This window comes from Camelina sativa, chromosome 3, assembly GCF_000633955.1.
Source record: "Camelina sativa cultivar DH55 chromosome 3, Cs, whole genome shotgun sequence".
NCBI lineage: Eukaryota > Viridiplantae > Streptophyta > Magnoliopsida > Brassicales > Brassicaceae > Camelina > Camelina sativa.
The window spans coordinates 15,275,699-15,415,322 of NC_025687.1; the positions used below are offsets into that span (position 1 = coordinate 15,275,699).

The 139,624-nt window shown below is 35.0% G+C and overlaps 22 protein-coding genes, 2 long non-coding RNA genes, 1 other non-coding gene and 3 pseudogenes across 35 annotated transcripts; 7 read left to right on the forward strand and 21 right to left on the reverse strand.

Moving 5' to 3' along the window:
- LOC104779004 (glutamic acid-rich protein-like) lies at positions 4,166-5,098 on the forward strand. Its single transcript, XM_010503402.1, has one exon. The coding sequence runs from the start codon at positions 4,166-4,168 to the stop codon at positions 5,096-5,098; it is 933 nt and encodes a 310-aa protein (XP_010501704.1).
- Positions 5,432-5,987, reverse strand: LOC109130558 (uncharacterized protein At1g43920, Chloroplastic-like). The gene is made up of 3 exons (XM_019240243.1): positions 5,814-5,987; positions 5,605-5,715; positions 5,432-5,479 (listed from the first exon to the last, which is right to left on the reverse strand). Exons 1-3 carry the CDS (start codon positions 5,985-5,987, stop codon positions 5,432-5,434), a joined length of 333 nt encoding a protein of 110 aa, XP_019095788.1.
- Positions 14,918-16,417, forward strand: LOC104777173 (LOB domain-containing protein 4-like). Its single transcript, XM_010501382.1, has 2 exons — positions 14,918-15,235; positions 15,727-16,417. The coding sequence occupies exons 1-2, from the start codon at positions 15,059-15,061 to the stop codon at positions 16,066-16,068; spliced, it is 519 nt and encodes a 172-aa protein (XP_010499684.1). The 5' UTR covers positions 14,918-15,058; the 3' UTR covers positions 16,069-16,417.
- LOC104777174 (photosystem I reaction center subunit III, chloroplastic-like) lies at positions 17,024-18,093 on the reverse strand. Its single transcript, XM_010501383.1, has 2 exons — positions 17,634-18,093; positions 17,024-17,485 (listed from the first exon to the last, which is right to left on the reverse strand). The coding sequence occupies exons 1-2, from the start codon at positions 17,978-17,980 to the stop codon at positions 17,176-17,178; spliced, it is 657 nt and encodes a 218-aa protein (XP_010499685.1). The 5' UTR covers positions 17,981-18,093; the 3' UTR covers positions 17,024-17,175.
- LOC109131146 lies at positions 21,212-21,758 on the reverse strand. The gene has a single exon (XM_019241804.1). The coding sequence runs from the start codon at positions 21,620-21,622 to the stop codon at positions 21,398-21,400; it is 225 nt and encodes a 74-aa protein (XP_019097349.1). The 5' UTR covers positions 21,623-21,758; the 3' UTR covers positions 21,212-21,397.
- Positions 22,558-23,736, reverse strand: LOC104777175 (ubiquitin-NEDD8-like protein RUB2). Its single transcript, XM_010501384.2, has 3 exons — positions 23,595-23,736; positions 23,162-23,421; positions 22,558-22,870 (listed from the first exon to the last, which is right to left on the reverse strand). The coding sequence occupies exons 1-3, from the start codon at positions 23,685-23,687 to the stop codon at positions 22,753-22,755; spliced, it is 471 nt and encodes a 156-aa protein (XP_010499686.1). The 5' UTR covers positions 23,688-23,736; the 3' UTR covers positions 22,558-22,752.
- LOC104777176 (F-box/kelch-repeat protein SKIP25-like) lies at positions 25,541-27,123 on the reverse strand. The gene has a single exon (XM_010501385.1). It carries the CDS (start codon positions 26,955-26,957, stop codon positions 25,800-25,802), a length of 1,158 nt encoding a protein of 385 aa, XP_010499687.1. The 5' UTR covers positions 26,958-27,123; the 3' UTR covers positions 25,541-25,799.
- On the reverse strand, positions 32,671-32,742 carry TRNAQ-UUG. The gene has a single exon. It is a non-coding gene; the product is annotated as a tRNA-Gln (tRNA).
- Positions 36,531-41,504, forward strand: LOC104777177 (mediator of RNA polymerase II transcription subunit 34-like). The gene is made up of 20 exons (XM_010501386.2): positions 36,531-36,690; positions 36,948-37,171; positions 37,255-37,401; positions 37,536-37,751; positions 37,859-37,963; positions 38,095-38,199; positions 38,290-38,412; positions 38,575-38,663; positions 38,819-38,855; positions 38,943-38,976; positions 39,110-39,162; positions 39,237-39,314; positions 39,417-39,482; positions 39,751-39,817; positions 39,917-39,970; positions 40,180-40,287; positions 40,374-40,438; positions 40,554-40,632; positions 40,869-41,071; positions 41,161-41,504. The coding sequence occupies exons 1-20, from the start codon at positions 36,627-36,629 to the stop codon at positions 41,362-41,364; spliced, it is 2,121 nt and encodes a 706-aa protein (XP_010499688.1). The 5' UTR covers positions 36,531-36,626; the 3' UTR covers positions 41,365-41,504.
- Positions 41,741-44,955, reverse strand: LOC104779006 (annotated as a pseudogene).
- On the reverse strand, positions 52,857-54,035 carry LOC104779007 (annotated as a pseudogene).
- LOC104779008 (MATH domain and coiled-coil domain-containing protein At1g31390-like) lies at positions 55,399-56,517 on the reverse strand. The gene is made up of 4 exons (XM_019242425.1): positions 56,411-56,517; positions 56,150-56,319; positions 55,777-56,003; positions 55,399-55,656 (listed from the first exon to the last, which is right to left on the reverse strand). Exons 1-4 carry the CDS (start codon positions 56,515-56,517, stop codon positions 55,399-55,401), a joined length of 762 nt encoding a protein of 253 aa, XP_019097970.1.
- LOC104777178 lies at positions 58,856-59,296 on the forward strand. The gene is made up of 3 exons (XR_766227.2): positions 58,856-58,897; positions 58,994-59,080; positions 59,162-59,296. It is a non-coding gene; the product is annotated as an uncharacterized LOC104777178 (long non-coding RNA).
- LOC104779009 (MATH domain and coiled-coil domain-containing protein At1g31390-like) lies at positions 63,227-72,443 on the reverse strand. Its single transcript, XM_010503407.2, has 6 exons — positions 72,399-72,443; positions 72,158-72,214; positions 64,302-64,387; positions 64,043-64,209; positions 63,631-63,885; positions 63,227-63,534 (listed from the first exon to the last, which is right to left on the reverse strand). The coding sequence occupies exons 1-6, from the start codon at positions 72,441-72,443 to the stop codon at positions 63,227-63,229; spliced, it is 918 nt and encodes a 305-aa protein (XP_010501709.2).
- On the reverse strand, positions 69,143-71,601 carry LOC104777179 (annotated as a pseudogene).
- On the forward strand, positions 71,956-76,360 carry LOC104777183 (LRR receptor-like serine/threonine-protein kinase FEI 1). Of its 2 annotated transcripts, none has more exons than XM_010501389.1 (14): positions 71,956-72,124; positions 72,746-72,957; positions 73,064-73,199; positions 73,277-73,348; positions 73,438-73,509; positions 73,612-73,683; positions 73,997-74,068; positions 74,153-74,224; positions 74,369-74,457; positions 74,563-74,721; positions 74,820-75,152; positions 75,230-75,478; positions 75,563-75,696; positions 75,787-76,360. In XM_010501389.1, exons 2-14 carry the CDS (start codon positions 72,858-72,860, stop codon positions 76,003-76,005), a joined length of 1,779 nt encoding a protein of 592 aa, XP_010499691.1. In that variant the 5' UTR covers positions 71,956-72,124; positions 72,746-72,857; the 3' UTR covers positions 76,006-76,360. The 2 variants fall into 2 exon arrangements, with proteins under 2 accessions (XP_010499691.1, XP_010499692.1); XM_010501390.1 differs by having other exon boundaries at positions 75,233-75,478.
- On the reverse strand, positions 76,236-78,409 carry LOC104777182 (pentatricopeptide repeat-containing protein At1g31430-like). Its single transcript, XM_010501388.2, has one exon. It carries the CDS (start codon positions 78,217-78,219, stop codon positions 76,507-76,509), a length of 1,713 nt encoding a protein of 570 aa, XP_010499690.1. The 5' UTR covers positions 78,220-78,409; the 3' UTR covers positions 76,236-76,506.
- On the reverse strand, positions 78,435-81,363 carry LOC104777180 (SH3 domain-containing protein 1). The gene is made up of 10 exons (XM_010501387.1): positions 81,003-81,363; positions 80,599-80,712; positions 80,428-80,497; positions 80,200-80,348; positions 80,000-80,101; positions 79,699-79,899; positions 79,552-79,614; positions 79,112-79,468; positions 78,949-79,023; positions 78,435-78,855 (listed from the first exon to the last, which is right to left on the reverse strand). The coding sequence occupies exons 1-10, from the start codon at positions 81,060-81,062 to the stop codon at positions 78,733-78,735; spliced, it is 1,314 nt and encodes a 437-aa protein (XP_010499689.1). The 5' UTR covers positions 81,063-81,363; the 3' UTR covers positions 78,435-78,732.
- On the reverse strand, positions 81,840-83,180 carry LOC104777184 (probable aspartic protease At2g35615). Its single transcript, XM_010501392.1, has one exon. It carries the CDS (start codon positions 83,178-83,180, stop codon positions 81,840-81,842), a length of 1,341 nt encoding a protein of 446 aa, XP_010499694.1.
- Positions 83,437-84,590, reverse strand: LOC104777185 (protein FAM133A-like). Its single transcript, XM_010501393.2, has one exon. It carries the CDS (start codon positions 84,496-84,498, stop codon positions 83,572-83,574), a length of 927 nt encoding a protein of 308 aa, XP_010499695.1. The 5' UTR covers positions 84,499-84,590; the 3' UTR covers positions 83,437-83,571.
- Positions 84,728-86,905, reverse strand: LOC104777186 (protein NUCLEAR FUSION DEFECTIVE 4-like). Of its 2 annotated transcripts, XM_010501395.1 has the most exons (4): positions 86,354-86,769; positions 86,118-86,231; positions 85,402-85,894; positions 84,728-85,317 (listed from the first exon to the last, which is right to left on the reverse strand). In XM_010501395.1, the coding sequence occupies exons 1-4, from the start codon at positions 86,649-86,651 to the stop codon at positions 84,819-84,821; spliced, it is 1,404 nt and encodes a 467-aa protein (XP_010499697.1). In that variant the 5' UTR covers positions 86,652-86,769; the 3' UTR covers positions 84,728-84,818. The 2 variants fall into 2 exon arrangements, with proteins under 2 accessions (XP_010499697.1, XP_010499696.1); XM_010501394.2 differs by having other exon boundaries at positions 85,402-86,231; positions 86,354-86,905.
- Positions 87,494-93,908, forward strand: LOC104777188 (phospholipase SGR2-like). 2 transcript variants are annotated; one of them, XM_010501397.1, is made up of 22 exons: positions 87,494-87,748; positions 87,933-88,146; positions 88,315-88,415; positions 88,572-88,766; positions 88,887-89,042; positions 89,128-89,199; positions 89,288-89,440; positions 89,591-89,641; positions 89,778-89,948; positions 90,052-90,201; positions 90,866-90,931; positions 91,029-91,553; positions 91,758-91,821; positions 91,931-92,013; positions 92,106-92,178; positions 92,393-92,495; positions 92,593-92,686; positions 92,763-92,825; positions 92,928-92,976; positions 93,057-93,160; positions 93,332-93,378; positions 93,460-93,908. In XM_010501397.1, the coding sequence occupies exons 2-22, from the start codon at positions 87,933-87,935 to the stop codon at positions 93,710-93,712; spliced, it is 2,787 nt and encodes a 928-aa protein (XP_010499699.1). In that variant the 5' UTR covers positions 87,494-87,748; the 3' UTR covers positions 93,713-93,908. The 2 variants fall into 2 exon arrangements, with proteins under 2 accessions (XP_010499699.1, XP_010499700.1); XM_010501398.1 differs by having other exon boundaries at positions 88,887-89,024.
- Positions 93,927-96,289, reverse strand: LOC104777187 (shikimate O-hydroxycinnamoyltransferase-like). The gene is made up of 2 exons (XM_019243780.1): positions 95,576-96,289; positions 93,927-94,849 (listed from the first exon to the last, which is right to left on the reverse strand). The coding sequence occupies exons 1-2, from the start codon at positions 96,009-96,011 to the stop codon at positions 93,951-93,953; spliced, it is 1,335 nt and encodes a 444-aa protein (XP_019099325.1). The 5' UTR covers positions 96,012-96,289; the 3' UTR covers positions 93,927-93,950.
- LOC104777189 (carbon catabolite repressor protein 4 homolog 4) lies at positions 96,562-99,467 on the reverse strand. Of its 4 annotated transcripts, none has more exons than XM_010501400.1 (10): positions 99,331-99,467; positions 98,890-98,996; positions 98,779-98,819; positions 98,564-98,613; positions 98,152-98,221; positions 97,815-97,939; positions 97,594-97,724; positions 97,354-97,489; positions 97,125-97,272; positions 96,562-97,011 (listed from the first exon to the last, which is right to left on the reverse strand). In XM_010501400.1, exons 1-10 carry the CDS (start codon positions 99,384-99,386, stop codon positions 96,709-96,711), a joined length of 1,167 nt encoding a protein of 388 aa, XP_010499702.1. In that variant the 5' UTR covers positions 99,387-99,467; the 3' UTR covers positions 96,562-96,708. The 4 variants fall into 4 exon arrangements, with proteins under 4 accessions (XP_010499702.1, XP_010499703.1, XP_010499701.1 ...); XM_010501401.1 differs by having other exon boundaries at positions 97,612-97,724; positions 98,890-99,011; XM_010501399.1 differs by having other exon boundaries at positions 98,890-99,011.
- LOC104779010 (protein argonaute 7-like) lies at positions 104,266-105,033 on the reverse strand. The gene has a single exon (XM_010503409.1). It carries the CDS (start codon positions 105,031-105,033, stop codon positions 104,266-104,268), a length of 768 nt encoding a protein of 255 aa, XP_010501711.1.
- Positions 116,751-118,668, reverse strand: LOC104777191. Of its 5 annotated transcripts, none has more exons than XR_002036893.1 (5): positions 118,507-118,668; positions 118,245-118,348; positions 118,020-118,090; positions 117,817-117,888; positions 116,751-117,198 (listed from the first exon to the last, which is right to left on the reverse strand). XR_002036893.1 is itself a non-coding variant. In XM_019241808.1 (5 exons), the coding sequence occupies exons 1-4, from the start codon at positions 118,660-118,662 to the stop codon at positions 117,840-117,842; spliced, it is 423 nt and encodes a 140-aa protein (XP_019097353.1). In that variant the 5' UTR covers positions 118,663-118,668; the 3' UTR covers positions 117,589-117,668; positions 117,817-117,839. The 5 variants fall into 5 exon arrangements, 2 of the variants coding, with proteins under 2 accessions (XP_019097353.1, XP_019097354.1); XR_002036894.1 differs by having other exon boundaries at positions 116,751-117,118; positions 117,970-118,090; XR_002036892.1 differs by having other exon boundaries at positions 117,970-118,090.
- Positions 130,549-131,059, reverse strand: LOC109131411. Its single transcript, XR_002037053.1, has 3 exons — positions 130,963-131,059; positions 130,799-130,868; positions 130,549-130,685 (listed from the first exon to the last, which is right to left on the reverse strand). It is a non-coding gene; the product is annotated as an uncharacterized LOC109131411 (long non-coding RNA).
- On the forward strand, positions 133,547-134,314 carry LOC104777192. The gene is made up of 3 exons (XM_010501404.1): positions 133,547-133,576; positions 133,826-133,886; positions 134,211-134,314. The coding sequence occupies exons 1-3, from the start codon at positions 133,547-133,549 to the stop codon at positions 134,312-134,314; spliced, it is 195 nt and encodes a 64-aa protein (XP_010499706.1).

Here is a 139,624-nt window from a genome sequence, read left to right on the forward strand (position 1 = left end):
GTTGCATCATTCTGGATCTGTTCTGGGAAAATAGCCGTAACATTCAAACCGTAGATGGAAATCGTGATCTGTTTTCTCTTGTGTCTTCATATGACTATTATTGATATTCCCACAAAATTTCATAATTTTCTGGGTTGGTTTGCTACTCCATTGTGCTATGCATCAGAACTGATGAAAAATGCAGAATTTTAGTTGTCTCAAAACAAGAAGTTGTGAAGAAATATATTGAAGGTTAGATTAGAGAGCATAATTTCAGAAGAGATGATCATCTTTTCAGCTTGTAAACAGGTATGTGTGATTAACAAAATTCATAAAGAAGATTGTGTGGTTGAAGAGATTAAAAGAGATCACAAAGGAAAAGTTGAGTTGTTTGGGAAAAAAAGAAAGGGACAAGGAGATATGATCTGCATCATCAAGGTTGAAGTATTTGAAGATTTCTTTTGATGAAAAAGGAGAATATGTTCTACTTAGTGATTATCATAAGTTCAGTCATAAGTTTTCAAAGGAAATTTGCAAGGAGATATAGAGCTCATTTGAAAAAAAAATCCTATGAGAAGCTGATTGGGATCAATCTAAGATGTGTCCGTTGCAGTCACAAAGACTAGAAAGACTAAGGTGAAGTCTCTATCGATTTAAGTCTCCGTGGAAATTGTGAGTATTAAAGATTGTTCATAAGTTGAATCTTGTTTAAGATAAGCATCGAAGAATGGAGGCGATGAAGATAGTGTTCGACGACATCAAAAGGGGATCAATCTTGAAATAAAATAAGATATAAGAGAATGTGTGGAGAATGGGCAAGTGGAAGTCAAACATGTTCCCAGGAGTGAGCAAAATGTGGATATTTTGACTAAAGCACTTGGAAGAAACAAGTTTAAAGAAATGAGGGATCTCATTGGCAAGAGAGTTTTTGAAAAAAAAGAGTTCAAGCTTAAGTGGGAGAATGTTGACATAAGCTTGAAGATAGCTTGAGGTGCAAGCTATACTTATCCTACCGAGTTATGGAATTAGGATTAGTTCTATTTAGGAGTTATTTAAATATGTTAGTTTATCGGTTTAGAATATGAAAGTTGTCAATTCTAGGGTTCAGAAATTCTTATAAATATCAAGAGGATGTTTCATAAAGAGATGCGCGCCTTAGGGTTCACACATGGTGTGTTGCGTTGCCCCATCAGATACAATTGATGATGCAACTTTTCTAGCTAATAAATTTTGGACTTAGTCCCGGGGATATAAGTTATCCGAACCCCGTTAACAAAGTTCGTGTATTCTCGTACTTTAACATATACATCTATCCACATATAAGTCTTATAACAAAATAATTAATTGAAAAGAGCTCTTGTAATTACATTAGTAAAATATGTATAATATAATGGCACCTTAAAATAATCTCTTTGACCAATGAGATTAGCTTGCATTAAGGTAAGTTAATTAAACTTGACAAGACGTGAAACGGTGAAAGTAAAGAAGGATATGTGCATGCATTGTCGTCGATCTTGTTGTATCTTCTTTAATTTTTTGCTCAAGATTACAACATATTTGTCGGCTCGACCACAATAATTCCTCAGATAAAATAATTGATAGTTTATTTGTATTTTTATAAATCGCAATGATTTACAATTACATTGTGAAAATATGCATGATTTGGTAAAATAAGTTAAAGAATCCGATTATAAAAAAAATCACAACAAATAGTTTCTTCATGATTGCATATTTACAATATGTATATGTATATACAACCTCTTTTTACATTAATTAAAATTATATTGTATTTGCTATAATCTTTCAATATTTTATAGATTAAAATTTTAATTGCAAAATTCAATATGGTAGCATATGTGAAGAGTATTAATACTTTATTTATGTCACTGAATTACAATATTTTGTTTGTTTGCACAGAAACGCAAGTATTTATTCAGTTAAAATTATGAATTAAAAAAATCATCAAAATTTGACTTCTAACAATTAATAATCAATGATATAATAAAAGTGATTTAATATAAAGTAAGCAAAAACAAACACAAAAAAATTACATGTGTAATATATGTATATTTATATTACATTAACCTTAGTAACTTTGTCAAACTGATAACTATGCTAATTTTTTTTTTAACTGGACTATTTAAGTTTTAAAAATAATAGTTAATAACGTTTCTATTTCTATTTCTTAGAAAATATTTTATCATTCCTAAATTGTTTTAGTAACATTTTAAAAACTTTTTTTACAGAGTGGAGTATCTTATCTAGTATTTTGTTGTGCTGACCTAATCATTGAAGTAATTACTTACTGAATTTGGTTTATGTACTGAGAAACTCAAAGGTTGAGAATTTCATTATTGTTGATATATTTTTCACATTATGCTTAAACGACAAGGCACTAAACTCTCCATGATGTCACCCTCCAACAATTATGTTTCCAAATTCACCATTGCGGTCACCAAAAGCTAACTTTTCTTCTTCTATTTATCTCAATACTGAAAAAAGAAAGAAAACAACTTCCAAAAGATTCCACCTCCCTTCAAAAATATTTCGACATATCTTCGATAATACTAAGAAAATAAAAAGTAGATGGCGTCGAAGATTTTGGGGTTTTGACTTAGACAGGATATTGATTCTACGATATATATATATATATATAATTAAATAATTATCTAAGTTAATGACATAGTTTTTAGATCTACAATGTAAGAAAACAGCTTAACCAACAATTTTTTAAAAATCAGACAACGTTATATAAATAAGTTATAAGTTGAATCACATCCGGCTTGACCTAAAGCCTAACTAATTGGAGCTTTAACATTATTGTTCATTAAATATATGAGGACATCAAATTTTTTTAAAATATATATGTTGTGGAGTAGTGGTTGAGTTCAACTTTCTTGACTATAAAGAGCATATTTTGAGTCTAAAATTTGTAGATTTGAATTTTCTAAAAAATTATGTTTCTAAACTGAAAATACCTTGTATTTAAGTACTATGTGTACGCTTGTTTTTTGGCGAAAGATCAAACAAACATTGCCAAAGCAACCACAACCTTGCATGACCACTATGGCTAAATTAAGATAGAAGACTTTAGTTAGATTAATTGAGTTTCAATTCAGAATAAACCATTGAAATTTACTTTGTTCGAGCTTGATTTTGTATACTTTATATGAAATATGAACTCATGAGTCATGACCGTAAAGGATTATTTCCATATGTGCGTAGTCAAAAACGATTAGAATGCCTAGAATATCAATGTAAATTTTATCAACGACACTCTTCAAAGCGCCGTCGAATCAAAATTTAGAGTTATATTTAAAGGTGTTTAGGAAGAAAGTGAAGTATGGGGCTCAATCTCACGTACGTGCACTTGATGAACATGCATGTAGTAATAGTCAGATAACGCTACAAACATCCCTACTTTGCTTTCAGAACTTAGTGAAACTATAGCAGATATTGAGTCTCCAAAAAGTGTTAACGTGAAGAACGAGCCAAAAAATTCCAGCATGATAGTGTATCTATATCACTATATGACATTTTCATGAAGGAGCAATGAGGTATCACAAACTAAATATACTATAGGATTTAAATCACATATATGAGACTTCTTTTATCCTTTTAGCATCTTTGTTACCAGTTAGTAGTTAGCCAGTTCATTTTTTCTTGATTGTGCCAGTTATATCTCCCAAGATTGTTTGACCAATAATCGTAGTAGATTGATAAGGGACTGGGACGATACAAAACTTAAAAAGTTATAAAATAAAATGTAAGATATCCACTAATTTGTCCACGTTGTGGCTTTTGCTCACGAAAGTATAACCAAGTTAACTGACGATTATTGGGAAAAATGCCATAAAAATTCCAAAAAGTTTCAAAATTGGGATAAAATAATTCCAATTTTGGAGATGCCATTTTAATTTCCAATTTTGGGTTGACTTATAAAAAAATAGAAAACTTTCTTTGACTTCGCCGTTTTAGGCACGCAATTAAATCTCCGTTAGAAGCTAATAGACGAGGTTAACAAACCGTTAACGGTTACCGTTTAGCCAAAACGACGACGACTTATAAACGAGAAAATTCCCAAATTGAATCCAATTCTCGAATCGAAATCATAATCCTTAACCCCAAAAAAAAAAAAAAATCCCAATTCTCTCAAATTCTCTCCCAATTCTCTCGAGTTCTCTTCATGGCGAGGACCCGTGGAGGAAAGAACACTTTTGTTCCGCCGCCGCGGTCGTTGCGATTGACGATGAATACTCCAGAGAAAGACTCGATTCAAACAAGATCTGAAGCCGAGACGGTTGAGATTCTGTCTGATACTGAGGCGGATCGAATCGAAGAGATGAGTGAGAAGGATGGACCTGAGGCTGATCGAATCGAAGAGGAGAATGAGAAGGATGGTTCTGATGGTACTGAGGCTGAGCGATTCATAGAGGAGAAGAATGGGAACGATGGACTTGAGGCGGAGCGAATCAAAGTGGAGACTGAAAAGGATGGTCCTGAGGCTGAGCGACTCGTAGAGGAGAATAAGAAGGATGGTCTTGATGCGGATCGAATCGAAGAAGAGAATGAGAAGGATGGTCCTGAGATGGATCGAATCGAAGTGGAGACTGCGAAGGATGGTCCGGCTGAGCGATTCGTAGAGGAGACAGCCAAGGATCAAAACAGTAAGGCAGTTCCTAAACGTAAACGAAAAAGGAAGATTGCTGAAGATATCGAAGATGATCGTGCCGTGAGTGGAGATGATTGTGAGGTTGTTGGTGATGAAGACTGTGATGAGGTTCGATATGCAGACGAAGGTAACCGTGAAGAAGATCTTGAAGATCAAAGATGGAGCATTGTAGCGGTTCCAGAAAGATATTGCGAGCCAAATGTAGATTATGTAGAAGAAAGAGACAACGATAATATTGGTATAGAGGAAGAGAATTTTGATGATTTTGAAGCTGAATTTGGGTCGGATGCGAGAGAGGACGATGGAGACGAGATTGATGGAGACGATAGTGGAGATGATATATGGGATGAGGAGAGGATTCCTGATCTCTTTCATATAGTGACGATGATGAAGATTGCGACGAAGAATGTGCTGTTCCACAAGATGAAGACCCGGAAGAGATTCTGAGTTTGGGTAGAACTCATCTGGGCGGATCACAGAGAAGTTCACAACGAGGAGGCTGGGCACCATGGTCAAATCAAGAACTCAGTCAGATCAAGAACTCATTTGGGCGGATCACAGGGAAGTTCACAGCGAGGAGGCTGGGCACCATGGTTTGAATGTTCACGCTAAACTTCAGGGTCGGGTTTCGTTTGGATTATGTTTTTTTTTTGTGTTTGGATTGCTTTTTGTCCTTTTGTTTGTATCAAAACATGTTCTATCATGATTGAGACACAATTCAAACAAGAGATATCCATTACTTTTGAGATCAAACAAGTTTATGATCAAACAAGAAATACATTAAGCTCTTTTTGATAACCTAACATAAAGGTCTTCTGATTTCCTTGCCTGAACAATACAAAACTACACAAAATGGTCATAACACAAAGCCAAACAAAACCGATTTTGAAGCACATCATAAACTTGCGTAGTTCTTTTTTGTTGGCCATGTCTTCTTCGTTTAATTCTTTCACCATAGCATCTATCTCATTGACCTCTGCTTTGATTTTGCTAATCTCATTTGCAATTATGGATAGTCTTGGTAAGGCATCTTGTACTTCTTCAAACACGGCATCCTCCACCCACTTGAACAAATGATTATAATGTACAATTAAATGAAATATAGTTAGCTTACCATGATTATGAAGCCGAATTTGAACTGCACGAATTGACATATACTTACATCCCTTTTGCTTGTCCACGTATTGACATCTCGTTTGCTTACACAACGAAAGAATGGTCGTCCCGGGTTCTCTTGAGTTTTAGATGTAAATATCTTCACATCTAAGCCACACGCACACTTGGACGGCACACCACGCTCACCTACGCCACCGGATGTGATAGAACTCGAACTCATCGGAAAAGAGAGAGATTGAGAATCGATTTGGGGGTTTGAAAAATAAAACCTATAAATTGATTTGGGGATTCTTATTTTCTTCAGTGTTTTCTCGTTTATAAGTCGTCGTCGTTTTGGCTAAACGGAAGCCGTTAACGGTTTGTTAACCCTGTCTATTAGCTTCTAACGGAGATTTAACCACGTGTCTAAAACGGCGAAGTCAAAGAAAGTTTCTTATTTTTAGGATAAGTCAACCCAAAGTTGGGGATTAAAATGACATCTCCAAAGTTGGGGATTATTTTGTTCCAATTTTGAAACTTTGGGATTTTTATGGCATTTTTCCGAATGATTATTGGACCGTCAATCTTGTTTTTTTTTTCTAAAAGAATAAGGGTGTGACTGAATGTACTATTTAGAAGGAAAAGGAAGAAAAGAAAACAGTGTTACTAGTTTGATTAGGATCAGAAAACAAAAAAATTAGCAAATACAATTATAGATTTATATATCCAAATATTATTTGTTAGATTTTATAACATAAATTGTGAACGTTAATGCTGTCGACGAAAACTTCATTGTGAAGTAGGGACCATAATGATACGGAAGTGATCTTCTGCTTAATTAATTGCTATTTTAAAATCTACGACCAATTCTTTCCAATCTAGTTCTTTTTTTCATATTTTTGTTAATTTATTTATATAAATTTCCATCAACCGAAAGAGCTTTTCTTTTAAATTGCTTTATTTCTTTTTCATGCTCTTTCAACCGTCAAAGTAACGTCTCTAGTCTCTTTCTCTACTTCAATTAACAGTCTTCTGCTCTCTCCTTCTTTTGTATCTTTTCTCTTCTTCTTTTTTGAACCTGTTGCCTTGAGGAACTAAGTGTTGAAACATATATAGTAGTTTAGTACTAAGAGATGTATTCCGTAACATATTCTCACACACACAAATATAGTCTGAACATTGTCTTATGATTTTTATTTTTAAGAAAACGAAACGGTGAAATATATATGATTAATAAATATCGTGAAGGGTTTTCTAAACCATTTCATCTGAATAAATTTTTGTTTGATGTAATAAAATTTAGTTTGATTGATTAAAGGGAAGCTAATGATCAGTCTCATGCTGAATACTTTGCTCATGAGAGTTGCTTTTTGACTTATATGTATAACTACCTTCTTGGGTTGATTAAACTATAAAAGAATTTCATTTTAAAAACGGTTTAGTTAGAATTAGAAAGGAGCACATTAATTTAGCCAAACAAAAAAATAAAATAGTACGGAACATAAGTCAGGGAGAGGTTACTAAAAAAAAAAGAATAGTAATAGGTAATCAGTAGGGTTGTTGTAGAGGACGTTCTTAACTTGACAAATTAACTACCACTGATTTCTATAATTACAGCAAGAGTTGACCTGTTGTAATAATTAACACTCATGATGATATATGTATGTACAATTTATCTATTGCATAAGCAGTTTTGCTGTTTGTACATGAGATTTCGTAAAAATGACTTATTCAAGGACCCCTTGTAATGATTTATACATATAATCTTCTTAAGTATACTTAAACCCAACGGTTGTCACAAAAATATTAAAAAATGTTAACATAAAGTTTTTAATACGGTTATAAAATAAAATATTTCGTGGATTCGAAATCTAAAAAAGTCACGTACGTTGCATATTAAATCATCCGTATAATAATATATGTCTAATCATCTGTTGTCTATTTGTAGATTGTTCAATATGGAAGGTGTTAATAGTAAATCATAATTTAATAACAGTTTAAACGAAAACGAGTAGCTACCTGCCGATGCCATATATATATTTTTTCCAATTGACAAATCAAAGATTTGGGATTGGAGAGGAAGAGATCTGTTGAAACCGACACATTCGGTCCAAAACATTACATCTTATAATTAAGTATGATTTAACGAAATGGTAAAATACATAAATCAAGCTTTTAGGTCATGTCACTGTTCCTATACGTCTGTGATCATAAAGCATGGAGTAAAATGTTTAAATTATACAAAAAAAAAGGCTGATTTAATTCATTAGTGAACTTTAATTTGTCGATGACCAATAAGAATGATGGAAAAGGGGCAAAAGCTACATAAGTGGTTATTGAAAGAGTCGACTGTTTGAAGTTTTGTCGGAAAGACACTCCACCATAATATAAATACAAATCTTATCACTAGTGGAAACTGTCGAGTGTGGAGTTCTCTTTTTTGCCTTCTAGATAAAACATTATTATCTTTCTAAATTCTTCCAAAATAATTTTGGATTTTTCTCTTCTTTCCTGTTGACATGAAATTTTTGGAGTCTTCTATATATCGACGCCAATGCAAAAGTTCACGGTGACTATAGTATGCTCTAGAGCAAATTCCGAACAGAAACCGATATTTGTAACATAGCTGATAGCTCTATTAAATACCAGAAATGATGAACACAAAGTTTAGATTTAATACTCAGAGAAAATAGAAATGTTCTCCACAATTCAACGTTCTTCATTTTCACGCTATATATATATATAGGAATTGATATCGAAAGCTGTGGGCGTCTTCTTTTCTAAGTTCTTGTTTATCTCTATTCTACGAAAATAATAGAGTGCACTGTAATATTTCTTTCAACTTTGTTTTTTGACTAGCGGATGACGAGACATATGGTTGCCCCCATTATAATATTTGTGTGTTTATTTTAAGGTTGTTTTCCTTTTTATAATTTATGACTTTTTATAAACAGTTAAAAAAAATGTTTACAAGTTAGGTATGGATAATCTTGATAATTGTAATTATGTATAAGAATATCTTCATATATATGGGAACATGTGAAATGACAAAAGTGTAGAAAAATTGCAGGTTTTGCAGGTTTTATAAGAACAAAGATGTAAATAAAAATTGTTCTCTAATTATTAACATTAGAAAAATTCCTCTCAAATCTAAAGTTCTCTCACAATTGCTCTCTCTTAAAACCTCAAGTCAATTTTTCAGAAACTCTTATGTTTGCCATAACTCGACGAGCATATATATAGTGAAAACCAAAACCTATTCCTAATAGGAAAACCACTATTGTCTAGATAACTCCTAGACAAGACTTGAGCCATATCTCTTTCCTAATCATAACTCGATTAGGACAAGGATTCCTTCTTCTTCAAGCTTCCTTCAAGTTTAATAACAACATTCTCCCCTTTAAGCTTGACTTCACTCTTCACATCACTCATTCCAATAAGATCCCTCATCTCCTTGAATTTGATTCTTTCTAGGGCCTTTGTCAAAATGTTTGCCTTCTGCTCACTTCCAGGGACATGTTCTACTTCTATTCTTCCATTCTCGACACACTCTCTGATGAAGTGAAACAACCTGTGTATGTGCTTTTTTAGTCCATGAAACACTGGATTTTTTGTTAGTGCTATCGCAGATTGATTGTCTAGACGTATTGTAACCTTCTCACAAGGTACACCTGTGATCTCACAAAGTAACTCTTGCAGCCAAATTGCCTGTTTCGCCGCTTCTGTTCCAGCCATGAACTCGGTTTCACAATAGGACAGAGCTACGATGTCTTGCTTCTGTGAACACCAAGTAATTGGACTTTCAACTAGATAAAAAATGTGACCAAAGGTACTCTTACCATCGTTTGGATCAACATTGTGACTGCTATCATTGTAACCTATTAATCTTGGTATCTTTGTTCTGCCGTATGTCAAACCAAGACTTATTATTCCCTTTAAGTATCGTAGACAGTGCTTCATGGCAGCTCCATGTGATTCTCTAGGACTCTGCATGTACCTGCTCAAAACTCCCACTGCAAAAGACAAGTCAGGTTGAGTATGGAGCAAATAACGTAGACATCCCACGTTTCTCCTATACCCTGTTGCATCAAACTCCTTCTCATTTTCAGCTTTGCACAATTGCAGACCCATCTCCATAGGTGTATGCACTAAATTGTAGTCTCTCATCCCTGCTTCTTCAAGAATTCTTTGTGCATATCGTGTCTGATTCAACGTTATTCCATGTTGATGTTGTGTCAATTCAATTCCCAAATAGTACGTTAACTTGCCTAGATCACTCCTTTCGAATTTGGATGACATCTCCTTCTTAAATTCTTTAATCGCCAACAGACTTGTCCCTGTCACAAAGAGATCATCGACATACACACCAATAACCAGCAAGTGTTCACCAAGCTTCTTTCGATACACTGAAAGGCTCCTTTGAGCATTTAACAAACTGCAGACCCAACAAGATCGTGTTTAACTTATTATTCCAGGCTCTAGGTGTTTGACGCAATCCATACAGTGCTTTGTTTAGCTTATAAACCTTCCCTTCACTTCCAGTGACTTGAAATCCTTCAGGTTGTGAGATATAGACTATTTCTTTAAGTTCACCGTGCAAAAAGGCTGTTTTAACATCAAGATGATGTATCTCCCATCCATGTGCTGCTGCAAGATCAACAAGCAATCTAATTGTCTCAATCCTAGCTACTGGACCAAAAACCTCCTCAAAGTCAACTCCATATTGTTGCACATAACCTTTGGCAACAAGTCTTGCTTTGTGTTTATTAATACTGCCATCTGAGTTTCTCTTTAGCTTAAACACCCACTTGAGTCCTATAGGTTTTGCTCCAACTGGTAAGTTAACAAGATCCCATGTTTCCAATTTTTCAATAGAACCAACCTCTTCTTCACAAGCATGTATCCATTCTTTTGACTCTTTTGCTTCTAGAAAATTTCTAGGTTCATTGTTTAAGCTTAGTAGTAACATCTCGCCTTCCTCTTCTGCTAACAACACATAATCTTAAAGATACTTCGGAGTATGCTTTTCTCTTTGTGATCTTCTCAATACAACCGGTGACATGTTTGGAGGTAACCAAACTTGATTGTCTAACTCTTCGTTCTCTTCTCTCTCCTCATTAACCTCTGATGCTTCATCAGATTCGACATTCTGCTCTGTCTCAGCTCCTCTGTTGTCTTCGTGTACCCCATGGTCTCCAAAACCGTCAGCCATGATTTTAAAGTTGTCATTGTTGTTTGACACAGTATTATCAACTTTCCAGTCCCAACCTTTGGTTTCGTCAAATATAACGTCTCTATTAACAATAATCTTCTTCGTGTAAGGATCAAACAGCCTATAAGCTTTCGAGTCAGGCTCTATTCCCAGATGAACGAGTATACGAGTCCTATCATCCAGCTTCCTCAAAGACGAAGAATCCACTTTTGCATATCCGATGCATCCAAAAACATGTATGTGATCGACGTTAGGTATCTTACCTCTGAATAATTCATAGGGTGTTCTGTCTTTAAGTGACCGTGTAGCTACTCTGTTAAGAAGGTAAGTTGAATGTCTCACAGCTTCTCCCCAAATGTAATTTGGCATCCCCATGTGCTTAAAAATACTTCTCGACATCTCCATCAAAGTTCTGTTTCGCCTCTCCACTACACCATTTTGTTGTGGTGTATAAGGCGTTGTAAGGTGTCTTTGAATGCCATTTTCTTCACAGAAGGAACTAAAATGAAAGGATACAAACTCTCCTCCTCTATCAGTTCTCAATGTTTGTATTTTGCTCTCCGTTTCCTTCTCTATCATCATCTTGAAGTTCTTAAACTTCTGAAACGCATTTCCCTTCTCCTTTAGCAGGATTGTACACATGTAGCGTGAGTAATCATCTATGAGAACAAAAATATATCGATTTTTAGCATTAGTACTTGGTGAAATAGGACCGCAGAGCTCACCGTGTATGAGCTCAAGCTTCCTAGTTGCCCGATAAGAAGTTGCTTGTGGAAAGACCTTCCGTGTTTGTTTACCCAATAAACACGAACTGCAGAGTTTCTTCTCAAGCGTAGTGTTTGGAGCACCATGTACTAGCCTCTTCGCAATCATAGAGTTCAAAGTGTCAAAGTTCACATGACCCATCCTAGTATGCCATTTACTCGCTTCGCTTATGTCTGTCAGATAAAGACATGTGTTATCCTTCAGACCCATTCTAACCTTGTAGAGTCTGTTTGGTGACCTCACTGCCTTGACAAGTAATTTTCCCTCATTATCCCTCATTGTTAAAAGTCCTTCTCTTAGTCTAATATCACATCCAGTTTCTGTAGCTTGACCCAGGCTGACAATGTTACTTTTCAAACCAGGTATGTAGTATACATCATTCATCTTTCTTGCTTTTCCATTTAGATCAACAAAGGATATGGTCCCTTTTCCTTTGATATCAATGCGAGAGTCATCTCCAAATCTAACTTTGCCTGTAACTGTCAAATCAAGTGAGTCAAAATACCTTCTATCCCCGGTCATGTGGTTACTAGCCCCATTATCGAGATACCAAACACTATCTCCATCTGCACTTGTCTCAAATTTGTTGGGAACACAACGTTTTTCATTCAGAAAAACTACTTCATGCATCAATAGCTCATCTGCGTTTTTTGTATCCTTTTCGACTTCTTGTGCTTCCTGCAATTTGAGTAATCGGTCTGGACAACTACTTGCATAGTGACCCATCTTGTCACATCTGAAACCCGTAATCTGTGAGGCATCTCTTCCTCCGTTGCGTCCTCGTCCTCTTCCTCGATAAGAATATCTTCCTCCTCTGCCTCTTCCTATGTAGCTTCCATTGTACTTGTACTGATTCTGGTTAGTGTAACTTGTTTGATTTGAATCAGCATTAGTAGCAGTGTTTGCATACATTAACTTGCTTTGTTCTTCTTGCGGTTCTTCGTCATCAAAGATCCTCTCTTCATAGGCCTTAAGCCGTCCAACAATATCCACAAAGCTTGTTGTATTCAAATCCAGTACTTGTTCCAAAGAGGCAACAATTTGAATATACTTTCTTCGAGGAATTGTTTTAAGAAACTTCTTAACTAATTTAGGTTCTTCAATGTCTGCTCCTAGTGCAGCTGATTTTGAAGCGATTTCAGATATCCTTCCAGAAAATTCATCAATAGTTTATGCATCCTTCATCTTTAATCTATCAAACTCAGTCATCAAGGTTTGCAACCTAGCTTCTCGAACTCGCTCAGCTCCAACGTGTCTGTTCTTGATTGCTAGCCATATCTTCTTGGCTGTATTAAGTTCTCCTACTTGTAGAATGAGTGTTTCAGGGATTGATTGAAACAATAACGCAATGGCAATGTCATTCTTTTCTTCGTCAATGGCCTCTGTGTTGATTGCTTCCCAAACCGTATTGACCCTAAGAACAAACTTCATTCTCATCGCCCAAACTGTGTAGTTTGTGGCAGTTAGCATAGGACACGAGATAGAAGAAGATCCACCTCCCTCTGTTGTTTTTGCTACCATGATTGTACCTTCGGATTCTGCCATTAGTTTTTTTTTCCTTTATAATGCCCTGATACCAAATATAGAAAAGTTGCAGGTTTTGCAGGTTTTATAAGAACAAAGATGTAAATAAGAATTGTTCTCTTATTATTAACTTTAGAAAAATTCCTCTCAAAACTAAAGTTCTCTCACAATTGCTCTCTCTTAAAATCTCAAGTCAATCTCTCAAAAACTTTTATGTTTGCCATAACTCGACAAGCATATATATAGTGAAAACCAAAACCTATTCCTAATAGGAAAACCACTATTATCTAGATAACTCCTAGACAAGACTTGAGTCATATCTCTTTCCTAATCATAACTCGATTAGGACAAAGATTCCTTTTTCTTCAAGCTTAACAACAACAAAAAGTTTCTTATATAAATGAAATCTTTTTTATGTTAAAGTTTGCACATGAAATTTAATATATAATTCGTTCATAATATTTTTGCATTTAGAAATATTTTAGTTTGTTGTCCAAAAAAAAGAAAATAAATATTTTAGTTTATATTCATATAGATGGACGATATATACATCACACGTCAAATAATATCCAAAAAAAACACCACAATAATCTACTTGATAATTTTGGATGTTTATGAACGCACACAAAAATGTGGCACTTATGAAATGGAACATGCTTTAAATTTTTATGATCAAAATATAAAAGCGTCTAGCCTAATAAGTAATAAGTGTTCAGTATTTTCACTTTGTATGGAAAAATAAGTTTTGATGTTTTAGAATATCAATATTTTGCCTTCTTTTTATATATAATATCAAAATAATGACATTTTCTTAAGAATACTGATGTATTGTCAGCGCATACATGCATGAATTGTCTTATTTTTGACTAAAGGTTATGATCAAACTGAAAATTTTCGTTGATATACAATTCCAAATTTTATATCTACTCTAATTCCTTAAATTGCTTCCAACAAATCCTAATTTCACCCTTCTCCAATATATTTAAGCAATGGAAAAATAAGTTTTATTTATTTATTAATAAAAAGTGGATTTCGAGTTTTTCTAATATGCCCTTCCTATGCAAATTCGAGGGACCACGTAGAAAGCTGTGAGAATCTCAATACACAAAAGATATAAGAAACAATGATTACATGCACAAGCACGAGGTCTTAAATTTCCTTATCCTATAAATATATTATATACACATTTTTATATAAAAGAGATGTAACAACATTCCAAAGAGAAAAACCTCCTTTAGCTAGTAGCTCTCTACAAAACATAACCAGAATAAACACAGACAAGTAAGAAAAAAATATTATGTATATATATATATAGGTCTATGTCTATAGAAAGAACTCCAAAATTGAAGTCCTCTATTCAAAACAATTGCCATGAAATTATTTTAATATCTCATTTGTAATTTGGTAAAATTTAAGACCAATGAGAATAGAGAATAAAACAAATAGTCTTTGGCGCCAAAAGAAAGAAAAAAAAAGTGGTCGTGTCACGTGATGTTTAATTAGCTTATTAATTAGGACCAGTAAAACAAAATTGAAGTGTTTTCCAAATCTCTAGGTCCCACTCTCAGATGTGCTGACTTTTTTTTTAATTTTCTTGTCTTAAATCATTTTATATATATAAATAAAATAAAATTAATTCAGTTTTAGCTCACTCTATAAATCTCCACAGATCCATCACACTTCACCCTAGACCCTCTTCCCAGTTCCCACACAGCTTTTTCTCCGATTTGACGATTGAGTTTTTTCAATCCAACGGTCCATAACAAAAAAAACTTTCACAATCCAAAGAACACGTGGCGTAGCAGCGAGTGATGAAAGAAAGTAGCCGGAAGCAAGGAGCGGCGTCACCGTGTGCGGCTTGTAAGCTTTTGCGGCGGCGGTGCGCTCAAGATTGTGTTTTCTCGCCGTATTTCCCGGCGGATGAGCCTCAGAAGTTTGCTAATGTTCATAGAGTGTTCGGTGCTAGCAACGTCAACAAGATGCTTCAGGTTTCTTCTTCTTCTTTTTCTCCTAAGAATAATTAGTTAAAAACGTGGTTAATCATATTTTGGGTTAGGTTAATTAGGAATAATTTTCTTGTTTCTTATGTTAGATGAGACATTACTATCATTTCCATAACTTTTTATTGACAACTACCAAATGGTCCGACCCATTTTATATTATAATATAAAACTAATTGAGGGATTTTAAACACTTAATTGTTGATATTTGCATTTTAAGAGTTTAAGAATATGTTTAGTGACATATACAATTGTTAGCTGATGTAATTTTCAACCACTTCTGTTAGCTGATGTAACCACTTTAACTTTTGTTAAATTGTGTAAATGATAGTTTTTTTTTTTTTTGTGCAACCTTGTAAATGATAGTATGATCTAACATTTTTCTTAGCTAGCTACTGTATAATATAAACTTGAGATGAATAGTCTTGTGAGATTGGTTGGTTTTAATGTCTAACAAGAATTTTTTTGAAACTCAACAGGAGTTATCCATCCACCAGCGTGGAGATGCAGTGAGCAGCATGGTTTACGAGGCTAATGCAAGAGTGAGGGATCCGGTTTACGGTTGCGTAGGAGCAATTTCTTCCCTCCAGCAACAAATCGATGTGTTGCAAGCTCAGCTAGCTCTAGCTCAAGCTGAAGTGGTGCATCTACGTGTGCGTCACTCGACTAATTTCCAGGGGCACGGACTATGCCCGGATAGCCCGAGTAGCAGCGGCTCACCGTCGTCGAAGCAAGTGAGTCCACAGGACAACAAGGGCATGTTTAGCCATATGGACATTGTGGATGAGGCCAGTTTGGGAGAGTCTATGTGGTCTTGCTAGTCAACACAAAAAGCTCTCCTTTTGCTACTACATTTCCTAATCTTTTATTTTGGAAATTTCGGGATTTATATATTTAAAGTAGGGGTAGGAAATGAAAATGCTCTGTTTTGACTAACAGAGTGAAATTATTAACATGATATATATAGTCTATAGATACATATAAAATACTACTAAGTTTATATTATTATATATGAGTATTTGTAATTTTGTATTTCGGGGGTATTTGGGATTTGGTGTACGTGAACCATGTACGACTTTGGACCATGATCGTCTAGGGTTATTATGATCATTTCAACTGAGGAGAGAACTTTGTTATTGACCTAATGTATATTTTGTTATTTGTGAAATATATATTTATCTCTTTCATATATACAGTATGATTTTATATTTAAGGAGCTCACAATGTGTGTCAGTGTGTATGAACATATTGATCGTTTAATGGTCGTGTTTAATACGTGCTGGCTAAGTCTAGCTTAGCATTTAACACCTTAGCATTTACCACTTACCACTTACCACTTACCACTTACCACTTAGCTCTTAGCTCCTAGCTCCTAGCTCCTTAGCACTTAGCTCGTAGCTCTTAGCACTATCTTCTTAATTAGACGACGAAAAAATCGGCTAATTTCTACGGCACATGTACTCCACACGCAACACCTTCATGTAAGTCACTGATATGCTTTTCGTATTTCCAAGTAAGTATGGGCTTGAATTTATTACCCAAGCTTATGACCCATTTGTTCTTCTTTGCCTGATAGAATCGCACATCAGTACATAATACTCTTCACATTCACATTCACATGAGCATGAGCATGAGCATGAGTCTTTGCCTGATCAAAGACTCATGTACCAATACGACTAAGGCCTCTTGTCAACTTCGATAAACCAAAGTTGGAGATGTATTTATGAATTATGACAATTGGTGAAATGAAATTTGCGGTGAGCTTGACAGAGCAAAGATTTTTAACCATGGTTCATTCTAAATGCGGCAATCCAAATTCCAATAGTTTTCGACAATGCATTGTTTTTTGCAATAGTTACAATGGAAAAGAAAACATAAGAGAGATTAGAGAGATAAAGAGTAAGCAAAAGCAGAAAGCAAAAGTTCTCTTAAACATCCTTAGCAATGAGATCGCCATTAATGAACTCTCTGTAGGCAGCAACGGGCCAAATGAAACCACGGAAGACGATCCGACTAGCCAAAGGAACATCGATGATGATCTCTTTCATCGCTGGTTTCTTCTCGCCACTAATAGCTCTCAAGTAGCTTCTTCCAACCCACCCGATCCATCCTGCAATGTAAAGGAACAGAATCCCTGGAGTAATGAACTCTCCCCAATGCCTCTGGTCTCCGTTCACTATCAAATGCGGTAAACCATCTGACCCGCACAACAGTCCGTACTTCCCGTAGTTGTCGAACCTAACCAAACCAAACCAAACATTTCTCTTTAGCTTATCATTCCAAAACAATCCAACAGTTTCATACATACTTACACTAGAAGCAACTAACACTAGAAACAAGAACAGAGGAAACAAAAAGCTCTGTTTCAAGAAAGAGTACGACGAACCTGCGTTTGGTTTTCTCGATCTGAGCGTTGAGAGCAAGAGCAGGAGCGCTCTCAGGAGCGTAAAGCTTGAGAGATGACTGAAGCTTCTTGACCTGTTGCTTCTCCCTTTTAGCGAACTGTTTCGAGTCCTTGCAAGGAGTCAGACCAGAGATGTCAGCAACAGCTGGCATCGGAGCTGAGAGGAGGATGGATGAGAGGGCGACGGCTGCGGAGAACGCTTTCATGGATTGTGGTGTTGATTTGTCATCGGAGCAGACGAATCTTGCGGAGGATTTAGGTACGGATTGAGTGAGAGATTTGTTAGATCTCGGGTTGAGAACGAGATTCGTAGGGATCGTGAGCGACATCACGCTTTCGGGTTCGTCGGATACTACTAGGAGGGGTTTGTTTTGGGATTCTGGGGGAGAAGAGAGGACCTTATGGGAGGAGCTTTAGATTCTTGGAGAGATTAGTGGAGGAAGAGGAAGATAAGAGAAGAGGTCTTGTGGTGATGATATGGCGTGTTTTTATTGGTTGGAAAGTAACATGTCACTGGATAAGAGATTTTGCCCGCGGATTTGTGTAATTTTTGTCATTTTTGATCTTAGAGATATGTGGACTACACACGACAGGACTTATCTTTTATTTTTAATACTATACAATATCATGTATATTTATATAATAAGATATATATATATATATGTAATTAATTATATATATTGTATACATAGTTGCACAAAACCAATCAAATACATATCCTAACATCATGTAAAAGGATATGTAGGTTTATAATTCTGATTTTTAACGCTGCAAAGTCTGGAAACTTTATTGGACAAACCACATACTCANGCTCTCTTCTCTCTTTTTTTTTTTTTTTTTTTTTTTTTTTTTTTGCTAAAAACATTCACGTTTGTAAAATGTTCGAACCAAAATCAAAGTCCAAAGAATGAAGTTGCTGTGTAAATGTTCAACTGATCCATGGTGTATTTTTCAATTAATATATTCCTGTCGTTCTTTTAAATTATTACTAGGTTTTACCCCGTCGTATACCACATTAAATTATTACTAGGTTTTACCCCGTCGTATACCACAGATCTATTATTTTTTAATTAATTTTTTTGATATAAAATATAGTTGATTATGCATGAGTTCATTGCTTAATTAATAGTATATGAGAGAAGCACATATTATAATGTTATGTTAGTAATATTAAAATATGGCACTAATATTAACTTGATTAATATATTTTATAATAATCACATCTTGGCATATTCTTATTTTGATTCTCAATTGATATTATTGGATTGATAGTATACATTTAAAGCTAATACGATCTTATCAAATATGTAAATATTTATTAAACGCAAATTAGATCTTTCCTAAGATGTTTATTAATTTGAATTAGTTGCTATATTATAGGGATGTGATTAAGAGGATGTGATTAAGAGGATGTGATTACAGAATTTGTTCTATTAATTCTTTTTGTCAAACTCGGCCCTAAAAATTCGACATTGCAAATTAGATATTTCCTAAGTTTATAAAATGCAAATTAGATATTTCCTAAGTTACAATGAGCATTGATTGGTTGTTATATTATAGGTATGTAATTAATAACAAATCGTCCCAAAATATTCAGCATATTAAGTAGAATCCAAATAATTGAATCGATTATAATTTTACTTAAAATCCGACCCGAAGTAGACAAAAAGTGATGGCACAAAATGTACTTTAAATCAAATCAAATATATATCCGTTTATAAAAATTCAAATCACATAATATGATGAAAAAGTCTAAATATTCTATTAACTTTATTTTTTAGATAGTAATTAAAAATTAAATATAAGATTAAATAAAAATGAAAGGAAAATTATATTTTAATCTAACATATTGATTTAAATTAGGTAGATATATTTTAGGAAATTAGTATTAGTATATAAAAAAATGATTGTGTTTGATTACAATAATTGTTGAGAATTTAGTTGAAACCTGTTTGGATACAAAGATTAAGATTAAGAGAGTATGGTGCAAAAATGTACTTTACATAGATTGTACGGAACGAAATGAAAACACGGGTTGAATTCAAATTAGTACATATTGGGCCTTTAATACCCAGAAGGGGACGAACCCACGAAAGCCTCTTAGCATGAGCTTCACGCGTATCCCACATCGGAAGACTGAAAAGGTTTGACAGTAGAAACGTCAATATAAATTAACTTCACTCTCCACAGCTTCAAACCTCGCAGCCATGTGGTGAGCACAAAGCGAACTATTCTTTCGCCTTTTACTAAAGAATACCGTGTGCCCTCCACGCTAAGTGGCATACGCCTATTTTTGGAGGGTTCTGCCTTTTGGTAGACCCAACATTATCTAGTCTGAATTTCTTTAAAGTCTCTTAAAAATGAGAGCTATCACTACTGAATTAGTACTGGTGCACTAACTTAATAGTTATACAAGTACCAACGAAAGGTTATGCTGAATTTGCTTTTCTTAGTCCTTTGTGATTACTCTCTGTTCACAAACATTATAAGCTTTTGAGTCTTGGACAATTACCTCTAGTTACATTCCCTTATATCTATCTATATCCCAACTCCAATAATTCCAAAGGTCGTCATTAGCTTCGGTCAATGAGTTTATCTCAATCTATAAACCGCTCAAACAGCTCTCCAACTTGCAGAACCTAAGCAACAATCCTCAGCTTTTACAAACCAGTCATACCAATGCTTTGCGACGTATTCATACACTGAGTCTCTCGGAGGAGTTGGAACTATGGAGAAAGCGTTCAATGCGGAATAAGGTAGAGATAAGTATGATACCACTCGAAGTGCAGCTGCAGAGTCAAAAGATGCAGAAACAAAGAGGTCAAATCCCTGCTTTGGTTACAGAGCTATGGATTTTAACAACATGTTAACTACGGAATCAACTACATAGACTAACTATAGCTGAATCCATCTACCATAATGAACCAATTGGGCGAACTTAAACTAGGAGGAGTTATTCTCTTAGTAACTTAGAGACCTACTTCTCAGTGCAGATGTTTTCAGCTCAATCTTTACCAATCACGTAACTATGAAACTTGAAAGCAATTATCTCAAGATTTATACAACGGTTGATCCTTAATGGTAAAGTCAGAGACCTTCAATAATGAAGATCCGAACATCCTCTCTAGTGACACTGCTCACTTATAGAAAAGGCTCAGCTGCTTTTAGACTGAAGACAACATAACTTTATCTTACTTGTTAGCTTCGTTTATCCACTTCACACTTACATTGAACAAAATTACTCAGATACAGACAAACTATTCAATCTAGAAGACAATCCTTCTTAGAGTACTAGTATCCTTAGCACACTTACACCAACCAATGCTAATTACAAAAAGAAATTTCCACAAATTTTTCTCTTCAAGATGTTTCAAAATTTCCTACCACAATATCTCTGGTTCAAGTCAATTCAATGCTACAAGAAAAACATATTAAGCAATCTGCATTTCCTTCTTCTACTTCCAGAATTCGAAATCACATTATCACAATTCATGTTTATTTTTCCTTTTCTGGTAAACATATCACAATTCCGGTTAACCAATGAACTGTAAAACATGAAGTTCCCATACAGAAATTGACCGGTTTCTCATTAAATTCATGTTCAAACCAAATTATAAGGAACCACCATACTAGGCTTTCTTTATTATTTACATCAAAGAGATAAAGGAAAATACACAAATTACAGAAAAAGATTACATTGAATACAACAAAAAAGCAATAGAGACGAACAATGAGAGAGAAAAGTATTAGACGTTGTGAGAGTTGTTGTTGTCTGGCTTGGCGTGATGAGGAGACAACGGCGGAGAGGAGGATGCGGCTATTGCACCTGGAGGCGGAGCAGGAGCTCCATACACTTGTGGATTAGTTCGGATCTCACGGCGGCCGCGAGATTTGCCTAGGAAGTAGCAGCCGAATCCAAGAAGAAGACACAAGAATATTATAGGAAGAGATATGATCACCACCAAACCCATCTTGAGATCTCTAGTTTCAAATATTTTTTCTGATTGTTTTTGTTTCTTGAACTCTTGGTATTGCTTTGATTCTACTTCTTGTAGATGTGTATATATATATATGTATGATTTTGTGGGAGGCTCTGGAAGGATCTGATTCTGTCCGCAACGTTTATGTCTTGTAAAGCTTTAATAAAGCCTTAACGTTTAGATCTCAACGGTCACTTTTTGTTTGTTTGTGGTCCCTGTAATAATACGTTTTCTTCTATAGTGTTTTGTTTTAGCTTTCATATAAGTTTAAGATTAAATTTTTTCACTAAAAAGAAAAAAGATTATTCATGAGCAGATTTGAACTTAAGATGTAACAAAATAAATCCCAAGTAAAATACATGCTTTATGTTGTGACATTATTAGATAATCAACTTAGGATCATCCTGTAAATAATAGTTTAAGGGAACTCTAGAAAGGACAAAATATTTTATATAGAAAGTAACTGCTACATGTGGGATGGAAGGTCACTGGTCATGTGCTAGTCGCGTTATGAATGTATTATAGAATAAAAAACCAAGGATCAATGATATAACATGAGATGTGACAATGTGAGGAAGGTAAACACTATGTGCAAAAAAAGAATCATCTGTATTTATATAAGAGAAACACAAATCAAATAACTCATGTAATTACTACAAAATTAAGTTATAAATAACTTGTAACTGATGTTACTTGGGGTTTGGATATTCACAGGATTCGACGAAACCACTAATCTAATTCGTTGTACCACTATTTCGTTATCGCTTTCATTATCTTGTTTTTACTAAAATATGTTACTACTTTTTGTATAACTGAAGCAACCAGCAATCTAAATCGGTATGGTCCGATCCAACCCATAAGCTTTTATCCCACTTTAACATATCTAGTTGTTTATCTAACGACCTACGAGCCTCTTTCTTGAAAAAAAAAAAAAAAAGATATTCATCATAAAGAGCTAAATCCAAAAATAAGTATGATTCGATACTGAACAGATTATTGGCAAATCTAATCCAAACCCACTAAAAACAGCATTAGTCCATTTAAAGCACCATATCCAAATCTAAAAAGCCATTACTAGAAACTAAAAACATAAAAGATATCTTCAAAAAGAGTTTTACTTCTCAGAGAAGACCAAGACCACCCCTAAGAGCAAGAACCAGATGCAGAACAGAGCCTCCTTCAATCGCATAATCTTTCGCCGTTTTGTCATCAGCCAACTGTTTTCCAGCATAGATCAGTCTGCACACAAAAAAATCCATGACATCTTATAAGCATCCAACCAAAATACTAACTTACAACCAAACTTATATGTAATCACATATAGTCACATAGAACATGAAAATCAAAGTCAATAATACACCACAAACATTGTGTTAACAGAATCAGTACTAAACTAAGGAACAGTACTCAGCTATATCACAACCGAGACAAGAACAAACATGGGAGCTACAAAGAGTTGTTAATGATATTGTTCAAGTGTAGTCCATAAATTGGGAACTCAAATTGGGGAAACTAAAAGTCTAATATAACCTTTGTTGAACAGGAGGGATGCCTTCTTTCTCCTCAACACGTTCCTTGATACGATCAATAGTATCGGTAGGTTCGATATCAATCTCAATCTCTTTACCAGTAAGAGTCTTGACCTTAATCATGGTACCACCCCTAAGCCTCAAGACCAAGTGAAGAGTAGACTCTTTCTGGATGTTGTAGTCAGCTAACGTTCGACCATCTTCGAGTTGTTTACCAGCAAAGATCAACCTCTGTTGATCAGGTGGTATCCCCTCTTTGTCCTGTTTTTAATCATCAACAACCAAATTAGAACAACGCCTTAACCTAATCTTCCAATTCGTAACTTAGATCCGCTCAAGAATCTAACTAAGATTATCCAGGCAAAAATCAAGAATTCAAGAGTCCAAAAACACTAAGAGGAGGTGGAAATCGAAGAGGGAGGAAGAGATTAAACCTGGATCTTGGCTTTGACATTGTCGATGGTGTCGCTGCTCTCGACCTCTAGGGTTATGGTTTTCCCGGTTAAGGTTTTGACGAAGATCTGCATTTTTTTTTCTCTTTTTTTTTTTCTGCCTCAAGATTTTGGCGTCTTTGGAATTATATATATGTATATAAATATTGTATAAATATAATTTTTTGGGATATAGTTTGGAAGGATTTGGAATAAATCCTTTTTTTTTTTAATGAGGAGGATTTATATTGGAATAATAAATGTTATTATTGAGAAGAGATTTTTTTATATGCGTTTGGACTACGCTATTCTCTTTTTTTTTTGTGTGTTTATGCCAACTTTAGAATATTTAATTTTTTTTCTCCATTTTTGTTATAGATTTTTTTTATTAGAATAACAAGAATGAATGATCTATAAAGTCTGTTAAATCAAATATTTAAGAATATATTGAGATTTTATTTTCTGATTTTAATAAATATTGAGATTTTTGGTTTAATTTTAGGATTTTTAGCTTTTTAAAATTAGTTTCTGAAAACTAGTTTTCCTAGCTAGATTTTCAAATAACAAGAAATTTTAAAAACTTTAAATACAGGATGATGATACATTGAATTTTAAAACCAAAAAAAAAAAAAAAACTGAAACAACAATGGTGTTGTCATTCATTTTTGTTGGAAGCTGGAACTTAGTGTGAGATTCAACCAAGATTTCCCAATAGTTTCTTCTCTAAATATTATGGTCCTTATGGAGCATGTTTGTAGGCTTGTAGCATGGTGGACGACGTGGTTTGAAGCAAAAACTTTGGAAAGACTCTGATTAAATCAAAGAGGTCAAAGATAAAGCAACAAGTTGTTTGTTACGTTTCCTTCAACATGTCACAGTTGGTAACCTGAAATGTCAAACGGATGAATCTTAGAAGCTCGACAACATCTCCATCGGACTTGAATTAATGGATTTGCTTCTCTAGCTGACGTTTTCTTTTTATAGACGCAAAATGAATTCCCATCCCTCCATGCGGAGTTGGAGGAGCCTTGTTTGGACCATAAGAGCCATCCCAGTCGCATACCAAAATTTAAACACATCTCTCTATAGTCTCTCTAACCACTTTCTCCCAACCACTAATAAAACCCTCCACACCATCTTTACTCAAATGTGTTCACATCACTTATAGAACCCATGTGTTTTATCACCATCATACGTTTTCAAACTTCAACTGTAGATTTCAAACATTAATGTTTGATATATATATTTATATATATGTTTTTTTAATAACCATATGATGTTTGTCTATAGTCAGTGTCTTAATCTAGGTGAATTAGATTGATATGACTACGAGGTCTTTCAATGGTCCTCAGGAAACAATGGTCTTCATTTCTTGTTTATGTAACACAAAGAGGTCTTTCAATGGCCCAATGGATCAGATATTTCTAAACCCAACCCAAACACTTTTTCCATTTTTCTTTGTTTAAAAACCTCATGACGATTTTGTTTGTTTGTTTGTTGTATATAATTCTTTTAATTCACTTAATTAGGATATTATTTGATTTTACTGAAATGATATGTGAGCTTTTCTAAAGTTGGTCTTTTCGATTGAAATCAATTATTTAATACATAATCAAGCTACACCCACAGTCCCACAACAAGATGCACCGAAAAAAACAAAAATAAGTTACACACGTAGCTTTATAATAATGCATGTATAAGAGAACTTATAGAAATAGGTGGTTCTTAACTTCTTATCCATAATTTGTATGTCTGTCTACATCTTTGATTTGTTGAATACTATATTAGTAACGTGGCTTGCTCTCGTTTCCTTCAAGTTGGTGAGACTCTCAACGTTGTAGCATCACCACACCACTGGTGAGTGTTGGTATGCTTCAGACCATTTCCATGAAATCAAGCAGCGCGATAGGTTAAAACAACTGTCAACTGCTCACACTATAAATCTCATCAAACTTTAAAATATGAATGGATTCCTCTTTCTATCAAGCTAACATGTATAAAAATCTTATTTCTTTCTCAGATACGAAATTTCTAAGAAAAAAATTGATTATATTTTTGGTGATTCCACCATATTTCCAGAACCAAACAAATAAAACGACAAGATGACACTTTTCCACCAGAAAAACGGGAAAACAAAGAAAAAAAAAAAGTTTCCGTATAAAAAAAGAAAAGAATAAAATATCACCCAACAAAAAAAAACCAATTACATCAGCAAAAATCCGGTTTACTCATTCTTGGCAAAACATGAACCGAAACCGGTTCAAGACCATCAGGAACCTCAACACTCCAAATCATCGCCGGCTCCGCCACAACATCCACCACAGCAATCTTCCCATCAACGGTAACAACACAAAGCTTCCCGGCAACCGCCGTAACTTGCGTAGCTCCTTTAAGCAACTCCTCACCACCATCAACCACCGCAACTTCACTCCACTCTCTCGTCTCTTCATCGTATTTTCTCACTGTCCCTCTCCTCTCATCCACCGAATAAAGAATCTCCTCTTCCATCGCGGCCACCGGACCTCTCCATCCAACCAACATCTCCTCCGGCATAGCTCTCCATTCATCTTTAACAACGTCGTATATAGCTCCTTCTTTAATCGCGTCTCCTTTTACGTTCACCATTAAAAGCTTACTTTTATATCCAACGGCATCTATAGCTTCTCGACTAAACCGTAAATCTCTCATATCTCTCAATTTCTCCCAATTAAACCGCCGGTTACTGGAAATTTGATCGGTTAGATCTAATTTCTCGGTAGATTTCGCGACGGTTGATGAGAACTGTGAACTTATCCCGCTCGCGATGTAGATAGCTCCGTCGCAAGCTCCGGTGGCGCACCACCGTCTTGGAGATCCGATTTGAGGACCGGAGCTCCAGGATGACGTATTCGGATCGAAAATCAACGGGTGAGAGATCGCCGGAGAGAGCTGTTGGTTACTTCCGGCAATGAGAATGAGTTTACCGGCGGCGGAGACGCATTGAATCGATAGATTAAATGAGATGAACGACGGATGACGGTAAAGAATCCGGTGAAGAGGCGGGTCGGGTGGAGGAGGAGGAAGCGGGTCCCATTTGGAAGAAACCGGGTCGAAACACATAAACCGAACAGACGGGTTGACCCGACCCGGCTCCGAGGTCGTACCGACGAACAGCGCGTAGAGAGAAGGAAACGGAGGAAATTCCGGCGAGTAAAGGAGACGGCGCCACCGTGTACATACGGCGGAGAGTAACGACGGACGGCGGACGAGAGAAAGACAGATCTCTGAGATGTGATCGGGAAGTCCTTCGATCAAAGCGGAGTCTTCGTTTCCGGTGATTGTTTTTCTTCGTTTCGCCGGTGGTGATTCTGCGGCAGCGGTAACCATTGAAGACGGTTTTTTTTTTTTTTGAACTATTATTTTATTTATTTATATTTTTGGTTTGGTTTGTTTATTAATTGGGGAAGATAAAGGAGGCGTGAAGCTGTAATGAATGAGAGGGAAAAGTAGTAGTCATGTGTAAGAGAGAGCCATATATCAAAAAAAAAAAATCGAAAAGGCCAAAGTTGGAAAGTAATAACATCTCTATCATTAATTAATACATAAAGCTAACTCATATATATATACATATATAGCATCATTATATGATTATATTAATCAAGTAGGTATTAATTTAATTAAATTTGTTCAGGGAGTACAACTATACTATTGGCAATTTGTCTACCTAATATCGTACATTATTTACATTTTCTTTGGTGAACAAAAAAAAAATTACATTTTCTTTATTTTCGGACAATGCAAATCTATATATTATATACTTTTGCTCTATGTTTTTATATAATGATTAAGTTCAATGTGTATCTCATTCAATTTTTGTCTTCTTTCATTTCCAAATTTCAAATAGGTCTACACTTAAAACGTGATACTTTTGTTTGTTTTAAGACCTTGTCCCGTTTCTATATTCGGATGAAACATTTTTTTTAGAGTTCTCACTATATATTCTTTTTTATTTTTTTTTATTTTGTTTTATCCAAAACTTTGAGTGTTAAACACGAAAATTTTGGCATAATTAATTAGTCAATAATTTTTTTTTAGAAATTGAGTAGTTTGGAATAAACATGTTTTGAAAATGGTTGTTAATTTTGATTTTTTCCAACTCTTTAGTCTTTACAATATATGAATTTTCTGAATTATTGAATTAATTCATCTACTATATTTTTAAATATATACAATTACGGTTATTTGAATAAATTTCCCATAATCATATTTGTGTACAAAAGACCCATATTAGTATCATATATGTGTTCGTATATTATTGAATAATTTTGTAATCGATTTACTGCNGTTAAGGATACAGATGTAATTTGTTTATTCTTAAATTTTCAGATGTCTGTACAGTTAATAAGCTGTACGGATAAAAAATTTGTAAAAAATATTTAGCATTATCAAATATATTTTTATATCAAAAGTGATAAATGTAATGCTTCTGTATAGATATTTGCACACATTATCATATTTACACATTAATAAGTATACATATATAATTTATTTAATTTTAAAGCTTTCATATATCTGTACATTTAATAAGCTGTACGGATATAAAATTTATAACATAATATTTAATATTATCAAATAAAATCATCAAACAAAATACATATCAAATGATAAAGAAAAAACATAGATTTTTTGTATCTGAAAGAAAATTAGAAAAAAAAATTATATTATCAAATATTTGAGTAACTAAACATGAGGGGTATGATTATTAAAAAAAAAAAAAAAAAAAAAACAAGAAAAAAAAAACGACAGAGACATCCGTATGGTGTCGTTTGGTTCCGTTTGGGTAGTCATGTGTGTGATCCAGATTCAGCATTCTTTCCCCTATCTTCTCAATAATGAATATGCTTTGGGTTTTTAATGTACATCAATCTTTTCTTTCTCCTGAACGATAAAATTGGAGTAGTTTCATATGTGATGCACTGATGCTAATTATTAATTATTCCATATAACTAAAATGTATTTTAAGTCTTTTTCTCATATAAGTTTTGTACTTAACATAAATTAATATACAATTTTTGTAATGAAAAAACTATTTCTAAAGCAAGAAAGTGTTTCAATCTACAAATAGTGTACGTGGTTTTAGCCAAAACCCTCAAACACTTAATTAAGATTGTCAATTTCTAGTGTGCAGTAGGGAGATAACTTAAACAAGTAGAAAATAGTTGAAGAATTGAAAAAGGATACCATGTAATTAACTCATGCATAAATTTACAATTGCATCCATACACTTTTGTTTTGATATTTCCGAAGATCAACTATTTAAAAATATATAAATTTGCAGCACATGTGATGGTCAAGGCCGGTCCCGGAGGTCATTTTGACATTAAATCATAAAGATTTCGAAAGAGATATTAAATAGGTTAAAGAAGGTGCAAAAGTTTATTGTAAAGATGGAAACTAAATAAATGTTATGCTTATAAAAAGTGCATAAAGCATGTTCCCCTTGTAAAACATAAACACAATCAATTTAGCAGTTTTGCTTGAGAAAACAGATGATCTACTTCATCTATGATGTTAGTAGTGAATAGTTTGGGCTAATTTTGACATGTTTCTCGTAATTCTACAAGGTAAATTTGATTAATAAACAATAGATGCAGGCATGTTCAATAGAATAAAACTGTTAAATTTAGGTTTATATTAGACTTCTAACTAAAAACTAATTGGCAATTATTAGATTGACCATAATCCTTTATATATTAATGATAGTTTCTTTAAACATCAGATGTGAGACTTGTTTTGTATCCCAACAATCTTCTCTTCAAACCAAAGATCATATGTGGGATATTAACACGCATCCTCGAGATGATAACTCCATCCCGAACCGATCCTACTTGGACCGATAATAAACCCCTTCTTAGACCCCATTATTCGGGTTAACAAGAGGCATGTCTATATCCGCTTTTCTAGATCCACCAGAATTTTAATCTTGGACTCTGAATACCATGTTAAATTTGGGTTTATCTTGGGCTTCAAACTAAAAACCAATTGACAATTATTAGATTAACCCTAACCTTTTATATATTAATGATAGTCTTTTTAAACATTAGATGTGGGACTTGGTTTGTATCCTAACGAAAACTAGATACAATTTTTTTATTTTCTTCAATAAATGTGATTAAAAGGGATTTGTGGTGGCGGGCACCCGGCACGTGAACGAACATACCCGTGGTTTGCGTGAATATTCCGGCGAGAGAACTTTCCAATAGTAAGTGTTGTGTCTTTTTGAATTTTTCTTTTTTCTTTTTGGGTGAAGATTTTAAATTTCAGCTTAGTCTTGTTAAAGGCTAGATTTTGGTAAGACTTGCAAACCTGTAAATCACTTTTTCCAGCTTAAAATTCAGATTTGGAATAATACAATGTATGTTCACCAAAGCTTTTCACACTGAAATAAATATTTAAATGTGTGTTGAATTGGTGTTTTATCATTTATGTTCAAGTGTGACTAGTAGATATCAAATGAGTTAACTGATTAAATGATCATAAATGAAGAAGAAAAATACTCCAATATAAATTTTAAATGCTCAGAAAAATACTTTAAAATATTAAAAAATACTCTTAAGATGAAGAATGTGATTATATGACTTTCCAAAACGTGATATTGATCACTCGTCAGAACATTATTATATTGGAGTATAATACTCCAGTATAAAGTATATATAGGTGGCAAGTGTCATAATTAGACGAATGATACAAACTACACCTGTAAAAATATTTGTCCGAAAAATTATTGATTTGATAATTTTTATTGTGATATAGGAAAACACACGTACATACACATGTAGTAATAAACATTTTAGTTATCTTAATCTATACTGTATGTATGAGCGAGGGATCTCTAACTCTAAATTCTAATCATTATTTTCATCGAGCAGTGCGATTGCAGAGGAACAAACTTGGATTCATTAAGCTTTGGAAAACGTTTCGGATTTGCTTTCGAATTTCACGAGCTTGCCTTCACATCCTAATTATATTTAGATCAGGTAGGATTTTGCATTTTGTGTTCGGTACGAATCTTATCGGACCCCTCTTTCTTTTTTTTCTTTTTTTTTTGAAAGAGGTTTTAAAAGCATTTATACCGATGACCTAACACATTACCCTCTTTGACTCCTCTTTGTTCATAACGGGTTTTTTGGATTTCTAGGATCCTTACATTGTTAGCCGAAAAAAGAAAGGATTATTATAGGAGGCAAACTTTCAGACTTCGAGTAGTTGGATTTGTACTACTTTGTTGGCAATTAACTGTACTATAACGTTCTAACATGTACTTATTAGTTAGTTTGATCGATAGTGTTTAATTAGTACCTTTTCTTATTGTTGGGTAATAGGAATTAAATCACATTTTCCCCAGCCTAATAAATGATTATTATCCCAAACAGTTTCTCCTCTGATTTTGCGATTTTTCTTGTCGAGATGGAGATCAGTTGAGACTTGGAAACATATAGTGTGGTTACCATTTATGTTATCAAAAATCATTATCATGTTCAAGTTATGTGATATGTAGTTCGTCAAAGAATAATTATATGACCAAAAAAATCTCCATATTGTATTACCTAGAATCTTGGACGATGGAATGATATACGCGTAATTAGATAGATTCTATGGTCCTCCCCATTGACATTAGAATGTCACGCTGCCCAAATCCGCTGACCAGTTGTTTTGATAAATTATTAATGAAAATCATGTAATATAGTTCGGTTAATAATTATATATTTCCGATAGGGTTTGAGAGAACAGACGATTGTGGACGATCTGTATAGTATAGATACAGCAATACATGCATGTATTTGGATCGGATGCATCGTAGTATATTTATATTTATATTTATATTTATGAATAAACAAGTTTTCTGGTGAAGTCTGTAAAGCATTTAATGTAGAAAGCTGCTCCTTGCATGGGACAGCACGCATTTATTAAAATAAGATTATTATTATTACTAGTTGAAAAAATACTCTTACTCCTAATTTGATTAAAAAAAGTTTGGTGTCAGTGACAAAGACAAAAGAGTGTCGTCGTCTCTTCTTATTTATGATCATCCAATCTAGTGGCTCTAAATTAAAATGCTTCTCTGTCGTCGCCTCTTCTCTTCTTGCCCTTAACTAATTTCTCTTCTTTTCAGAAAATAACAATAATTTGTATTTTTTTTTGTTTTTAGGTAAGATATTTTAACAAGACAAACTTTTTCAGTCAGAAAGGAATCCAAAAATACTACTACACATGTACATAATATTCAGTCTTGTTATTAATGGGTCAACTAAAACACATTTCAAAACTCTAGATATAAAATAAAAATAACCTAACTGATTGAGAGATGTTATTGATCATATAATGAAATGATTGGATTTACATATGACTTAATTATTCATATCATCTTTAATAGAACTGAAAGTCTACGTACATAAAATCAAAAATAAAATTAAAAAACAAGGTCTACGTACAACGTATGTGTTGACTAGAAAAGAAAGGTCTAAAACCGTGTCGAAAGTATTCGAGTAGAGTTTTTTTGTTAGTTAAAGGCTTAAAGCATATACATTTCTTTCTTTGATCAAAAGTATAATACGAGATAAGTTTATATTCTTTATGTTTACAATCGAGTTTTGATGCTGGAATGATAAGTCCATTTTTGTTGGAATTTAGCCTGTATAAAAACAATTAAACACGCATGAACTACAAACAAAAGCTAATCTTAATTAAATAAATCATCACAGCTTTTGTTTTTGTATCAATAATTTTTAACAACTGTACGTATTGAAAATATGTATTACTTCATTATATTAAAATCAATTGTTACGTACTGCGCTGTGTAAGTCGTGTACTCGTGTTTGTATTCTATAAGGGAGTGAGTGGAGGAGAGATAGAGAGATGAATACCTTCATGCATGTACGCCATGTATAGTGATATGACGTCCAAATCGAATCGTGGAAGCGAAGAAAATCTTAGGCTGACTGGTGTAGTATTGTAGACTAGTAGTTAGAGTGTAAAAAAGAAAATATAGTATGAGTTATATATTTCTTTTCTTTTTTGTTCAAAAATGGAAGAGCAAGAGAGGCCCTACCGGGAGTCGAACCCAGGTCGCTGGATTCAAAGTCCAGAGTGCTAACCACTACACCATAGAACCTCGACATATGGCTGCGTGAAAAGACAAAATATCAAGCTTAGATATATTGTATATACATTAATACATGCAAGACCAACCAAGGTTTTCTGTGTAACGCTAAACAAAGTTCAGTTCAGTGTGTAACAATATTTAGAGTCTTGGATGACATAGAAATAGCATGCATGTTCTTTTTCTCTTCCTCTCTAAGTTGTAAAAATCAAATTTTCAAAAGTCGGGTTTATATATTTATTTAATTTAACTAGATAATGAACGTATGCTTTGATTAGTATATTTGAGTTTTTTTTGGTGTGAATTAGTATATTTGAGTTTATATAAGTAATATATACTCCTTATTTTCATCCACGGGGAAAAACGTTCGAACTTATTAACTGTTCATATGATCTACCAACTAAATTTAACTAGATCAATTAAATTATTTATTAAATAAATCTATAAAAAATAACTTGATTGTTGAAACATAAATTTCTTTCATGCTAACTGGAGTTTGAACTAGTCAACTCCAACTACTCATTTGTAGCACCTCTAGTGGTATCTAAAATCGAGTAGATAATTAATTTCTTGAAAAAAATGTGTGGTGTTAAATTTTGTTTTCAGTTTACGAATTAGTATCATAATATATACAAGTCAACACTCAATATTATAGTTTTATTGAGTTTGCAATCTTTATTCTATCCATTTTACCTTTTTCACCATTTATCTTGCTCATTTTGTGAGTAAATTTGTATTACTTACATTGTTTCTTATGCAAACTCTATACTCATATTTGTTTGATCCCTTTTATTCGCTCTACATCGCTTGTTAAGAGTTCAATCTCCATATCTATTTAGTAGTAGATCGTGTTCTTGGTATAGTACTTGCCTTTGAATGGATATGCTATAGGCTATAGTAATTATGCAAGCACGTGTTTGGTCAAATCTATACTAATATGAGAATCTGTGAGCAAAGCTTCACTGTTAGTTTCAACATTCAACTGGTCTAAGAGCAAGTGCATTAGCGTTAGTTTGGTCCGTCTTTCATTCTGAAAATTATAAATTTAAATCGAAATAAACAGATTATCGAAGAAACGTTCCTCCAAACGGGACGTAATTTGCTGCGTCCTTCGTTACACGTGATAGCGTCTCCGGCCTCGATAACCAACTGGTCTCTGATTCTCCGGCGAAATCTAATTCCTCTCTCAAACCTTCAAAGCAAGTTCTGAAACACCATGGCACCAACATCATCCGCAAGTCTCAGCGCAAAAATTGTTTCCTCTTCTCCTTCCCTGGTCTTCTCGCTCCTATCTCCGGCGCTACCATCGGCGATCTCGATCGATTGTCTACTAAAAACCCTGTTCTTTACCTCAATTTCCTCCAGGTTAGGTTAGATCCCTAAATTGGGTCACTTGTGTTACTCAATGTTGAGGCGTTACTGCTGCTTTATGTGTTCTGAATCGTTGAAAAGTGTTGGTTCTTTTAGGATTGGATGAAGCTTTTTGGAACGATTTTGTATCCTAAGAACAGATACTTGACTCTTCAGTTCTCTAGAGGAGGAAAAAATGTCTTATGTGATGATTATTTTGATAATATGGTTAGTCTTTTTTTTTAGAGTTCATTCTCTTTTTCTGTGTGTATCTTGAACTCTAGAGCAATTTTGGCAATGCACGTTGTGTAGATTGTGTTCTCTGAGTCATGGTGGATTGGGACAAAAGAAGAGAATCCTGATGGGAGAATGAACAGTTTTTAGTTCTTTAAGTTATGTTTGTGTGAGATGGAGAATGAGAAATTGCGACGAGACTGATGAATAATGATTATGTTGCACAAAGCAAGAATTGGATAATGGATTCATCATGCTTAATCGAGTTATGTATAAGTCATCTCTGCTCATTTTAATACAACAAAAGCAAACCGTCTCTCATGCATCTATACTGAGTGATCAAGACAATATACCTTTTATCATTTTTTTTCAAAATTGAAACATCATTACACTTTACTTCTTCAACAGATCCATCACATTGAGCATTAAAAATTAAACTAAGAGGATTCTTGCAGGAACTTGTCGACTCTATGATTAGCTGCAGATGAGAGAAACTTCATGCAAATAGGAGGTTTAACTCCAGCTATAGCAAGCACTGAACTTGGCAAAGTGCAGATTCCATCTCCACATATCAAACCATAAGCCACTACTGTTGCAAAAGCTTCAGCCTTTGGCGCATCTAACCTCTCCCAGACAAACAAAATAAAACTCCCCACGCACATGTCAATCGCAAAGTAAGATCCTAAGAAAAATGGTATAGCCATAGCCATGGAAAGAGGAACAAACCTTCTCCACATGTTAGCAAGACCATCTTTTACTACATTAATGATTATGGCTACACTAAAAAACGCGTAGCACAACACAAAACAGTCTCTTGGTAGAGACGAGACGCTTTCAACCCGAGTTTAGCCATACTTATGTCTTATTTTAATTAAAATTTTAATATGTTTTTACTTATTAATTTAGATAATTAATATTTTAAATTAAAAATATTGTTATTTTATTTAAGAGATCAACGGTGAGGAACACTAATGTTTATACCAAATTTAAAAAATCCTAAAAATAATTTTATTATATTTGAGGGACACGGATGTCCATGCTCTAAAGGATATGTTTCGATTTTGGGATTTAAATAAGTGATGACACAAGCGATGACGAAATTAGCAAAAAGGTAGTTTTGTCGTGTGGTGAGCTTTTAATCGAGAGTAGGGGGATTGGTTAGTGGGATCCGGTATGGGTCGCAGATTTTGTTCGGTCCCGACATGTTTTAATTACAAAAAAACTGTAATATACTAGTATATTTTTTAGATAAAAAACAGTATATATTATATGTCTCGTCTCTATTTATTATATACGATATATTATTTTCTCTTGTTTTGAGAGTTTTTTTGTTTGTTCTATTTTTTTTTTTTTTGTGGAGAATTGATTTTAGAGGTAGAGAAAATAATTTAATTAGGCAGTGATTAACTTTTCAAAAACAAAATCAATATTGTTCTTTGAAAGTCTTAACTATTAATTCGGATCATTAACAGCAACAATATCTATTTTTGCAGAACTAAATGTTCTATTCTTCTGTAAACTATAATAATTGACATTGGATTTTTGTGTGTTAGCTATTACTATTGTTTTTCAATACATCTTATACATTGGTGTTTAAATTTAAATGCTAACTTGAACCTGGTGTAGTTTTTGTAAACCTCAGCTATAAATCTTAAAGAGTAATAAATTGAAGTGTTTGTATAAATACCCACATATATGTATAACTTAAGTTGATATGCATGTATACGTAAAAATGTTAGATCAACTATTGTGTTATACTTACCAATCCTCATATGGCAGGCTAGGACTTCAGAATGATGGGGTTCAAATCCCATATACATACATGATCAAGACAAGTAATAAATTACATAAAGTACTAGTAATTTCCATTGTTTTTTAATTGTTTATTGTGAATCATACTCTAATAACAGTTTTTAATTGTATTAAGTTAAAGTGTCGTCACGCTTAACCGAAAGTTTCTTAGGTCTTCTTTGGACATATCGAACGAATCCATGATCCTTCCACTTCATGCTCTTGTTGATCATCACTGACCTCACTCACTTCGTGACTTCCTTAAAAATCATAAAATCGATATTTTTCATTATGTGTTCAAAAGTTTTATGATATTTAAACAAAAAAAAAGGCGTATGATAAATTAAGCCAACGCGGAGCATTATTTAAGATAAGCCTAAAAATAAGCCCATTCAGATGATTGTAGCCCAATTTAGGCCCAATATATTGGCTTCACTTTCCATCGTTTCCGAGTTACGAGAGCGACGCCGACGACGGAAGGGTAAAACACACACCGCCGTTGATCCCGCCGGTGTTTTTCAATGGAAAGCGAAGCGATTCAGGAGGAACTTCAGAATTTAGAAGTCGAGTTAAAAGATGTTCAAGGTTTACCCTTTTCTTCGTTTTCACTCGTTCCTGTTTTTACTTTTCATCTTCGAATTCGCGTTTCGGGTTTCTCAGGTTGCTTCTGGTATATACGTAACCTAGAAAAGCATTCGAATTCTCTATTTTTGTCTGCTTTATATGAATATACATTGAGGGTTTAGGTTAATTTCCGAGTTCATAGCCATAAGAACTTGGATTAATGTTTTAGTGAAAGTTTCAGTTTTTGAATTTTCGTGTTGATTGAAATGGCTTAACAGGTCAGATAAGTGCTTTGATTGAGCATCAAGATAGGTTATACGAGAGGAAGTCTGAGTTAAAGACATTGTTAAAAGCACTAGCAGCATCAGGAAGCCCTGTTGCATCATCTGGTGGCTCTACTGCTATAGAGAATTGGTCTGAGGCGTTCGAGTGGGATTCTCGTGCTGATGGTATTAGGTTTAACATTTTTGGTATATCCAAGTATAGGGCTAACCAGAAGGAAGTAAGTGACGTTCTGCATTTTCTGATCTAAGATGTTATCTGTTTTCATATGTTGATTCTAATGACAGTCCGCGTTACGATTAGATTATTAACGCTATAATGTTGGGAAGAGATGTCCTGGTGATCATGGCAGCAGGTGGCGGGAAGAGTCTTTGCTATCAACTTCCCGCTATACTTCGTGGTGGTACAACTCTTGTTGTCAGTCCTTTACTTTCACTCATTCAGGATCAGGTTAGTATTTGACTTAGGAAAATTGTTTTTGTAGGTCCACCTCATGAAGCAGCTACATTTACTTAAATATTCTAGCTCTTTAGATATTCTTTGATTATGTGCGGTAAATCCAATTATGGTTTACGATTGTTCAGGTCATGGGTTTGGCTGCTTTAGGAATTTCAGCCTACATGCTGACCTCTACTTCTGGCAAGGAAAATGAGAAATTTGTGTACAAGGCACTTGAAAAGGGTGAAGATGACCTCAAGATACTTTATGTAACACCGGAAAAGGTATCAAAGAGCAAAAGGTTCATGTCGAAGCTTGAAAAGTGTCACAATGCTTGTCGCCTCTCTCTTATATCAATTGATGTAAGTTTCTCCTGGTTTTAGTTTCTTACTCAAATTCTGGCTTTCGTTTATTTGGACATACCACACTCTTAGCAAAAAACACTACTCCCTCATTGGTTCGTTTGCAGGAGGCTCATTGTTGTAGTCAGTGGGGTCATGATTTTCGCCCTGATTACAAGAACTTAAGCATTCTAAAAACCCAGTTTCCTAAAGTTCCCATGGTGGCTTTAACTGTATGTTTTTGTTTTCATCTATTCCATGCTTTATTCGCACACTTTTTGGGCTTACATCAGTCAACACTAGGGAGCTTGCTCCTGTGTTAATCAGAAAATGACCAATAACTATATTTATGTCTCTATTGTAGGCAACTGCTACACAGAAGATCCAAAATGATCTGACAGAAATGCTGCATATTCCTAAATGCGTCAAATTTGTTAGCAGTGTTAACAGGCCAAATCTCTTTTACTCGGTACTCATAGTGATGATTTTTTTTTATTATAGATTTCTCATTCTGTAGATAATATGTTGGAGTGGACATGAGCAGTGAATTATCTTGCAGGTTCGAGAAAAATCGGCAGTTGGTAAAGGGGTGGTTGATGAAATTGCAGATTTCATACGGGAATCATACTCTAATAATGAATCTGGAATAGTCTACTGCTTCTCACGGAAGGAATGTGAACAGGTTTGTAACAAAATTTCACACAACATCTTATGTACTGAACTTACCATTATATTCTTCTTTTGCACCCTTCATTTCTGACCATTAATATTGTTCTATATTGAATTGAACCTTGGATTGGGGAAGAAAAGCTTACATATTTTGTTATCCTCGCAATGGTGATAGATTGCAGGTGATTTACGAGAGAGAGGAATTTCTGCTGATTATTACCACGCTGATATGGATGTAAATATGCGCGAGAAAGTTCATATGCGGTAAGCTAACATTTCTTATAACGTGTGGTGCCTGGTACTTACCTTGAACCGAGATTCAAAGTCCAGCTCTGATGCAGCTCGACTCTCTTGATTATCAAGTTACTGATGTGCAGTTTGCAGCATTGACTGACTATTTTGTTGTGTCATGTTCATAGATGGAGCAAGAACAAGTTGCAGGTCATTGTTGGAACAGTACGTATATCCTCCGTTATCATTCTATAATTTAGTGGAGCAGTGATCTGCATTAATCAACTCTAATTAGTATTTATTGTTTTGCAGGTTGCCTTTGGCATGGGAATCAACAAGCCTGATGGTTAGTAGTGCTAACTTTTGTTTCAGTTTTCCCTAGTGCAGATTTCTTCCATTTTGCAAGTTATTATCCCTTGCATTTTATTTATCACCATTCTTACTATCTTCTCCAACTGATACATGAGACATTGTTGTAGTTAGGTTTGTCATCCACCATAGTTTGAGCAAATCGATGGAGACTTACTACCAGGTTCCAATCTCTTGTCCACTAAAACTCGGTGTATTTATAAGGTTCCCTCTTATCACCTAACCATCATAATGTAGGAGAGTGGCCGTGCCGGTCGTGATGGCCTCCCATCTGAGTGCATCCTCTTTTTTCGCTCGGCTGATGTTCCCAGGCAGGTCAGCTCCTAATTTTACTCTACCCTGCTAATGTTTGCTGTGTATATCTATATTTTTCTGAAATTGCATTGATGCTTTTCTTCCTCTTCCCCTCCCAAACAGAGTTCCATGGTCTTCTACGAGTATTCTGGTCTGAAGAATCTCTATGATATAGTAAGATATTGTCAGGTACGCTGTTTCATTTGCTCTTTCCTGAAGAGCGCATTATTGTTATTACACCTGTATATATCCGGAGCAAACAGTGGCAATCAGCACTTTGTATTGGCTAAATGCACCAACTTCCAAGAGAGTTGTGTACTTTGCTCAGCCTGCGTTAGAGTGACCAAGTTACTTTCTTTGGTTACTCTTTTTATCTTGTCTAGCATTAATGATCTTGAAATGTTCTTATTTGTACGCTATCTTATGAACCATAATTTTCTGAGATTCTTTTTTGCAGTCTAAAACCAAATGCCGTCGAAGTGCCTTTTTCCGTCATTTTGGGGAGCCATCACAAGACTGCAATGGTATTCTTGTTTACAGTTATCTACGACTGATAGATTTTCTACTAGGTCCCCTGATTCTAGATTATCTGATGTACTGATCCTTATTCTACATTTGGTAAGGAATGTGTGACAATTGTGCCTTGTCAAGTGAGGTCAAGGAAGTTGACGTATCGGGTATGTCCCTACTTTTGCTTGTTGTTTCTCTGAAATATATTATTGTGAAACTTTTAGGAATCAGGTTATAATTTTTGTTTTTCTGCCAAAAAAATTTCATCTTATTTTGTTTCAAGGACTAACAGCTCATTTGCAATTTCTCTACAACTATCAGCCGTATGTCGGTCGATAATGTCATAATGTTTTTTCTGTGTCATGAATTTTTGCAGACCTTGCTAAGCTCGTGGTTTCTATGGTGCAAGAAACGCTAGCCAAGGATCAAAGAGTGACGATGTTACAGCTGGGTGACAAACTCAGAAATAAGCACAAAGATCTAAGTTAGTCACGTTTTCTTCATTATTAGTTTGAGGTGCATTATGTTTTTGTTGTTGTTGTTAATTTTAAACTCTGTGGTTAAACCTAGGTGCTGAGTTAAAGAGAGACGAGATAGAACATCTTGTGATAAAACTGATTGTTGACTCGGTATTGGTAAGATCATTGTCTATGTTTTATAGTTTTCAGTCAGATTGTAATATCGACACGTGATAACTTCTGACATTAGTTTCTTCAGGCCGTAACTGAGTTTTGGTTTTTTTCTGTGCAGAAAGAAGAATTCCAGCACACACCATACTCGACAAACGCTTATGTAACAATAGGACCGTTGGCCAACCAACTGTTGCAAGGTAAGGAATAAGGAATTACCTTCTCTTCACGCTCACATGAACACAAGATATCCACTCAGGTAGTTGAACCAATAGAAGTAGAAAATGTTAGAAACATCATGTAGTTTTAGTGAGTATAGATAGAACTCGATATTCGCCACATCCCATTTCATTTTGAAACTGTTAGGCTAGCTCGGGATACTGTCTAAGAGTTGGAACTTTCATAACAAAAAACATGTTCTTATATTGTGGAACAGGAAGAAAGACGATCAAAATGGAAACCTCAAGCAAACAAATCAAGAAATCGAAAAGAAGTATTTCATTTGCCGGGTTAGAACTTAAGCTTGACGAGCTACGGAAGGAGTTATCCGCAGCTGATGGAAACATACTCCCTCACACGGTCCTCTCAACCCAGCAGATTGGCTCAATAAGTTCCCAAAAACCAGATTCATTACAAGAGGCGAGTTTGCGCTGATAAAATTTGAGTTTTATTCTTTTTATTTCACGTTTGATAGCTTGCCTTTAAAGCTTTATTGGTTCAATATACAGTTGGAGAAAATTATAGGAAAGTTAAAGACAGAAAAGTATGGAGACAGGATTCTAGAAGAAGTGATGAGACACGATACAGTCTCTGAAGACATTGTTGAAGATCCAACAAAGGAAGGGACATGTGTAAGCAGATCAAGAAAGAGAGCTAAGACACAGAAGGATGTTGTTTTGGTTGAGAGCAGCAATGAAGAAGAAGAAGCTTGAGGAATCACTTACTTTCTTATCCAGTCATTGCAGTTGTTAAGAGAATTTTAGTTCTTTTCTGTTAAAAGGTTCCAAATTTACACTATTTTTATATAAGAAATTAACCCCTTTTTTTATCATAAAAAATAAGTACTAGCATACTCTGCATGAGCAGTAGCATTGTCTCTAGTCATCTTCACATGTGTAAGTTAATAATAATATGTAACATCAGCATGAACTGAGACACTAAGACATTTTTTAATTTCTTTTCCATCAAGAAACAAAGCGCAATGAAAGAAACATAGGAATGACAAGAAGTTTCAAAACAAAAACACCAAATCACTAGGTTAGAGCCAAACTCTCCACTGCCTTGAACAATTCAAACCACCAAACAAGATCATCGTAAAAACTCCAGCAGAGCCTCCATGTCTGGGCACTTTTGCTTCATATCCTTCAACTCTTTCTCAATGTCTGCGCACTTTTGATTCATATCCTTTAACTCTTTCTCAATGTCTCGCTCCCGAGTCTGGCCAACCTCTTTCAGCTTCTTGTCCAGCCAATCCAACTTGAACCTTGCTTTTGCCACACAAATTAGTGTAGCATATGCGTTGGCCAGATCAGCATTTGAGAGTTCCTCAGGGGACTGGCACAGGCTCTTAGTCAAGCTTAGTATGCTATTTAAGTATGTTGTTCTCAGATGCGTGCACTTAAGACTGAATTTTGAAGCAATGTCAGGGTTGTTTTTAAAAAGATTGTTCACAGATTCTACCTGAAAAAAATCGATTTACAAAGTAAAACCATATATATATATATATATATGCAGCTTGAATAGTGATCAACTCTTATGACATGTGTATAAAAGTACATAACTTACCTGTGAAGGAAGAACTTGAAACCCATTGACATTGATGCTTTCATTTATTAACGAAGTTTCCTCTAACACATCTGATTTACCAATAACTTCAAGAACACCAACCTCAGCAACAATTTTGACTTCTCCATTCACCAAAAAACCATGATTTTGACATAGTGTGTAAAAGCGCAGCATTTTTGAGTTCTCATCAAACCAGTCCTGAGCTACTATAAAATCACGAAACATAGAACTTAATGATGTCTTTAACTAGATACCAACCCACACTATGTACGGGATAAATCGATTTAAATAAAATATTATGAGTAAAATTATTATTTGAGATTTAAGATTTGTTTGTATAAAAAAAATCTGTAAGTAAAGTTTTTTTCGTTTATTCAAATTTGCGTTTATTTTCTATAAAATATGTTTCACCCGTAAAATACTTGAATTTGGAAAAGAATTTTAAGGTGGTGTAGAAAATTTTGTTGTCTTTTTGTGTTTCTAAAATCAAATTCACATATTTTATGTTTCACATTATTATCAATATCACTATACCATTAAATAGATAAAGCAATATTTTTAAACTAATAGATTTAATTTAAACTAATTCTAAGTTTAAAAATGCAATGAGAAAAATGATAAAAGTGATAAATAAATGAATATTTTTTTTCTTGTTTGTAAAATGTAATTTACTTTTAATAAGTAAATATGTTATAAAAATGATAATTAAATACATTTTTGGATTTAGTAGTTGATTAAATCTTTTATTTTTAAAAATTAATAAAAAAAAACATTGGCTCATAATTATTTGAGTGGCATATTTATATGTAAATAACAATGAGAAGTAAGAGCATTTATTAGAAAAGTATAGGAATTCTGTGAGCGCGACACTTCAAACTTTTTGTGAGAGTACTTCTCTATTAATATATATTCGAGATATCTTTTAGAAGATATTCTCTTCTTCTCTCTCCTCACATATGTCTTACATTTATATTTTAAAAAGTACTAAAGACACCTATAATATATGCGATGAGAATGTTCTAACAGCGGGACCTGATAGTATCTATAATAATGCTCTAAGAAACGTCTTTCAGTTTCTTCACCAACAGTCTTTCAGTTTCTTCTCCAGCTAAACTAATTTAAACTAATTTAATCTAATCACCTATCTTAATTTTGTTCCTTTTTTTCTACTAGTCTAATAAAATGACCTATGCCTAATTACTTTGAAAATGACTAATATACCAAACATCATTATTCAATTGAATAATGTCTAATTTACCTGTTAAATCACATAAATTGAATAATGATGTTTGGTTATTGTATTTGGCTATTTTTTTAGTTTAAATTAAACAAATGTTTCTGCTTCGTTATTGCTTTTGCTTGCTCAATCTATATCTTCTACGTTGGCGTATTTGCTGTTTGATACAAATGGCTAATAACGTCAGCAAATGCAATCTGTCTCCGCTCCTCATGACATGATACTTCATTACTTTGTCAGAAGGAGAGAACGAGAGCAAGAGAGAAGATTTTTTGGGTTTTTTTTTGTTCTCAATGTAAAAAGTTGCTCTATTTAATAATACAAAAATTCTATTTCCACCTTTTGTCAGTCTCTCAAATATTTTTCTTCATCTCGGATCTCGGAGTCAAGCATTCAAGCTTTGTCCTAAAACCTGGAACCCGAATCGAAGCAATGTCCTGTAGTTTCTCCATAAGGCCAGGTCTTTGGTTTTGCTTCTTTACAGTATCAATCAGTATCAATCAAATAAGATAGTGTTGAATATGCGTTGGCCAGATCATTCATTATTGGAGAGTTTCTCAGGGGAATGGCACAGAATCTCAGACAAGGTTAGTAGGCTATTCAAGTATGTTGTTCTCAGACGAGGGTTCTCCACACGGATTTTTGATGCAATGTCTGGGTGCTCTTCAAACAGACTGTTCACAGATTCTACCTGCAAGTGAAACAGCATAGGAATTTTTCTGGTGATCTAAAAACAGTTCCACAAACCATATACGGAGCTTGTATAGTGAGCGACTCTTACTATATGTATAATTACAAGTAGTTTACTTACATGTGAAGGAAGAACTTGAAACCCATTGCACTCGACGCTTTCATTTACTAATAAAGTTTCCTCTAACACATCTGATTTGCCAACAACTTCAAGAACACCAACCTCGGCTATAATCTTGAATTCTCCATTCACCAAAAATCCATCATTTTTGTAAACAAGTTTGGTAAGGGGAAGGATTGGTCCGAAACCCCAGCTGGGACACTTGTGATCAAACCAGGCTTGTCCCACTGTAATGTCACAAAACATAGTAACTACTTTAGTCAAAACAAAGCATTGCACAGCACATAACTAGAATCTCGCAGGAACATTTAATTTGTAAGGCTTAGAAAGATTGACCTCTCTGTGGGGAGAGTTTCTCAGAAATTTGATTAACAACAGTTAAGCGATATTTTGCGTGTCTTTTCCAACCAGAAGGCAAAGATTAAGAATCAGCAATACTCAGAAACAGAGAGAAACATTTGTTAATACTATCCCCATTTCCCTTGGGATAGGCAAGAACACGCCTGCATGCAAAAACCATAACCTATAAACCAAAACCAATAATATAAATGAACGAACACATTAGAAAACCAAGTTTTCTTACCATTTGGAGTCACCAACTACGAATGGATCAGAACAAACTTTCTTAGATTGCAAAGAGGAGAAATTCTTAATCGTCCATGTGATCTTCTTTTCATATTGCTTCTCCATTGATCTTGATGAAAATTAGGTTAAATCCTAGAACCCTGAGTGCTGATACTAATACACAAACCAAATTTTTATTTAAGAACGAAAAATGAAAAAACAATTTAAACACAGAACCAAAAAAAAAAGATTTCAATGTGAATTCGAAGTTTTAAAAAAACTGAGTAGTGAGAACAAAACACACACAGAGACAGCAATTATATAAATTAAGTAGCCACATACGAGAGAAGACGCTTCGTTTTTAAACGCACCTAGTAGGTTTTGAATGGGAATCGTGTTGATTACGGATCTTGAGGAATGTGAAAACACTGCGGCTCCTCTCAGCTCTTATTAGGTTGGTTATTCATGCGGCTACATATATACGACAATACTATATTAGGACCCGTGGTACGAGACAAATTATTTATAACAAAAACATTTAAATTATAAGTTGTATTTATAAGTTTAAACCATATAATATTGAAATATAATTTATTTTTACATAATATTTATTAATCAATTTAATTAGATATGTCTATTTTCGGATACCGATAGTATTAATCAAATTATGAAATGATGTTTTACTCGTTTAACACCAAATTAATGATATTTTAAATTTATATAAATATCAACAAACCCGTCCCGCTATATAACTCCGTTCCAAGATATTTTAACTCGCACTATATAATCTTAATTTTTAATATTTATTGTTTTTTATTGTAAATATTAGATTGAGTTTATATGTTATTTATTAAGGTTCTAACCATTTACATTTTATAAGATTGAAGCTTCTTATAAAGTTTAAATAATTATAATACTTAGAATTCTTAAAACGGTTGAGTATTTCTCATATTTGAAGTTTCGTAAAAATTTAAATATATTATTAATATTTTAAAAGATTTCTAACTTTTTTTAAAAGTTGAAATATTATAACGTTTAAATATTTAAAATATTTGAAACTTTATAAAGTTTAAATATTTAAAATATTTGAAACTTCATTAACGTTTAAATATTATTAATATTTTTAACATTTTATAAAATTTAACTTTCTAAAAAATATAAATATTTATAATATTAATAATTTTTATAAAATATAAATATTTATAATATTTAACTTTTTTAAAAGTTTTAAATATTTATAATATTTAATATTTAACTTTTTAAAAATCTTTAAAATAAAGAACTGGAATAAACCAAATAAAAGTCTTTTAATTTTGAATGCCTGATAAATCAAGTTTTCTACTTATTTGTATTATGAATCATTTTGGTCTCTTTTATAATATGACTCTGAACTATTGCTCAATTTTTTTAGGCAATGTGGGATATTATACCCGTATTTTTTTATTCATCTACTGAGTAATATATGTCCGTTTTAAAAAATTTGTGTTACATCATAGGCAGGAAAAAATCACAATTTTTATTCACTAATTGTATTATAGGATAATTCAAAATAATTTAAATATAAATTCAAATAAAAATAAAAATGAACCATATATTTATGTTTGAATGAAGTACAAAAATTTCCTCTTTTTTTAAATCTTACTTATAACTAACTTTGAAATTTTTTGGTAACTAATATTAAAGTCAATGCATTAAATGTAAAAACTTTCCCAAAATTATTTTTGAGCAAAAACTGCTGCAAAAATACTAGTATAGATATACTAATCCTTTTTTTTAATAACATATAATTAATAAAGTAATAATCCTTTTTTTTTCTTTAAAGAACTAGTCCCCAAGTAATATATTTTTTTAGATGAGAAGTTGCAAGAAGAACATAACAAGGTTTACAATTTCCATAATTTTGTGAGTCTCTCAATTGTTTTTCTTCATCTTGGAGTGAAGTTTCCATGAAAAGAAGAATTACTAATTATCTCTACATAAGCGTCATCACTATCTCCAATCATCTTCATATCCATCATCATCAACATGAATTGATGTTTAAACTGACTATCTTTGTGTGCCAACTGTCACAGTTCAGGACACTAATACAATTTTTCTGTTGCTTTCTTTTTTCCTGCAAGAATCAAAATGCAATAAAAGAAACATTGGGAAACCTCAATGACAACTTAAGCCTCTTGTTCTCAAAACAAAACCGGAAAATATAACAGTCCAGAACATCAATTTTAGATCCAAACTAAACTCTAAACGGACTAAACTCGAACATCAAGTTTATTTCGTTCTTTTTTTATATACTAAATCTGATAAAATAATGATTTATATCTTTTGTTCAGTTCTCTTTTGCTTGCGCGCTTAATCTATCTTCAACTTTGACAAGTTGGATGCACGAGCAATAACGTGAACAATTGTGACCAGCCTCAGCTCTTCATGATTTGATTCTTTGTTATAAAGAGAGAGAAAGATAACACTTACTTTATTTTCCCCTTCTTTTTCCATTAAGAAACAAAGTGCAATCAAAGAAACATAGGGAAATTTCAATGAGGACTTAAGGATCTCGAATAAAGAGATGTTCAACCTTATCGTCAGACCTCCAGCAGAACTTTTCCTTCAAGTTTTTTCATGACTTTCAACTCTTCCTCAAGTTCTTGCAGACTAGTCTTATCAGCCTCATTAAGTTTCTTCTCCGACCAATCAACCTCAAACCCTGATTCTTTCACATAATATAGTGTAGCATATGCTTTGGCCCGATCATGACTAGAAATTTTCTCAGTGGATTGACACAAAATCTTAGATTACATCCCAAAACAGAGGCGTGTGTCAGCTTCGATGAGGCTCAAATTCGGATAGAAGCAAATTTAACTAAGGAATTGCCCTGAGAGTATTTTTTCACGGGAGAAGAAGATGGGGAACTAGATTCAGTTGTACACTATAGTTACCCGGGTTACCGCTGAGGTGTATTGATAACAAGATTTTCACCCAAGGTATCAAATCCCTATGCAGTTGTAGTACAAAGGTTATCAATCCAAATGGTTGTTATGCTAGCAGATAAGATACGATCTGAACAAACAAGTCAAGCCAAGCAATAATTGAGGTTTGATCTAACAATCCTAAAATAATTAAAAGAAAATAAATAAACAAGAACCACACGACCTAAGTACTCGATGCGAGCATTCGAGAACAACATCGGGTTGAGTGATCGGGTAAAGAAGAAGAGTAAGAACAACTCGAAGGTGTACACAAATCTGGTGATCGAGTACCAGTTCAGGTATAGGGTCGAGTTATGAATAAAAACGTAAACAATCAAGATGCGAAAGCTCCTAAGGATGGGGTAATCGACTCCTAAGTGTTCCTGACCAGTATGGATGTCCTACATGCCTCAAGCAAATATTCCCTAGACAATGAATCTCTAAAATCTTGTTAAAACACTCTCATGATAGAAACAATCAACCTTAATCACTCCCGTACCCAACTCTCGTTGGAAAAACATGACCAAGCAGACAATACAAACCGATTCATTATTGTCAATAAACTCCTTACACATCTAATCTCTTAGGCTAAGTGAGTAAATCTCTAGCATTGATTGATTCAAGCATTTCAAAAACATCTCTCGATGGTAAAACACCCTAGATCCACTCTACCTCTCGTTCTGAAAATAACATTAAGAACACCAATCTAGAAAGGAATTTATATAACATAAACAATCAAGCTAAGACATCCTAACCGATCAAGAACACATATTTGTCTATCCCATCCCTAGAAACTTTGTTTCACTACTCAGATCTCATTGCAGAAAACATAAAAACACAAATAAACGAAAATTGCATTGTATTGAAAATAGAAATAGAGTAGAAGAGTACAAAATAGAAATAGAGTAGAAGAGTACAAAATCGAAATCTAAAAGAATAGCAAAAGAAAATGAAAATAAATCCTAACAAAGTGGAAAAAGAGTTTGAATCACTCAGTTTCTCTCCCAGAAGCTCTCGCTCTCTGTTCTGAGGGTCTGCGGCGTGCTTTGGCGAGAGGAAGAAGAGGGGGATTTATATATGGAAACCCTTTAAATCTAGCTGCTCAGTCCTGCCCGAGGGTCTTCTCAATGGGATGCACAAGGATAAGGTCGAGTTGTTCCTCGGGTAGGTCTTTGGGTTGTTCTTCCTGCTCTTAGATCCTTCTCGATCGGGTTGAGGTTCTGATTGTTCTTCCTGCTCAATAGCTCATTCGGGTACATGGTCAGATTTGACCTTGTTTCTCCCCATTTTAGGCTCTAAAGCATTTGTTTTCATCCAAAATGCACAAAGGCATGAATGCAACACCTTAAATGTAGATTCCTATAGTTAATGACCTAAAATTGCTAAAGTTAGGGTATAAATAAGGCAAAATATGGACAAAAAATAATGCCTAAAACATGTAAATTAGAGAGTTATTATGTACTTGTTGTAAGAAGTGGGGACACCTTGTCTTAACTTGTTTGTCGCCGGAGGCTCAAATTGGTCATGTTACGCAAGTTCAGCCGCATTCCCCTGATAAGGTTGTCTGCCTATTTTCCAAAATAAGCCTTGGCTTTTGTTTGGCGATTTTACAGAAACCTTGGATATGGTGGAGCATTCCATGATTGATGTTAATCCGATAATCTCTGGTGGTATGCGAGATTTTCAAGCAGTAGTGAACCATTGTTCTCTCTCGAACATGGCTTTCCATGGTCCCCATTTTACATGGTGTAATTAGCGGGATAATGATCAGATTCTTAAGAAGTTAGATCTCGTGATGGTGAATGACGCATGGGTTCGATAGTATCTGCATGCATATAGCATGTTTTCTGATGGGGTTGCTCTGATTATATGAACTGCAGGATCATGGTTATGGGTGTTGTTGATAATCATGCTCGACTGCGTAAACCGTTTAAGTTTGTCAACTTAATGGCGGAGATAGAGGAGTGTAGGCCGTTAGTTGACTCCTACTGGAAAATCACGCAACCTTTGTTTCTCTCAACCTCTACACTCTTCAAGTTTTCTATAATACTCAAGGGGTTAAAGCCAGCTTTACGCTCTTTGGCTAAGAGACAGTTGGGAAATCTGGTCCGGAAGACTAAGGAGGCTTTTGAGGTGTTATGCCATAAGCAACAAGCTAACTTGTCTAACCCATCCTCTACAGCGAGGGTGGAGGAGAATACCGCTTTTAAGAGATGGGAGTTCTTGGCGGAGTTGAAAGAAAAATACCTCAAGCAGAAGTCTAAGTTGCACTGGTTGAAAGTGGGAGATAAGAAAGCTTTCCATAGAGCGGCTACTATGAGAGCAGCTTTATATTCTATTAAGGAGGTTCAGGTTCAGGATGGGAGAGAGGTTGTTAGGGAGGATGAAATCAAAGTCGAGGCTGAAAGGTACTTTAGGGACTTTCTACAGACCATTCCCGTCGGTTTTGAGGGTACTACGACGGAGGAGATGGAGCTCTTATGGTCGTTTTGCTGTTCTGCAATGGACCAGTATGCTCTAAATAGGGAAGTTTTAGGTGATGAAATCAAGAAGGTTCTTTTCTTTATGCCAAATGATAAATCGCCTAGTCCTGATGGTTTCACTCGGAGTTTTATAAAGCTACATGGGAGTTTCTCGGTTCAGAGTTTGTGTTAGCGGTTCAGTCAATTTTTGCGAAGGGTTTTCTTAAAGGTATAAACTCCACAATTCTTGCTTTTATTCCGAAGAAAGTATCTGCTAAGGAGATGAAGGATTATAGACCAATATATTGCTACAATGTGATCTATAAAGTCATTTCGAAGATCATTGCTAATAGACTAAAGAGCGTGCTTCCGAAGTTTATCTCTAGTAACCAATCTGTATTTGTGAAGGATCGTTTGTTTAATTGAATGTGCTGTTGGCTACTGAATTATTTAGAGACTATCATAATCCCTCCATTTCTGGTCGTTGTGCAATCAAGATTGACATTTCAAAGGCTTTTGATTCAGTTCAATGGTCTTTCCTTTCCAATGTTCTCTCCGCATTGTAGTTTCCACCAACGTTCATCCCCTAGATAATGTTATGTGTTACTACAACCTACTTCTTGGTACAGGTTAATGGTGAGCTTGCTGGTTTCTTCCGCAGATCCCGAGGGCTTTGTCAATGATGTTCCCTTTCCCTATATTTGTTTGTTACCTTTATCACGTATGGATGTTCTATCTAAACTGCTTGATAGGGCGGCGGGAGAGCACCTTTTTTGGGTATCATCCACGGTGCCGGACTCTTGGTCTCACTCATCTTAGTTTTGTGGATGATGTTATGGTCCTATCCGATGGCAAGGCTAGGTCTATTGAGGGTATCATTGCGGTATTTACCCAATTTGCCAAGTTATCAGGTTTGAATATAAGAATGGAGAAATCAGTGCTTTCCTTGGCGGGGGATATAACACATCGACCTGCTTCTGCTCATTTCCTATTTGTCACTGGCTCCTTGTCGATTTGCTATTTGGGGCTAACCTTAGTCACCAAACGACTTACCAAGGTTGACTGCTCTCCGCTGTTGAGCAGATTAGAAAGCTGATTGGCTCTTGGACGGTTAGATACCTCTCTTTTGCGGGTCGGCTTAACTTGGTCTCCTCAGTTCTTTGGAGTGTTTGTAATTTTTGGATGGCTGCTTATCGTTTGTCTCGTGAGTGTCTAGCTGAGATCAACTCCATGTGTTTGTCGTTTCTCTGGTCGGGACCAGAGATGAGCACTAGAAAGGCCAAAGTGGCATGGGAGGCTGTGTGTAAACCAAAATCTGAGGGTGGCCTTGGATTGAGATCATTTCATGAGGCTAACCTGGTTTGTTGTTTAAAGTTAATCTGGAGCATAGTCTCAAAGGGTGATTCCTTATGGGTGCAATGGGTGCATATGAATCTCTTGCAGTAAGCTTCTTTTTGGTCCCTAAAAAGTACGACTAGCTTGGTGATAAGAAAAATAAACTCTCTTTTTATTATCTGAATGAACTGTTACAACTGATAATAAGATCGGTCTCTAAACGTAGCTAGATCATAACTGATTCCTCAAAGTCAGATAAGACTTTGTTTTCACAACAAACAACATAACCAAGCACTCTTTTTTACAATGCTTATATACAAAAGTCTTCTTTTACTCGCACGTGCTCTCTTCTTGATCCCCACGTGCGGCTCCTTCTATGTTCTTCCTCCTTATGTAGACCTGATGAGGCTTATCACTTGGGTTCTTGGAAATGGTCAAAACTTCTTAAGTATGGTGACCTTGCAAAAACCTTTTGTAAAGTGGAAGTGGGGAATGGGGAAAACACCTCTTTTTGGTTTAATAACTGTGGCGGAGGTGTGGATTCGTCGTCGACGACGGAGACAACATGCAGATTATCTAAATGCGATAGAAGACGATCTGTCACTTCAATGGCAACAATGCCAGCAGAGTGGCGATAAGGTGCTTTGGAAAGGAAAAAATGACGTGTTTCGTCCAAAATTTTCGACTCAGGATATTTGGAACCATATCCACACTACATTTAGTGCAGTGGTCTGGCACAGGGAATTTGGTTCCGTCATGCCACTCCTAAGTTCTCGTTTTGTGTATGGTTGGCGGCTCTAGACCGTCTTTCGACGGGAACCTGTATGGTTGCTTGGAATGGAAGTTCCACGGGCACTTGTGTGTTCTGTTAACTTACCATGGAAAGACAGGACCATCTCTTCTTCGCGTGTGGTTTTGTCGCTACTGTATGGTTGGCCCTTATTTAAACAATAATGAGAAAGTGTCAAGTGCTTACGTTTTAAATTTTCATGTGAAGTGTCAGATTTCGTTCCTTATTTTTTTTTTCCCAAATCTGATAAAATAATGATTTACCTCTTAGATCACATCAATAATGTTATTGTATTAAGCGATTTGTGTAGTTTCATCTTCTTAATATTTTTGTTCAGTTCTCGTTGCTCAATATATTCAACTTTGACATGTTGAATGCACGAACAATTGTGATCAGCCTCGGCTCTTCATGATTTGATTATTTGTTATAATTAAAGAGAGAAAGAGAACACTCATTTTATTTTTCCTTCTTTATCAATCACGTAAACAAATCCAAACCTGAAAGTACAACCTTATCGTCAGAACTCCAGCAGAACTTTTCCTTTAAGTTCTTCAAGACTTTCAACTCTTCCTCAACTTCTTGCAGACTAGTCTTACCAGCCTCATTAAGTTTCTTCTCCAACCAATCCAACTCAAACCCTGATTCTTTCACATAAGATAGTGTAGCATATACTTTGGCCAGATCATGACTAGAAAGTTCCTCAGTGGATTGACACAGAATCTCAGTCAAGTTTAGTAGGACGTTCATGTATGTTGTTCTCAGAAGTGAGTTCTTGGAACGGAATTTTGATGCAATGTTTGGGTGCTCTTCAAATAGACTGTTCACAGCTTCTACCTGCAAGTGAACCATGGACGTATATAGAGTAAAACCATATCATACAGCAGTGTTTGGAAACCTGAAAACCATATTAAAAAAAAGTACAAAACTTACCTGCGAAGGAAGTACTTGAAACCCATTGACATTGATGCTTTCATGAACTAATAAAGTTTCCTCTAGCACATCAGATTTGACAATAACTTTAAGAACAAAAAGCTCAGTAACAATCTTGACGTCTCCATTAACCATAAACCCATTAAATTTCTCATTTAGTATGGTAACGGGAAACATGTCAACGAAACCGCAGGTAGGAGAAACCAGTTTTGCGATACTGTCAAGTCAAGAAACATAGAACTTAAGTCAAAACAAGAATTGCACAAATCATAACTATAATCTTGCAGCAACACAAGTCCGATCAGATAAGTCTATGACAAATAGAACATTAAACATGACCTTTTGTCTGTCATAATTAAGAAACACAATATATTCTACCTTTCTGTTCAGAAAGTTTATCCGACATTTGATTAACAACAGTTATGCGAAATTTGATGTGTCTTTTCCAACCATTAGGCAAAGAATCAGAATCAGCAACCTCCAGAGAGGGAGACAAACATTTAGTAACTCCATTTCCCTTGGGATATATCCTAAGGCGCCTTGCAAGAAAAATGCAAAACCAATAAAGCAATGCAAAATATTATAAAAAACTCAAGTGAATGAAAAAAAGTTTGCTTACCATTTGGAGTCACCAACTACGAAATCATCAGAAATATGAAGTTGATGTGGCAAATAGGAGAAATTTTTTATCGTCCATGTGAGTTTCTTTTCACATTGCTTCTCCATTGATCCTGATGACGACTCCTTGCAACCACCCGAGTGGAATACAACCAAACTTGTTCTTTTAAGGAAATCAACAATTTTAAAACCAAACCTATAAATAAAGAGAGGCAGATTACACTATGGATCCGAAGCCTTTAAAAAGGTTCGAAAACACAGTCACACACACCAAATTTTATAAGTAAGTTCGAGAAAACGCAAGGTCACCCGCTATGAATGTGACTCGTGTTAAATACGAAAACTTGAGGACTGCGAAACGCTTCGGCATGTGTATAATCCTTTTTCGTTTTTTTAATAGGAACTAGTCCCAAGAAAAATGTTGTTGCTTTTATTTCCAAAGGAAGAAGAGTTTCAAGAACACTTGACTTGACAAAAAAAAAAACATGCATTAGCACCGTTTATTTGACTAATAAGAGGAAGTGTTGATTATCAAGTGATGTTCTAATTTTAATTCCTTAATTTTTTCCACCAAACCTGATAAATTTACCTCGTAGATCACATTAAGAACTTAATGGCCAATAAATTGGATAGTGTTAGAGTTATTGCGTGCGTTAGGCGATTTGTGTAGTTGATAGAACAAATGTTTCAACTTCTTTATTCCTTTTGTTCATTTCTCTTTTTTCTTACTCAATCTATCTTCACCTTTGACATTGATACACCACTAAAAACGTGAGCAAATGTGATGAGCCTCGTCTCTTTGTTATAAGGAGTGACAGATAAAACTCATGTTTAACTTGCAGCTTGTTTTTTTACGTGAAATTGATCTATGTAAATCATAGACCAGCCCATAAGATGGCACCAGACATGGGAAAAATCTTTGTAACATTAGACATACGTTTTGCGACAGGGATAACATCGCTGCTCCATCCAAACAGTGACCCAGACGTTGAAAGCTTGTAAACAATTGTTACAGTAAACAGTCCAAAGGAAAAGTTGCAAGAAGAACATAATTAACACCGTTTACTTCAATATAATTTCCACTTTTTGTGAGTCTCCCAATTGTTTATCTACATATTGAGGGAAGCCTCCAACCCAAATCGAACATGTCCTGTAGTTTTCATGAAATTGATCATGTTTAAATTGACTACCTTCGTGTGCCAACTGTCACTGATCATGAGGACACTTAACACATTTTTTTTTGCCTTCTTTTTTCCAGCAAGAATCAAAGTGAAATAAAAGAAACATTGGGAAATCTCAATGACAACTTAAGCCTCAAAACAAAACCGAAAAACATAACAGTCCAGAACATCAATTTTAGATCCAAACTAAACTCTAAACGGACTAAACTCGACTAAATACATCCTCATGGTCAGAACTGCATCATAAACTCTTGCTTCAAGTCCTTCAATTCCTTCAAATCTTGCTCATATTATTGCAGCTGAGCCTTGCCAACTTCTTTCAGTTTCTTCTCCAACCAATCCAATTTAAAACCTGCTTTTGTCATACAAGATATGTTACAATATGCATTGGCGAGATCAGCATTGGAGAGTTTCTCAGGGGATTGGCACAGGATCTGATTCAAGGTTAGTATGCTATTCAAGTATGCTGTTCTGAGGCGTGGGTTCTCCAGACGGAGTTTTGTCGCAATGTCTGGGTGCGTTTTAAAGAGATTGTTCACAGATTCTACCTGCCAGTGAAGCATGGACGTAATAAAATAAAACCATAGATCAAATAGATATTTTTGGATATATATACAAGAAACTGAACTTTAGGGAGTGAGTGAGTGACTCTTAAGTCTTAAACTTACCTGTGAAGGAAGAACTTGAAACCCATTGACATTGATGCTTTCATTAACTAATAAAGTTTCCTCTAACACATCTGATTTGCCAAAAACTTCAAGAACACCAACCTCGGCTACAATCTTGACTTCTCCATTCATCAAAAACCCATCATTTTGGTTAACAAGTTTGGCAAGGGGAAGCATTTCAAAGAAACCCCAGCTTTTGGCCTTCTCTTCAAACCAGTGCTGAGTTACTATAAAGTCACGAAACATAGTCAAAAGAAGAACTGTACAACACATAAAAAGGAATCTAGCAGCAACATAAAGTCCGAGAAAGTCCATGACAAATAGAAAATAAAACATGACCTTTTGTCAGCCTTAAGGAACACAATCTACCTACCATTTTGTTGGGAAAGTTTCTCTGACGTTTGATTAACAACAGTTAAGCGAAATTTAATGTGTCTTTTCCAACCATAAGGCAAAGTTTCTGAATCAGCAACAATGAGATAGACAGACAAATATAAATTCTTATTACTAGACCTATCTCCCTTGGGATAAGCCAGAAGACGCCTGCAAGCAGAAACGAAAACCAATAAAGCAAAGTATACAATATCACATAAACCTAAACTGAACGAACACAATAGAGAACATGTTTTCTCACCATTTGGAGTCACCAACTACGAAATTATCCGAAGAAATGTTGTCAGACTGCAAAGAGGAGAAATTCTTAATCGTCCATGTGATCTTCTTTTCATATTGCTTTTCCATTGATCTTGATGATGAGGCACAACCAAAACTACCAGCAGAACATGAAGATAAGTTAAAACCCTAGATCAACCCGAGTGGCATACAACCAAACTTTTTATTATCAATTAAACAACAAAATACAAAACCTAGAGGCATATTACAACACTATGAGTTGTTAAGGTTTGAAATAAACAATTTTTACAAGTAACGTTCGAGAAAACGCAGGGTCACCTCGCTTTGAATGTGAATCGTGTTGGATACAAAAACTAGATGAATGCAAGAAAGGCTCCGGCTCCTCATTCATAGTTGGTCTGATAGGACTATTTATTAATGCCTAGGTATGTCAATCACGCTCGCCCGACCCTAAACCCACATATGTTAGAGTCCGGCCGAGGTTAGGTTGGGCTTTTCCAAACTTTTTTACGAATAAAAAATTAAATTTAGAAATATGAAACAATATTTAAAAGTATTCTATAAAGTGATTCAATGAAATTTTAATAATCATTTATCTATATAATAATAACAATCTGAATAACAATTGCGATTTTTCGTCGTACATTTTCCTTATACTCCCTCAATTTCAAAATATAAGATGTTTAAGTAAAATCATGCAGATTAAGAAATGTCCACTTTAAAAAAATTCAACCAATTATACAAAAGACTCTATAATATAAAATATAAAATTAATATAAAAGTTGCATAGAAACTTGAAAACATTCTATATTATTAAACAAAAATACTTTTCCAAAACATCATATATTATGAAACAGAGGGATTCTATATTTTTTTTGGAAAAAAGAAAAATTATATGATTGCGTCTGTTCATGCAACTGTTCATTATAGAATTGTGTCTTTTCACAATATCTTATTCACAACTTTTTATTCCAATAATTATGTTTATCTAAATATTTGTCTTTTAAACTATATCTATCTATCAATATATATATATATATAACATATATAATAATAACAATATGAATAAATACCAACAACAGTTGCGATATTTCGTTGTACCTTTTCATTTTATATATATTTTTTTGTTTTTTAAAAATTATACAGTTGCACCTTTTCATTGTAGAGTTTTGTCTTTTATGTTATAAAAATCATGCAGTTGCGTCTGTTCATCGTAGAGTTATGTCTTTTCACTATATTTTATTTACAATCTTTTGTTTCAATAGTTATGTTTATCTAAATTTTTATGTCTTACAGAATCAGAAGAACTATCCAGGTAGGGTGCGAAATGAGAGTTCGAATTCACAAGGCAGTGCTTCTCAAACAATGGCATTCAAGGCGTTTATAAAGGAAAGAAAAGAGTCTCTAATTTCTAATTTTAGTAGAGAGCACCAGGTTTGCTATCCCCTCTTGCTAACTTCATCATCTACAAACGGACATTTGTATTTCGTGGAACTTCATTTTGTGTAAACGGTCTAATGTCATTTCCATAGCAGAATGATCTTGGCAAGACTCACGATGCATCCTTTACATGAGCCTTACATAAATATGTTCTTCTTTTCATGCGTGTTATTTTGTCTGGGATAAAATTGCAGCATGTGCCAAGCATTATGTGGGAGATGGTGGGACAACCCGATGAATAAATGAGAATTACACGGTAACTGCTTTACCACATGCCTGCTTATGGTGATGCAATTTACAAAGGTGTTACCACAGTGATGGTTTCATAGTCAAGCTGGAATGGTGAGAAGATGCATGCAAATACTGAGCTTATCACAAGGTATCTTAAGGGTACCCTTAACATCAATGCACATGCTCTGTGTTCTGGCAGTAGTATTTCTAAATGAATATTGCCCTTTCTTGATGTATTTTGAAGAGTCGTGAATAGAACCTTTTATAGAGCATGTGTGAATTCTTAGTTCAAGGAGTTGATTTTGAGTTCTAATTCCAACTTATCATCTCTATGATTATGTGCGGGGTTCTTTTACTTCGGCAAGGTGTTGATATGATTTCCTCACCACCGCATACAAACTACACAGCTTCCGTCCGAGCTGCAGTTCAAGCTGGAATTGATATGGTTTGTGTTTCGAACTTCACAGACATTCCTGGATTGGGAAAGGAAAATGGTACTTGTGTATGTATTGGCTAATGAAATAATGTTACATATGCACAGGTCATGGTCCCCTTCAACTTTACTGAGTTTGCCAATGATCTTACGTCCTTGGTGAAAAACAAAGTAATTCCTGTCACCCGGATTGATGATGCTGTCAGAAGAATCCTGCTGTCAAGTTCAGTGATGCTCTTTTTGGGACTTTAGTGGAAAACTTCCTATTACATGGTTTAGAAACACAGAGCAGTTGCCTATGAGCTATGGAGATTCACATTATGGCCCACTCTTTGCTTACGAGTCTGGTCTTGAAACCGAATCTGTTGCGAGCATTGTTGCTAGGTTAAATGCTTCACACAGCTTATTGTTCCATCGTTTCAGTATATGCTCTCTGACACAAGATTATGATTCTTAACACCTTATTTTGGTTGCAAACAGGTGAACCGCAGCTTCTGCTACTAGCACAAAGCCTTGCTTGAACAGAGTCCTTGTATCTGCTACAATTTGTCTACTTCTCTTCCCAAGGTATCATGACCAGTTTCAACTTCAGTTTTGATTTCTGTTAATAAATTGGTAAGAATTTGAGGAAACTTTATATTTTTGTAGCTTAAGCCGTGTTCTGAGAAGATGAAAGCTACAAAAGCTTGGGAGTAGATAATTCATTCGCTTATCTGATCCCGGGAGTTTTTCGTAACGTAGTTTTGTTCTTCTAGCCTAGCAAAAGAGATCCTGAATCTGAGTAATTGCAACCTGGATCATCTTGAATATTTGAACGTTCTTCTATTTACATGCTACAGAGAGTATAGACTGTTCTCTTCTTTCAATCCATCATGCTTGAATATAAATTAAATTAACGTTGTGGGCAATAATGGTAAACAAAAGAGAAGAAAGAAAGAGAACAACATTATGCTTTCTTTGTAAGAGAAGAAACATATGATGGATTGAAAGTTTAACTTAAACTTTCACATCTCTTATGTTTTGAAATGAATTGCTTCTTCTTTAATTACTCTGCTTGCTTCTTCACAAGTCTGGTGGAGTTGTAGCCACGGACAAAGATTACCATCAAAGTTGAAGGACGTTTAGGATTCAGGTAAACGTCCTGAAATATTGAAACAGAGTACAATATCCAGGTAGTGGTCAGTTATCCAATTTTCATGCCATTGGAAATGAAATTCAAAATTAAAAAGCTTAGTTTTCATGAAATATTTTTACGGTCTATCGAAAAACTCTCTCCGTATGCCAATACATCAAGCTTTAGTGATCTGCAAGTCTTCCGAATTGGTGGTGGACCACAAGCTTCAGTATCACCTCTGCCAATCAGGTCCAACCGGGTTTCAAATCTGTTGAGGGTGACTAAATATCGATGATCGCGATCTGCTGCCTTTTTTTTATCGATGTCTTATACGCAGAAGAACCAGACCAGATTGGCTCAAGGTAATCTCTAAAAAGTTCTTGTTGTGTCCAAAATCAAAAGCTTTTGTTTCTTTTGGTCCTCACGTTTCTTTGATGTTTCTTTCTTTTCTCTTTGTTTTTTTTTATGATGCAACAATTTCTCTGTGTTTGTGTCATTGTGTAAATGATGGAAGTTGATATACTGAGGAAGAAGATAACGTATTTAGCACCACTACCTGGGAACTTACCTAGCAAGTTCTTGATCGCTGGATCTTTGTCATGGCTTGAGGAGTCGAGATGATTTGGTTAGAGAAGAGAGAGGTATGTTTTGTGCTTTCAGAATGATGCATCAGCTCAAATACGTTACTTAAATTACAAGTAACGCTTTTTCCTATACTAAATGGATATTATCTGCTTTTATGATAAGAGGTGACAAGCTCTGGACAAATGCCCAACATTAAGTTTATTTTTCTTCTTGGACTTCATTTGTATATGTTGTTTTCCAATTATCGATTTTTTGTATCCTTTGTCATTTTATTTACTCTTATCACATAACTTTTGATCTGATTAAAGTTAAGAGAAGGGAAGATGATAGAATGTATGTGGCCAAATAATGATTTGACTTTAATAATATTTTTATTTTAATAAAAATTAAATATTAATGTGATTTCTATATCGTTAATATATATATATATATATAAAATTAACAAAATTACTACTGTTACTTTAAATTATTATATTCTAAAATTGAATAGAGAAACAAAAAGTCAATTTAATTTAATGATAAAAAAAATCTGAAAAATGTTTTAATGATATTTATAATGATAAACGATAACTTTTTAAAAAATGTTTTCCATTTAGTTTTCAATAATTTTAAAATACATTATTAGTGATAAAAGTTACTTTTAACTAAAATAAATAAATTTCTGAAAGGTTGAAAAAAAAAAACCGTAACTCTCTCTCTACCCCTTGGCGACAACAAAGAAGATCTTCAACAGTTTCGTCCGTTTTTTAGGACTGCCGGCGTTTGCCGGTGGTTCTTTTCTCATTTTTCTAGTTTTTCTTCTTTTATTCTTAATAATTATGATGAGAGACACACTTTTTAATCGAATTCTTTTCCGATCTATTTTCTCTTCTGAGATGGTAACAACGTTTATGATCATGTTTGCAATGGAGACAAACTCTTATCAGTTTCATTTAACGCCGTTGCCAAATTCAAGATTGGAAGAGTCACTCTACCGATGTCTCTTGTCCTGTGTCATGTCGATCCGTTTGAAGCGTGATATATTCCTTCATATACAGTTTATTTCCAGTGGTTTCTTTCACTGGCGTCATCTCTGGTTCTTAACCGATGAATTTTCTTCAAACATATGGTTTGAAGAAATCATTTGGGTATTTGATCCGGGTATCAGTAGAAAAATCTGTGTGATCGAAGGAATGGGCTTATGTGATGTTTTCCTCTGTTCAGAGTCATGGTCCAATGATGGTGATGATGGTCTCGCTGTCCCAGGAACAGATTCTTCAGGCTCTACGAAAAAGGAAATCGGGGTCACTAACCACACACAATGGATATGGCGATATGAAAGACATGATCCTGATCCTTTTGAAGCAACATATCAGAGTATTTATTTAATCAAAGTGATGCGAAAAGCATTTGGGAGTTTCATCTATAAGATGTTAAGCCTTTTACAAGTATATGAAGAGGGGATTTAACAGATTTTATCTGTTGCCAGTAAGGCTTCCGGTTGGAAAGCATAGTCACTTCCACTTCTTCATCGAAATTGTGTTCAATTTCCTATATTTGGTTCAATGGTTGTATTTCAATGGTTTCATGTATTATGTAATACTTTTATGATTAATATAATTGCTTAGATGTTAAAAAAAAAACTAAAATAAAAATAACTATATACCATTGATAGAATCATTTTTCCATTTATTTTTTTTGTGCCCATTAAAATATAAGTCATTTTCAAGATTTTAAGTGACAAAATCTTGAAAATCATTTAGTAATTTATTATTGGAGTTAAAAATTTGAAGGTTTAAAGTCAAAGTGCCACTTTTAATTTTTGTTTAAGGAGATTTTCTCTTAAAAAAATGGATAAACTAATTTAGGAATAAAAATGCTTTCTCTTCTCAATCTTCTCACTTCTTCCTAGATGACGTTATAAAACGAAGACATTTGGATCAAAGAAATTAGAATTGAGTGATTAATGTATGATATATGATTACCTGTAGACTTTTTTTTTTTTTTAAAGAGAAACATGTTTAATGGAGCCTTACTTCAGATTATATATGATTAACTTTTTTAAAATGAAATTCTTTTAATTGAAATTAAAATTCAAACACAATTTTATTTTTCAATAATTTAACATATCTAAAAATACTTATAAAAAATATTTCGCGGTTTAGCACGGGTCTAACCTAGTATATATAATTAAGCGTGAGCTCAAAATTTTTCAGGATGGGATCGAGTTAACCTGCATGTGTTAACCCTAATTGACATGCCGATGGGGCCACAGCCTAAATTGTCTCAAGAAAATATTCATGAAAACTTAACTTTCCCTAAATCAATTTTAAACAATAACAGACCTTCCAAAAAAAAAAATGAAACCATTCTTAAACACCGTTTCTTTGACCAATAATGAGAAAGTGTTGATTATCAAGTGATGTTCTAATTTTGTTCTCTTAATTCTTCCATCAAGTCTGATAAAATACTCGCTTTAAACCTTTATTGGTTTTTGATTTATAGTTGGAGAATATTATCGGGAAATTGAAAACAGAGAAGTATGGAGACAGACAAGATTCTTGAGGAAGTGAAAAGACACAAATGCAGTCTCTGAGCAACTTGTGGAAGATCCAACAAAGGAAGGGGACATGTAAAATCAAATCAAGAAAGAGAGCTAAAGACACATATATAAGAAGAAGCTTGATGAACCAAATATCTTCTTATCCAACCATCGCAGCTGTTCTTTTAGTTCTTTCTCTGTTAGATAGGTTCCAAATTTACACTATTCTTATGTGAGAAATTAACTGATTTAATATCAGCACAAGCATCATCATCACTGTCTGTAGACTGTAGTCATCTTCACATGTCTATTAGATAACATGTATCCTCAGCATGAATTGAGACACTAAGACATTTTTTGAATTTCTTTTCCAAGAAGAAACAAAAGCGCAATAAAAGAAACTTAAGGAAACCTCACTGACAAGAAAAGTTTCAAAACAAAGATTAGAGCCAAACTCTCAACTGCCTACAACAATTCAATTCATAAAACAACATCATCGTAAGAACTCCAGCAGAGCCTTCATGCCCTCCAACTCTTCCTCAATTTCTTGCACACGAGTCTCACCAACTTCTCTTAGTTTCTCCTCGAACCAATCCAACTGAAACCCCGCTTTTGTCACACAGATTAGTGTAGAATAAGCACTGGCCAGATCATCAGTTGAGAGTTCTTCAGGGGACTGGCACAGGATCTCAGTCAAGCTTAGTAGGCTATCCAAGTATGTTGTTCTCAGATGTGGGTTCTTCGGACGGAATTTTGATGCAATGTATGGGTGCTCTTCGAACAGATTGTTAACAGTTCTACCTGCACGTACGTGACAAAACCATCTCAGATGTCATTTTTTTCGAGATCTCAAAACATACCAACAAACCAAATATGCAACCTGTACAAGAAAGTGACTTATATAGTTTACAAGTAGTTTTCGTACCTGTGAAGGAAGAACTTGAAACCCATTGCATTCGACAATTTCATTAACTAATAAAGTTTCCTCTACTACATCTGATTTGCCAACAACTTCAAGAACACCAACCTCGGCTGCAATCTTGACTTCTCCATTCATCAAAAAACCATCATTTTGGTCAACAAGTTTGGCAAGGGGAAGCATTTTAGAGAAACCCCAGCTTTTGAACGTCTCTTCAAACCAGTTCTGAGATACTATATATAAAGTCACAAACATAGAACTTAAGTCAAAACAAGAACTGTACAAAACATAAAAAAGAATCTAGCAGCAACACAAAGTCCGACAAAGTCTATGACAAATAGAACATCAAACATGACCTTAATTTTGTCTGCCTTAAGAAACACAATTTACCTCTTTGTTGGGAAAGTTTCTCCAACATTTGATTAACAACAGTTAGGCGAAATTTGACGTGTCTTTTCCAACCATGCAACAAAGATTCTGAATCAGCAACATTGAGAAAGACAAACAAACATTTGTTATTACTACGCGTATCTCCCTTGGGATAGGCCTGAAGACGCCTGACAAGTAAAAACCAAAACCAATAAAGCAAAGTACAATATGAAATATAAACCTAAAATGAACGAAAAAATTAGAGAAGAAGATTTCTTACCATCTGGAGTCACCAACTATGAAATTATCTGAATAAACTTTCTCAGATTGCAAAGAGGAGAAATTCTTAATCATCCATGTGATCTTCTCACTACAAGAAAACAAGCCTTTTGCGATGGAAGAATTCATAGCAAATCCCTCGCAAATAGGCAAAAACGACAGAATTGCGAGGAACACACTTCCCTCGCAAATCGCTTCTTGCAAATTGGTTAACGTCACAAATCCCTCGAAAATTTTGCGAGGAAAAAAATGCCGTCGCAAAATCAACGCAAATTGCGAGGGACAATATCAATAGCAGATTCCTCGCAATTTGGTTAAAGCTAATCCCTCGCAAATTTGCGATGGATTTGCAACATTTATGTCCGTCGCAACAGCTGAGATTTGAATTAGGAATTATTCATTTTGTAATTATGTTTATTTTTAATTATGCAAATTAATTATGATTAATTTCTAATTAGGCAAACTAAAATTCATAATTAGCCCAAAAAAACTTTGAATGAAAACTGAAATTAAACTTGTAATACAAAATGTTGTTAAACTTACATAAACATAATAATATAAGTTCAAAACAAAAATCAAACACATCTTCTGAATATACAAACACAAGTTCTCGGATACAAACACATAAACACATAAACACAAGAGATCCTAAGTTGGTCTGGTGATACCTCCTGCTCCGGTCTCAGGTCCGGTATCTCCTGCTCCGGTCTCATTGGTGGCAGCAGTCTCAGGTCGGGGAAATCTTGCAGCAAATTCAGGGTCCTTCTCAGATAGATAATCGAAGTAGGCATCATAGCAATGCATCTTCTGAGTATTTTGTTGCAACTTCAATGCATAATCTTCTAGCTGAGTAGACTGACTCGCAAGAACAGCTTCGGCCTGAGAAAGCTTCTCAGCTAGAATGACTGGATCTTCAGTCGGAGTAGGCGTCAGAACAACTTGAGCTGAAGATGCTTCAGTTTGCATAGTACCGACTCCATATATCCTATTTTTCTTCTTCGGAGCAACCTGCAAACAACAAAAAACAGAGACACAATGTAAAGTTCAAAGAGATAAAACAAAACAGTATGTAAAGTTCAAGAATTTACCTCAGCAAAAATTCGGTTCTTCATACTAACTGACAATCCGCCAGAAGCACTACTCTCTATGTTGTCCCCTGAGCATAGCCCAGTTTCAGCCTCAGTTATCCTCGATGACACTTCATGGTATACTTTCTCAGATAATCCATCCACAAACGACCCATCAGGTTTCCTATGAGTATCTTCTAGGACTTTCAAGAAATCAGGAAGTGCCTCACAAGTCATCTCCAACTTAACAAAGATATGAAACAACAAAGTATTAGACTAAAGCAAGAATTTATAGGTAATTGTACTAAATAACTAACTAAACATACTTACATGTTTTCGTGCACGAGCTTTAAAGGAGGTCTGACCAGACCGGTGTTTATGCATTCCAGTGCCATCAGGATCACTGTATCGAGCATTTCGACTATTGATGCTCTTTTCCTCAGATTTTGGTTCACACCAAAACTTGACCAAGCCGTCCCATACTGTCGGATCAAGCCACCGCGGCTTTGCATCATCACCTTTTACTCTCCACTTAGACTTCCACCGAGACACTTGATCAGTCATCCGGGTCTTCAACTTGCTTTCAAACTCGGCTCGAACTCTCCCATTGATGGACTGGTCCCAGTTATATGTTTGCTTGTAAAAACATAACATGAATCAAAATCAGAATCAAGTAAGTAAAAACAAAATCTGTAATTTAAACACATCAACAAACATTTAACTTACCGCAAACGTTTCAAACCACCGGTTTACAACCACACCTGGTGTTTGGGTCCAATTGGCATGAGCTCCTTTGAAATCTCTTTCAAAGATGGCCCGAACAGTAGCAGCAACCGAAGGATCCTCGTCAAACCTACAAAACACAAGAAAAAAAGGAATGAGGATCAATGAAAATATATCTAAAAAATTAGACAACCCTAACTACATTCTTACCATAGAGTACTCGGAGGGCGTTTAGGGTCCAATTTCTTTAAGCTAGCACGAGCGGGACTTGTAAGTAGCTCTTCCAAAGTAAAAAAAGAGATCTGAGGAGACTCCTCGTTGACACGCGAAGTCGATTGCGGTGGTGGAAGATGATCTTCCACCGCCGGTGAGGTTCCTTGACGATTCTCTTGGATCACCAGTGAGGTACCTTGCGAGGAGGCGGGAGAAGCTACCCTTGGAGCATAGGCAGAAGAAGGTAACCTTCGAGAAGGGATGGGAGGAGATAACCCTTGAGAAGATATAAATCTTCTGTAAACGTTTTGGCTCCCAGAATGATTTTGGTTCTCTTGTGAAGACATCTAAAAAACAAGTCCAAAAAAAACTAAATTAAAACCCTCAAATTCGATATAATTAGAACCCTAAAANAAAACAACAGAAGAAGAGAGAGGAGGAGGAGATTAGCCGGAGAAGGGATGAGAGGAGGAGTAGACTAACCTGAGAAGGGATGGGAGGAGGAGTAGACACCGGAGAAAAGATGAGAGGAGGAGTAGACAACCGGAGAAAAGATGAGAGGGTTTGTAGGCAACCGGAGAAGACAACCGGAGAAGACAAGTGCTCTAAACCCTAAAGCAATGGTGAACGCAACCGGAGAAGAATGAAATCGGAAGAAGAAGAGAAGTGTTTAGGGTTTGTCGGCTGCGGGTGTTGGTTTGAGCTTCGCTCAAACTAGGTTTTTTACTTATATAGGAAATTAATAGCGTCGCAATTCCAACGCAAAATTTGCGAGGGATTTACTAGAGTCCCTCGCAAAAGCATCACAAACAATAATTAATATAAATTTTCTTATTTAGAGTTTTTCGCGACCAAATTGCGAGGGAACGTAGCAAATCCCTCGCAAAATCTTTAGGGTTTAGGATTTGCAATTGTCATTAGTGCCCTATCTTATATTATAAATATTGAATTATATCATTTTAATAATTACTAGTAATGTAATTAGTCTTAAGGGTTAAGGTTCAAGGGTTTAGGGTTTTGATTTGTGAGGGAATTGCTATGTTTTGAGTATTTTGCGATAGATTTGCGACGAATTTGCTATGGGTCTAGCAAATCAGTCGCTAATTTGTCGCAAACCTTGAATATCTAATTTGTAAAAACCATCAAAGGTAATGTTAAAAAATTAATCAAATTAACTTTCAAGTACATACTCTTTTCTATCATCAAATTTTGCAAAATTGTCCAATTTTGCTTCTTACTCCAAACATGATGATGTTCTAAACTATATCACATATATGTTCATTACATTGAGACAAATATTTGCCAAATTGTCCAATTCTCCAAGAATTTTGTGTTGCACTGCTATCTTTGATTATAAGTCTTGGATTCATCTTTGTAAACATTAATAATAATGTAATTAGTCTTTAGGGTTTAGGGTTAAGGGTTAAGGGTTTTGATTTGCGAGGGAATTGTTATGTTTTGTGTAATTAGCGATGGATTTGCGACGAATTTGCTATGGGTCTAGCAAATCAATCGCGATTATGTCGCAAACTTAGAATATCTAATTTGTAAAAACCATTAAAATAATGTTAAAAGTTAGTAAATTCACCTTATGAACAAATTCAAATGTATTTCAGAATAATTATATTAAGTTTTGTAATATTTATAAAAAATCATTATCCTAACTTTGCTATAGTTTTCGCAATTCACTCGCAATTCCATAGCAAATTTGCTATGGAATATGTTTTCGCAAAATCGTCGCAATATTGCGATGGATTTGCGAGGGATGGGACATTCCCAGCGAATTTGTCGTAAATCCCGTGCAATTTTGCGATGGATTTGCGACGACTGAGTTCCTCGCAAATTTGCGAGGGATGTGCTATGGTTTTTGGTTTTCTCGTAAATCCCTTGCAAATCTACCGCAAATTTGCGAGAGCTGTCCTCCGTCGCAACCTTTCCTCACAAAAGACTTGTTTTCTTGTAGTGTCTTTTCATATTGCTTCTCCATTGATCTTGATGAAGAAGACTCCTTGCAATCAAACTACCAGAACATGAATCGATAGGTTAAATGAATCATACAACCCAAGTGGCAAACAACCAAATTTGTTAACTAAACAAAACCAACAATTTAAACTACAGACCCAAAATGAGAGAGAGAGAGAAAGAGAGAGAGGTAGATTACAATATGAATTCGAAGCACAGCCAATAATTTTTTTTTATAAGTAACCAAATTCGAGAATACGCAGAGTCACTGGACTTATAAAGCAACTAACTGAGTAGAGGAATATGAAACGCTTCGGCTACTCATAGCTAATATTAATGCGACCACAAATAACCACGGTATATTTATTAGTCATGATGCTTTTTGGTTTTAAGAACTACTGTATAGTCCCGAGTAAAATTATTTTTTGGCTTTAGGTCCAAAGGAAAACATTACCTTTCCCTATATCAATTTTTTGTTTTTGTAAATAACACCGCTTAATTTGGCTAATGATGAGAATGTCAAGTAACGGGAGTTTCCTTTTTCCTCAAATTTTGTTCCTTTTTTTCTACTAGTCTAATAAAATGACCTATGCCTTGAAAATGACTAATTTACCAAACATCATTATTCAATTGAATAATGACTAATTTACCTGTTAAATCACATAAATTGAATAATGATGTTTGGTTATTGTATTTGGCTATTTGTTTCGTTTAAATTAAACAAATGTTTCTGCTTTGTTATTGCTTTTGCTTGCTCAATCTTCTACTTTGGCATCTTTGCTCAGTGATACAAATGGCTAATAACGTCAGGAAATGCAATCTCTCACCGCTCCTCATGACATGATATTTCATTACTTTGTTAGGAGAGAACGAGGGCACGAGAGAAGATTTTTTGGGTTTTTTTTTGTTTTCAATGTAAAAAGTTGCTCTATTTAATAATACAAAAATTCTATTTCCACTTTTTGTCAGTCTCTCAAATATTTTTCTTCATCTCGGAGTCAAGCTTTGTCCTAAAACCTGGAACCCGAATCGAAACAATGTCCTGTAGTTTCTCCATAAGGCCAGGTCTTTGGTTTTGCTTCTTTACAGTATCAATCAGAAGCTGGTATTCCAATAGCGTAGCCTCTGGTAAAGGTTCCAAGAACTCACACTTAGACAAAATCTCTGGAGGAGGAACACCTGAGATGAGGTTTGTGTCCAGTTTTGATCTGTCTTTCTTTGCTTCTTTTGGTTGTTTAACCAGAGTACCCTCAAGAGCTGAAGGAGATGCACCAGGAATCACTTCCCGTGTGAAGGGTAATGATCTTGCGGGTTGCAAGCAGAATTCTATCCACTGGTGGATTATTGGAGATGGGCCTCGGACTCGTCCTCCTATCTTTTCTGCTTCTAAACCAGAGTCACAAACAGCCGGGATTGCCTTTGAATAACGATGATGCTTCAGGGGTTAGTGTCCGGATATGTTACATGGTAGCATTCAGAATATCAAGAAAGTTGAAGACTGTCACTTACCCATAGATCAGCCCATAAGGTGGCCCCGGACTTGGGAACAATCACTGTAACATTAGACATACGTTTTGCGACAGGGATAATATCGCTGCTCCACCCAACAGTGACCCAGACATCTCCGACATTGAAAGCTTTTAAATAGTTGTTACTGTCAAGCAGTCTAATCTATAAGCAAAAAGGGAAACAAGATCAGCCACCATTGTCATTTTTTCTCAATAACTATAGATGTTAAGTGAAACATGTTAAACTCATGTGCTCTCTTTTAGTCTTTAGGGTATGGAGAGATAGTAAAAAGGCAAAAACCTGTTTCATAAGTGATGCTAGATTTTTTTCCACGGCGATTCTTCCTCCAGCAACTTGTGAATCCAGGTCTGTCGTGTTGTATGATGCTCCCATGTATTTGAGAACAGCACCAATAACCTCTCTAGGACAATTTACCATTGCGATCCTCCCTGCAAGCTCGGGTCGCCACAGATCATCCCAGTCCTAAAGCCAGAGAAAAGGTTCACTGATATTCACTTCTTTTAAGATAGCGTTTCAATATAAAGTATACAAACCTCTATCGGAGCCAATTTGTAATTCTGAAATTTGCTCTTTTTGTATGCTATTACAATGGTGCCCCAGCGATATGGGACAGCCCACGTTTCACCGTCAGGAGCTTTTTCTCCCGCATAGTTCCTGCGGAGATAAATCTGAGACTTTCTAAGTCATGAAATGAACCCTAAGAACATTTCCAAGTTTACAGAGGAAGAAACTTGAAACACATATAAGACTATGCCTCTAAATTCTCCCAAGTTAGTGTTATTGTATCACCATATATCATCCAGACCTACCTAACAAACTCAATTTATTTGATCAATGTAGAAATCCATCCCTTGCACAACGACTGATATATTCATATTGCTAAAACCACTGATTTAAATTCTCACCTTCCATTTCTCACTCAAGCCTTTATACCAATCTTGATCTTCAATCCCTTTCATTGGCTCAATCAGCTTTTGCTTAATAGCATAACTCAGCCAAGAATCACCAATACTAATCATATCAGCTGCTGCAGTCGAAGCAGAACCTTTTTCCCCTTTTTACTAGGCTTACATAGATCAAAGAAAATCTCTTCAAGATTTGCTAGAAACCGAGTCTTTAACCTCACTCTCTTCCCTTGTGAGCTCATAAATTCCTAAACTCGATCCAAAAAACATACAATTTCAGCTAATAAGCTAAGATTCAAAATAAGAAATGGAACACAGAGAAGTGAAAAACTAAGACAACCTTGATCCATGATGGTGGCACTGAGCCACGCAAGGCAACGAGTTTTAACGGCACAGTCAGAGAATACACTTTAGCTTTGTAAGCTTCGAAGTCTGCTTCCAATTTTGCTTCTTCAACTTCATGATTCACTTCACCTGTAAAACTCATTCCATTAGACAACAAAATTCAAATGTATTGAAACCCAAAGAGTAACGAAGATGTTCAAATTTCACGCACCAGATATAGTTTCTGTGTTGATTTCATTCTCCTTAGCCACAATCGGCTGAGGTAGTAATCGAGCTGAGGCAGGAGAACAGACGCGAAGGCTGCTTAACCCGAGAAACAGCACAGTCGAAGCAGAGAGACGAACAATACTCTCATGAAACCTTTCGCCTCGAGAAACTCGTGCAACAGTGACTCTCCTTCCTCCGTCGCGTTGATTCCCGCCGTAGAACAAGCTCGCCGGCGGTTTCAGGGAAAGAGTCGCCGCCGTAGCCATCGATTAAAAACGCAAACTGCGACACGACCAACCAAACCAGCAACAATGGCTTCTAATCTCGACCGGTTTGTGAAAACCGGTCGGCTTATGGTTCGTCAATTAGTATAATGGGCCTTAAGAAGGGCCCAATGAAGGTATCGACCGAGAGAGAGAGATAGGAGGAGGCTAGCTAAGGTGTAGCTGGCATAATAATTGGGTTTGTCTATCAGTATAGGAAAGCGTCGGTTGGCACGTGCGAGAGGTCGAGATCGGCACGTGCGAGACCCACTTCGTTTCTTCTCATTGGTCGTATGCTTTGGAGAAGAAAGCATCTTCTCTCTTCTCTCAAACTCTCTTACAAAAACTTAATTAAATTTGTAAACACAAACACTTCTCTTCTCTCACACACAACACAACACTCTCTAGCTTTCTCTCTCTTCACTCTTACCATAAAAATAAATCACACACACAACCCAAAAAAAAAAAAAAAGTGATTTTTATTTTTGGGTCTCGATTAGTTAATATATAAATTTTCGTGCTTTACAGCTCAATTAGTCGTCTTCTTCCTCTGTCTCTCAATTTCTCAATTCCTCTTCATCTTCCTCTCGGATCCATTTTGTAGTCTTGGTACTAATTCTTTTGCTTCTTTGAAGTTTTGACCTTTTGATATTTGTCGGGGAAAGAGTTGGCTTTTGGCTCTTTTTGCGGANTCTTTTGCTGAATCGTTTTTTTTTTTTTTTTCTGATTTTGAGTTTCTGATTGTTTTAACTGTTTGAATCTTATTGAAGCTTGAGCTCTTTTGGTTAATGATGCTGAATTTGGTAATTTTGTTTGGCAGAATTTTTCACTCTCACTTTTCTAATATTAGGAATTAGGGGAGTGGGTGGGATTCTTGTGGGACAGTTTCACTGTTCCAGGTACTCAAAATGTAGATGAGAGCATGCATAGGTTGATGTGTTATTGAGAAATCAGTTGTTTGATTTTTGGGCTACTGTATGATGTTATGTACAATTGTTTATCTTATGTTATGTGCTAAGTGTAATTTTCAAATTCTTCAGGGCTCCTTAGTAATCTGATAATATAAGTATTTCCTTCGTTTTTCAGGAGTCTAGTTTCTAATCTGATAATATAAGTATTTCCTTCGTTTTTCAGGAGTCTAGTTTCTAATCTGATAATATAAGTATTTCCTTCGTTTTTCAGGAGTCTAGTTTCTAATCTGATAATATAAGTATTTCCTTCGTTTTTCAGGAGTCTAGTTTCTTACTTGGACATAGTAGACACATGGGATCATCAAATAGCTGACTATCTGTGCTCTTCTCTCAAATGATTGGTAGTAGTTATATTATGCTTGGACAGTGCCATGGTGGGCATCTGTGAGATGAAAAGCTGCTGTTCATGGCTTCTTTTGATCTCATTGCTTTGTGCACTATCAAACGAAAATCAAGCCATTAGTCCTGACGGTACACTTACTGCCATATGATTCGCTCACTTATTACCTACCATTCATAGCGCCCTGCGCCGTTTTTTTAGAGCTTTAATCCTTTTTTGGCTTGTTACACCATTCAGGCGAGGCGCTTCTGAGCTTCAGAAATGCAGTTAGTAGATCAGATAGTTTCATCCATCAGTGGAGACCAGAAGATCCAGATCCATGTAAATGGAATGGAGTGACATGTGATGCAAAAACGAAGAGAGTGATAACCTTGTAAGTCTTGAAATCTTGTTGGGGTTTAAGCTTTTTATCTTCAGTATTTGTGTTCCTTAATGTTTCTTGTTTCGCAGGAATCTTACTTATCACAAAATAATGGGACCTTTACCTCCTGAGATTGGAAAGCTCGACCATTTAAGGCTCTTGTATGTACTCTCTAACCTTAAATTCATTTTATTAATTAAGAGTATACTTACTCTGATAGTGATCATTGATCACCTGTACGTCGTTGCAGAATGCTTCACAACAATGATTTATATGGATCAATACCTACAGCATTGGGAAATTGCACGGCATTGGAAGAAATGTAAGCGCTTTTCCAGGATATTTATGCTGAATTCCACATGGTTTCTGAGAGACCAATATCAGTTGTTCATGGTCATCAAAATTGTCCAACTGGGTTTTGCAGTTACTTGCAGAGTAACTACTTCACTGGACCAATCCCAGCTGAGATAGGAGACCTGCCTGGCCTTCAAAAGCTGTATGGTTTTTTCTTTCCCTCTTCCATATATTTGCAGATGCGTCGGTCTCCTGGTCTCTGGAATATCTGTTGCTGTTTGTTTCATTTACTTCTGTTACCATTTAGGATCATGGTAACCTATGGATGACTGCATAATACCTTTGTATACTACATTGTATTCAGAACTAGTTATACCTCTACTCTTAGTGAGCCTATAAAAGTACTGTAATTGAGAAGCACGATAATGTTACTTTGGTTTAACTTAATTCAATTAGTGGTTGTTCTCTTCTGTGTTCTAAAACTAACTTTCGACTTTTTTTATTATATCCTCAAGGGACATGTCAAGCAACACTCTCAGTGGAGCTATCCCTGCTTCGCTTGGGCAGTTGAAAAAGCTCGCTAACTTGTGAGCACCTTAATCTCTGACTTCCGCTGTTATTGATCATATTCCAGTTCTGTGAATCTTTTTGTTTATTTTTGTCTTTTGAAGCAATGTCTCAAACAACTTCCTGGTGGGGGAAATACCTTCTGACGGGGTGCTCCCTGGATTTTCTAAGAACTCGTAAGACAATTAAATCCCTTTTCTCCTTTCAGTGCTTCATTTATATTTGGGATGATTTTTTTACCACAGTAATTATTTAGCTAGCCTGTATTAGTGCAGCTGAAACTAAAAAAAGGTTTTCAAACTGATACATTACCCCTACAGCTTCATTGGAAATCTTAACTTGTGTGGAAAGCAAATTGATGTCGTGTGCCAAGATGATAGTCGAAACCCTTCTTCAAATTCCCAATCAGGTAAAGCAACTATGCATCCTAGCAAGTTTCTGGTCAATATACAGGTTTTGTTGTGGCCCTATCAATAAAGTTAGATATAAATATTTGGTGTCTTCTACATTATAGGTCAAAATCCGAAGAAAAACTCGGGTAAGCTGCTTATTAGTGCATCAGCAACCGTAGGTGCGCTGCTTCTAGTGTCACTGATGTGTTTCTGGGGATGCTTTTTATATAAAAAGCTCGGTAAAGTCGAGATTAAAAGCCTTGCAAAGGATGTTGGTGGAGGTGAGCCATGTTGATTTTTATTTTTGTTGATATTATCTCGGAAAAAAAATCAATTTCCCTCCATTTCCAAAAGCTTCATTATGACTTTCTCAATTCAGGTGCTTCTATTGTGATGTTCCACGGAGATTTGCCTTACTCTTCCAAAGATATTATTAAGAAGCTGGAAATGCTGAATGAAGAGCACATTATCGGATGTGGGGGCTTTGGAACAGTGTATAAGCTGGCCATGGATGATGGCAACGTTTTTGCATTGAAGAGAATTCTTAAATTAAACGAAGGGTTTGATCGTTTTTTTGAGCGGGAGCTTGAGATTCTTGGCAGCATCAAACACCGATACCTAGTGAATCTACGTGGATATTGCAATTCGCCAACATCAAAGCTACTGTTATATGATTACTTGCCCGGTGGTAGCCTTGATGAAGCACTTCATGGTATCACCAATCTCCTCTGTACAACTCTCTTCCATATTATGAATATTTCACTGAGAATGTTTGGTTTCTTGAATTAGTAGAGAGAGGCGAGCAACTGGACTGGGATTCGCGTGTAAATATCATCATAGGAGCTGCGAAAGGGTTATCATATTTGCATCATGATTGTTCTCCTAGGATTATACATCGTGATATAAAGTCGAGCAACATTTTGCTTGATGGCAATCTCCAGGCACGGGTGTCGGATTTTGGTCTAGCCAAGTTGTTGGAAGACGAAGAATCCCATATTACAACCATTGTTGCAGGCACATTTGGGTACTTAGCTCCAGGTAAAGGCCTTTTGAGAGTCTTCACTTACTAAAGATTTGATCTTCGAAATGCTGAGAGTTTCCCATCTGACTTTGACTTGACAGAATATATGCAAAGCGGTAGAGCAACCGAGAAAACAGATGTATACAGTTTCGGGGTTTTGGTTCTTGAAATCTTGAGTGGGAAACGACCAACAGATGCTTCCTTCATTGAGAAAGGCCTTAACGTTGTTGGTTGGGTACGCAAATGACATTCTTTGTTTTGATATTGATGTTTTGATTCCGATAAATTTGATTAAACGAACTTTTGGTTAATGATCTTTTTGCAGCTAAAGTTCTTAATCAGCGAGAAACGGCCAAGGGAGATCGTTGATCCAAACTGTGAAGGAATGCAGATAGAGAGCTTGGATGCTCTTCTATCAATAGCAACACAGTGTGTGTCGTCGAGTCCAGAAGAGCGTCCCACGATGCATCGGGTTGTCCAGTTACTTGAATCAGAAGTCATGACTCCTTGCCCCAGCGAATTTTATGATTCCGGCTCCGATTGATTGCATGAACTCACCACCTGAGAAAAAGTAAACAGAATCTATTTGGGAATTTCCAGATGCCTTGTGTCTATTCCATTACAGTTTTGCTCCCCCCAAGAAAACCTGCAAATGCCAATGAAGATCCATCAACCTCCAGTAATGGAACAGAGTCTTTGTGTTTGTGTTGCCATTTACTTTTGCCCTCCAGTTTTACAAGATTTGAGCCATTCATTTTCAGCCCCTTCCTTTTCTTTTTTTTTGTTCAGATTTTTGGAAAAAGAAACTTTATTTGAACATGAAATTGAATTGTATAGTTGCGACCTTTGTAGAAAAACTCTGAATTCTTCTTTTGAAATAATCCATGTTTCTTCTTCCTCAGTCTCAGTCAAAATCTTGGTTCAGTTAAAGAACCTGATTTCAAACTCATATCGATTCATTAGCTTATATTCATGATTACTTAAAAGCAGGGAAACAAATGTCAATGATTTAAGGGAACTCGTTAGAGAATATACAAGAAAGTTATCAAATTTCAATTTCTTCATGTTCCAAACCCACCATCAGATTTGTCGTTTGATGCAGCATTGAGTTGATCTCATCCATTTTTGGGTGATATGATGGATCATCTCCAAGAATAAATTCATGAGAAACCCCTTCAATCTTGATGGAGCTGCAACCAGGAAACTTTCTGATTCCCATATCTTTCATTCTCCTTCTCACATTCGTTACATCTTCCCATCTATTAGCAGATGCGTATACACTTGCCAGCAGAGTATGAGCACTGGAATCACTTACTTCCACTTTCTCGAGCTTTTCCGCTACCCGTTCAGCTATTTCTACGTTCCCATAGTTCCGAGCAGCGCTAAGCAAAGAACAGTACACAGGAACAAGAGTTTCATCGTTTTCACTTCGCATTTCACTTATCAAATCCTCTGCTTCATCTAATAATCCAGCTCTGCATAGTAGGTCAATCAGACAGCTGCAGTGCTCTGACTTAGGCTGGATCTTATGTACTTTGTTCATTGAATAGAAAATCCTACGTCCTTCCTCTACAAATCCACCATGATTACAAGCTGTTAAGACCGCAACAAAGGTTATATCATCTAGTCTAACACCGATATGTTCCATTTCGTTATACAAATCCAAAGCTCTCCCTGACATCCCGTTCATTGCAAGACCGTAGATAAGTGATGTCCATGAAGCCGTATCTCTCTCCTTCATTTCATAGAAAACCCCTAGAGCTGTCTCAATACATCCACATTTTGCATACATGTCTACAAGAGCAGTACCAACTACTTTATCTACTGTAACTCTATTCTCACGTATGTACCCATGTATCCACTTCCCTTGCTCTAAAGCTCCCGTCTGCGCGCAACCTGTCAAGAGAGAGACTAGTACGAAATTATCAGGCCTGATTCCTTCAGTCTGCATGCACCTGAACAATTCCAGTGCCTCATCAAACCGGTTAAACTGAACATAACCATTCATCATAGCTGTCCACAGAACAACATCCTTTACAGGACTTCTCTCAAACAACTCTCTCGCCTCATCAATCTTACCATTACTAACATACCCAGAAACAATGCTAGTCCAACACTTGACATTCCTGTCTCTCATCGAATCAAAAACAGCTCTAGCCTTATCGAGACACCCACATTTGCAAAACATATCAACCAATGCATTCCCAATCTTAACACTCATTTCAAATTCTGTGACAACATACTTATGAATCCATTCACCAACTTCCAAATTCTTCAAAACCGAACAAGCTGAAAGAGTACTCACAATCGTACTCTCATCAGCCTTCAAATTGGTCTCCTGACTCATCCTTTTAAAAACAGCAACAGCATCCTCAAACCTCCCATGTCCAACATAACTAGAAATCAACCCGTTCCAAGAAACAACATCTCGTTGAGGCATTTCGTCGAACACTTTATGAGTGATCTCCATTTTACCCGTTGAAGCATACATCCCCATGAGTGAATTAGATACGTAAGAATCGAACTCAAGCCCAGCTTTCACAGCATAACCATGAACCTTCTCACCTTCTAGAACTTTCCTCAAACGACCAATTGATTTCAGAACAACCGGTAAAGTGAAACTATCAGGATACAAGCCTTGTCCTCGCAATTCACCGAACAAAGCCAAAACTTTCGTGTAACTCTTTGTCTCAGCAAGAGATTTGAGCATCTTATTGTACATAAGAAGTGATGGAGTTTGTACAGAACCCATACTCATGTCAGCAGAATACAATTGTGCTTACCACCAAAAAAGGCGTTACAGTTTTTATGGTTTGTCCCAAAACAAAACAAATGTAATGAAAATGTTAAAAGTTCTGAACTTTCGTGTACATAAACATTACAAAAACAGAGTCTTTACGATTCAAACTCTGTACGGTTTCTGAAGCTGATTTCAACTTAGATTTATAAAGAAGCAAGCTTTACGAGAGGTACTGAAACAAGAAACTGAAAGATCATATTATCATAATTAGAGTTAGATTACAGAAGATAAAACAGGATTCTCATCATGGAGAAATCGACTCGAGAGTTAAGACTTAAGAAAGAGGAAGAAAAAGCACAATCGTATCGTATCTCTTACACAGATCATATTTACTCGTGGATACATATCTTGACCTAATCATACTTACGTATGAGCTTATGATGATATGTAAGACGACGGAAGAAAAACACACAATCGTAGCTTACACATACTTTATGGATGTATATATATGTTTAAAGAAAGAGATCACTGCTACTTGGCGTTTGTTTCCACGATCTTGCTCGCGGGAGCTTTCTCTTGTTTCTCGACGTAAGCAGAAGGAAACCATCCGGCTTTGCCCTTGTATTCTCCTTCTGACCAGCCTGTTCCAGCCATCTGAAATTTTGTTTCATCAAACACAACCAAATTGTTAAAATCATGTTTTTCTGTTTTGTATGTATTGTTAAACACGGGTGGCAGGGAATGTACCTGTCGCACAATTACATAATCATCGACAGCTAGACTGAGTTCCCCTGGGGCTTGAGCATCAAACGGGTGCACAACCTGCCAAAAACAAGAAAACATAACTCTTTACTCCTCTGAATTTGTAAAATCGACTCAAATCAGAGTTAAGAGTTTTTAAAGGCTTTACCTTTGCAAGAAAGTAAGAATCATTCTGACTGAGAAGTTGATGGTTGTGATGATCATCAGATCCATTGGACTTCTTGATCTCTTCCTGTGGACTAGACTTGAGTTCTTTCTGGTGATTGGATTTGGTTTCTTTTTGAGGACTGGACTTCATTTCATCCTTGGGATTGGGTTTGGTTACTTCTTGAGAATTAGACTTCATTTCTTCTCGACGATTTGATTTGATCTCTCCCGAGGTATTTGATTTGATCTCTCCCGAGGTATTTGAACTCACTTCTTCTTGGGGAAGAGAAGCAGCATCCTCTAAATGTAAAGGTAGTGACTTTGGTGATGATCCTATAGATTCTTCCTCAGCAATCATCTGAATAAGAAAGCAAAACCAGATCATATGACTGATTGTATCTAGTCATAATCAGAAGTATGTATATAGAGCAAGTTACTGACCTCAGAATGTAGCTTGTCGAGGATATCAAGAGCATTACGATGATATGTTCTCTCGGCTTCAACCTGCGTTGGTATTTTCATTTCATATCCAATCAAAGGAACAAGTAAAATAATCATGAGCTGAAATATGATTCAAGTGATGATTACCAGAGCACGAAGGCGCTGATAAGTAACATTCTGCTGCTGATCGTCAACTTCCAACATGGCCTTGGTAGCTTCTTTGCCAAGAGTTTTCATACTTGTTTTGAGCTCCGCCAATCTCGATTCGGAATTCTTAAGTTTAATGTAGGCTTCTTCAGAAATATCAGATTCCTTCAACTTTGATCTTCTCCTCAGTACATCAGTTGCCTATTTAAAAAGCGTGTGTTTCCTCCACAAATGGTCAACACCGCAAGAAGTTTCAAATAGCCTCAAAGCAAACCAGAGAGAGGTTCAATAGGATTTTTACCTGAGCTTCAACTTCTTGTCTCAGCCTGTCATAGTGATTCACCAAATGCCTAGCATCTTCCAAAGGCGCACTATATATCATTGTACGAATTGGCTCACAAACCTAAACAAACGAAAGTCTAAAGCTTTATTACATGTTCTCGAGCGACCCTGGCAGGTAAAAGAATAGAGAATGAAATGAAAATGTTCCAAAAAGTTTACCTGCTCACTAAGAACTCCAAGGAGCGTTTCCCTCTCGCCTTCCACCGACTTGTAAGAGGTACCAAAGTGATGTGCAACTCTTGAGAGAGGAGTATTAGCATCAGGATTCTCATCTCCATATTTCTTAAAATCTTCAGCAAACTTCAACCCTATGGACATACAGTAGAACATTACAAATTTGATCCCAAGAAATATGTATATGAGATCAGGTAGAAAACAAGAACTTACCAATCTCTACAACTTTCGTGCCTGTGGCAATGAAACCTTCGAGTCCACGAACAATGTTCCTTTGCAAACGCTGTGAACAGAAGAAATTTTCAATAAACCAAAACACCAATGAAGATTAAATTATCCGAGACACCCTAAGGAAAAAAAACCTAAACTAAATCACTCTTTTACCTTTGCAGCCTTAGTAGAGCTATACAGATCTTGAAGCTTCTGATGACAATGAAGCTCTTCTTCATCAACAACAACAGCATCCGCGTTAACATGCCCTAAATGCTTCAAAACCGCCTACACAATAACCATATATTTTATAGTACAAATAAAAGAAGCCTACACAAATCTTGTCTGAAATTTAGAAATTATAAGGTAACCTATGCCTAAAACAAGCAAAGTCCATACTTTTCACCTAACTACATAACCAATTCCTACCTCGACAATCCTATCTACTCCCAAAAGTTATAAATTAAACCATCTCCCACTTCAAAGATTCCTCCTTTATTGATACCCACAAAACAAATTATCTCAGTAATCTAAGAACACAGAAATCTAGAAAAAAAAATTAAGAAACCACCACCCACTTGCTGTTGCCTGGCGACTTGCTCTCTGAGTTTCGCCGCTTGCTTTCTTATAGCTTCCATGTCTTTTAAAACCAAAACTCAATTTCTAAGTAGCTTCAAGTTCGGTTTCTTCAGTACTACCAACCGATGATAGATCAAGAGATTTGGGGAAAAGGGTTAAGTTAAAAATTTCTCAGATTGAGGAAACAGAGGAGATAAAGTAATGGATCCTTAACTCTTTTCTTTACAGGTAACAGTCGTAGAGAAAAAAAAAAACAAAAACAAAAAGGTAACGACAATGGAGAATGAGTTATAGTGGAGAAAGTTGAAGCAGCTAGCTACTCCTCCTTCGGTTTCCAACACTTTCTTTATTTGAGTGGTCTTCATTTTTGTACTCATTAACTTCATATTTAATTTAATGACGTCTTAATTTTTGTTTTTATGAAAAGTTTATTATTCTATATATTTAATGGCAAATATTAATTGGACCTCAGGGTGATATATGCCCATATCTTTGTTTTATTAGCTAAATATCATTTTCAACATGAGGTTATCATATAACTTTTTTTTTTCTTTTTTTTTTGTTAAAAGGCATTTATCATATAACTTTAGAAAATAGAAATTATTTCAACTAGCTTAAATAATTAGTCAATCGCTTTCAAAATAAATAGATAAAAATTAGTCATTTTCGTCGGTCTGGCTTCACTTAAAAGCGTTATTGGACTAAAACTGGGTGCTGGAGCTATTTGTTTCTGAGGTTTTCTTTCTAAAAAAGTAAAGATATTATTAATACTGAGTATTTTATTAAATTTGAGATAATTATGGATATCAGATCAATAAGACGACATCGCTTTAGCTTCACAAGTTACCAGCGCAATCCATGCGTTGAAACGACACAGTTTTGGTCTTCAAGTCATACCCGACTAGAAAGTCCATCTGAACCAAGTTCCCGTAGATAGCAACTTCAGTTGTCGGGATTATACTCATGCAAACCATATCTTCACTGAGTTTCACGAACGCGTTGATCGGACTCAGCTTCACGTCGGCGTTAGTGAAATGCATTGTTATCTCCGGTAAACCGATCTCTTTGTCTCCGGATTTGTAACAGTGTGTTAAAACCCCTTGTGGATCCCTCACACGTTTAGCTCCCGTCACTGATTTTTCCACCGCTGCACCAAAAGCATCGTAAAATCCCGAGTCGAGAAGCGTAAGCGTAGTGCCGGAATCGATTATGATGTTCCCGGTTGTTTTCTTTGATTTGGCGTTTAAACTGTATCCTCCTCCTGTGTATGGAAGCTTGGTTTTGCCGACGGTGATTGCTTCGAGAGTCAGGAAATAGTAAGTGTCCGGGTCTTTTACGACTAGCGGCGTAGTTAGAGTAGCGGAATCGTCGCTTGGCTTGGAAGGTATCGAGTTGGTTCCTAGGTTTATGACGCTTGTACCGTTTGTTGTAGATGACGTGTGTGACAAGCAATAAGAGAATTTTTTGCCTATGGAAGAACCGAGCTGGGAGACTAACGATAACGGACCGCCTCCGAGTCCAATGATTCCGGATCCGGTTTCTTCGAATGTACCACCGTTGTTGTAACCGCAGCCGAAGGCTGTACCAGGGAAAGAAACAGGGGAGCCAGAGGAAGAATCGATGGAGATTGTTTCGGTTGCAACTTCTCCTCTGGTAAACGATTCGTCTCCATAAGAGTAACGGTATTTGCAGATGTCTCTCGACGCGTCGCACCCTTCTTCGTGTTCGGACAAAGCCTGGCAGGATTTTGAATCACAAGATGCGGTTTTGTAGGTGGAAGATTTGTTCTTGTCGAAGAGTGGACTGTTTTGCTTGTAACATTGTTGACATGGCTTGCATTGGATCCACGTTAGGTCACTTCCCGTGTCAGCGATGGCTAAGACTTTGGACGGTGGAGTACCGATGGAGATGGACATGAAGTATTCGCCACCATTTGAGACTAAACCGGATTGGAGATCGGTTTTGGTACTTGTGAAACGGCGGGAACGGGAGATTGAACGGAAGAAAGCGGCGTTTAGACGGTCGTAGACGGTGTGGTGAGGGTTGTAGAGTGGTGAATGAGGAGAGTCACGGTGAATTAGCTCGACGGTTAGGCTTTTCAAGTGAGCTGAAGAAGTGGAAGCGAACAAGAAGAAGATGGCTAAGAGAGAGCATAAGAGGAATGTTTTGGTTACCATTTTTGATTTTTTGGAATGTTTGTGATGAGAATGAGTGAAGCTTGCAAGGGTTTATAAACGGCACGAATGAGAACGCGAAAAGATTGAAACGGCATGGAGTTTGATTAGCTTTAATTTTCATTAAGACTGCTTATTGAGAGGTTTCTTAATTGTTATGAATTATTTGACTGATGGGTTTCACTTATGTTAAACGAATCAACGATAGCTTTTGTGCCCTTGGCTTTATCAGAGGATGAAATTACAATTTAAGTTGATATAACTAAATTATAATTTTATTTATACTTCTGGTTACATTCATATATCTTCAAACCGGGAAACTAAATAACCAAAAACAACTAAACCAGCCAAAACCGAAATTGCACAAATTATCCCAAATCTCTCTCTCTCAATCTCAATCATCAAAATCGAATTTAGCTGAAGCCTGTTTGGCCATTTTGATGATCGCGGCTGCTTCTTTCCTCATCTTCTGCTGCTCTTTGAGAGCTTTCTTCAACATTTTTCTCTGATCTTCGACTGGAAACGCATTCAGATCAGATAAAAACTCGTCGAAATCGATGTTCCTCTCTCGACCAGAAGAGTAAGTAGCAGCAGTGTTAAACGATTTACAACTTTTGAGATTCTTGTTGTTGGTTGGTGATTTCTTCGGTGACGAACGCCAAATTGATCCGATGATCTTCGACGGAGATAGCTTGTCGAACCATGATGAGGATTTCGATTTCGATTTTGATTTCTTCTCTGGTTCTGAATCTGTTGATGGTGGTGTAGCTAAATCAATCGAAGATGACGAAGAAGACGATGGTGATGATACGACTCTGCGTTTCTCTTTTCTGGTTTGTTTCACTGGCGAGAAAATCTTAGTCTCACTGATGTTTCCAGAATCTGAGAAATCTCCACTTCCATTAGAGACGAGCTCAGCTCGCGAACTCGATTTCAAGTCCAGATCTCGTTTGTTTCTCGTGATTTTACTCGATTCTTCATCAGATAAACTCACGGAACCAGGAATTTTACCTTGATTTCTTCGATTTCCTGAGAAATTCACATCCTCCTTGGGATGATGAGTCGCCACGCTCTTGGACTGTGAGAGATGCTTCTTCGTGTTCTTCGACGAAGATGACGAAACCGGGTCGGTTCGTGGAGGAGCTGGAAGAGATTTGAGGCGACGGAAACGAGATTCGAGATCATCGGGGAGAGTTGAATCGGTGAATCCGGAACAATTGATCGCAGCTATTTGCTCCAAAGCCGAAAGCTCCTTCGCTTGAGAAACCAGCTCTTCTACTGCTGAATCGTCTGTATCCGAAAAATACCCAAAATCCGCCATTTTTGGTGAAACCAAAGCTTCTTAGGGTTTCTTCCTTTTTGGGGGAGAAGAGAAGAAAGAAATAAAGAGTGGTGAGAGAAGAAAATGATAAAAAGTCGTCACTCAACGGCTAATTCATGATTTTGTCAGTTACGTTGGCTCCGATACTATGCGCGTCAAACATGCGTGATTAATTAACTTTATTAAAGACAAGTTTATACGAGAACATTCTCCCCTTTTTCTTATAATATGCAAGTAAAGAACTCATGTATCTTCCATTTCTGTAGCCTATAGAAAAAAATAGAGAATGTGGTTTTCTTTCTTTGTGTTACAAATTTGATTTACAATGGATCAAGATCCTTGTGTGATGATGGTGTTATTGAACCCTGGTCTTGTTCAAGCCGGTTATAAACCGGTTTGGTTCTTATGTACAGCAACAGACTTGAAACGACGCCGAGGATAGACAAGAAACCCCAAAACATAAATGTTTTGAAGTAGCAGTCTCTTCCTAAGCAAACAATTGAGTCAGAGACGAACAGTGTTATCTCGGGGCTTGCGTTGGCTTCGTAAATGGAGGCAGCGATGTAACCGTATAAGAGTGAGCCGATTGGTATGTTTGTGATGAGAATGTTGTGGTTAACACCTACGCTATTGGGTCCGAAGAGATCAGATGTTATGGAGACTGCTGCTGCGAATATGAAACCTGAGCTCAGACCGATTAAGGCTGTCGCGGTTTGCAATGCTGTTTGTTGTGACGATGATACCGCCAGTAAAAAGAAAGCGATTGGAGTTGGTAAGAGTGCGATTGCAAACCAGCCGGTTCTTGTCAAACGATATCTCCTGAAAGACTCAGTATTCTGAATGAGAATCTATTATCTCAATTTCACATAAGACATTCCTTTTATCTTGGAAATGTAAACTTACTTGTGCATAAAATCTGGTGCGGCAGAGAGCAACCGACCGAAGAAGGAGAATGAAGAGTAGATTGTGACTAGGGTTGTAGAGTTCTGTCCCAAAGACTGAGCAATCTGTCCCAAATTGTTGCTATACACAAGACCAATCGTGCCACCACAGAAATACGCAATGTAGTATAACCAAAACTCCAATCTACTTATGAGCAATCGAAACGAGTGTTCATCACCGAGCCTCACTATGTTCCCTTCCTTAGCAGTCCCCACAAGTTCATATCCGGAAACAGACGCTTTTTGGCTCTTGAGCTCATCTATGTTAAGCATAACATAGCCAGAGCTTTCATGGGTTAAACGATGGTTAATAACCGGAAGAAAGTAATCCCGAGCATAAACGAGAAGAGGAGCACACAAGGGGAAAACCAAAAGGACAATAGCTCCAAGAAGATTCAACCGAGCTGATGAAGTACTGGAACTGGATAGGAGAAGGTGGAAACTTGTCATGACGGCTAACACATTCAAAATAGTAAACACATGAGAGTCATGTCTTCGTGATTCACTGTCTGGTGTAGTAGGGTCTATAGATGGTTTACTAAGAACCGGGTAAAGGGCAGCAAAGGAAACAACAAGGGGAACCAGAGAGTTCAGCAGAAGGTATAAGTTGGAAGATGACGGGTTAATCGCATTGAAAGCAAGGGAGTATAAGGCTGCACTGATACCATTGAAGCTTACCGTTAAAGATAAAGCAAGAGCACGATTGTTCGGGAAATGACGAATGCAGAGGATGAAACAAGCTGTGTTGAACCAACATATACTTAATCCAGCCAACAAGCAACAGAGAAACACCTATCATGTTAACAAAAAAAGATTCAATTCCACAATCAAAATTCAGATTCTTGATTTATAAAGAACACAGAAGCAAGCAACAACAACACATGATTCTTGAATAGAAGTTTAATAATATGTACCAGAGAATAAGGCAAAGTGATGATGTTGGTGATGACAAGCCACTGAACACCATAACCAACAAATCCCATAGCCGCCGCAGCAAAAAGAACGACGGAGAGAGGGAAGTAACCTAAAGCGATCCCAGACGACCACCCGAACGCTTTCCCCAAATCGGAAGCCACCGCGAGGTAATTCAACCTCACCTGAGAAACTCCGAGCACCGATTTGAGATGGGAGGAGTAAGCAGAGAAATCGAAGTTGGTTCCCGTCGAAGCTTGGATCCAGATCGCCGCAACGAGAACAGTCCATTTCCGCCATCGACCGAACATGGTCCTGAGAGGCGGAAGGTGTTTCCGGTGAAACTTTGCGTCGTCGTCGTCGAAGGAGGCTCGATTAGGTCGGAGTTTATCTGAGGCATCTCTGATTCGAGGTCTCATATACAAAGAGGATGATGATAATAATGATGTTGATGATGATGATGTTGACCCGATGCTGCTAAAAAGCGTTTAAGTTGTTCATCTACCGCTTTTTGAAGATTGGGTTTTTGGGGTTTTCTGAATTTTTTCAATTCAATTCGTATAATGTTTTGTATGAAACAAGTGTCAGAATTTTAAAATGTTTTTGACCAATTTAATTTAGTATATTTATCTCTCTTTTTTTTGGCAATTGTATTAACGTAAAAAAAACCGTGAAAATAAACGTAAACGAAAACAAGGAACTGAGAATAAGGAATCTTGCACGTTAAAAGAATCAAGAAACAAACATGTCCATATCACTTGGGTTAGGACCAACAAACTTACTTCTTATTGGCAAAGCATACTCCACTAATGGAGTAATTTGTAAGTGGTCAAGATGAGTAGTATGGCTATCGTAATGAGGTAGTAAAATCAATTTAGAGATTTTGAGTTTAATCTGGTTTTGGACTTTTGGTTTACTCACCTACTCAAGTTCGAAAACTTTTTTATATAATGATATAAATATGATTTCTTGTTATTCTTACACTTTTTAATTTTTTTCTTCACCAAGTTGTACTAGAATTAACAACAATTACAAAATTGGTTTTGGTTTGCGGGAAAGGCTGACTTGGCAACAAACGTGGCAGCTGTTTAAGAAGATGACAGTACACGCAACCGCCGAAGCAAAAGTTTTGTTTAGTTTGTTCGGTCTCTCGTCTCGCGAATATTCTTTCTTTCCAACAAAACCAAAACCTTTCGACTCAATTCAATTCAATTCGATTTCCCCAGCTGTCACTCTTTTTTTTTTTTTTTCAAACGACCTTTTTTTTTCTTCCTTCTTTCTAATTCTCCTCTCGCGATTTAGCTTTCATCAAATCAAAAATCTCTAATCTTTCGTTTTGTTTCTGTTTAATTCCCATCTAAAAAGCTTCGTCCTTTAACCGCCCTCTCTGTATCGCGGTATGTATTTGATTCTTGATTTTTTTCTCTGTAGGGTTTTGTGAAATTCTCAGTTTTGATCACCGACTAGATTAGAAATTAGACTTCTTTGTTGTTTCTGATTTTAACTGATTTAGGTTTGTGTTTTGTAGTCCAAAGTTTGATGCTTTTATGATTTTTTTTATTTTTTTTCAATCCGAATCAGATGGAAGAAGATAGAGAGGCACGTTCAGGAACTCGTGAGGTTAATAATGAGACCGCTCCGGATTTGTTGAAGAATACGCCTTCGAATATTGCGAGGTTGGAAGATGTGATTGAGCAATGCTATGGTAGACAAAAGTATCTTGCTCAGACTACAAGTCCTTCTGATGGGAGTGATGTTCGTTGGTACTTTTGTAAGGTTCCTCTGGCTGAAAACGGTTAGTCTTTTTCAGCTTTCCAAAATAGAATTGCGGCTAGCTTTGAAGATGTCATTGAGCAATGCCATATCCCTTAATTGGTTTGGTTTTATTAGAAGGGCATTGTTTGTGTATCCGAATTTATAATGGCTGGATCGAAGATATAATGTGTTTATGTATGCTGTGCAGAATTAGCTGCTTCAGTACCTCGCACTGACGTAGTTGGGAAGAGTGAGTATTTCCGTTTTGGTATGAGGGATTCTCTTGCGATTGAGGCTTCTTTCCTTCAGGTACTTCTCCTTCTTCTAAGCTTTTGTGGTTTTACAATGTGTTTCTTTGTCTCGACAAGTTCTTGACTTGTGTGGATGTTGTTAGGTTCAAAATTTGAGTGAATTGTGATATCTGACAAACAAAAGTTTTCTTTTTTGGGGATATTTGTGTAATAGAGAGAAGATGAGTTGTTGTCACTCTGGTGGGAAGAGTATGCAGAATGCAGTGAAGGCCCGAGACCACAAGTTAATTCTAAAAAGAAATCAGTTAAGCAGTCAACTGAAACTCCTTCTGAAGCTTCTGTGTCCTCTAGTCTATATGAAGTTGAAGAGGAGAGAGTTGGTGTACCTGTTAAGGGTGGGCTTTATGAGGTAACCACCGTGCAGAGATTCAAAGAGTGTTTCAGAATTTTCTTGTGAATTTACCATGTTGAGCCATTAGAGTCCTTACATTCAAACCATGTTTCTGACCAAGGAACTGGTATGCTGCAGGTGGACTTGGTGAGGAGGCATTGTTTTCCTGTGTATTGGAATGGAGATAATCGGCGTGTGCTTAGAGGCCATTGGTTTGCTCGTAAAGGTGGCTTAGACTGGCTTCCAATTCCAGAAACTCTTTCTGAGCAGCTGGAGGTTGCATATCGTAACAAGGTTTGTTATCTTTCTGTGGTATACAATTCAAATTTATGATTCCTGTTTGCCAATTGCACCAATTAGTTTGGATTTTGTCACCCAGGTTTGGCGCAGAAGAAGTTTTCAACCCTCTGGGCTTTTTGCAGCTCGTATCGATTTGCAAGGTTCCAGTCCGGTATGTGTTTGATTTCATGTGTAAGAGACTGTAGTTTTCTGTTAGCTAAATGGTGCATAGATGATAATATCCAAAGTTGTTATTGTAGGGGCTCCATGCTCTCTTTACTGGGGAGGATGACACTTGGGAAGCGTGGCTTAATGTTGATCCTTCTGGGTTCTCTGGCATTGTTGGATATACTGGGAATGGTATTAAGTTGAGACGTGGTTATGCTGGCTCTTACTCTTCAAAACCTACGCAGGTGTTTTAGATTATTCTGATTTCTTTTGTTAGTTTTCTTGGACTCTATCCTTACCACTATCTACTGAAAAATCCAATTAAATCTTACAGTTGAAATTTTCTTGTTAGCTAGTTAGAGTTCTTGTGTATTTATTTATTCTGAATCTTTCAGGAAGAACAACGACAACAAAGGGAGGAAGAAATGGATGACTACTGTTCCCAAGTATGTCTTTGTATGCTCTTGTATTCTATGAATTGCATTTGCATATAGAGAATCTGCTCTCCATCGTCAAATTAAGTGTAGAATATCTCAATGTTTTAAAGCTCTTTGGACTGTTCTTTTGTGTTATTTTCTCCAGGTCCCTGTTCGGCATCTAGTATTTATGGTTCATGGTATTGGTCAAAAAGTAGAAAAGTCCAATCTTGTTGACGATGTTGGAAACTTTCGTCAAATCACAGCAGCTTTAGCGGATCGTCATCTAACCTCTCATCAGCGCAGCACTCAACGAGTCCTCTTCATCCCATGCCAGGTGTCTATACATATATACATAAATGCTTATATCCCCTTATGTTGTATCTCTGTATAGTATGATCTTACTTTATAGATTCTGTCGTTCTCTATTGTTTTTGTAGTGGAGAAAGGGTCTAAAGCTAAGTGGTGAAGCTGCTGTTGATAAATGTACTTTAGACGGTGTACGGCGTTTGCGAGAGATGCTGAGCGCAACTGTTCACGATGTGTTATACTACATGAGCCCCATTTATTGTCAGGCTATAATTGATTCGGTATGTAACTTCCCAAATTCTNTTTGGACTGTTCTTTTGTGTTATTTTCTCCAGGTCCCTGTTCGGCATCTAGTATTTATGGTTCATGGTATTGGTCAAAAAGTAGAAAAGTCCAATCTTGTTGACGATGTTGGAAACTTTCGTCAAATCACAGCAGCTTTAGCGGATCGTCATCTAACCTCTCATCAGCGCAGCACTCAACGAGTCCTCTTCATCCCATGCCAGGTGTCTATACATATATACATAAATGCTTATATCCCCTTATGTTGTATCTCTGTATAGTATGATCTTACTTTATAGATTCTGTTGTTCTCTATTGTTTTTGTAGTGGAGAAAGGGTCTAAAGCTAAGTGGTGAAGCTGCTGTTGATAAATGTACTTTAGACGGTGTACGGCGTTTGCGAGAGATGCTGAGCGCAACTGTTCACGATGTGTTATACTACATGAGCCCCATTTATTGTCAGGCTATAATTGATTCGGTATGTAACTTCCCAAATTCTTTGTTCACTTTGTCTTAAAGTTCCAAACTGAAACAAATTTGTGATTTAGTTTTAGATTTTGTGACGGCAAAATCTAAAACATTGTAACTTTCATCTTCTGTATCATTATAACTGATAATCTTGTTAAGTATGACAAGTGATTTGTGCTCCTTTTTCGTTTTACAGGTTTCAAAACAGTTGAACAGACTGTATCTAAAATTTTTGAAGCGGAATCCTGACTACGTTGGAAAGGTGGCCATTTGGTCTACTGTTTTTCATTCATCAAACTTTGACTAGTGTAAGCCTGCATGAAGTTGAAATTCATTTTCTTTTCATTGACATTTTACAGATTTCCATTTATGGACACTCTCTGGGGAGTGTTCTCTCCTATGACATCTTATGTCATCAGCACAATTTGTCATCCCCATTCCCAATGGATTCAGTATACAAGAAATTTTTTCCAGATGAAGAATCTCCTCCAGTTCCAGCTAACGCTGACAAACCTTGTAGTTCACATCCATCATCAAATCATGAGCTAGAGAATTATAACCAGTTGAATAACACCGAGGCAATCACTGGTCAAGATGATAATAACATGATGGCTAAAGAATCAAAGGTATTGGAGCATCACCATGTCATCCAGGAAGCTCCTTCGTTGATCTCTGATTCTGTTGTAGACAGCGTGGATTTGGAAAGAAGAGGCAGCCAGGAGGACAACCATCATGATTATAGTGGTGCTCTTTCCTCACAGGATGGACCAGATGGAGCGGACTGTGAAACACCTAATTCTTCATCCTTTTATCAAGATCAATTATGTGAGAAAGAAAATGGCAACTCTAATAATGAGGAGACTATTAAGTTGTTACAAGAAGAGGTAGATATTGGCACTTTCAACTTTTCTTTCTTTGATGAGATTATTCGTTTAGGTTCTTGCAAGCTTTCAACACTTGTGTTCATAGCATCTGCTACTTTCTTAGTTTTGTGTTCTCTGTGAAAATGTTGTCCAGTTTTTTTTTGCTGACTGACCAACACAGACAGAGAGTTATGTTTCCATTGATGGTGGTTATTTTTATCCCAGGTTAACTTATTGAGGTCAAAAGTAGCACAACTGCAATCAGAGAATGCCAGAATAATGTCTGATGGTATTGTTTCTGACCCTTGATGTTTTATTTATTTTCCATATATCGAGTTGTGTTTGAAAGCTTCTTTTATGTACATCTGGGTGATGATATGAAATGGTGTTATCAACAGAAAAAGCCAAGGCGCCAACTGAAGATGCCAAGGCACCTACAAGCTTTACTCCTTTTATCAAGTACCAAAAGCTTGAGTTCAAGGTGTGGGTTGTCGAACTATTATGTATATCTCACATTCAGAACCCACACTGGAAAAAACGTCACCCTAACTCTTAACTGCATATTCTGCTCAGGTTGACACTTTCTTTGCTGTTGGGTCTCCCCTTGGAGTTTTTCTCGCCCTTCGAAATATACGTCTTGGGATAGGTAATACTTAATGTAATACGTTTTCATTTGTTTATTAGTTTTTTTTAATGTAACACCGGAATTGGGAAAGCAAGAGATCCGTGAATAAGCGATCAAAGTAATTGGCTAATTATTATTTTTTAATGTAGGTTCTTTACTCTGCTATTGAATTGATTTCTTACCTTTATTTGCAAAGTCTCTTTATATGCACTAAAAGCTGTTTAATATGTGTTAGGTAAGGGACAAGATTACTGGGAAGAGGAGAATGCTATTGAAGAGATGCCAGCTTGTCGTCGAATGTTCAACATTTTTCACCCCTATGATCCTGTTGCATATAGGTTAGTCCTCATGGAAATAAAACAGTGTGTAGCTAGTTTATGATCTTGCTGTCTTTTTTTACCTTCTTTTGGAAGTGTGTAACTGTGTTCCACGCAGATTGGAGCCACTTGTCTGCAAAGAGTACCTTCCCAAGAGACCTGTTATTATTCCGTACCACAGAGGTGGCAAGCGGTTGCATGTTGGATTGCAGGTACTTGTAATTCTGTGGTTTGGTGTTTATGTTTGCTTCCTCTTGTAATTTATTTGCTCTATGTAATGTTCTACAGGATTTCAAAGAGGATTTTGCAGCACGTTCACAGAGAGTAATGAATCATTTTGATTCAGTAAGGGTGCGTTATTTTGGATTTCTAATTAGCTTCTCTTTGTTTGTAATACTGACCCCAAGTTTTTATCCTTTGTGATTTGATGTACTTATCTTTAATTTCATGCAGACAAGAGTTCTTACTATATGTCAATCCAAAAGTGCGGATAAACTAGACGGTAAAAAAGTCATTACTTTGCATGGTTATTCTATTACCTCTGATGTACTTCTAATTATACTTGTATATGTGATTGAACAGAGATAGAAGAAACTGATGACGAAAAGGATGGAAGGTCCTATGGTTCCTTAATGATTGAGAGATTAACTGGAACGCAAGACGGTCGAATAGATCACATGCTCCAGGTTTAGTTTTGATGCATTTCCAGCTAATTTATTAATTTTGTGATTCCACTTTTCCTGCGGATAGTTCTTGGAAACTGCAATATGACCGAATAAAAAAATCAACACGTACTGGATTTGGCTAAAGCTCGCTCGTTTTTATATAATAATTGCTGAAATATTTGGGTGATGCAGGAAAAAACCTTCGAGCATCCTTATCTACAAGCTATAGGAGCTCATACGTAAGTGAAACTTTACATTGATTACACATTACATTTTTAACGTTTATAGCCAAGAAATCAATACTGTTATATATTTTGCAGAAACTATTGGAGAGATAATGATACTGCTCTGTTCATAATTAAACACTTGTATCGCGAGCTACAAGATGAACCAAACTCACCCACGGGATCCAGTGAAGGAAATGATAGTCCAAAAGACTCTAGTAGACCTCATAGCTGGATAGACAGAAGTGAGAATAATTATGATGATGAAGAGCTTCCTTTAACATTCTCCGACAAACAAATCGTTAGAAGCTTCTCCGCAGAAGCCAAGAAATATATAAAGAAGCCTTAAAGACTTTTGACCATAGGTTTGAGTATCTGAAATCCGGCGAAAGCTCCCTGATTTTGTTTTTGTTTCCTGTGCAGAAGTAACATATAGTTGCATAAAATGTGAAAAGGAAAAACACCTACATGGTTTTGCCACATTGTAACCATAATCCATTGTAACTTTAATTTCATAGATAATAAAAGAAAACTATGAAAGGCTTCTTTCTTTGGCTTTATTTTTTCGTCGTTAGCTGAGCTTTTCTTCAGGTCTGGCGTTGAAGATGTTTCGCAGACATTGGTTGAAAAACTGAGTCAGACTCAAAAGCTTCAGCGAGTTCAGGCCAGACGATAGCAGAAACTGACCAAGAGCCATCATTGCAGGCGCTAGGTCGCTGGTTCAGGTAACCAACTCCTATCTTCTCAACCGTTGAACATACAGTTCCTAGGAAAGGAGCACCAAATCCAAAATCCAATTCAGCTACAGGGAACCGTCTTCCTGAAGACAAAACCAAAGCTGGTCCTTCTTGTCCGAGAACCATCCTAGCCAACATCAGTCCAGGTCGGTGACTCTCGATCCAATCTATCAAATCTGTGAAATGAGTATCGTTTGTCACTTCTGTAATCGATTTATGCACTATGTTTGCTATCTCTGATACATGGTTCTGCTTCAGATTTTCGATAGTGGCTTCACCTACAGCTACAGACAAGACGTTTCCTATGTAGCTCGAGGTAACGGTCTCGAGTCTTCCTCTACCGTCAACAAGCCATCCCATCTTGCAGGTTTTATGACCGCTCTCGATAGAATCCACCATTTTCTTCCACACATAAGCGGAGAAAGCTTCAATCTTTGTCCTGCTCTCTCTGTTAACAGTAGCTAGAACTTGCAACATGTCTATGCTCGAAGCGTCGATGTGATAGAGACGCTTGATGAGCGTTTTAGGCATTGGTATGTTCTTAATGTCTTCCTCGCTGCATTTTATGAATGTTTTGTCCAAGTGAGGGTCATAACGTGGAGGAGACCGTGCCCGGAGGAGATTTCTCCGGTGATCTGGTACAAAAGAAAGAGGCTGGTTTCTCGATATCTCTGACCACAAAGTGAGGAATTTCCCAAAGGAGCTCGCGTCTCCTAAAGCATGATCAAATGTGAATGTCATAGCGAGGCCTCCGCATTCGAACTCTGTCGCTTGAATCTGTAAAGAGAAATCCGGGTTAACCCGTACCAGCTTTGACTGGAGAAGCGCATCAAGATTGTGAAAATCCAAACTTTTGAGATCAACACTGGCCCTGGCTTCGAGAAGCAAAGCTCCATTGTTGTTGCAGATGATTATAGGCTCCTCTTGAGAGGCTTCGTTGGTAACAATCTGACCCGCGAAAGGATGGAAGTAGTTGAGAGTTTCCGAGAGAGAGGCTTGGAGGGATTTGAAGATTGTTTGAAAGGATACATTCGGTTGCTTGGGGTAGAAGTAAAAGTACNCTCTACCGTCAACAAGCCATCCCATCTTGCAGGTTTTATGACCGCTCTCGATAGAATCCACCATTTTCTTCCACACATAAGCGGAGAAAGCTTCAATCTTTGTCCTGCTCTCTCTGTTAACAGTAGCTAGAACTTGCAACATGTCTATGCTCGAAGCGTCGATGTGATAGAGACGCTTGATGAGCGTTTTAGGCATTGGTATGTTCTTAATGTCTTCCTCGCTGCATTTTATGAATGTTTTGTCCAAGTGAGGGTCATAACGTGGAGGAGACCGTGCCCGGAGGAGATTTCTCCGGTGATCTGGTACAAAAGAAAGAGGCTGGTTTCTCGATATCTCTGACCACAAAGTGAGGAATTTCCCAAAGGAGCTCGCGTCTCCTAAAGCATGATCAAATGTGAATGTCATAGCGAGGCCTCCGCATTCGAACTCTGTCGCTTGAATCTGTAAAGAGAAATCCGGGTTAACCCGTACCAGCTTTGACTGGAGAAGCGCATCAAGATTGTGAAAATCCAAACTTTTGAGATCAACACTGGCCCTGGCTTCGAGAAGCAAAGCTCCATTGTTGTTGCAGATGATTATAGGCTCCTCTTGAGAGGCTTCGTTGGTAACAATCTGACCCGCGAAAGGATGGAAGTAGTTGAGAGTTTCCGAGAGAGAGGCTTGGAGGGATTTGAAGATTGTTTGAAAGGATACATTCGGTTGCTTGGGGTAGAAGTAAAAGTACGTCACCGGAAAACGGCCGGAAAGAAGGTCGAGATTTGAGAGAGTAAGGCTATTAACTTTCTCCGGTTGGTCGCCGGAAGCTTTGACTATGAACTCTCCGGTGAAACTCACATCAAAGATCTTCATTTTCAGTTTAGCAATAGGTAAAAGTTCTCAAGGGGAAACAAAGCTTATGCTCAATGATATTTATTTGTAAGAAGATAGATGAAATATATAAGAAAACACAAAGAATTCTTCGGTTGTTTGTGATATATATGCAAAGGAACGATCATTATTCGTTTTGAATAATCATCTCTATGTTTTGGAACAACACATTACATCACTGTCGTTTTTTTTTGGATAAAAGTTTGAAGAAACAATACGATAGTACGACTTTATTCATTAGCAATGGTTCAAATTATCGGTGAAAGTTGGGGACTGTAAAAAAAGAATATTCGTTCGTACTCATCACAATTATCATCAATATAAGTTGGTGCGACTGTACCACTTTAGTGGTTGATAGATAAAATAGATCGATCAGTGCTTGACTAGTTCTGTTGCAACTTTATTCAACAAGTTCGAACGAGGATCATCATATTTTAATATGTCATTTCACAAAATCTTCTGTTGTTTTGTCTTAGTTGACAACAGACAAATAGAACAACTTCTTATGATATTATTTTATGAGTGCAATGAATAAGACAGAACCCAGAATATAGTGTGTTTTTTTTTGTTTATAGAGACGAAAATGATCGAAGTCTTTCAAGTACTGTGTTGTGTATGTTTACACTTTGGTTAAACAATGGAGTAATGCAACAAAACTTTCTGATGAACAAAATTTCTATCACTGACAAATCTCAAACTCAGCTCCTATTGGTAAATGATCACTCGGGTGATGATGATTCGGTAAGAAACCGACAACATCTGGAGATTCCGGTTCAGGTAGTTGGAGGATACTCACAGGTTTGGTGAAGTCAGAAGGAGAGAAGAAGATGTAGTCAAGGGTGTTTGTGAAGCCAGGAGTGCAATTTGTGAACTTAGGCTCTCCTCTTGTGACTTCATAGACACTAGACAGAGGAAGTGGAGCGTCTTCTTCTATTATGGTCTCTGCAGGTTTTACATTACCCGATATTAGGTAACTATAAACCTGGAAAATGATGAAAACTCAAACTCAATGTAGGGAACTGAACCAAACCCAAACTGTTTTTGCAAAATAGATTGAACAATTAGGGAAACTCAATGTAAGCAACTGAACCAAACCTTATCCCCAGGAATTGAATTGAAGTCACCAGCTAGTAACACCGAAGGTGTGCACTCAAATTCATCTGATATTAGCGTTCTGAACTGAGCTAGTCGTGATAGTAGATACTTGGCTTGAGCAAGCTTGACATCAGCCAATTCGGGGTCCCTAGAAAGTAGTAAAACAGGAGATGAAAGTTGAAACATGTGGAAAAAATATCATCTTTAAAGTGGTGACAAGTTTTTGTACCAGTAAAGATGTGTGTTTGCCACAATAACAATGTGCTGAAATGGCTTGTTGATTCTAAAAGCAGCCATTATACCAACACAATCGCGTTTTAGTCTCACTAGTGGATCATTAAGGTCACGACTGTCTTTTCGAGAATCTTTTGTTTGGGGCAGATTTGTGGAAACATGTGAAGAGAACAATAGATAAAAGTTGGTAATGATGTTGAGATATAAAAGAAACAGCACAAAAGGGCAATTTTACCTTTCGCTTTGTCATCACCTTTTCTTTCGTTGGATGTCTCAATCTTCTGTTCGCTGCAGGTAACACTATCTGCCTTTATTGAGTCCACAAGATCATTATATTCGATCCGTTCCTTGGTGATCAACTCTGCACTAAATCAAAAGAAGAGTGTGTTGTATCAATCAGATTAATGTTTCTGCATCAAGTTTAAAATCTTATCACGCGTAATGTTTTAATCATACCAGCTTGGCTTGTAGAAGATTGCACAACCATCACGCTTCCTCTGTCCTGTTCTCTGAATATAAATCCCAGAATAACCCAGAGACTCCATGTTTTTTCTGTAAAAGCTATCGTACTCATCTACTTCCTGCAAAAATTGTAATAATATAACTAAACAAGTGGAGACACCATTTGATACACACAATTCATAGGCACTATGAACAAACAACACTAACAGTTATGAACGTCTAAAATTTTATAGTGGATTGAACAAGAGAGTGAAGGAGTTCTGTCTCATTACAATAGGGTACCTCAATTCTAATCAAACAAACTAAAAGAAGAAGATTCACAAGAATAAACCTGCAGACAAAAGAAATCAGCCTCAAGATTTTTGAGTACGCTGTGAATTGCATGTGAACGAGCTTTCCATCTGCAACGCAAGAAAAGGAAGACCAAGTCACATTTACAGCATATGTCATAACCTTTTAAGAAGCACCGTTCTCTAAGCTTTTAACAAAGATAATTTATGGCTAAATCCAAAGTACATATTGGTCAATGAATAATCAATCAATGTGAGCAACACCAAACACAATAATGCCTGCTTATAACTAAGTTCAAGCACATTCATATAATCCATTGTTTGTTTTCTGAAGCAAATCTTGAGTTGGAAGTTTTAATACTCCAGACCATTAATTACAACTCACACAAAGAACTCTTGACGAGTATAAGAAACTTTGATCTTGAAAACTGAGAAATGTAGAGAATAAATTACTTGAGACAGGCAGGTGGAGAGTGTGGGAAAAGGGCGCTCTTCACATAAACCTACAAGAAAGATGAATCTCAAAATATATCAGAAAGGAGCTAAAAGACGTGTTTTTTTTAATCTCTAAATCAAGGCCAGAAAACACAAACGGTTAAAACTACAAACTTAGTCAAAAATAAAAAGCTACATCATATCACAAAGCACATGAGAGATTATGATATTACCTGAGCTAAGATGTTATACGAAACAAGTCGGAATCTGATACCTGGAAACACAAAAACTTCTCAATACTTAATTCACCAAAGTTATATCAACTTATGACAATAATAACAAACCATCAGATTGACTTGTTGAACTAATATCAGCTCCTTCAACGGATTCGAATTTGCGAACTTTTGGTTCAATTGCTGGATTCGTACTCATTCTTCTTGATACAATTTTCCTGCAAACTCGACAACTGTTGAATCATCANAAAAAAAAAAAAAAAAAAAAAAAAAAAAAAAAAAAAAAAAAATCAATCCTTTGACATCAATGTTTAGGTTAAAAACTTAAAAACTCATCATTCCCCTATTAGCCATACAAATTCAGTTACAGCCCAGATCAAATCAAGATTCGTGAGGTTGATTCCAGTACAAAGATGAGAAATTTCTCACTAAGTACACAATTTTTTTTTTTTGCCTTTCAGATCGAAATTGACAAATGAACAGAGACGATGGATTTAGTTGCATTACTAAATATACGAAACAGTAGATTGATAAAGAAACGAAGAAACCAACCTGGTGAAAGAAGAACGAATCGGACGAGGAAGATGATGCAGAGTAGTACTAAACATCTGAGTGAGCAATTTGAGTTTTAATACACTTTGGTTTAAGATGATAGACTCTCTTTGAAGGGTTTCACATTAAAAAAAAAAAACTAGTATGCAAAGAAACTCATTTTTTTTTTATTTGTGTCATTTATTTATATTAAAATATTCAATGAACTATTTTATTTATTTTTTTAAAATAATAAAAACCAAATCTATATTAACATTTTTGAAGTACATTTTGTGTTATGTTTTTTAGTTTTCTTTATTTTAAAAGTTATTTACAACATTAACCCCTAAAAAGTTTCCAAAACTAACATTAGTCCAGATTTTGTTTCCTAAATATTTTACATTTCATTCCAACTAAAAATTAACAGCAATCAATATGGAAATATAAAATATCATATATTTAACCACACATTATGTTGTGTTTTGAAGATATTATATGTCTGAATCATTCGCAAACAAAGAAAACAATAATTTGATTCCCATTTTGTTTTCCAAAACCTCTGAGCTTTGATTCTTAACGTTAGAGAAATTTCGATTGACATTTATTTAAATATTATAATTAACATATATAAACTTAATAAAAATTTTAATTGTTACTAATATGTAAAATTAAAAAAGTCTAAAAGTTATATAGTAGATGAGTTATAAAGAGTACATGTTCCAATTAATAAAATATTATTAAATTTCTGTTAACACAGGTTAAACTCTCATTTAATTACTTCTCAACACTACTAATATTAGAATATTTGACATAAAATCAAGTTGATTTAACTAAAATTGTATAAAATAATTAAATCATTAGGAAAAATGTGACTTAATCATAGCATATAAATTATTGATTATGTATTTAGATCCCTTATATTTTGTTATAACAATTAAAAATCAAAATAGAATCTCAAACACTAAACAAACTAAACTAAATATAACAAACAAATGATCATGAAATATATTGCGGGTTAAAAAAATAATATAAATATTTAACCGCACAACAACCGGAAATTTTAGTTATTCCTCTATTTACTAAACATCCAATATTTAACAAATAGATATAACATAAAATAAAAATTATATCTCCGCGGTGTACCGGGGGTTAAAATCTAGTTTTTATTGAATTTTAGAACCAAGGTTGGTAGAGAGGTTGGTTCATTACTAGGCCTGGGCAAAATACCCGAACCCGAAAACCGACCCGAACCCAATCCGAAAAATCCGACCCGAACCCGTATCCGAAATTTTAAAATACCCGAATGGGTTTAGGATCTATTGAGATCGGGTACCCGAACCCGATCGGGTATTATCCGATATCCGAACGGGTAATTCCGGACATGTATAAATATATTGCAAAAATAGTCATTAGTGAGATTTGAACCCATGACCTAAAGCATTTAAAGGGTACATTCTAACCATTTTGCCACTTTAATAAATTTGATTAATTCTAAAACCTTTAGTATTTATATATTAATACGTACAACTTTTATCAAGCCACTAATTCATGATTATTAAATGAAATTAAGTTTGGTTTACTTAATTTCGGATTGAATTCGGGTACATGAACCCGATCCGAACCTGATGGGTGTTTACCCGATCTCGATCCGAACCCGATGGGTGTTTACCCGAACCCGACCCGAATACTAAAAATATCCAAATGGATCTAGAAGCCCTTTACCGAAATACCCTAAAATCCAAAAAAGTCGACCCGAACCCGAACGGGTACCCGAATGCCGAGGACTATTCATTACTTTGATGCTTTCCAATATTTTTAAATCCAATTTGATTTAGAAATTCATTTTAATAAACCAAAATTTAATTTGCTTTTTGAAATTGATTTTAAAATCAATATGGACTTACTTGATTTTAAAAGTTAGTGAAGAATAAGAGAAATCATATAAAATCATATTTTATTATGAAATTATCATCAAAATCAAAAAAAAAAAATAACCAGAAGTTTACGGTTTGGAAAGGCGAAGCTTAGCTTAATTAGTATGCGTTTCTAAGTTTTTTACTATGAGATACAGAACTATTTCATAACCCCTATATATAGCATAAAGATAGCATATTTTTTAGTATTTTTTTCCACTTAAGCTCTTATATAATATTAGATTAGGATACGTTCGATGTGCGGATTTATAACTTTTAAAATAAAATAAAATTTAACAAAGAATATAAAATAAATATTTTCAGTAAATAAAAATTAATTATAAAAATAAATTGATACACGAAGTTGTCCAATGTGATATTTGGTGTAAAAGGTATGACTCTGCGGTTGAGACTATTAATCATGTTTTCTTTGAATGCCCTCGCTCGTGTGAAGTTTGGGATTTATCTCCGACTCTGGTGTCGTTAGAGGGTTTTCCATATGAGTGGGTGTACTCGAATTTGGATTTTGTTTTCTAGAGGCCTCTCAACAGGGTGATCCTAATAAACTTTTTCAATTACCATGGATTTTATGGGCAACCTGGAAGGCCATAATTAATAAAAAAGTTTTTCAAGGTTTAGAGATCGAGGCGAATGATATAATTGCTCAGGCTTTGGGCGATAAGTTAGCATGGGAAGAGGCACTCTCTTTTACGGCGGTCATGTCAGCTCCATCTTCGTCTTTGGATGTCCAGGTTTCTTCACCTGATTGTCAGATTGTTGGTTCTTAGAAAGCAACCAATGTGCATTCAAGATTGGGCTGGTGGTGTTGCGTTGTGAGGAGCGAACCTTGTTGTTAGGGGCAAAGTGTCTAAGACGGAGCCCCTCTCCCCTACATTCAAAGTTAGAAGCGTTGTTATGGGTCATGGAGCGGATACGTGCTGCAGGGATCGCTTGTCAATATTTCGAGACTGATTGTGCTAAGTTACTCACTAGTGTGCAGTCCCTAAAGATTGGCCGTCCTTCTCCAACCTGCTCGATGAGTTTAACTCGCTGGAGTCCTTCCCACTATTTTATTTATCTTGGATCCCGCGTGCGTCAAATACGAAGGCAGATTGTCTTGCCCGTGCTTCGCGTTCTCTTATCTCTGAAGTTCCTTCTATAATCTCTTTCCCTCCAGCTTGGACAACTAATGGAGGAATTTCATTTTAATTCATTTTAAAAAAAAGTAAATAGATACAATTTTAGTTAAAGAAAATAGTTGTAGATGAGTTCATGAAATTAAATTTTACAAAGAATATATATATATATATTTTTTCATAAGTAAAAACAATGTATAAAAGTAAAGAGATAAACTTTTGGTTATAGAAAATATACATTACCACTAAAAGTATATTTGTACACATAAATATATTTTACTGTTTAAATATACTCTTTAGCTTTTACTACTACCAACAAATTGTCTTTATGAGCACAATAAATAACCTATTATATGTCTCTTCACTTTAACATTTTTATAGTTACAAAATGCATACACTAATATTACATACTCTTATATTATATATTATAATAGCAGTTTTTTGAATAAATTATTTGATTGGTGAAAAAAATATGAGACGATCTATTTTTGTTTTTTTTTACTTCAACCATCTTTTTTTATATAAAAGTGAGTATTTACATTTTTTTAGAAACAGTAATTAGTTTTATATTTTCACAATCATTTTTTTATCTTATAGAAAATGTAATCATTTTTCTTGTAAAATTAGCAACTTAAAATTAAAATAAATAAAATATATTATAATTTCTAATTTTATGATATATATATATATATATATATAATTTTCTTATAATGATCTTTTAAAAATTTTAAAGCTGTTTAAATTTTATAATTTTCTTATAATTGCCTTTTATTTTTAAAACTGTTAACAGTTTTGTTTTATATTTGGAAGTTTACAAAGGTTATTTTTTATTTAAAAGATTTTAAATAAAAATAGGTTTTCTTTTCTCTATTTTACTTTTATATAAAATATTTTTAGGGTAGGTTTTAAATTTTTACATTTTGATTTTTTTAAATTTTAATATCTAAATTTGGAATTGACATGTGTTAATATCTGAATGAAATAATTGACACGTGTTACGATTTTGTTAATGAGTAACTTTGACGTCAAGCTCTCTAATAAGATAATTAGCTAGGATATTCGTAAGATGTTTAACCAAGGCAATAATCCATATCATCGATCCAATATGCTATCTTTATGTATGTACATATCTTCTAGTCCTAATCGTTATCACACAATAAATAATTCCAATATAAATGTTAAATATGTATATATTCATTATATTTTTTGAAAAAATCTGACAATGGCGATGTATATTTCGTCAGATTTGGTAGAGGAGATACATCCATAGTTGCTTTTCCCAAGCTTTAATCTCAATTGCATAAAATCAAGTAGTTCCAAAGCTTGATCTCAAATTGTATACGCCTTTGTGCGTATGTTCTACTACTTACTTGGTATAATTATTGCTGGATGACATAATATAAAAAAGCTCTACATTTATCGAAGCATTTCTATACAAATTTGTTATTCCATTATTTTAAATCCCCAATAATCTTATTATATCTCACTCGATGGGTGTTACTTCCAATTGAAGTTACCTGCAAGGATCACCCAGGGAATGCACTCATATGTCGTATATTTCACAATTACTAAGTACGTGCGAGAAGTTGGGCAAAACTACTGCATGCACCATCATAGTCGTGGTGTGAATTCGAAGCTAAAGCCAAAGACGACAAAACATTTGGATAGAAATTCGAATGAGAACAGAACATCGACTTTGTGTTGTGTCAAATAAACAAATATCCACATTATATAACCTTTGTATAAGTTCTCGATTTTTCTTATATTTCAAATATGTAAATATTTTGTTTTATCAAACATTCGTAACATAAGAGGAGCAATAATAATATCCGAGCTTTTAAACACGTTAATTAGACTAGGGGGTAAAAGAAAACAGAGTAATATGCACGTCGTTCAAATCTATTGGTTTATTTACTTCGACCCGTATAAGGTTTTGGTATAGTCATGAAGGATCCACGATTCGTCGCTAATGGGGTCTCCCTCGTGTACTCCGACAGCGGCGAGATGAGCGTAGTGATCGGAGGGACCATCTGGAAGGTGTAGGTAAGTGGAGTCACAATTTTCGTTGTAGTTTCATTGGAGCACAAGTAGAGGAGGAGACTTGTCATTGAGAAGTTACCACTGTTATAGAAGAATTCGAAATCAAACCGGACCCCGAGAGAAAAACTGTAAAAGTCGATATCATCGTCTCGCTCCGGATCACTCGCATGCTTTGTTGCCACGATCACCGTGATGTTCGAAGTGTAGCCACCGAGCTTATTCTTCAAATCCTGCAGCTCGTCCTGGAGAATCTCTTTGCCCACCTCATACCGGAAGATAACGATTTTATTTGGCTTTTTCCCGCTCTCTCTAATGTGAGCTTCGACAAGCTTTGAGCAACCCTCACCAAAGCGTTGAATCCTTTCTTCGCCTTGAGTTTGTGCTCTTACCATTGCCGCGTACGGCTTCGTTTTTGGCCAATCCACAGTACCGACCACAGCCGCAATGGAACGATCGGCCAAGTGGTTGACATAGCCTCCGATAAACATGACTTGACCATGCTCATCGAAGGTCACGCCCATGTCCTTGAGCATCTTGGTCTTCAACTCATTTCTGTGGTTCACGAAGGATGATGAGACAAAGGAACTGAGATCATCTTTTTCTCTACTCCTTGATTCACTGAGAAGAGAACACATCCTTTAATAAAGAAGTACTTATTAAAAAAAAACAAAAGAAACAGAGTAATTACAGAGTAAGTTATAAAGATTTTACCCTTCATCCCCTCCTTCCAGAGGGTCTTCACATATATTTATATGCTCTATTGGGAATCTAAAGCGTCTCCATTGTCACTTTCTAACCTCAATCAAGGCCAGTATGGGTGGTGAATTGCTAAGAGGCGGTGTGTACTCAAGAAATTAGGGAGAAATGGAACCTGCTCAGGAGGATTTATTCCTTCTTTATCCTTGACCTCTACTGTGAGGTCCTCTGCACTTTGTAGAGTCATCCCCATCACTCTGTAGAAGCAGGGTTTTTTCTCGTCTGCCAAGTAGAATTTGAGCCTCTTCCAAAGCACCCTAGACAGACGTTCCAACCCATCTTGTGCCCTGGACCTGATTACCTTGTTTTTTTTTGTCGTTCTACATGATCTCTAAGATTTTGGATCATGTACTTCCTGAGAGCAACACCATTTTTGAGCATTTTTAGTTTGATCTTTGTTTGTCGAGATTGAGTTTCTAAGATCGGTCGGTTTGTGAAACTTGTGCTCAAAGCATCCACATTTTATAGTGGATTCAACCATCTTCGTTAAGGAATATGGTTTCTATATGTGGGTTTGCGTTTGCGTATTGCATTTGCATTTTCTTTTGAAACTTTTTTAATAACTATGATTACAATTTAAGTTTAATTTCATAGTTTACTTCGTGTATATATCTGAAATTTACCCAAATTTTGTTTTTGTTTTCTCTACATTTGACTATATCCTCAATGGGCTTCCTGAGGATCAGCTTGACTATATCCTCAATGGGCTTCCTGAGGATTATAAGTAAGTCATTAATCATGTTGCATGTCGTGACACACCACCGTCGCTGCTTGTTCTTCATGAGAAACTCATCAATCAAGAACTGATCGCTGCTTGTTCTTCATGAGAAACTCATCAATCAAGAACTGAAGATTCAGACGCTGCTTACTGCTTCGTTCTTCATGAAGATTCAGACTTCTAGGAGTCTTTGCCTTGAACTAACACTCTTATGATTGCTTTAGTACTTTTTATTTTTGAATGAAGCTTGGAACGAACATGAGCAGAATCAACACGCCCCAAAAGACCCTCACCAATGAGAACAAGAAATTGATCCTGCGTTGTCTCTAGCTTTGAAAGGACTTAACCAGATTTTACTTCTTGCCTTGGGACTTGGTATACATTGGAAAAGACTCCTCCCTTAAGCAATACAAGACATGCAACTCCTCGTAAAGTATGATTCCCCTCTCTTTTCCCTTCAATACTCATAAAAAAAAACAGAAAAAGAGAAAAGAAAAGAAGAAGAAGAGAGGATATAGGTAATAAAGAAGTGAACTGAGGGTTGTCCGTAAACCCGTGCAACCTTCAGAATTCAGGGAAACCTGTCTCAGAGAAAAGAGCAAAGGATCGATAAAAAAAATACAATGATATCCTAGAAAATTAGGGAAAAATCGATCCTTTGGAAGTGAGAAAGGAGAGAGGAAATGGAGCATATGAAGGAAGTCTTGGGCATTAAAAGGTTGAAGGAGTCAATAAGTTCAGTGATCGATGTTCCCTTGGCAAGACCACACATTTTCACTAATCTGATTTAGAGAGACAACAATGGGGATGCTGAAGGTTCTTTAAGGTTGTGGAGTTCGGAGTAGGGAGAGTTGATCCTAATCATGGGCAAAGTACAACAAGTAGTTCTTAATTGATTTCATGAAGAGTGCAAAGTAGTGATTCTCAAGAATATGTGAGTTTCCACTTTCAAACTTTTTCTTTGTTCCTGAGTTTTTGTCTGTTCTTGCTTGAGGAAAAACAAAGATTCAAGTCCGGGGGAATTGATGTATCTATATTTTATAGGTTTTAACCATAGTTTTTAGGTTTGTTTTGAGTCTTTTTGAGTCAAAGTGTGCTTTTAGAGTCTTTTTAGTCTTTTATGAGTTTGTACATGTTCTAGGTTGCTTTTGAAGAAAACTGAGTGTTTTGGGGATGAAAACAAGCATCTGGATGCAATTTGGTGAAGACTGATCGGACTAGCAAGTAGATGGAGAAAACACAGAAAAGCATCTAGGATTAGCCGATCTACATTCGGGATCGACCGATCCCGTACCCAAAGCAACCTTTCCTTTTTTGTTTTAAACCAACTTTTAGGGTTTTATTTTACTATTTAAGCACGAGGCTCGATGTAACACCCTACCGTCGCAAAAGACGGAACATAATCCATTCGGTCTGGCCAAAAACGTTTTTTTCTTTAAATTTCACCAACGAACAGACTTCAAACTGCAACTGTTGAACTTACTAACCTGGGAAAAAGGGAAATAAGGGGGTGAGTAAACAAGTTTACTCAGTGTGGAGATCAAACTCTGCCCACTGGACATACAATAATCACGTTCCGAAAATAATCAACGATCATTACTTAGCATAGATTTAGAATGTATATTAATCAAACAAACAAGCAAACATCTTATTCTCATCAATAACTTTCACTTATTTTATGCACTCTGGTGGCAACTACCACATTCAAACATTTTTGTTTCCTTACATTACTTAAGAAGTTTTATTTTATTTATAGGTTTGGCCATTAACACTTTTTCTGGCTCCCAAACCCCCTTTCTTAGAAGACCACGACCAATAGCTCGATTCTTCCCTGCTCGTCACCGGTTTATGACCCGCAATGAATCCGTCGGTCCATTACAGTCCAACATCCTCAAGTATCTTTCCCTTTCTCATTCTCATTCTCATTTATGTTCATAATTATATTTATAATATAATATATAAGTTAATTCATAACATCAGATTATGTAGCTAATGTGCCTAACATATATCATGTTACTAACAGCCTATTTTACCATGCACACAAATCAACAAAAACACTTTCAATCAACAAACAATTCTTGAGTCTATACTCAGCAACTATCGAAGAGTACATAAGGAAAGAGATTACTGTTATCCGCAAATACCACCCTCACCTTAGTCATTGGATTTAATCCTTGGTGTAGAAAAAGTAACAACAGAAACTCTTCAGCAACAATCCTCGATCTGCAGCAGTTTAGATCACCATAATCAATTAAACCAAACCAAAATCCAAAGTCTTTACTTAATTTTGATATTTTCCACTTAAATTAATTAGACCATAATCTAATAATTTAATATACCACAATTCCACTTTCAGGCCACATGAATGTTTGGTTTCATAATCAAATCTCAAGTCAAACAAATATCACAAACACCACACTCCCATACGTGACCACCAAACCATAAGTCAACTCACGTCCACATGAATTAAGTTACGGTTCTTGTCTTATATAAGTTAAGATTCACTGGTTTAGACACGGTTCAATAATCAACAAAACACAACAACAACAACAACACGAGACAAGGTGCAGCCGATTACCTTTCTCGGCAATTACTCTCGACAGATCTGATCGGCGGCTTGACATCGACACGGCCAATCAAGCTTCAGCGGTTGGATCCTCATCGCTCAACAACGAAACGACAACAACAATCATAAGACAAGGTCAGTAACTTCTTGTGCAAGCTACATAAGAAAATAGGGTTTCCTTACCCTTAAAGATATCTCCGATGGACCATGACTGCTCCGGTGACAACGCCTTACATCTCCGGTGACCGACGGTGGCGGACTAACCAGCGGTGGTGACCGACGGCTGTGAAGGCTCACGTTCTTCTAAGCAACACTACTTCTCCACAAGACTCACGACNATTCTTGAGTCTATACTCAGCAACTATCGAAGAGTACATAAGGAAAGAGATTACTGTTATCCGCAAATACCACCCTCACCTTAGTCATTGGATTTAATCCTTGGTGTAGAAAAAGTAACAACAGAAACTCTTCAGCAACAATCCTCGATCTGCAGCAGTTTAGATCACCATAATCAATTAAACCAAACCAAAATCCAAAGTCTTTACTTAATTTTGATATTTTCCACTTAAATTAATTAGACCATAATCTAATAATTTAATATACCACAATTCCACTTTCAGGCCACATGAATGTTTGGTTTCATAATCAAATCTCAAGTCAAACAAATATCACAAACACCACACTCCCATACGTGACCACCAAACCATAAGTCAACTCACGTCCACATGAATTAAGTTACGGTTCTTGTCTTATATAAGTTAAGATTCACTGGTTTAGACACGGTTCAATAATCAACAAAACACAACAACAACAACAACACGAGACAAGGTGCAGCCGATTACCTTTCTCGGCAATTACTCTCGACAGATCTGATCGGCGGCTTGACATCGACACGGCCAATCAAGCTTCAGCGGTTGGATCCTCATCGCTCAACAACGAAACGACAACAACAATCATAAGACAAGGTCAGTAACTTCTTGTGCAAGCTACATAAGAAAATAGGGTTTCCTTACCCTTAAAGATATCTCCGATGGACCATGACTGCTCCGGTGACAACGCCTTACATCTCCGGTGACCGACGGTGGCGGACTAACCAGCGGTGGTGACCGACGGCTGTGAAGGCTCACGTTCTTCTAAGCAACACTACTTCTCCACAAGACTCACGACAACAACAAGGCCTCTCGATAACTTTCTTCTTAGTACCAACATCACCAACAAGAAGATCACGACTTCAGATCTCCAAGGATCAAGATCAAGCTGCTAGTGTGTTTTTATGGTTAGGTCTGCGTTTCTCTTTGACGGCAAAATGGAGAAGGAGATACATATACAACACACGACATTCGTTTTGTCGTTTTAATCATTTTGCTCCATTTCGGCCTTTTAATGGACTGATCTTAGTAACAGAATAAACTGGCCCAACTATAAAAATCGGGATGTTACACTCGACCCCTACAAAAAACACTTTTTATTCTACGCCGCTTGGAGTACTTGTAAGCTGGGGAGAAGATCTCGAATCCTTTGTATCTCTTTGGAAAAGATTTTCGAACCCTTTTATTTCTCTTTGCAATTTAATTATAATTTCTTCATCTTTCATTAGCTGTTCTTTTATTTTTATGTCTGAGTAGTTTTATTGGGTTTCGGGTTTCAAAAGGGGGTTTATGATTCTTTAAACTTAGGTTTGTTAGATCTGGGGATTGATCTTATTGTTCTTCATCTATTGTTGTTCTTAATGCTTAAGCTAGACTGATCACCTAGATTAAGATCTTAGGTTCAATTCATCGTGGCACCGAAAGTATTGTTGAATTACTTGAAAGGAACATAGTTGAACAAGGTGGACCTTAGCCAACGGAAGTTGAAGTTGAGGCACCTTGTAAACGAATCAAACTTGAGCTTTAATGCTTGCTTGTTTGCCTAGATCCAAACGGAAGTTTAGCTTCTAGTTATTTCTTTGCATAGTTAGCTATCGCTGTGGTAGTAGGTTAGCTTTATAATTGTGATTTGAGTTTAAGAACAGTGTTTAAAGCTTCCCCAGTCTATCATCTAAATTTGTGGTTGTAACCCTTAAAACTGATTCCCTACGCCCAATATCCTTCCTTGATTTCAAAACCCTTAGTTATTTTCTGTTTAAATCGGTTACTTGAAATACAAAGTTTCTCTTGCTTTAGCTATACTTGGTCTATATAATTTCATAGTGTATCGTTTGGTCTCTGTGGATTCGACCCTGACGTGTTACGACGACACCACTAGATCTTAGTTGAGTGCACATTAGGTTTTATTTGACACTATATCAGTTCGGCTCTGATACCACTTGTAACACCCCGACCGCCACCTCTTAGTGGGCCCCATTTCCAATCCTAGTCATGGGCCCACCTTCCTTTATGGGCCTCACGTCTTCTTACTAGGCCCATAAGCCCATCCATATCCGACAATCGATTTGCTACATCTAGGAAGCTTCAAAGACTTGTTATCGTCCCTACAAATCACCACATGATATTTCCTCGTGTTTTGTCCTCACTCGCAGAGTTCCGACAATCACTTCCCGAAAGGTCACCCATCCTGAGACTACTCCAGCTCAAGCACGCTTAACTATGGAGTTCTCTCAGGACCCTTGACCTAAAAGATAAGTGCACTTTGGTTATATATGTGGCCAAATCAATTTTTTTAAACCTCTCCGCAAGTCTCTGAAACTGGGGTGTCACAATTCTTCAATGATTTTTTAAAATGATACATACTAATATATATATATTTTTAATGTCAAATAAATTTCATTGTTAAATATTCAGTTTAGTAATCACATTTAACTATCTATATCATCATAAAACCATAATTCACTTCTTCATGTATTAGAGTTAAAAATTTAATAACAAAATAATATGAGCATCATATGAGATAATATGTATATTGGTTAGTATTTTAAATTAAACCATAAAAAAATTCAGTTAACATCCACAACATTTTTGGAAATCCAAAAATATCCTAAATTTTATTCTTCTATGTCATAATTTCATAAGTAATACTTTTGTCATTTTTCATCAATTAACCAAAAAATTCATTTCTACAAACTCATTTTTTTCTATTTTTTTTCTTCAGGTTTCTCATATTACTACATGCATTAAAGTTTTAAAATAAAACATGTAAAACTATACTAATACACATCATGTATTGATTTTTTTTTAAGTTCACTATTCTTTCAAGATTTTGTGTACTTATTTACAATAAAATTTTATATCCGACTAAAATTATGTTAAATAACTTATGTTATTTTTTAAACTTTTTATTCATTATTTATTGATTAATATACATGCTTGATGAATTAAGTTTTTGCTTACACATGTCAAATTTTATTGAGAACGCACATGTAATATAATTAGATGGAAAATATATTGATTTTGTTAATTTTCCTTTTTGATTTAGAAAAATAAATTTTTAAAAATATAAACATGTAAAATTCTGTAAATATATTTAATTAGCTATTTATTAAATTTTTTTTGACACATATCAACATCTAATCAATATATTTAACACGTGTCACGATCTTGTAATGAGTAATTTTGATATCAAGCTTTATATAATAAGATTTGTTTTTTAAAAAAATTTAATTTTGATTTATTTTTAAAATAAATAATGTATATAATATTTTGATTGGTTGAAAAGGAAGAAGTGAACAAAAATGTTCACCATAGGGGTGAACCTAAGTATTTTTCTTATAGAATAGAATAATTTATTGAATTTTTTTTATATGAGATGAGACATACATATATATAGTGATAACATTAACATAATGCTAAGACCAATATAATGTAAATTTCCTAAACACATAGGGTAATATAATAAAATAATATATATTGAGATCTTGGTCTTCAAGTTTTTCGGTTGAAATGGATTTTGATAGTCTACAATATTTGGTCCGCAAGATATTATCTTGCTTTCCTAATAGTAGACAACTAGGTACTAACCCGTGCTGTAGCACGTGACAAAATATTTTTATATAATTATAAATTCATAAAGTGATTAAGAATTATATTAACCCAAGCGCTATAGCATATGTACGTTATTTTTCATGTCAATTAAAAAAAATTAAGCTTAGACGTATTTACTTTGGAATGGGGAATACGTTCCATATCGTCACATCCCCTTACATCCCAACTCATCCCCTTTTGTCTCGTCATATCCCGTTTCATCTCGTCTCGTCTCATCTTGTCTTGACTCGTTTCATCCCGTATCCATCATAATTTATTTTGTCTTATGTTCGTTCTCGTTTAAATAACTATCTGTTAAACAATGTTTATTGAAAGAGATTGGGTAAAAAATTTAGATGGGATACCAAAGTTCTATGTTGATTTTTTCAAAACTCTATAATTGTTTTCAAAAATACCAAAATTTTCAAAGTGGTCATTCGAAAGTGGTTAATTACCTGTCACAAAATCAATCCTTATCCAAATTAGTGAAAGCTTGAAATTTGAATCTATCCACCTATATTTTTTTATTTCTTACTTTTCTCTAAAATTTATGTCCCTTTTTTTCAAAAAATATCGTTCATTATATTGTTTTTCATTATTTAAATTACCTATTTCAGTTTATAGAAATTTATTTCTTGTCTTAATACCATAAATAGACTGGACTTTTTGTCAAAATTTAATTATTGTTTTTTAAAGTATATGTACTTAATTAGTAAATTAAATTACTTCAAAACACTGGTAAAACATATATTCAATCAAATAAACTCTTTTAGGTCGTAAAATTTTTATTGTATAATATTAGTATTTTCCATAAAACTTAGTTAGCCAATCTTTTAAGATGTTGTCAATATTTTGGTGTATATGTATCATACCACCACCCCTACCAAAAATAAACATGATCATCATCTTCAACACATGGAAAATATACCAATTTTTGCAATCCATCAATACTAATCAAGCACATCCCGTGTTTGTTGAAAATGTTAAAGTCATTTTGTTACTGGGTCTTAAATCTCGTCCAGTCTCATCCCAATCAATCATCCCATTAGAAATTTTATATCCTATAACCATTCTCTTTTAAATAATTACCTATATAATATTGTTATTAATAAATTTTGGCTAAAAATTTTAGAAAAATACATTTATTCTCCATTTGAATGTTTAATTTATATAGTTAGTATAAATTATAATTTTTAAAAACTCTCAAAATATTTTCAAAAATACCCAAAATTGTCAAAGTTCAGATCTCAAATTAGTTCTTTACACGTCACATACTACAGTTTTTTTTTAAAATCGTTTATGTCCACTGTTTTCTATTCTACGAACTACCCATTTCTGTCTCACATCCACTATTTCACATCGTAATACCATAAATAGACTTGAATGTTAATCATAATTTAATTTACATGCTATGATATGAAATTTTGTGCATAAAAATTAATATATTTCTGATGATATTAAGAGTATATTTATATATAATAAATTATCTTATGACTAAAGATTTTCATTCCATCTTTTAATTCAATTTCACTTAAAATTATTTAATGTTTTTTGGATCTGTGGTTAATAAATAAAGTTATCTAAAATAAAATTCAAATGATAGATGCTCACCAAACAAATAACTATTAAAATGAAAGTGTGATACAATTTCTTTTTTTTTGGCCACTCTTTTAGGGTGCTGTCAATATTTTGGTGTATAAGTAGAATACCACAACCCGTACCCAAAAATAAACATGAACATCTTCTTCAGCACCTGGAAAATATACAATTTTTGCAATTCATCCATATTAATCAAGCATAGCCTGTGTTTGTTGAAAATGTTAAAGTAATTTTGTTATGAATGTTAAATCTCGTTAAGTCTCATCCCATCCTATCCCGTCCCAATCCACCCGTTAGAAATTTTATGTCCCATAACCATTGTATTTTAAATAATTGCCCATATAAAATTTAGTTAATAAATTTTGGCTAAGAAATTTAGACAAAATACATTTATTCTCCATTTGATTTTTTAATTTATATAGTTAGTATAAATTAAAATTTTTAAGTAATTTACATGTCACATACTAAAGTTTTTTTTAAATCGTTTATGTAACATCCGCGAACCAAATTGGGGATTTGGGGAGTGGGTGTCGATAGACACCAAGAGGAGTGTCGATCGACACCAATGAATTCTTGTTCGACTGGTTTGTTTTAATTGTCGATTCTGGTTTGGTTTGATTTAATTGGGTTATCTAGACCATGTATATAAGGAAAAACTCGACCTAGGTCGTGAAAAGAGATTGTCTTGGCCGTTCTAAGAGAAAAGAGAGAAGAAAGGTGTTCTTGAGAGTTTGGAGGCTTTTGGGAGATCATTGGCTTTTGGTGAGATCTGTTGCTGTGGAGTGGAGATCTTGTGCTAGGAACGAAGGAGAAGGCTTCTAAGGGTTGGGTTCGTCGTTGTTGGGTCAGATATTTCCTGCAAAAGAGGTGAGTGCATGACCATGGATTATCTAAGCCTGAGAATCCTTTGTTTGCTTGATTTGTTGTTTTTTGTGGTGTTGTTCTTGTTTGTGGTGGTTGTGTTATGGTTCTTATAGGTTCCTGAAGCTTTTGGGTGAGTTTGGAACGGACTGGAGATGATTGGAAACGGAGATTCGACGATTGGCTTCGAGCAGAACGTGTATGCGGGGTCGGTGTCGGTCGACACCAACTTGTTTGATTCGTGATTTCCTGGTTTGTTGTTTGTTACACATTGGGATCTCAGTTGCTTGTGTGTATAACCTAGTAGATGGGAGGATTGCCTCACTAAGTATTTGTGATAATACTTACGCATCTCAATTGTTGTTTGTGGTGTGAAGGTATGTGATATGGAATCATGGCAATGAGGAGGAGGATGATCTAGGGTCTCGTTTGTGTGTTGTTGGTTATTTTGTTTATATTGGAACCTTGGATAGAGTTATGCTATGTTGTTGGATAGGATGGTTAGGAGTGATATTGTATTGATGATATATTGTTTAGGTATTATTAGTATGTTTCCGCTGTGCATAATGTTTGTTGTTGGTTTAATGATGAGTTGTGGTTTGGTTGGTTTAGTTAAGTAGTATGAGATGCTTAATTATATCTAGTATTTATTATTAAAAAAAACGGGTTGTTTTAGTTTAAGTGCAATGTTTTCTATTATACAAATTACCCATTTATGTCTCACATCCACTATTTCTCATCCTAATACCATAAATAGACTGGAATTTTAATCATAATTTAATTTACATGTTCTGATATGAAATTATGTGCATAAACATGAATATATTTCCAATGATATTAAGAGTTTATTTATCTATAAAAAATTAATCTTATGATTAAAGATTTTCATTCCGTCTTTTGATTCGATTTCAGTTGAAATTATTTAGTGTTTTTTGGATCTTTGGTTAGTAGTTAAAGTTATCTAAAAATAAATTCAAATGATAGATGTTCTCCAAACAAATCCCTACTATTAGAATGAAAGTGTGATCCAATTTTTTTATTTATTTTTTTTTTTCTGTCAAAAACAAAATTAATATAATGAACTATGACTGCTTGTAATAGAAAATTTATTTGCTTATAATTTTTTCAATGAAGTTCATCGAAGTTAGAGATAAAAAGCTGGTATTTGTTTAACTCATGCTTTAGATGGAAAAAAATACCTTAAAATCCATTCCAACTAAATAAGAGAGGATTGTATTAATCAAATACATAATTGGATGGATAAACCCATTTCTGTTTTTATCAATGACATCAAAAGCTTGCTTCACTTCCTCCAAGCTTGGCTAGCACTACGGAAATGTATTTTTTTGAAGTCCCTCGCTTCCTGGCTCGGCAAAAAGTCATAAGCTGTTCATCACCTACATATTCTCTTAAAAGACCATCATCATCAACATTGTGATAATCTTCGGAAATGATAAACTAAAAGAATAATCTACATTCTTTTTTTGTGATGTGTCTTACTTAGAAATCGGCAAGCACCATGTGGAAAGTGTCTCTTTTTCGAGGTCTGAAGCACCCTCACTTAACATCATTGAGGAATGACACTGTTTGAGCCATTGGTAGAAAAAGACACTGAGAGAGTTTACATAGAAATGAGGTAATTGCTTGGTGAGTTAGAATGTTAAGTGAAACTTGATATTTGTAGAGAAACTTAGATGATGTCTATGGTTATGACTTAATCGATTTTAATAATCTTGGGGACCAAGTCGAGTAGCTAAGATACGGAAACAGAAAAGGATACTTAATTGAAATCTAAATGTATTTGTAGGGGAGATTAGGATATTGAGAAGTAACGATATAGGTACGATTTTAAATAATTTAGTTTATCCAATATGTCCAGTGTTGTTAAATAATAAAAAGTGTACGTGCTCAACAAAACAATTGAACAAAAATCCCTAATGTATAGAAAAATGTATACCCCTCACTTTCTCCCGCAGGTTCAGTCTCGACCAATTATCATACATTGTCATTTGTGTTGAAAATTGAGTACAAAAGCAAGAAAGCAAAGAACATAATAAATTCAATATTTGTTGCATGTGCCAACAGAAACAGGTTACAGCTTAGACTGGTATTGTATGTCGAAGATGTAATGATGGATAGATAGATAGATTCATACCAGCTTGGTTTGGGAAGAGTGCTCAACTTGCCTTCACCAGGAGTGGTGATGAAATCTCTTTACTCCTAGATTTGTCTTCATGATCAGTCCAAGCTCCTCTGTTTAACTTCATCGAACATTCACATGCGATGACATATCTTGTAACGTTTAAAAGGATGAACTAACCCAATCACCCATGGGAAAATTCTGCAAATATATGTGTTACTATAGTTAAATTCTCAATACCATATCGATACTCGATATTACTTTAATAAACGACCAACACCAATCATGAAATCATATAAACTAAAACCATTGTACTAATGTAAACAATGAAAACAATAAACATTTTCAATAGTGGAGTTGAGAATTCAACTTATGGAAGGAGTGGACAAAAGCAAAGCATTGTTTTTCCTGATTTTAAAATGCACAAGTACAAAGTAAATCCTCTAAAATCAATTATCACTCATATTCTAGGAAACAGAACATGCAACTTACACAATAAAAAATTCTGCATATTATTTAAATAAAAAACATGCAATCTATAATTTAGCTAAACCAAGCATATACTGATATGTGTAGTATCATGGGGCCATGGTTAACCGCCGAGAACGCAAACACGACCGCATAAGGGTCGAGCATGGAGCTACAACATGGGAGAACTACATCTTCAATCACCATATAGTACAAATCACATCAAAAGATTCATTGATAATAAGCAAGTCTATCACCAAAATTAGCTTAGACCAATGTACATCATGCAACTATAAATTACCAAACATGAACTCAATGCAATAGAAAGCAAAGTATAGCTATTGTTCATACCTCCCAGTTTTAGTCTGCAAATTTTAGGTGCAATTGTCATATCCCTGAGAAAGAACCTTCTGCAATTGAATCCTAACAAAAAACAAACAAACACTGCAAAATACTCAATTCCAAATACAAATCAGGAATTTTTAAGCATTACACATATGGAACCTTAAGAATTTCCCAATGAAGTCATCGGTGGAGAGTGTATTGCTAGCAACCTTAAGATCTTTAAGCCCTTCAAGCAAAGTAAACATAAACTTCTCTTGGAAAACATCGTTCATTCCACCATCTGAGAACAAACCCATCGAACATATTCATATTGATTAGTAAAACTTCGAGCCCTTTGAGAATTGAAAAATCTTAAAAACTTTTTCCAAAAAAACCGCAATTTTAATGGATATGAAACAAATCATATGAATAGAAGAAGAGCTAATAATAATGACCTATGCAAGTTCTGGTAAGGTATCTTGCGCCGTTATACTCAAAACGACATACGGATCTTGCCTTGAAAACCATTCGGTGTCTTTCAATTTTTGGCACCCAACAACTGAAAAATATCAAAAGAATCTGAGAAATATTTTTTTGACAAAAGAAAACTTAACACCTTTATGCGATCAAAGCAGAAAAGGAACATTCAAAGGTTTTACAAATTAGGTTGAAGAATATTTGGGACTCTAATAAAGAACATAAAAATAAGGTACAAACCAGTGACCTCGAGAACATCACACTGCTTGTATACCCGCCATCATCGACATGTATTGAACAGAATAATGGAGAGATTAGGGTTTGGAAGGAAACAAAGAGATTGAGAAGAGAGAAAAAAAAAGACACCGAATAAAGCTGAATCCACTGAAAATTCATGTTTAATTCTGCTGATTCAGGGGGTGTACTGAAACAATGATTTTGGAAGATTTGATGGGATTTAGAAAATTTGGAATTTTGATAGATTTTAGGGGAGTTGATATGATTTATGGTAAAATTCTTTCAAATCCCACCTAAAACCATAAGATTTGTATTTATGTATTTTTAACTAAACAAATCCTCTAAAATCCTCCAAAATCTTCCAGAATACTTAAAACTTATTAAAATACAAATCTACAAACTGTTTTGAATAACAATAGATTTCAAAGTAGATTTTTAAATCATCAATTGAATAACAGTGGATTTCATGAGACTTTTAAAAATCCATGATTGAATAACATAGGATTTGTAACTTTTACACAAATCACTTAAAATGTTAAGTTGAATACACCCCTTAGTGTTGTTGTGTAAAAAAACTCCTATAAAATTAAAAAAAAAACTCTCTAAAAAAATGGAGACGGCGACAGAGAGCATAGGGAGAGAGAGAAACACTTTTTAGGTTTTTAAATTAACGGATATGATGGAAGTGGATCAACGGTCATGATTAAAGAAGAGGATCCGAATCAATATAACTGGGTCATGTAAACCCGCGTCTTTATCCGTTTTTGAACGGTGGAAAATTTCATTTTTACCCTTTTTAAATAAATTAATTTGGTCATAACTCTAATGACATACCCTTATAATTTTTTAGAAAACAAAGGTTTATTAGTTAAACGACTTTACAAATAATAGTAGGGATAATAATCTAACTTAGACAACTTATATATGATTCGTACTACATGTTGTGAATTCTTACGCTTGGACGTGGGTTGTATAATCAATGCCTTATATATTGTATCTATCTGCAATCAGAAAACATTCAACAATATAAAACATGTGCTATCCCTGTCTTTTACTTGATTTTTCCATTTTAATTTAATTACTAATTAAGAAAGCTTCAAAGATTAGATAAATATTATCAACAATTAATTATAACAACACTAATGCTATATATATATATAATTAAAAGATATATACATATATATCTAAATGGATAAAATGCATTATCTTCAATTGAATGTATTTAATTTATAATCTCAAAACTTTTTCAAAAACAAGAAAAGACAGCAAAAGAAGCTATATCTTTTTAAATAAATTGATACATCCATCTTTATTTTCACCAAAATTCGACACGTTGAAATATTGTAATATATTTTATTCTCTCTCACCAAGTAAAAAGGCTATGTATTGTATTGTATATATATAATCCTAAGATATTTAGGGTATCATCATTACAAAGAGATATAAATAGAGAGAGAGAGAGAGAGAGAGGAAGAGAAATATTAAAACATTGATCAAACTAGTATGGAACTACCTCACGATTTATTGGAGGAGATTATTTCAAGACTCTCGGTTAAATCTCTTCTTAGATTTAAATCTGTGTCCAGAAGATGGATGTGGACTATTGAATCTCAACATTTCAAGAAGAGTCATATGACCCATCATCAATCACTAGACCCAAACCTTCTCCTCGTTGATTATGGTCATATTCAAGCCATTAAAGTATGTTTAATGAGGATGTTGGTGTTGGGTTCATCGTTTTCGACTGAGCTCCCTTGTCCTTACCCTCCACCAAGGAGGATTGATTTTCCAGCGATCGAGTTTAATAATGTCCCGTGTCGTGTGACCAATAGTTGTGACGGTATGATATGCTGTTACGACAGGTACGGAAAAATATTTGTTGTCAATCCAAGTACTAGATGGTACCGGCAAGTTCATGGGGCGGGATATCAAGAACTCTACTTCTTAATGAGAGAACGAGGAGAAACGCCTTTTTCACGGTATAGCTATGACGGGCTCGGATTCGGAAAAGACATATACACAGGAGAGTACAAGTTAGTTTGGTTATATAACAATTTCACAATAGACGAAGATAGTGTCACTACCTGTGAAGTTTTTGAGTTTGACACCAATACGTGGAGGTATGTGAAGTCTTCTCCTTATGTGATTCGTGATGTATATCAAGATCCGGTATACGTTGATGGATCACTTCATTGGTTGATAAATGAGGATTCTCCGAAAACAAGAGTAGTGTCTTTTGATTTTCACAAAGAAACTTTTCAGGCAACCTCAATACTCCCAACTGTCTTGAGAGATTGTAGACTGGTAAAAATATGCGATCTGAATAACCGTTTATGTCTATCAGAAAAAGCATGGCCAAAACAAAACATATGGGTATTAAATAATGAAGACAAATTATGGGAAAAATGTATTCTTTGGATCTACCTTATTTTCCTACAGAGAATTTGGTAGAGTATCAAATATACGAGACAGTAACCATTCCACTAGCAATTTTGAAGAAGAAGAACAAGCTGGTGCTTAATTATGCGACCGATCGTAGCCCCAGTCCGAGTCTTTGGATATATGATCATGACTTGAGAACATATGGTAAATGTTTCGAAAATGGAAACTATGCAGATGTGGTTCCTTATCACCCGAGCTTAATCTCTATTCCATTATAATAACTAGGTATTGAGCCCCCATAATATCGCGGTGAACTCATTTTAATAAAATATTAGAATATGACTGTCTTAGAGCACGGGTTCAAATTCCTTCCTTTAAAACATCGTATATACGATAATTTTATTTGTTTTAAAAAGTTTTTTTTATGGAATACTATGAAATGAAATCATTTAGTGAATATACTTAAGAAAATAACATCTATTCTGTAAGATATATATATTCTAGGGAAAAAAGCCTAAAAATACCCCATTTATTTTTTATTTGGAAGTTTAATACATTGTCTTTTTAAATTGGAAGAAAAATACCTCATCTAATTTTCATTGGTTTAAAAATACTTAGTCTTTAAATTTTTGGTAGATTCAAACCCGTGAATTACCGTCGTTAACGGACGTTACAGATCATTTAACGGTCGTTAAAGTCTAACCACACTAACTTTTATAGATATATACAACACGGTAAGGCTAATTAGATGATTTATTGTCCTAGTGTAGTGATTACGAGTGAGTTGGGTACATCTCGACACCAGTGTTCGGGTTTGGGTTCGAGAGACATCAAACCGCAGAGGTTTTTTTTTTCTTCTAATTTCTTTTTTCTCTTTCTCCTTCAGAAGAATCTGTTGGATCTGTGAAAGAAATTGTTTGGACTTTGTGGAATAGTCTTCTTCTTCTTTGTCTATCAATACTGGCCAACAACAACTCTGTGATCTCTTTTGAGAAATTCCGTAATCAGATCTGACGAATCCGAACAGATTTTCAATTTTTGTATCTGGAATCGAAGTATCAGACGAACTCTCCCCAATCATCATCCTTACCGTGGTTTGTAGTGAATACATCGGCGGTTGGCTAAGGGAGAAGAAGAAATTGATGTCGTTAGATCGGGAAAACCATTTTAATAGATGGATTTGAAAACTTCAGTTTAGTTGGCCACAATCAATGTCGTTAGGGTTGCGATTAGTAAAGAAGATGACTTAATAATTACTATTTTACCATTCTGTTAAAAACTATTTTTTAAAAATCAAAAGGTGTATGAGAGTGGCTTCAAACATGGGTTTTAAAGTAGAGTTAGTTGGCATAATGATACATTTTTCAAACATAATTAGAAATATGATACATTCACTATTTATAATTAGAAAAAACCACATTGATCACTGTTGGTCTATTTTCTCAGTCATTTTTGCCATTCAACAATCTTTTTAATTACACTTTATGCCATTGTACATCTCATTTTCTCCTTATTTCTTGATTTCTTTAATAATTGTTAATATAATTTTCTTTTAGAAAACTTCTTAGATACAAAAAATTCTATATTTTTTTCTTTACAATTTGATATGAATTTTGTTTAATAATTTTTAAATATATTATATACATATTTTGTATCCGTACACATTTTTAAGTGAACAGATGTCTATACACTTTATTAAGTGTACAAATGTATGTATACATAATTAAGTGTACATATGTCGGTACACATTATTAAGTATACAAATATAATTTTTACCAACCATTGCAGTACAAACATCTGAAACCCTAAGTATTAAACAAATTACATTTGTACACTTGATAATGTGTACCGACATCTGTACACTTAATTATGTGTACAGACATTTGTACACTTAATAAAGTGTATAGACATTTGTACACTTTAAAATGTGTACGGATACAAAATATGTATATAATATATTTAAAAATTATTAAACAAAATTCATATCAAATTGTAAAGAAAAAATATAGAATTTTTTGTATCTAAAAAGTTTTCTAAAAGAAAATTATATTAACAATTTTTTAAAAAATCAAGAAATAAGGAGAAAATGAGATGTACAATGGCATAAAGTGTAATTAAACCCATTGACCATGATATTTTGGTAATGTCCCCCATCACCTATGTCCCACTCTCATTTCTATTTCTACTCATCTCTATCTCACACCACCCTGTTTTTTCAATTGTAAATAGTAAGTGTATCAAACTCATAATTAAGTTTCATAACTGTACTAAAACCCCAACAAACCCATTTAAAGTAATACCAAAACCAATTATACCACTAGAACATACCAATATATTCGAAAAAAGTGTATCCCAAATATATATATCTATATATATACACACGTGGTTAGACTTTAACGCCCGTTGAATGATCTGTGACGTCCGTTGACGACGGTTAAGTCACATGTTGGAATCTATCAAAAATTGAAAGATTAAGTATTTTTAAACCAATGAAAATTAGTTGAGGTATTTTTCTTCCAATTTAAAAAGGCAATGTATTAAAGTTCCAAATAAAAAAATAAATGGGGTATTTTTAGGCTTTTTTCCCTATATTCTAGTATATCCAGATTTTGACCTGCGATATAACGCGGATTAAGCTGTGTGATAAAAAAAATTAGTTATTGTTTGTTACTTTTGTTTGATTTGTTTAGTGTTTAAAGTTATATATTGTGCTGAAAATATATATATATATATATATATATTGTATCTTGATTGTTATTTCTATGACTTAAACTATAGGACAAAATATGTAACATATGTTTGTCAAAATCATCATGACCGAGAAAGCATACCAAACAACATTAATCCAAACTTAAATTTAATCTGAGAAATCATATTTTGAAATTTGAACCCGTGCTCTAGGCTCTAGCAAGAAATCATATTTCTTAAACTTTTATCATATTATAGTGACATATTATTGACTCATGCTATAACAAATCAAATTAGAGTGTTTATAATTTTTTAACTTTTTGATCTATCATATATTTATGATATTTTTAAAGGGGCAATTGCATTTTGTATACATTTATTTGGTGTTGAATGCAAAGATAGACCCCATATTTGATATTTGAGAAACATAACCACTAAGGGTACTGAAATTACAGTTGACTCCCTTACGACCAAACAAAAAACAGAAGCCAAAATGACAGATATAACCCGAGGAAGTCTGCACCAGATTTCTTAAGGTGGATTACAAATTTACGTCAACAAGAAGACATAAAAAGACGTCTACTCCTTAATTATAGTTTAAATTTTACTTAAAAAATAATAAAAGTAATTTGATAAACCTATTGATCAAATAATAACCACATAGACTTCCTGCATTGAAATAAAATAATTTACATATAAACGAGTCAAATTAAACAAGGAAAGGTTGATTAGGCTAAAATTATTTGATTTAGGATTTGCTTAAGTAGACTTCTCGGTAGACTATTGGTGGTTGACTTTGTTATGCTATCAACCTAACCGAATGCGTACCGATTCCTTGATTTTAACCTAACCGGATGATTTAACCATATATATACTTCTCTGTAAGTTGACCCTAATCTTTATATGATCTCTCTCTCTCTCCAAAATTTCTCTCTCAAAAATTTCAATATTGTTGCTCTAGAAAATTCAGCCACATATACCCACAAAATATTTTATGGCTTACAAAGATAAATATGAAAACCCTAGATTCTCTTTTATTTTACTTGTCTCTCTCTCAAATATATCTTGGCTCTCCAAAAAAAAAAAAAAAAAATTAGATCTAAAACTCCAATCCATCCTCTTTTTTCTCTCTTGTTTTTTTATTGAAGAAGTTCTGCAAATGTGACTCTACGAATCTCTCTCTAGATCTGACCTTCATTCATATTCAAATCTAATCCCAAAAGTTTTGTTTTCATATCTACCTACCAAATNAAAAAAAAAAAAAAAAAGATCTAAAAACAGATGTGTCTCAACCCCAATCTATCATCTTTTTCCCTTTTTTTTTCATTGAAGAAGTTCTGCAAATCTGACTCTACGAATCTCCCTCCAGCTTTGGCCTTCATTCATATTCAAATCTAATCCCAAAGGTTTTGTTTTCATATCTACCTACCTAATCTAGGTTTTTAGTTTTATGTTGATTGAATTTGGGTTCTATATGAGTTTTTTATTGGGATATGAGAATTGTTATTGAGTAATCTGTTGGAAAAAGTTTAGTTCTTTCTTTTTTAGTTTGATTTTAACTTTTATTTGGATTTTTATGATTTAATTGCTTAAAGTCGGATTTTTTACCAAAGCTTGTTCTTGTAAACTTCTGACGGAATTTAACGTCGTGCCTCAATTGGGCTTAGTCAACGAAAGTTACCTTTTTGTTTGAAAATTCAGTAAAAACCTGGTGATTTAAATGACATTTCAGAAGTTGATGATTTTTTTGGCCACAATTTGAAAATTGGTGATTTTTGTTGACATTTTTCTCATTGCTTAAATGATAAATCGAATGTTAATTTTTTTTTTTTGGAATAAAATGTAAAATTATTCGAAAAAACTATTTTTACAAGGACTCCAACTTGTAAGGAAAAAAATTTAGGGATCTTACTTGTCATATAAATAATGCCATGTCAATATCAAATTAAATTAATAAAATATTACATTTTAAAATTTATTAATAAACATCTGATTTATTAAATTAAGCAGTTTGCAGTACAATGATTCTCAGGGAGGAAGTGTAATAATCCATTTGGAACATAGTAATGAAAAATTAAAAGAACTATTGTTTGGTAAATGAGACTTTGCTAGGAAGTTGGCTGCTTTGTAGAAATCTTTGCCGATCCATGTGAACTTGGCATCCTCAAAACTTCTCTTTCCAGAGTAAAAATTCTTTTATCCAATTATGCATCCCAAAGTTGATGGTTTGTCTGTGTAGTAATCTTGTTAATTCAAGACAATCACCTTCAAAAACGACTCTGCGTAATCCTTTCATCCAACAATGTTGCATTGCTTGTATTAGACTTTGACATTCACTCTCCATAGAATTCCGAACTTTTGCTCCCTTCGCTTGGCTAGCCCCCATATATGATCCTTTATCCTCTCTTATAATCCAGCCAACTTGAGGTTCCCTTTATGTGTTGACAAAAGAGGCATCATAGTTACACTTAATCCATGAAATTTCTGGTTTAGTCCATCTCTTTACTCTGCATGATGTTTATGCTGCTTTTATAACGCCAAACGTTGTGAGATATGCCTCTGACTTAATCCATTCTTCAATGTCATTTCGGGCTAATTTGATGGCTCGAGACCATGATTGATGTCGTTGCTAGAATACTTGTAGATTTTGACTCTTCCAAATATGCCCTAATATCTAAACTAGTAGCTGATTGGTGAAAGCAACATTGTTATCTAGACTGCATCGAAAAACTTTCTCGAGATTTTCTTCTAAGGTTGATGTAGCATTGATCAAACCAGCAACGAGATGACCTGAAGCTCTGTTTTATCTAGCAAATTCGAAAGGGAACTCCAGTTATGATTCATTATTTCGATCTAATCGTCTTTCTTTCCTTTTCGTTTGTTTCGAGAAAGTAAAAACAATATTTAAACAAAATTATAGGAAACTGTAAATGAGAGTTTCTTTCTCTGCCATAAAGATTGTGCATAGTAACATCTAAAGAACAAATGATTGACTTCTCTTGCTGGATTGTTTGATGCAATAGATATAACACTAGTAAAAATAAATAACGAGCCAACACAAAGTCAAGAATCAAGGCCAACTAAGATCGAAGCAAAGCACATAATAAAAAGTAGCAAACAGAGGAGAAACATACTGAAATAACAAATTTTCAAAAAACTGGTATCAAACTGTTATGAACACAAAAAGTTAAGAAAGTGATTACCATTGAGCTCCATGGAGAGATCTACATTAATCCCAAGCTGCTTTATATTATAGATTTGCAAAAGATCTCCGTCTTCTTTCACAACTCCAAATAATGGTGGCCAATGGTAATACGGCTGATGTATTTCGAGTTGGTGTGTACTCAAGAAACGCTCCACAAATGAAACGGGAAGCGTGATTTCTTCTTCACCCTTAATCTCAGCTATCGTAGCTTATGCGGTTATTAGAGTCCTTATGAATTGATGGTAACCGCGTACGGGAACAGGAATTGGGTACGGAAACGGGGACGGAAAATGGCAAAGTAAAAATTAGTAGATACGGGTACGGCATGGATACTTCAATAAACATATAAGAAAAATATAAATATAAGTCTAAAAATATAAATAATAATTATAAATATAAGTCTCAAAATAGAAGAAAAATAATCTTAAATAACAATCAAAAACTAATTATTGAGGAATTGTTCTGGTTTTGTGAACGAAACTGGAGAATACGTCAAAGAGACAAAGAGTCAAAGACTAACACGTGAAGAGAAGAGAAGACCTATGAATATGTATGATAGGAGAAGACTAGAAGACGTGAAAACTGAAAGCGCAGCAATGAATCAATTATATAGAAGGTTGAAACCCTAGAATATGCCTTTTAATTCCTTTTGTCGTTTGAGTTTTTCTATAGAAAAAAGTTAAATAGCTATTCTAAAAAGGGGACACTTAAATTATCTTGGAAACGATTCAAAAACGTCCCCATATCTCTTCATTCCCGTTTCCTTTTTTGCTTGCCGTCCCTGCTTTCTCTGAAACGGCGGAGAAACGTTTCCTTGCTGTCCCCGTGAGGTATCCGTCCCCAACACAAATCCGAGACGGGAGACGGTGGTCGACAGGCGTCCCCATGCATCGTAGGGTAACCCTTGTTACCTACAGCGTGGAAGCTGGTCCTTACCTTGTATGCAAGCCTAATGAGTTTATCGTATGCATCCCACCTGATCGATTTTATCACTTTCTCTCTATATTCTTTTGCATCTCTAATCATAGATATTAAAAGAAATTTTAGGATTCCGTTTAATATATATAACAATAAACAAAAGATTCACATCTATACTATTAACTGGGGAGTACAAAAGCCAAAAGAAAAAAAAACTTTGCAAAAAATTCCATATTATACCCCTACGGATTAAGCAAGGAAGAAGAGAAAAAAAAAATTTAAGGGCAACAAAGTCATTATATTAGGTTATGGGACGCGGATCCTTATGGTTTGGTATTATTCCATTCGGATCCTAGATATACAAAATGTGTATCCAAACACTATCTTTGCCTTCCCTTAAACCTGTATTAATTACAAACGACATTAAAATCTGCAACTACTAAATAAATACCAACTAATCATATGCAATCCCTTATTATTCTCTAATGTAATAGATCAATCATCAAAATCATATCAAAACATTAACTACAAATATTAACAATTTATCACAAATATTCTCTTTTCAAAAAATCACAACAACCATTTAGTATATATTACCTTTTGTTCTTCGTTATTTAATGGCGTATATCAATCATCAGAACAAAAAAACAGAAACAGTTGGATCGAATCCCGGTTCTTAATATAGTATATCGTATAAAACCCAAAATCAAATCAACAAGAGAATATTTTATATTCATTGCATCGAATATTCTATAATTCTACCAAACCCAACTTCAAATACTATATAATCTATAGAATACATTGGAAATCTTTAAACTCATCAAACAGACGAACAAAGAGAATAGAAATTCACCTTGGTATAAGTCATGGCTGCCACCGATGGGTTCACACAGCTTTCCGATCTGAAGGCCTTCAAAACAACATGGAAAATCAGAGTGAAGATCGTCCATACATGGAAACAATACACAACATACAATGGAGAAACAATTGAGATGATTTTGGCTGATTTTGAAGTAAGTTTAGATTATTCTCCTTATAACTTATAAACATATTTACTTCATACAAGAAAGTCTACCAAAGTTTTAATTAATATGTTTATTGTGTTATTATAGGGTTCTCTCATTCATGCTACTATTAAGAAGCAGCAGTTGAACAAATTCCAAAGGCTTATTTTTTTTTGGTGAGTGGCGAATTATTGAGAACTTTCAACTGTCAAGATCAACAGGGAAATTTCGGGCAACCAAACATCAATACAAGATGACCATCATGAACTCAACCAACATAACCCGATGTGCTTGTGTTTCAAACGATTTTTATTTGGATCTACCTTCATACAAGAACATACTCGCTGAAGATGGTTTGAATGAAAATATTTTGATTGGTACGCTAATATATTGTTTGTTTTTATATAAATAGTTTGAATTTGTATTCTATGTTATTAACTGCATAACATAATTTCCCCCTATTTTAGATGTTCTTGGACAGGTTTTCCATTGACGAAATGAAAACATCTGAGCTTAACGACAAACCGAAAAAAGATTACAGGTCATCCTGCGAGATACAAGGTAATGAGACCATACTATCTCATATGTGTACTAACTAATCATCTCATTGACTAACCATATATTAAGCACTAACGTGTGTATTTATTTTGCTGTATTACAGTGACCAGCGGTTGTCCAGTAATGTTGTTGAGGAATATAGATCCAAGAGGAGGGCTAATGAATGAAACAAGGTTGCAGATAACACAATTGGCTGAGTTTGTTTTGGAAGCTATCGTGATTACAGGAGACAAAGTGGGCGATAAAGTACTCATTCCAAGGATATTGCTCACTCCTTCAGATACTAAACTACCATTCAAAATGCGGCGAAGAAAGTTACCGTTAGTTGTTGCTTTTGCAATGACTATTAACAAAAGTCAGGGACAGTCTTTGGATTATGTTGGGTTGTATCTGCCGAGGCCATGTTTTTCACATGGTCAGCTTTATGTGGCAGTTTCAAGAGTTACTAATAAAAAATGATTGAAGGTTTTGATTGTAGATAAAGAAGGAAAACCACAGGAGGAAACAATGAATGTCGTATTCAAGGAAGTTTTTCAGAATTTGAAATGAGTCGTTTCATGTAGGACACATTTTTGAAGATACCTATTACTGATAAACTTTTTTGTGTATTTTTAAAATGTATACTATTTTGTAAGCTCTGTTTCTGAAATTATATTTTGATTTGTGTTATAAAAACAAGATCTTTTCAAATGATGTGGAGACCGTCGAGGATGGTGAAGTGGTGGAACGAAATGAGTGAAAGAGTTTCATGTGGCAAGTATGGTTCTAAGCAAACATTTTATTTAAAACTTGGATGTTGTTGTAATAATTTAGTATAGTTTTTTTATGTTTGTGCTAAACCTACTGTCTCATCGTATTATCAAAATTTTTTCCATACTATCGAAATTTTTTTTTAAAATATAATTTATAAAAACATACTTTTGTCTTTTATAAATTGTTAACAAAAACTATTTAATTTATATAATTAAGAAACATTGTAAGGAGAAAGTTAAAATTTTGGTTGAAATAAACTTTCATACTACTTACCTGGATTGTACTTACCAGGATAGTGTATATATGTCTTCATTACTACACGTTCCATTGTTCTTTACGTAGTTGAAAATTTGGCCGAAACCAAAATTATTAACCCTAACAAGTAAACAAATTTGACATTAGTTTTGTTAAACGAAAATTAACCCTATAACCTGTGTTAAACCAAAATTTATTTCCTTTCTTACCTTTCATTTAAAATATTTTTGTAAAACCAGTATATTCATATGTCTCCTTCAATCCAATTGTCGAGTCCAATGAGCGTCTATTTGGGGAAAAAATTATCCTGAACAGACAAAACAGAATTATTAGAGTTTCCAATTCATCAGAGTAGACGGATAAACAGGATTCGAAAGGGTTTTTTGGCTTATCTTTCATTTAGGCTTGATGGGATTATCCTGTTTTGTGATAAAAATTCAAGAAAGAAGAAAACAAAAAATTAACTATGGATCGTAATATTGATTCGATTTCAACAACAAATACAAAAATACAATTGGAAATAGATTCAAACCTGTAGAAGAAGATCCATATTCGATTCAATTCTTTTGGAATCCAGATCTTTTGGAATCCAGATCGACGCACTATGTGAAGAAAATAAAAAAAGAAAATTTAAAATCTACAACAAATCTTCCTAATTGAAAAGGCAAATATATAAATCAAAGATCGATCTATTACCTTACTTTTCCTTTGAAATCGAAATGAGAGAGATACAAAAAGACAGCTTTATCAGATTATTCTTGAATAAATCCGACCATGATTCTTAAACTGTGAATCCGATATAAAATTTAGTAAGTGTTTATCATCTCAAGTAAAATATGAGTACACAATCATCCATTCACACTTAAATCTCACTTTAGTCGTATCTTTTTCTCAATTTAAATTTGCAAATTGTTTTATTGTTTGATTTTTTTTTTTAAAAAAATTGATTTCAATTTTGGTAATTTTTTACCCTACCATGCTCATGTACAAGAACTTATTGGTAAATTTCAGCCATCATCTTTTTGGGTGTTCTGATGGCACCGAGCTTCGAAGATATATTCGTTAACTTAAAAAGCATGAATGCAGGGGACACCACCACTTCTCCGGGAATGCCACACTTCTCGCAGGATTTGTTTGACTAAATTTTGTTTGAATGTACTTGATTTTTATTTTTTTTTTAATTACAGCGATATATTATTTTTTATTGTCTATATATTTGCTTTCAGTGTATTTAAAAATTTGGCTTGTTATATTGTAAGATGTATTAGTATTTAGTATTAACTAATTATTTTGTGAAATGTAAGAGTTTTAGTTAAGAAAGTAATAGATTTATGGGCAGTGCAAATGAAAATTGTTTTTAAAACTAAATTTTGTAAAATATGTTAATATCAAAACTTTTAAAACGATATGTTAACTTATATTTTGATTTTCTTTTTATACATCTATATATATATATATATATATATATATAAATGACCATGCAACAGCACATTTTAATGTTGTTTTTATAGGTTTAAAATTGTAAATTTATATCAAAAAGTAATTGATGTTAGTATAATGAAATATATTCGGAAAAATTCTAAAACATAACACAAGTTATTTTTATTTGGAAGTTTAATATCTAATAGTATTTGGTTGGAATAAAAATATTTGATATATTGAATTGGTTTCACATAAAACATTATTTTTTAAATATTGGTAGGTTTTAACTTGCAGTTACACATTTTCAATTATGTGTTTGAAAATTACATTAAAATCCTGTGTTATTTAGATTGTGTATTTGTGTGGTATATTCTAAAATACATTTAAATCCTTTAGATTTAGTGTTATTTTGGATTTGAAAGTATTATATTTATAAAATTTTATTTGTAAAACACAAACAAATTCAATCCTAACAAATTTTGAAATATTCTCTGGGACAATTGCATTTTGTATACCTTTATTTGGCCTTGAATGCAATAGTAGACCCCATATTCAATATTTGAAAACATAACCACTAAGGGTACTGAAATTACAGTTGACTCCCTTACGATCAACAATAAACAGAAGCCGAAATGACAGATGTAACCCGGAGGAAGTCTGCAATAGATTTATTTAAGGTAGATTACAAATTGAATATATGTGAAGACATAAAGGTAGGTCTACTCCTTAATTATAGTTTAATTTTAATTAAAAAAATTATAAAAAATAATTTGATAAACCTATTGACCAAATAATAACCACATAGACTTCCTGCATATAAATAAAATAAATTTACATATAAACGAGTCAAATTAAGGGAGGAAAGACTGATTAGGTTAAAATTATTTGATTTAGGGTTTGCTTAAGTAGACTTCTCTATAAACTATTAGTGGTTGACTTTGTTATGCCATCATCTATTAATAATTAGTCATGGGCGTTTGGTTAGAACGAAAGAACCGAACCGATTAAACCGAGATATTTGGTTTTCGGCAGCAATCTGTGAGAGGATCAATAAACTGATCGGCGTAATTAATATGGTAATTCGGTTACCGGTTTGGTTCGGTTCGGCAGGGCATAACCAATCGGTTTTAATTAACCGAGTTATATATACCTAATTTTCACTAACCCTAACCTTAATAATTTCCATTTCTTTCTCTTCCACCTTCTGCCTCTCTCTCTGGCGATAAGCAATTTTGAAACTGAAAAAATATGTCTCTCACCAAATCATCATCATAATCACCTTTCTTCTTCATCTTCGTCATCTACAGCTCTTTTTTCTGTCAAACATGGTGTAGAGATCGACCTTTTAGTCCAAACCCTAATCTCGAGTTTTAGATAGGTAATGTCTTCTTCTTTTCTTTGTCTTCTCCTATGATGCTTTGTTGTTTTCTTCTCGTTAATCAGTTTATTAATGTGTGGGTGGTTTATTATTTTGACAGATCTGAAGATTGTAGCGGCGGCTAGATCAGAGCCAGATCTGGTGGAATTTGAACGACGATGTCGATGATGATATTGACGCCACCGCCGGTATTACTTCAGCTTCTCTCGTAAGAATCCATCTCTCAACTTCTTCTCCTTATCGATTTTCTCATTTCCAAATTTTAATGACGACTCATCATTTACTTGTTGTTTTCTTTTGGTACTAGATCTGAACTCAGAAGATCTCCGAGTTCGCATCTTCTCCGTTTGAGCAATGGCTTTCGATCGCCTCATTTCTATGCCGCCGCTGGTTTTGCCTGAGTTCGATCAGAATCAGCCGGGTTCAATCGATGAAAAGAGTTTCGGATTCGGGCTTCCAAGTTTTGATTTCGGCGGATCCATGGAGCTAATGGCTGTGCCTAAGAAGAAGGTCACGGAACTCTCAGTCTCTCTTATTTGGTTTTTCTCCTTTTCGTTTTCCTGCTTCTGAAATGTTAAAAATTTCATTAGGGTTTTGAATTATTGTGGCGTCTGGGTTTAAGCTCAGTTCTAAATTGATTTGGTTCCTTAAGGCTCATATGTTCTTGGGTGTTCAGAGCTATCTAGTATGAAAATGTGTATTTTTTTTTCCTTGGAGAATGATAGTGTTAATCAAAGTTGTTCTTTATGAAAAATGCAGATTTCTAAACACAAGAAAGGGATAAGAAATGGGCCAAAGGCTCTTAAACCTGTTCCTATAGATTGGCTTCTCTTGTTGCTTTATCTGTTTGTCACTGTTTAATTCAATAGCTGAAGTATAAGCGCATATGCTTTCTGATTCAATATTCTGTACTTTAGCATCACTTGTTAGAAACTGCATATCATTTAAGTAACTAGAAATGTGAACCTTTAACAAGTTTGATGAAATAACTTCTTGTGTTCATCGTGGTACAATAGTCAACTTGTTTGGCCATGGCAATAAATCACACTTGTTTGGCCTTGGCATATGCTTGATTTTGTATTTGTATCGCTTATCATGATCTCATGATGAGGGCACTTGTATATACCGCTGTTTAAGTGCATACTCTTTTTGTGTTCCAGGAGTTGCAGGCGAGTTAAGCTTCCACATTTCTTTTGTTGCAGCGGTGAGCGGTTAAACCCTAGTGAGCAAGGCAATTCGAACAACTGATAAAGGTTTTCAATATGATCATTCCTTGTTGGATATCAAGAGGCAGCAACATTGGCTTTTTTAGTAGTAGACTCGAGTGATATGATAGACTTAGTTGATGCTGTTTTGGCAAACTATTTGGGTTATTTCTGCAAGATCAATATGCTCATGCTTCTTACGCTTGCTGTGTCAATACCTCATAATTTCTTAGAGTGTTTCAAGGGTAATTATTGGTGTATCATAGTTAAAATAGCTCACAGGTGTGATCGCTGTTGTTTGTTTAGTAGGTCTCTCTCCCATTGTGACAGAGAGAGCACAACAATAATAACACTAGGTAGAAAAGATTGTTATATCCGAAGACTCATCATGCTCATTTCCTACTTCTTTATTGTTTTACAAGGAACAATACAAAATTGGAGTACCACTCATGTGAAAAAAAACCCTTGATTTGATAACAATCTTAGATTTAACTATCTCGATCTTCCTCTTCATCGTAGTTGAATGGTAGCAGAACTGATTTGAATGCTCTGAATTTTCCCACATTGTTCAAATGCTCGTTCTCCAACCTTCACAACCAGACAAAGCAAGAACGCTTAAGTAAAAAATGCTTTAAAAGGAGCAAGCACAGTGATTAAATTTTTTTGGGTTCAGAAGTTACCTAAAGAAATTCCAGATACCACGACGTATGATCTCAAGAGCAGCAAGAAGAGCAACCATAGTTTCACAATGTAAGAACACGAAGTTGAAATCCAGCACGGTCTGCAGCCACGCCAACCTCAACACAATGTTTACGACCTACAAAGAAGAGAAGACAGAAACAAAATTATAAAGAAAAACTAAATCAGGATATGAAACTGTTCCTTTAAAGTTTCTTAGTTCTCACCATTGCAATGTAGTAAACAGATTTGTGAGGAACAAGAATCTTCTCTCTCAACCAATATATAGATGGATTGTGAAGCAATCGTACTCATTTTTCAATTAAAGACTTTTTCAATTATACAGATTTCATACAGAACTCCAACTCGTTGACTTCAAAAATAAGTCTAAGTTAATAACCTAACTGCCTAAGAAAACCAAAAACTTGATTTCTCCATATGTATAATATATAATCATTTCAAAAACATACAGAGGCAAGTACATCTCATATATCAAAGAATACAACAAGAAAATCTTTCAAATTATTCACCAATTTGCAATAACTTGGTTATCAAATTATGAAGACTTCATGTTGATGTCAACCTTGTAGACATAAACTAGCCTCTATGAAGATATTTCCCTTGAAGTCTATTTTGTGTGGTCTATTTTTGCAATTACAATTTAATAAAGCATACACCGGATGAAGTCTACTAGGATAGTTGACTTCTTTTGTTGTCTCCCTTTGTTAATTTTTTGGTCAGTTTTGCAATTAAAAACATAGAACAGAGTAGACTTCTTAGAAAGTTTCAACAAGTTAACTTCGATTACAGTCTACTCTGGTTATTTTTGCAATTGACCAAACCATTGACTTTGTAGTAGACTTCTAGCTAACAAGTAGACTTCATCTATCTGTCAACTAGAAAAAGTAAACTTCGTTGTGGTTAGTTTTGCAATTGACCAAGTTTGACTTTCGCCAAGTAGACTACTTACGAAGTCTCCAGGATTGTTGACTTCATTTGCAGTCTGCCGTGGTCATTTTTGGGGTTGAACAACATTTTAATTTTTTAACTAGTAGACTTCTTTTGCAGTCAACTAATTAATTTTCTATCAATAATATGACGGTTAATGTTTTTATATTTTGGTCAAATCCAAAAATAGGCACTATAGAAGTCTACTCTTTTATTATCGGAAGAAGACTTCGTCCGACAGTCATAACTAAAAAGTCAAGAATTTGGTTAATTGCAAAAATATACCTTAGTAGACTGCAAACGAAGTATCCATTATAAATATTATAATGCAGGCTAAACCATATTTTTTTATTTTCAAATGAAATTAAGGAGACCGAAGTTTTAGTCTAGGAGCTTGAAACTTGATAAATTTTAAATTGCAAACCTAACCACATAGTAGACTTTAACATGATATTANTAAACACGCCTAATGAGACAAAACACGAGTTTAAGGGTTTTCCCTTTACCCAAAACGCAGCGTTTAACTTAAAACTCGACCGAGAAAACCGAGCATGCATCGAACGATGCACTACTATTTCAATTCTACAGACTTTCCAGATAACTCTAACATTTTGACTTTCTAAATAAGTCTAATTTAGTAACCTAACTGCCTATGAAAACCAAAAACTTGATTTCTCCATATGTATAATACATAATCATGTCAAAAACATACAGAAGCAAGTACATACCAAATATCAAAGAATACAACAAGAAAATTTTTAAAATTATTCACCAATTTGCAATAAATTGGTTTTCAAATTATGAGGACTTCATATTGATGTCAACATTGTAGAAATAAACTAGCTTTATGAAGATACTTCCGCTGAAGTCTATTTTGTGTGGTCTATTTTTGCAATTAAAATTTAATAAAGAAGACATCGTGTCAAGTCTACTATGGTAGTTGACTTCTTTTGTTGTCTTCCTTTGTTAATTTTTTGGTCAGTTTTGCAATTAAAAACATATAACAGAGTTGACTTCTTAGAAAGTTTCAAAAGGTTAACTTCGACTACAGTCTACACAGGTTATTTTTGCAATTGACCAAACCATTGACTTTGTATTAGACTTCTAGCTAACAAGTAGACTTCATATATCTGTCAACTAGAAAAAGTAAACTTCGTTGTGGTTAGTTTTGCAATTGACAAAGTATGAATTTCGCCAATTAGACTACTTACGAAGTCTCCAAGAATGTTGACTTATTTTGCAGTCTGCCGTGGTCATTTTTGCGGTTGACCAAAATTTTAATTTTTTAACTAGTAGACTTCTTTAGCAGCCAACAAGTTAATTTTATATAAATTCTATTACGGTCAATGCTTTTATATTTTGGTCAACTTCAAAAATAACCAATATAGAAGTCTACTATTTTATTATCCTTCAAAGACTTCGTCTGACAGTCTTAACTAAAAAGTCAAGAATTTGGTCAATTGCAAAAATATACCTTAGTAGACTGCAAACGAAGTATCCATTATAAATATTATAATGCAGGCTAAACCATATTTTTTTGTTTTCAAATGAAATTAAGGAGACCGAAGTTTTAGTCTAGAGCTTGAAACTCGATAAATTTTAAATTGCAAACCTAACCACATAGTAGACTTTAACATGATATTATGATTGTTGGACTAACAAATGAAGTCTAATTTCGACAAAAACACAAGGAAAATCACGAAATGTACCGGAAAATAACCTTATGGTGGTTGTTCGCAATGTCTAAACACCGAAGACGTCGTCTTAAGTCACCACGGAAGAAACTCAACGCCAATTTAATCGCTATCCAAGAATCATGACATATAACAAGATAAATGCACTTACAAATTTTCTTTGATTAAAATGGAGAGAAGATGGAAGAAAATGAAGTTCTCATAGCAGTGGGTGTTATTTAAGCTTACAAATTCAGGTTGTTGAAGCTTTAAGAACTTTAAATTTGGTTGTTCATGGTTGTTGGAAAATTGATGGTGGTGGCACAACCGTAAATAAAAGAAGAAGATGAGGATATGGATGTAATAAACATTTTTACAAAAAATTCAAATAAATCAGAAATAATGACATTTTTGTGAATAAAATTAATGGACAAAAATTTAATATGAAAAAGTGGCAAATGTTAGAAAAAGAGAAAAAAAAAGATCTAACATTGCAATTGACTCAAGTTTATAGTCTAATTTTATAAATCTCCCATATTCTCTCGAGACTTATCTGATAAAATCAGGTGATTTCATCGTCGTGGTCATCCTGAAAGCATTTACAAAACCATTTCACTCTAAAAAAATACACCAATAATTTAAAGCCATTAAAAACTTTCACTGAATAAACACTCCTTAAAAGTTGACCAGTTGAGCTGGTGCTTCTTAGACTTTAGCAGCAAATTTTAGAAAATATTTTTAAGAAATCATATAATTTTTTTAATCGGTTTACCATCACAAACAAAATCAAAATCGTAAATCGCTGTAAAAAAAAACACACGATATACCGGTTTACCATCACAAACAAAATCAAATCAATATTCTTAGAATATTTTTTTAAAGATATTTACGATGTTTTACATCCAACCATAGAGACCTATGTTGCTCCAACTGAATATATATATGCGAAGTATTTACTTGTCAAATATTTATATATAAAATTTAAACAATAATAAGAAAATATGATTTGAACTTGAAGAAAAATATAGCAAATCCTATTAATATTATATATTAATTTAAAAGATTTAGGGGAGACTTGTAAAAATAGACCCCTAACTTGAGTCAATTGTAATGTTCGACCTTTTTTTTCTCTCTCCAATATTTGCCACTTTCTCCCTATTAAATCATCGTCTATTTATTGTATTCACGAAATTGCCATTATTTCTGATTTATTTGAATTTCTTGCGAAAATGTTTATTACATTCATATCCTCATCTTCTTCTTTTATTTACGGTTGTACCACAGCCATATTTTTCCAACTACCATGAACAACCAAATTTGAAGCTCTTAAAACTTCAACAACCTGAATTTGTAGGCTTAAATAACACCCACTGCTATGAGAACTTCATTTTCTTCCATCTTCTCTCCATTTTAATCAAAGAAAATTTGTAAGTGCATTTATCTTGTTATATGTCATGATTCTTGGATAGCGATTAAATTGGCGTTGAGTTTCTTCCGTGGTGACTTAAGACGACGTCTTCGGTGTTTAGACATTGCGAACAACCACCATAAGGTTATTTTCCGGTACATTTCGTGATTTTCCTTGTGTTTTTGTCGAAATTAGACTTCATTTGTTAGTCCAACAATCATAATATCATGTTAAAGTCTACTATGTGGTTAGGTTTGCAATTTAAAATTTATCGAGTTTCAAGCTCTAGACTAAAACTTCGGTCTCCTTAATTTCATTTGAAAACAAAAAAATATGGTTTAGCCTGCATTATAATATTTATAATGGATACTTCGTTTGCAGTCTACTAAGGTATATTTTTGCAATTGACCAAATTCTTGACTTTTTAGTTAAGACTGTCAGACGAAGTCTTTGAAGGATAATAAAATAGTAGACTTCTATATTGGTTATTTTTGAAGTTGACCAAAATATAAAAGCATTGACCGTAATAGAATTTATATAAAATTAACTTGTTGGCTGCTAAAGAAGTCTACTAGTTAAAAAATTAAAATTTTGGTCAACCGCAAAAATGACCACGGCAGACTGCAAAATAAGTCAACATTCTTGG

Coding starts and splice junctions, on each gene's coding strand:
- LOC109130558 (XM_019240243.1), bottom strand. CDS start 5,987: ATGAGTTCGAGTTCTATCACATCCGGTGGCGTAGGTGAGCGTGGTGTG. Junction 5,716..5,813: donor CGTGGACAAGCAAAAGGGAT/GTAAGTATATGT, acceptor CATTTGTTCAAG/TGGGTGGAGGATGCCGTGTT. Junction 5,480..5,604: donor TCAATGAGATAGATGCTATG/GTGAAAGAATTA, acceptor TGTATTGTTCAG/GCAAGGAAATCAGAAGACCT.
- LOC104777175 (XM_010501384.2), bottom strand. CDS start 23,687: ATGCAGATCTTCGTCAAAACCTTAACCGGGAAAACCATAACCCTAGAG. Junction 23,422..23,594: donor ATGTCAAAGCCAAGATCCAG/GTTTAATCTCTT, acceptor GATTAAAAACAG/GACAAAGAGGGGATACCACC. Junction 22,871..23,161: donor ATCCCTCCTGTTCAACAAAG/GTTATATTAGAC, acceptor TTTTGTGTGCAG/ACTGATCTATGCTGGAAAAC.
- LOC104777177 (XM_010501386.2), top strand. CDS start 36,627: ATGGAAAGCGAAGCGATTCAGGAGGAACTTCAGAATTTAGAAGTCGAG. Junction 39,483..39,750: donor ATATAGTAAGATATTGTCAG/GTACGCTGTTTC, acceptor TCTTTTTTGCAG/TCTAAAACCAAATGCCGTCG. Junction 40,288..40,373: donor AAATAAGCACAAAGATCTAA/GTTAGTCACGTT, acceptor GGTTAAACCTAG/GTGCTGAGTTAAAGAGAGAC.
- LOC104777184 (XM_010501392.1), bottom strand. CDS start 83,180: ATGGTAACCAAAACATTCCTCTTATGCTCTCTCTTAGCCATCTTCTTC.
- LOC104777191 (XM_019241808.1), bottom strand. CDS start 118,662: ATGAATTTTCAGTGGATTCAGCTTTATTCGGTGTCTTTTTTTTTCTCT. Junction 118,349..118,513: donor AGCAGTGTGATGTTCTCGAG/GTCACTGGTTTG, acceptor GATATTTTTCAG/TTGTTGGGTGCCAAAAATTG. Junction 117,889..117,969: donor TTCATTGGGAAATTCTTAAG/GTTCCATATGTG, acceptor GTTTTTTGTTAG/GATTCAATTGCAGAAGGTTC.
- LOC109131146 (XM_019241804.1), bottom strand. CDS start 21,622: ATGGGTTTGGTGGTGATCATATCTCTTCCTATAATATTCTTGTGTCTT.
- LOC104777173 (XM_010501382.1), top strand. CDS start 15,059: ATGAAAGAAAGTAGCCGGAAGCAAGGAGCGGCGTCACCGTGTGCGGCT. Junction 15,236..15,726: donor ACGTCAACAAGATGCTTCAG/GTTTCTTCTTCT, acceptor GAAACTCAACAG/GAGTTATCCATCCACCAGCG.
- LOC104777176 (XM_010501385.1), bottom strand. CDS start 26,957: ATGGTTACCGCTGCCGCAGAATCACCACCGGCGAAACGAAGAAAAACA.
- LOC104777188 (XM_010501397.1), top strand. CDS start 87,933: ATGGAAGAAGATAGAGAGGCACGTTCAGGAACTCGTGAGGTTAATAAT. Junction 88,416..88,571: donor TTGAGGCTTCTTTCCTTCAG/GTACTTCTCCTT, acceptor TTTGTGTAATAG/AGAGAAGATGAGTTGTTGTC. Junction 92,826..92,927: donor ATCATTTTGATTCAGTAAGG/GTGCGTTATTTT, acceptor AATTTCATGCAG/ACAAGAGTTCTTACTATATG.
- LOC104779008 (XM_019242425.1), bottom strand. CDS start 56,517: ATGGAAAAGCAATATGAAAAGAAGATCACATGGACGATTAAGAATTTC. Junction 56,320..56,410: donor GTAGTTGGTGACTCCAAATG/GTGAGAAAACAT, acceptor TTCTGCTTGCAG/GCGTCTTCTGGCTTATCCCA. Junction 56,004..56,149: donor GAAACTTTCCCAACAAAATG/GTAGGTAGATTG, acceptor GTGACTTTATAG/TAACTCAGCACTGGTTTGAA.
- LOC104777189 (XM_010501399.1), bottom strand. CDS start 99,386: ATGTTTAGTACTACTCTGCATCATCTTCCTCGTCCGATTCGTTCTTCT. Junction 98,820..98,889: donor TTCAACAAGTCAATCTGATG/GTTTGTTATTAT, acceptor TTGTGTTTCCAG/GTATCAGATTCCGACTTGTT. Junction 97,012..97,124: donor ATTCAATTCCTGGGGATAAG/GTTTGGTTCAGT, acceptor ATCATTTTCCAG/GTTTATAGTTACCTAATATC.
- LOC104777180 (XM_010501387.1), bottom strand. CDS start 81,062: ATGGAAGCTATAAGAAAGCAAGCGGCGAAACTCAGAGAGCAAGTCGCC. Junction 80,713..81,002: donor AAGTCGCCAGGCAACAGCAA/GTGGGTGGTGGT, acceptor GTTATTGTGTAG/GCGGTTTTGAAGCATTTAGG. Junction 79,024..79,111: donor ATTCTTACTTTCTTGCAAAG/GTAAAGCCTTTA, acceptor TGTTTTTGGCAG/GTTGTGCACCCGTTTGATGC.
- LOC104777192 (XM_010501404.1), top strand. CDS start 133,547: ATGGAGCTAATGGCTGTGCCTAAGAAGAAG. Junction 133,577..133,825: donor TGGCTGTGCCTAAGAAGAAG/GTCACGGAACTC, acceptor TGAAAAATGCAG/ATTTCTAAACACAAGAAAGG. Junction 133,887..134,210: donor TCTTAAACCTGTTCCTATAG/ATTGGCTTCTCT, acceptor TTAAGTGCATAC/TCTTTTTGTGTTCCAGGAGT.
- LOC104777183 (XM_010501389.1), top strand. CDS start 72,858: ATGGTGGGCATCTGTGAGATGAAAAGCTGCTGTTCATGGCTTCTTTTG. Junction 72,958..73,063: donor TCAAGCCATTAGTCCTGACG/GTACACTTACTG, acceptor TACACCATTCAG/GCGAGGCGCTTCTGAGCTTC. Junction 74,225..74,368: donor CCTGGATTTTCTAAGAACTC/GTAAGACAATTA, acceptor TTACCCCTACAG/CTTCATTGGAAATCTTAACT.
- LOC104779004 (XM_010503402.1), top strand. CDS start 4,166: ATGGCGAGGACCCGTGGAGGAAAGAACACTTTTGTTCCGCCGCCGCGG.
- LOC104777185 (XM_010501393.2), bottom strand. CDS start 84,498: ATGGCGGATTTTGGGTATTTTTCGGATACAGACGATTCAGCAGTAGAA.
- LOC104777182 (XM_010501388.2), bottom strand. CDS start 78,219: ATGAGTATGGGTTCTGTACAAACTCCATCACTTCTTATGTACAATAAG.
- LOC104779010 (XM_010503409.1), bottom strand. CDS start 105,033: ATGTGTTCTCTTCTCAGTGAATCAAGGAGTAGAGAAAAAGATGATCTC.
- LOC104777187 (XM_019243780.1), bottom strand. CDS start 96,011: ATGAAGATCTTTGATGTGAGTTTCACCGGAGAGTTCATAGTCAAAGCT. Junction 94,850..95,575: donor GACAGAGTTCGAATGCGGAG/GCCTCGCTATGA, acceptor TCGAATGCGGAG/GCCTCGCTATGACATTCACA.
- LOC104777186 (XM_010501394.2), bottom strand. CDS start 86,770: ATGAGACCTCGAATCAGAGATGCCTCAGATAAACTCCGACCTAATCGA. Junction 86,232..86,353: donor TCACTTTGCCTTATTCTCTG/GTACATATTATT, acceptor TTAACATGATAG/GTGTTTCTCTGTTGCTTGTT. Junction 85,318..85,401: donor GCACCAGATTTTATGCACAA/GTAAGTTTACAT, acceptor TGAGTCTTTCAG/GAGATATCGTTTGACAAGAA.
- LOC104777174 (XM_010501383.1), bottom strand. CDS start 17,980: ATGTCGCTCACGATCCCTACGAATCTCGTTCTCAACCCGAGATCTAAC. Junction 17,486..17,633: donor ATCGAGAAAACCAAACGCAG/GTTCGTCGTACT, acceptor TGGTTTGGTTAG/GTTCGACAACTACGGGAAGT.